Source organism: Silene latifolia, chromosome Y (assembly GCF_048544455.1).
Source record: "Silene latifolia isolate original U9 population chromosome Y, ASM4854445v1, whole genome shotgun sequence".
Taxonomy (NCBI): Eukaryota; Viridiplantae; Streptophyta; class Magnoliopsida; order Caryophyllales; family Caryophyllaceae; genus Silene; species Silene latifolia.
This window is the reverse complement of record NC_133538.1, coordinates 7,397,431-7,541,609: the sequence shown is the minus strand read 5'-3', so window position 1 is coordinate 7,541,609 and position 144,179 is coordinate 7,397,431. Positions and strand designations below refer to the sequence as shown.

The following is a 144,179-nucleotide window of genomic DNA, read 5'->3' as shown; positions in this document are numbered from 1 at the left end:
ACTCGGATTATATGACAACTATGTTTATGTATGATGGCTTACGACAAGTTTTATAAGGCACTGTGACCTGTAGGTACTCGACAGAGTACCCCGTACTCTATCGAGTAGCCGCAGGAAAGTGGGATAAAAATCATTCTGATCTGTGGGCTACTCGATCGAGTAGCCAAGACACTCGATCGAGTAGCATGGCACTCGATCGAGTACCGCTACATACTCGATCGAGTAGCACCTTTATACAGGAGGTTTTCGAAAATTAAAAATGTTCAATTGTTTTATAATTGCAAGTTTGATGTTTAATGTGGTTATTAGTGCGTAGTAACACTTTTGAACCGTTAATTTCATATGTTGGAAGTCAAGTTTCGGTTTTATATGCATGTTTGTAACAATTAGTGAAGTGGCGACGGTTTCTTGATTGTTTTAATATTACATATGCCATATTACCATTCATTCATTGAAGTTACATTTCTTCATACGTGGTGCGTACGATATTAACGTGCTTTATCGATGGCGACTAGTTATCCCGGTGAGTTGTGTATGATTTATAATTTAACGAGTTTATGCTTAGCGAATAATGTCCACAATAAATAATATGTTTCTAATTCATGTTATGAATCAAGTAATAAGTAATATGCGTTGTAATTTCAGTGGTGAACTTCGAGGACGAAGTTCCTTTTTAGAGGGGAAGAGTAATGTCGCAAAATAAAAAGGGTGATTTTGAAGTTACGTTGTTATTCGTTTACAAGGTTTGGTTGTTTAATTACTAATTTTTTTAGTACGTTGGTCACATTGCTTATATGAAGTCTAGATGGTTACTTTAGTTCGTTAAAATGAATGTGATAGTATGTTTTAAAGGACCGTCATAAAGAGCTAGTTGTGGTGCGATGTGTCGTAATAGAACGAATTAGTGAGTAATACGTGGTGTTAGTTGTGCAGCATGAAGTTGATACGAGATACGTTTCGGGTTGATAGTTGTATCATATGATGAATGATGGTCGTTTGTGTTGGCTTGTGTGGCAAGGTCGATGTTTGATATATAATAGTTTGTAAGAATTGATGCATACATATAGAGTGACAATTGACGGTGATAATGTTTGCATGATAGTTGTAAGAGTCGATAGGTATAGAGCGTAGACGGTGATGATGATGACATGGGGGGGGACGGTATTTCCAGGGAGCAATGATTTGAGTAGGAAGTTTGGTGATGTCGTGTTTTTCCGTGTCTTGTGCGTGAGATAGGTGAGTTGAACTTCGGGGACGAAGTTCTTTTAAGGGGGGAAGACTGTAATACCCGCCCTTTTTTAGACCCTTTGACCAGCGTTGACTGACCTTGGGAGCGGGAATAGTTTTAGAAGTGAGTGCCAAAACCATCTTGGATTGCGTGTTAAGAGTGGTACTCGATAGAGTAGAGGCTACTCGATCGAGTAGCTAGGTTACTCGATCGAGTAGGGGGCCACTCGATCGAGTATGTTGGGTACTCGATCGAGTACCGAGTTTTCAGCGAAGGTTTTATATTGCGTTTTGTTAAATCCGCATATCACTTCCGCCACTTTCCTCCTATCCTTCAGTCGCCTCTTTCCCTTCCCTTCACCACAAAACCTCCATGGAAGCCTTTGTGGAGATCCTTGTGCCTTAGGAGAGCGTCACTTGAGTCGGGTAGCGGTCTTTTGCTGAGTTTCTCCCTATAGGTATGTCATAATCATCACCCGTGTCCTTGTTCTTCACAGTTAGGGTTTGCTTGTTAGTAATAGATAATTGTATTGTGGTTATAGGCTTTGCTTGGTCGCTGTATATGTTATTTGTCGGCATGGATTATTTGCGGTTGCTTAAAGGAGGTTCGCCTACTCAGTTTCTGTAGATGGTCTAGTATGTCGGTCGTTGTGATTGTGTTGTGATTGCTTAGTATCGTAGTGGTATTGTGACGGTTGTGATGGTGATTGTGGTTGTTGTTTCTGGTTCTCGAGACGCGTTCTCGGCTGAGTGGGGTCACTTGCGGGAGTGGCTTCACGCCCTAGTTTCGCCCTCCGTGGAACCCGCCACGGGAGGGGATGTGCACATTAATAGACAGGGTTATCGCTCATTGTGAGGAGCGGGGATTTGGTGGGAACGGCTGCGGTCCCCCACTGGCAGGGCTCGTCCAGTGGACAGTCAGTGACAGAGTTGATTGGGTTATCGTGATTGTGTTTGAGATTGATAGCATTGTTTTGTATTGATAGTTGTAGTTGCCGTTGTCGTACCTTATCTCAGTACTGACCTTGTGTGGTTGTTTGTTTGTTATGTGTCTGCCGTGATCCCTTATGGTGAGCAGTCGGTCTTAGCAGGTGCTGATATTGTTGATAGCTGGAGTCTGGGCAGGGATGAGTCTTCACGAGATTCGATAGTCATAGCGAGTAGTCTTTGAGTTGTATCTTTCATATCGTTTGTTGGTTTAAATCACTTGTAATATAACTTAATTGTTCTCTTATCGACATTTGATAATTACTATCCTCGGGCAACCGAGATGGTAACGCCCTTATATGCTAAGGAAGGCCTAGTTAAGGCTCCTCAGAATATGGGGGTGTTACAGGTAGTGTAGAATGCATTGCGATAATGTTGTATGAATTATTTAGGATGAGACGGTCTTATGAGACGATTTTATGAGATGGAATCGAGTCGGGACTGAGTAGCTTGTGAAGAATGTGAAAAGGTAGGTTATCCTACTCAGTTTCAATATTTTGTATGCATATTTGGGTGTCTTTCCTCACTATTGCGTTTGTGAGTCGGTTGGTGTATCATGTTGGTATTTGAGGGATGGTGATTCATATATAACATATTGGGATTAACTTCATAAACTAGTCATATGCTTGTGTTGTTCTTCATTTATTACATGAGGTCATGGTTGCATATGTTGAAGGTCTTTGATGGTGGTACTTGGTTGTTGGGGAGACGTAGGATGGTTGGGGAACCGTCTTACGCTCGGGTCGCCCCTTGGAGCTTCCGAAATCGGGGCCAATTGTTGAATGCAAATAAAGTAAAGTAAAGTAAATACAAATGGCACGTGGGAGTTCGAGTAGAAGTCAAAAGAAATATTTTTGTTTAAGTAGGGTTCCATAGACATTGCCCGGGCCAGCCTGCTTTTTTTTTTAAGGGCTTGTGCCAGCTTTTGGCCCACAAAAGGCCATCACTCGGCCCAAAAAAAGCCTAAAGTATTTTTGGTTCAACTGGTTGGCCCTGATTTTGGCCCGGCTCCTTTTATCAATAAAATAAATATTTTTTTTTCCTTATTAAATTCGTTTAAGTAGGGTTCCAATTTGGGTTAAAACATTTCTAACCGAAAAAGCCTAAAGTAGGGTTTCAATTTGAATGCAAATAAAGTAAAGTAAATACAAATGGCACGTGGGAGACGGGACGAGCGTTGATGACATCAGAGTCGAGCATAGTTGGCTAGAATAGTATAGCGGTCATGAGCTGTATTCTTTTATCTATTCATTTATGGTTATGTAATCTACTAAATACTTTATTTATATTAATCGTTTCTTAATTGCAACTTCGATTTCACTGCCTCGAAAAACCGAGAAGGTAACATCTTCCAGTTACCTTGGCTGGGTAAGAAGGGGGTGTTACGATGTTGTTATGTTGGTGAGGTTGTGCCATGGTCTTGTTGTGGCAGTTGTTGCTGCCGGCTGTGGGAGCCACCGCGGCTGGTGGTGGTGGTCCATAGTGGCAACAGTGGTGGTTATGGTGGCTAGGGTTGGTGGTGTACACGGTGGTACAAGGTGTGGTTTTAACCGAGTGTTTAAGACGGGTTTGGGTAGCTTAAGACGAGTTTTATTTAATTAATTAATTACGTATTTAATTTCATTAGAGTAGTTAGTAATTACATTTTCTTAATTAGGTGCCGACTTTATAGAGGAGCACATTTGTATCCGGTTGCTTTATTGTTAGCGGGATTTGCTAAATTAATCCTACTCAGTTTTAATATATTTGAATATGTGAATCGTGTTTTAGTAGTTAATGCATTATAACATGTTTTCGTGAATTCATATGTTACCGGAAATGCATTATGACATGGTATTGGTTAAGATGACTTGATGAGTCGGTAATTGGTATATTGTGTTGTATCTTGCATTTATTATATTTGTCATGTGTATTGGAGGATATGACAGTTGTGATTGTTTGGTTGTTGTTGAGGAGGCGGACATGATCCGGGGGGAGGTTTTTCCATCCAAAATCAAATATAGCTGATTGTTTAGACTTGACCTGATAAATTGGCAACCTACTTACAATTTCTGAGATTTAGAGCCCATAACTGGTGACATTCATGACCGGTTTACATAGGAGTTGAGAGTAGTACTCCTTGCATAGCATTTTCATCATTTTTGCACTTTTATGACATTCGATTTCTTGTCAAATGCACACATTCGGGTTTGTGGTCGGTGTCACATGCAGGGAGGTGCTTGCAAATTTTCCCCTTTTCTTATATTTTTCACCCATTTAGCCCCACTTAAGCCAAAACTTGCCTTTTTTGACCCATTAGCTACATCCCAAACTGAGCCTGTCTAGTCAAGCTAGTTTAGTATGTCTTTTGTGGTATGATTTCCCGTCTGCAGTTTGGCCCGTATCATTTTGTTTGGAGTTGGTGTAAATAAAGGAAGGAGAAAAGAAAGAAAAAAAATTGAAAAAAAAAAGAAAGGAAAAATGTGAATGGAAAAAAAGAAAAAAAAAAGAAGAAAAATGAATGATTCACGTATGTCAGAAAATGAAAAAGAATTGAAAAAAATATTTGATTTGTATCAGTTGATTCATTTAGACGGTATTAAAAAGGGGAAGTTTGTGACCGTCTAACTCCTCCGTTCTTATTCCATATTTTTGAGGAGATAGTGTATGTGACTAGTGAGTTGTGTGCCGAATGAAGGGCACTTGTACTTTATTTTTCAGTCAGTTGAGATTCGGACAGTCTTATATGGTCCTGTTTAGGAACTAGCTTGGCGTTTTTACCTCCACATTACCATAACTTGTTTTGCCTTTTCTCACCTGAACCTCACTATTCCCATATCATTTGTAAGCCCTCGGCTGTGACGGACATTATTGGTTGGAGTGTGTGCATTAGTACTTGAATTGTCTTTCATTTTTGTTGCATGCATGCTATGTAGATCGCAGTTAGGTGAGTGACTGTTTCTCTTTATCTCTTTCACATTTATTATTCACCCTTTGATTCATGAGAGAGAGTGACCACGTGAGAGTCCGATTTTGTTGGTCTTGTAAGGTCGATAGGTCGGCTATATTTCTAAACAACTTATAACTCGTTTGCGTATTGACTGCATAGCTATAACTGTTAATTTTTGTTGCATTAAATTGGTTCAAGTAGACAAGTTAAGCTAGCTCTGAGTTTTCATTTACGTTCCATTAGTTGACTTTTAGTTTACTCGAGGACGAGTAAAGGTTCGGTTTGGGGAGATTTGATACGTGCATTTTGTATAGTCTTTTTAGCCTATTTTAGCACGTATTTCCAGGTACTTTTGTACTGTTTATATCGCATTATGCCCCGGATTGGCTACTTTGGTTCGTTTTGTCCATTTTGTAGAAATGAACGTGAAAGTAGTGGAATCGTACCATTTTCGTCCTACTTTGCATGCATTTTGAGGAGACAGGATTTCCAGAGTGAGATCTTGCATTGGGATGCGTGAAGGAATGGTCTACGAAGCAGTCGGTTACGAGTTGAAGCTGTTTTAGAGGAAGAACACTCGATCGAGCCCTTTTATTGGTCGATCGAGTGGTTTCTATGGCTGAGGGTGGTCGATCGAGTTGTTTGTTTACTCGATCGACAAGGCTGGAATTGAAGGTTACTCGTTCGAGTACTATATCTACTCGATCGAGTAGATTTCCTGGAGAAGTACTCGATCGAGTTTGTTTGCATCGCTCGATCGAGTGATTTTGTCTTTCATGGGCTTTAATTAATCCGTGAACTTGTTTTTAGTTATTGGACTTAGCATTTTTCTATAAAAACGCTCGTTAACTAGGTCATTAGGCATCTATTCTGGCTAAGAATCTTTTCATCTATCATTTTTACACTACACTTGACTGCGTTACTTTTCCTCTCTACTGTAACTTTTGCTTTCGGATTTTCTCGCTCGGATTTAGTTGTTCTTTACGCCGGATTCTTGCGATTGTAATCTCTACTTTCTTTTAATCTTAATTCTTCATTTTGTTTACTTTAATTACTTGTTTTGTTCCTTCTTAATTTCTGCCCTAATCCTTATTTATGCAATTTCATTGTTATTTCATTATGTTTAATGTTAGTTATTTCATTGTTATTAGTTTTGACAATATTAATAGCATGAGTAGCTAAATCATTTCATGTTGGGATGAGGGGATCTACGGTAGAAATGTGACGATGTAGTGAATAGGTTAGACGAATTATTTGTGAGATTCTGTTCCCATGGCAATATAACTGTATTTACCGACTTAGTTGAGGGCACGCTTCTAAGTCACCTTTTAATCTGGTTAAATTTAATCCTGGATCGGAAGATTGGACTAAATAGACCTGCTATGAACAGTAGACTACCCTGACGAGTACGAAAGTTAAGTTAGTGGAAATCTAGGATAGAAAGTGGACCGGAAGGACCTTCTCATATCCGTCTCACATGTAATTTATCTAGACTATTTGCAATTGAGTCACTAGACTACCGTAGTGAACCGAAATCCTGACATATCCCTTTTTTATTGATAGTTTATCTCTACTTTCTGCCTTTACTGCTCTTTCCATGCTTCTCTTTCTTTTACACCTTTAGTTTAGAAAATCAATTATCAACCTCCCATTTGTGACCAAATAGACGGACTCTTTATAGATATCTTGCCTTCCTGAGGAGATCGACCTGACTTCCCTAGCTATATAGTTAGTTTAGTTAGTTATTTTTGATAGGTATACGACTGGCCTGTCAACTATAAGGGTGATTATCCAGGTGAAAAGCCTCTACACATGCTCTAAAATCTGTCATTTTTCTCTCATGAATAATACAGCCCAATCTTTTAACTCTAATCAAAGAGACAAGACTAAGGGAAAGCCATTGAGATTCCAGGATTCAGTTTGAATGCTAACCATGTCTTCCTTACATAGGAAGCGAAATTAAAACCACCCCCTAGAGAAATAGAGTATTTCTGGTGTTGTAATGTGATCCCAATTCTTAGCAACCAGAGTATTTAACTTGACTATGAACGTTTTACGACCCATAACCATACCCACCATAGTACAACTCCAATAATCCACTTCCTCAGCTATGTCAGACTCCTCAATCACAAATTCATCAAGAGAGGCCTGAACATAACTAAGAGACATATCTTTCCTAGAGGATTTAAGAACCTGAGCATAGGGTTGACGAACAGGAACAACAGTAGGAGTTGGATTAACAGGACGAGTCGCAGTTGAACCCGTCAACTTCTCCGTCAATCCCAAATTAAGGTTAGCCAAAGACACTTTCTCTTTTGAGCTAGAGATGTGAGTCAAATTCCCAGATCCTTTTCCCATAGCGGACTCGCTATGAGAGATGAAGCCTGACCAGATTTCTGCAAATTAGGGGTTGGGTAATCACCCAAAATCGCAGAACCTGGTGATCTAATCGATGAGTCATCAACCTGGGGGAGCCTCCATAGTGGAGTCTGGTTGGCGTGTGGGACGAGCGACGACCTGTATTTTGGGCGGGCTACCCCTCGGCATGGCGGCGGAGAACGAGTGAAACCACTCTTTGTCGCAATTTCAGAGAAAAATTTAGAGAGAGAACCTGTTGGTTGAAATGCACTTACTTTTACCACTGTGACACGTGCATCTTGTTGTTATTTTTGTATCTCTTTTGATATATATCTTAGTTAAGACCTGTGTTAAAATAGTATGTGCCTCTAATAACTATTAAATGTACTTCCAGTTTATATTTAATGTACATTCAGTATAAAATCAATGCATGATGAGTTAATTAAGTGTACTTGATAAAAATTGAACAACATATTTTATGTACTTATGTTAATTATTCTTTGTATATATACTTTATATTTAATGTACCTCCAATATATATAATGTCTCTCCGATGAGTAAGTGAAATAAAGTTAATAAATAATTGTAGTAAATATGATATGTAACTATAATTATTAAAATGTACATTTATTATATATTCCATGTACCTTCTATATTATTAAAATGTACTTGAATAATTATTGAAACATGCCTTGTAACTAATTAAGATATACATGGTATGTAACTTTAATATTTATTATATGTACCTATAATATATATTTAATGTACCTCTTATATAAATAAAATGTACATAATAAAAAATCGATTCATAATTAATAACTAATTAAAATAAACAAGATATATACCTTTAATAAGTATTATATGGACCTATATTATAAATTTAATGTACCTCTCATATATATAAAATGTAAATGATTTATTCATCCGTGCAAGATAATTAATTAAAATAAATATGATATGTATCTATAATCGTTAGTAAATGTACCTATTATAGATATATTTAATGAACCTATGGTAGATATATTTAATGTACCTCCTAAACAAATTAAAGGTACTTGGTGATTTGTTGAAACGTGATTGATAAATAATTCAAATAAACATAAATACTCTGATATGTACCTATAGTTATTATAAAATGTACCTAGGGATGTCAATGGGGCGGGGTGGGTGCGGAGGAGGGGTATCCCGCACCCGCCCCGCGAGTCTATAATGCGTACCCACACCCGCCCCGCGGCCCGCGGCGGGTTGAACTTTTCAAACCCATCCCCGCCCCGCGGGGACCCGTTGACCCGCCAAATTACCTATCTCCTCATAAACAATTTTTAAAAATATAAATCTAAAATCTAAAATATACTAGTCGTACTACTTATACAAATAAGTTTTCGCAAAATATACATTCAATTAACTAGTACACAAGTTTTTCAAACCATGAAAGAGTTTTACAAACAATAAAACTGTAAGGTAATATCCGTATAATGCCCTTTAATTATAGGATTATAACGCAAAATTTACATGTGAATATTGTCATAAAACGATAAACATAAAGAAACGACAAAGATGTAGGAATAACCTTCGGTCCTAGTGCAATAAGGCAATGAGAGATTAAAGCAAATCTCCTCCTAAACGATGCACCCAAGATGTCCGAGTAATGCCCTTGTGCTAGAGACAATCCCCTAATTGACTTGCAATATCGAGGGGATTAGTTTTTGTGAATTTGTGTTGGATGAGAGATCCGGAATTTAGGAGGCACAATTCCCAAAAACCCTAATTATTTTTGCAAAATGAATTAGGTTGGAAGGGAGGAGAGAGCTCTCCTTTTGTTCCTCTAATTCGGTTTGGCCGAATGGACTTAGGGGGAAATGGGCTTCCATTTTCTCCTTAAGTTAAACTCATGGTCCGGTCCAAAACTCGCTAAGTGTATACGACGCGGTTTCATTATAAACTGTTATCGGTTATCGGATTTTAAGGCATCAACTAATAATACGGGTTAGTTGAATTCTTAATACGTGTCCGACACAACAATATTGTATAATTAATTTGTCCAATATACATTAATCAAATATAAATCGCTTATATTTAATTTTACGAATTAACTGGTTAATCCGCATTAGCCCATGATATTTAATCCGTATTAAATATTATATCTCAACATCACATTTTAACTAATTATTAGTTAAAAAACTCGACTAATCGGTTAGTCGATTTGGCATCTACATGATTGTATTTTCATACCGTCACATCACTCAAGACGTATCCTATAGGTGTGACTTTTAGGGACCAGTTGATCACCGCCATCAGTATGACAATAACGTCAAACTTATCTAGCAAGCCAACCGTTATTGATAAACGTGGATCAACTGGTTATGATACAAAGTATACCCTTTGATCCTTTTAGAGGTTTATAAGTCCTTGCACTAACTGTTAAGGACACTAACCCCAACAAGCTCCCACTTGTCCGTACAAGTGTATGTGCAATGACGTTATCCGCACTAACTGGAGGACACTACCTCCAACAAACTCCCACTTGTCCGAACAAGTGTATGTGCGATAACCGATTCTCATATTCATTTAAAATTTCTCCCACTCAATGTAAAACAATTTGCAGTTCTGGATCCGCAAAGGTCGTATTTTACAATCGATCTGTATCTAGAGTGGTTTCCCCGACTAGAGAGTAACTCAACTGATAAAACGAATCCGTATCCGAGCATGGCCATGCATTTCGATTCTGACTCCTCGAGTGGCCCTGAGAAATATCGAGTACCTGATAAAGGCTGAATATTTCCTTCAACTCGACTCCTTCCGATCTAAGCACAGCATGAAATGACCCAGAAAAAATCTACTTGGCCCCCTGTTACGGATGACCGTGAGAAAGAAACCAAAGTCACCCAAAATCTGCCTTAGTCTCAAGAGACAGTCGATAGTCAAAAGATTCGACTCTTAGGATCATTATGGAGGTCCTATCCACGACCGGGCACCGAATGTTGTAAAACATTTAGGACTCCATGTCGATGTCACAATTGTGTCCTACGAAATATCCGTATAAAACGCCTCTGTGATTGGTCGGTCAACTTTGTTGACTTATGGCTAGTTGAACCCACCATCAACCAACGTCACAAAATAATTGCCAGAGTTATCAGCTCATGTGGGCAATTAAGGACTAAAAAAATATAATGTTTTTGCAGTTCACTTTGTGGTGTTCAAAATTTGTCGTACAAATCCACATGAAAAACAAAATATATATATAAAATATCAAAACGATGATGTTGTATAGAGTACAAAAACGAATGAATCTAATCCATAAAAGAGTACTACAACTTAGGAACACGTTTAATTCCCATGGAATTAACGTGCCCTTCATGCTTATCTTATCGTAATGCTTTAGTGAGAGGATCTGCTATGTTGTCATCTGTAGCAATCTTTTCTATCACTACTGTCTTTTGCTCCACGTAATCCCGGATTAGATGAGCTTTCCGTTGTACATGTCTAGACTTGTTGCTAGACTTTGGCTCCTTAGCTTGGAAGATGGCACCACTATTGTCGCAATAGATGGTGATCGGGTCATTCGAACTAGGCACTACAGATAGCCCATGTAAGAATTGACGCATCCATATCGCTTCCTTTGTAGCTTCAGACGCGGCATAGTACTCGGACTCGTCGTAGAACTTGTAATGATTTGTTTGAACTCTTCCGGTGATCTGCAGCGCCATTAAGAGTAAAACGAATCCAGGATCGAGATTTCGAGTCATCACGATCCGTTTGGAAGCTAGCATCGCAGAATCGGTTGCGCATAGCTTTTGTTCGCCTCCATAAGTCAATGCCCAATCTTTAGTCCTCCGTAGGTACTTAAGAATGTTCTTGACAGCCAACCAATGTGATTCACCTGGATCTTTGTTGGAATCGACTTGTCATACTCAATGCATATGCCACGTCGGGACGTGTGCATATCATGGCATACATGATAGATCCTATTGCCGAGGCATAAGGTATCCGTGCCATGCGCTCTTTCTCTTCCGGTGTCTCTCGGTGCCGAGACTTGCTCAAATGCACCCCGGAGACATAGGAAGGAACCCCTTCTTGGAGTTAGTCATCTTTGAATCTCTCTAGGACTTTGTCTATGTAAGACTCTGATCGAGAGATAGCATCCGTCGTGATCTATCTCGATAGATATGGATGCCTAGAATTCTTTGTGCCTCTCCCAGATCTTTCATCTGGAAATGGTTTTTCAACCATACTTTCACCGAAGTTAAGAGAGGTATGTCATTCCCAATCAGGAGTATGTCGTCAACATACAATATTAGGAAGACAATCTTGCTCCCACTCGACTTGATATATAGACATGGTTCCTCGACAGATCGAGTAAATCCATTTTCTTTTATCACTTGGTCGAAGCGATGATTCCAACTCCTTGATGCTTGCTTAAGTCCATAAATGGAACGCTTAAGCTTGCACACTTTCTTAGGATGTCTTTGGATCGATAAAACCTTCGGGTTGTACCATGTACAACTCTTCCTCCAAAAAGCCGTTTAAGAAGGCGGTTTTCACGTCCATTTGCCAAATTTTATAGTCATGAAAAGCGGCAATCGCTAAGATAATCCGAATGGAACGCAGCATGACTACGGGTGCAAAAATCTCATCGTAGTGCAAACCTGGCACTTGGGTGAAACCTTTAGCAACTAGTCGTGCTTTGTAGATATCTTGTTGACCTTCCACGGAATGCTTTATCTTGTAAAGCCATTTGCATTGAAGGGGACGAACCTTAGCAGGTAAGTCAACAAGATCCCATACGTTGTTCTCATACATAGAGTCCATCTCGGATTTCATGGCCTCAAGCCATAGTTTCGAGTCAGAACTGGTCACGGCACCTTTATAGGTTGCGGGTTCACTACTCGTTAAGAGTAGAACGTCATCTATGTTATGTTCCTCGACCATACCAATGTATCTGTCCGGAGGAATAGAGACTCTTCCCGACCTCCTAGGTTCCTCAGGAATATTTACGCAGGTAGGGATTGAAGGAATAGGTTCCTCCAATGGTTGCTCGGTGTTTGGTTCTGGAATCTCCGACAGGTCGAAGGTTCTATCACTCTTTGCATTCTCGAGGAATTCCTTCTCTAAGAATGTCGCACTCGCCGCAACAAAAACACGTTGTTCGGTTGGCGAATAGAAGTAATGACCACGTGATCCTTTAGGATAACCTATAAAGTATGTCTTGACCGATCGCGGGCCGAGCTTATCTTCAGGTCTCCACTTGACATAAGCCTCGCAGCCCCAAACCCGTATAAAGGACAAGTTGGGGACCGTTCCTTTCCATAGTTCATATGGAGTTTTGTCAACAGACTTTAGACGGACTTCGGTTAAGTATTAGAGCGGTGACAAAAGAGCATAACCCCATAATGAATCGGTAAAACCGTGTGACTCATCATGGATCGAACCATATCAAGTAGTGTTCGATTTCTCCGTTCGGACACACCATTGGTGAGGTGTTCCGGTGGAGTTAACGTAGGGCGATCCCACAGTCTTTAAGGTGTTGATCAAACTCGTGAGAAAGATACTCGCCACCACGATCTGAACGTAGTGTTTTTATCTTTCTACCAAGTAGGTTCTGTACCCTATTTTGGTATTCTTTGAATTTCTCAAAGGATTCACTTTTGTGCTTCATTAAGTAGACATAGCCATATCTACTTAAATCATCCGTGAAAGTGATGAAATACCTGTAGCCTTCTCGTGCGGTGATTGACATAGGACCACATACATCCGTGTGTATGAGCCCTAATAGGTCAGCAGCGCGCATTCCAACACCTTTGAAGGAAATACGAGTCATCTTACCGATGAGACATGATTCACACGTGCCAAATGATTGAAAATCAAAGGCCGAGATAGCTCCATTTTTAATGAGTTGTTTTACGCGTTTCTCATTAATGTGTCCCATGCGGCAGTGCCATAGATATGTTTGATCTTTATCACCTACCTTTAACTTTTTATTCATTACGTGTAATATTTGGTCGTCGATCTAAAACATAAATTCCGTTCAAGGAGACTCGCCTTGCCATAAATCATATTGTGTAAAGAGAAAATGCAAGCATTATTTTCTATTACAAATGAAAAACCAAGTTTGTCAAGTGCAGAAACTGAAATAATGTTTTTCGAAAGACTAGGAACATAATAGCAATCATATAATGATAACTCAAATCCGCTAGGAAGCTGGATCACATATGTCCCCTTTGAGATGGCAGCCACTCTTGCTCCATTCCCAACACGCAGTCAACCTCACCCTTTACGAGAGGTTCGAGATTTCGGAGGCCCTGCACATGATTACACAGATGAGAACCACAACCAGTATCTAGTACCCAAGTTCCGTAACTTGCATGGTTAATCTCAATCATATGAATAAAAGTAGAAGAAGAAGACATACCAACCGGTTTAACGCGACCCGCTTTTATGTCCTCATGATAAACAGGACATGTCCGCCTCCAATGCCCGATCTTGTGGCGGTGATGGCATTCCATGTTTTCGGTTTTGCTCTTTGTCGCGCCCGATGAGTTGCTCGACTCACCAGGCCCACTCTTACCTGATCCCGACTTCTTAAACTTGGTTTACCTCGCTAGGTTTGCTCGAGCTTTGCCCTTACCTTTCCCTTTGTTTGACACAACGAGAACATCTTGTTTCATGCTCCCACCGAACTTCATGTCCTTCTCGTGCATTTGACGAGAAGGGAGTGCGATTCATGGGGAGTTTTCTTCAAATCATTCATATAGTAATTCGCTCTAAATTGCGAATAACCATCGTGGAGTGAATGAAGAATACGGTCGATAACAATATTCTCGCTGATGTTACAGTTAAAGGTCTCAGTTTTCGACATTCTCAATCATCTTTGAGAATGTGTGGGCTAACCGGTTGGCCCTTTTCGAGTCTCGCATCAAAGAAGCGAGTGGTATGCTCATAGGTCACGATTCTCGGTGCTTTCGAGAATTCCTTAGTGAGCGTGGTGAAAATCTTGTTTGCACCATGGGCTATGAAGCGTTTCGGCAAATTGGATTCCATTGCAAAAATGAGTACGTTTTTAATCGCACCCGCTTCCATGCAGAAATCATTAAACTTGGTGATTTCAAAGAATTCTCTCTAGCCGTGGGACTGGGTTTGCCGGGAGTGGCTCTAATAGATATTTGAGCTTCCGTCGCCAGGCGGCATTCCGTAATGCCGCCTCCCGTCCGCGAAGTTGGATCCATCATTCTTCAGTCGAGTAGACTGATTCATCTGATTCATGAAGATCCGAAGCCAGGACTCACGGTCCAATGTGGCACTTGGCATTGGGTTATCACTTGAACCAACCATTTGTTTTTAGCAGTTTAAAATCGTGATCTACACTGAAAAAGAAAGAAAAACAAAACGAAATAAGCAACTCATCGAGGTGATTTAAGTCTATTTTAAAATTCATTTTAAAACATGTAGACTCTCGCACTTGCATAATTGATCTCCCTCAAGAAAAATACAAGTGATCCCAAGACTCAATTTCTGTAAATTGATAAGCCAACTGTTTAGCTAATTCTTCCGGAAGAACTCTTGGTCGATAGATTTCCGTAAATCCTATCTATAGTCCACCATAGTCACAGGATCGTACGAGTGACCATAGTGTTGAGATAAAATAAGTCAATCGGTTCCAATTTACCCGACGTAGAAGGGGTCATAGTATGCCTACCGACGAAGAAGGGAGTCCTTGGAGTTTGACCTATAAAGACCGTTCTCAATTTTGGTTTATACGAGGAAGATCCCATCAACTTAATTATAATTCATTTTAAGTGAACGAAAAACTAGCGTCTGCGTGAATGAATCAATTTAGGTGATGGCTTAGCATGATCGTGTGACATACGAATGTCAATGAAAACTAACTCGTGACCTCTATATGTGTCAGTTTTCATGCAATAATTAGGTGGTTTGGTTTTAGGCGGAATATGATGCAAGCTATCGTTACAATAAAATAAATAAATGAATGCGATACGTAAATAAAAATTCCTAGTGTGGCCTATCCTAGTAAAAAAGAACAAAGTACAACTTTGGAATCCACCGTTGGACCCGAAAAGCTTGTCTTGATGTTCCATCTTCATCCAAGTAGCGGGAGTGAGCATCCGGTCTCCATCTTTAGTCTTCTCAAGAATTACAATTTAAAATTTACAAATATAAACCTATTTACATTCTAAATAAAAGCTGTAATTAAAAGAAATAAAATGGAGATACAAGATCTCAAAATACAACCAAGACCGTGTTCCATCATTACGGCAACACGTTCTACTAAGGCCACACTAAGTTACAACCGTTTGCAAAATAATTAAATACGTAATTAAAAGGCATTCAAAACATTCAAAATATATATAAGAACGATAAAACAAAATGCATCAACTAAAAATTTAATTTATTCGTGACATAATTCCGTAATTATGTTAAATTTTTTATCCAAACCACCAAAGATAATTAAAATTATGTGACAAAACCGCTTCATCAACTTAATTTTAATTCGATATAATCCGCTACAATAAATCATGTTAGTGTAACTTTATTTTACGTGGGTGAACCGTTTCACTAACAAGCGAGAGCATAAAAACGTTTTATGCATAAAAAGGGGCCGAAAAAGAAAAAAAACAGAAAAAATTTTTTTTTTTTTCTTTCGTACTTGTTGACGTGAACAGTACCAGGGGCCAAAAAAAAATTTTTTTTTTTTTTTTTTAAATGGCAGAATTGCCGAGAGCTTCTAAAAGCAAAAAAAAAAATTTTTACGCGGCTCAAAACGTGAGCAAAAAGGATCAAAACAAAACGGGTTGATTAAAACACAATTGCAATTTACTCTAATCCGGATTAAAATAAAAATACAATTGACATGTTCTTCACATTTTGTTGTAATTATCGATTAAAACAACAAATCGCTAAGAACAACACGAAAACAAGAGATCGAACGATCTAACAAAATTGTGTGGCACGCAAATCAATGCAAAAACTAAAAAAAACAGGCCGTGATTCATGAAGCACGGTTTTCCAGAATTTTCGAACCAGAAAATGTACCACACGAAATTTTAAGCAATGATTTTAACCGATCTTTAACATATAGCGATGAATATCGATTACATAGACAATATGCAAAGATCAAAATTAAAACAAGACAATCAACACCGTGTAAACTAGACACGGTTTCCAACAATCACAAAAAAAACGCAGCAATTTTTTTTTTTTTTTATAAATTGCCGAGACCAAAAAGGAGGCAGCCGTGGCCAATTTTGAACAAAATTCATCGTTTTCAAAATCGTTTAATGAAAAACACATATAAAAATTTACGTGGCCTCGCTCTGATACCACTTGTAAGGTAATATCCGTATAATGCCCTTTAATTATAGGATTATAACGCAAAATTTACATGTGAATATTGTCATAAAACGATAAACATAAAGAAACGACAAAGATGTAGGAATAACCTTCGGTCCTAGTGCAATAAGGCAATGAGAGATTAAAGCAAATCTCCTCCTAAACGATGCACCCAAGATGTCCGAGTAATGCCCTTGTGCTAGAGACAATCCCCTAATTGACTTGCAATATCGAGGGGATTAGTTTTTGTGAATTTGTGTTGGATGAGAGATCCGGAATTTAGGAGGCACAATTCCCAAAAACCCTAATTATTTTTGCAAAATGAATTAGGTTGGAAGGGAGGAGAGAGCTCTCCTTTTGTTCCTCTAATTCGGTTTGGCCGAATGGACTTAGGGGGAAATGGGCTTCCATTTTCTCCTTAAGTTAAACTCATGGTCCGGTCCAAAACTCGCTAAGTGTATACGACGCGGTTTCATTATAAACTGTTATCGGTTATCGGATTTTAAGGCATCAACTAATAATACGGGTTAGTTGAATTCTTAATACGTGTCCGACACAACAAAAGATTGTATAATTAATTTGTCCAATATACATTAATCAAATATAAATCGCTTATATTTAATTTTACGAATTAACTAGTTAATCCGCATTAGCCCATGATATTTAATCCGTATTAAATATTATATCTCAACATCACATTTTAACTAATTATTAGTTAAAAAACTCGACTAATCGGTTAGTCGATTTGGCATCTACATGATTTGTATTTTCATACCGTCACATCACTCAAGACGTATCCTATAGGTGTGACTTTTAGGGACCAGTTGATCACCGCCATCAGTATGACAATAACGTCAAACTTATCTAGCAAGCCAACCGTTATTGATAAACATGGATCAACTGGTTATGATACAAAGTATACCCTTTGATCCTTTTAGAGGTTTATAAGTCCTTGCACTAACTGTTAAGGACACTAACCCCAACAAAAACGCATGTCCAAAGTAAACAAAGCTGCTTGATCAAATTAACAGAGCTTCACTCATTGTTCCCTCAAATCATCTAAAGCTCCGTTAACATTCTTACCAAGTATCATTGGTTTGGGCTTTTTATCCTCTTGTTATAATTTTCTTTTATTAATATAGTATAATTACTACTACTTATTATAGGTGGGTTGGTGATTTGGAGATGAGTGAGGCGGGTATAAGCGGAGCGGGGCGGGCGGGGTGAGTGTGGGGCGGGGTGGGTATGGGGCGGGTTTCATGTGATACCCATCCCCGCCCCATGACCCGCGACGAATGATACTTTTGAAACCCATCCCCGCCCCATGACCCGTCAAATCATTACCCGCACCCGCCCCAAGTGGGGCGGGTGCGGGGCGAGACCCGCCAAAACCCGCCCCACTGACATCCCTAAATGTACCTATATCATATGGTCAATGTACGCCCTATATATATATATATATATATATATATATATCTAAGATGCAAATAACGAATTAATGACATGTATTTCAAAAGTAATTGAAATATACATGACATGTCATACAGAAAAAAATATTATGTACCTCCAATGGTAATAAAATGTACCTTTGACATAAATATATTGTACGTATATACATTTTTCGTTAACTTATAATAACTATGTAAATTATAAGTTCAAATAATAATTATCATAAGTATATAAAATATTTTGATCAGTTTTTATCATGTACATTTAACTAATTGAGCATCACATTGATTTTATACTATTAAATGTACTTCTAGCTTATATTAAATATACCTTCAGTATAAAATCAATGTAAATGCTGAGTTAGTTAGGTGTACATGACAAAAATTGAACAACATATTTTATGTACTTGTGGTAATTATTCTTTTTATCTATACTTTATATTTAATGTATCTCCAATATAAATAATGTGTTCCCGATGAGTAAGTGAAACAAAGTTAATAAATAATTGTAGTAAACATGATATGTACCTATAATTATTACAAAATGTACCTTTTTTTATTATAGATGTACCTATATCATATGGTCAATGAAACCCCCACCCCCTTCCCCCCCTCCACACACACACACACACACACACACATGATGAATCTAACGAATTAATGATATGTATTTAATAAATAATTGAAATATACATGACATGTCAAATAGAAATATATTATTTACCTCCAATGAAAATAAAATGTACATTCGGCATAAATATATTGTACGTACATTTTTTATTAAAATAATATGACATATAACAAATGTAAATTTTATAATAATTATGTAAATAATACGTACAAATTATCATAAGTACATAAAATATTTTGTTCAATCTTTATCAAATATATTTAACTAACTAAGCATTACATTGATTTTATACTGAATGTACATTGTTTATAAGTTAGAAGTATATTTAATAATTATTATAGGTACATACTGTTTTAATTCAGGTCTTAACATACATACATATATCAAAAGAGATACAAAAATAACAACAAGACGCTTGTGGCACAGTGGTAATAGCAAGTGCATCTCAACTAAGAGGTCATAGGTTTAAGCCTTACTAACAATCTTTTTTGTGGGTTCAAGCCTCACCTAAATCTTATTATTATTATTATTATTATTATTATTATTATTATTATTATTATTATTATTATTATTATTATTATTACTACTACTACTACGGATTTTCTATCCTATGCCCACAAGGCATAGGATAATAGTTATCAAGGCATAAGATAACAACCACTTTTAACTATCTTAAGAATTCGTACCAAAAAAAAAAAAAAAAAAAAAAAAAAAAAAAAAAAACTATCTTAAGAATCTTTTCCTAGTAAAACTAATTACCATTAATTAACCACTTTTTTTTCTCTCTCCTCCCTAATTTCTCTCAACTTCACATTTTTTTACTGCACTTTCTTCCAATATCTGTTCTTTTTAAGGGGGGAAGACTGTAATACTACGGTTTTCATAGGCTGGTACTCGACCGAGTATGGCCTACTCGATCGAGTAGAGTGTGTCGTGTAGCTTGTTTGGCTACTGCCCAGGAACACTCGGCCGAGTATGTGGAATACTCTACCGAGTAGAGGGTACTCGGCCGAGTATACTCTATACTCGACCGATTATCCGGTCTGTCGAGTGTTTTTCCGTGGTTTGATTTGGAGATGGTTAGAATTATATAATACGCGTAATCAGTTTCTAATTACATTTTTACAAAACCTAAACACTCAACGACGCTCTAATCCTCTCCAAATCTCTCCCTATTGTGTGGATCGTTCGTGAGTCTAGTTCATCTTTCCTTGTGTCGGTAAGCCTCTAATTTCGTAAGTTTCATTAATTTGTCTTTTAGGGTTTTGCCCTAATTTGTGATTTAGGGGAAAGGGATTTTGGCATGTGGTAATTGAAATTATGTGATTATTGTATGTAGGTGACGGTGTCATGAGGAATTGCTTTTGATTGCTTATGTGTGCTTGGATTGCGAAAAGGTAGGGTTTCCCTACTCAGTTTCTGTTGATTGAATTAAGATGTGATTGTTTTGTGTTTACTGTATCTGCTGATTATCGGAGTGTTGGTGTTGTGGTGGTGATTGTGAAGTTGTGGTGTTGTGATGATTGTGGTGGAGTCACTTGCGGGAGTGGCTTCACGCCTTAGTTCGCCCTACGTGGAAACCGTCACTGGAGGGGATGTGCACATTAAGGGACGGGGTTATCGCTCGTTGATGAGCGAGACTTAGGTAGGGATTGGCTGCGGTCCCCCACTGGCAGCGAGGATTATTACCTGTTGCGATGAGTAATCTGGCAGGGCTACACACTTCGGTGTGTAGTCGGTTACTGTGTGAGATCGGGAGATTGGGGTTGGAGGATGATCAGTTGGTTACTTTGTGCACTTGTCTTATTTTGATTATGTAGAACTGAACCCGTTGTTGTTTTATAAAACCTGCGGTGATCCATTCGGGGATGGTGAGCAGATTGTGATAGGTAATGCAGATGTTTAGCTATGGGATAGTCATGGGGAGTCATCACTTGAGTCTAGCTTCCGCCATCAAGAGACTTAGTTTGCATTCTTTATAATTATTAGACATTTCACAGTTATACTTTGGTTTGGTCTTGGAAACGTGTAATCACTAACTCTTTATACTTTAATAAGGTTGTTTGGAATTGGTAACTTTGATATACTAACCTCGGAAAACGGAGATGGTAACAGCCTTTCATGCTAGGGTAGTCCTTGGTAAGGTACCTTGGTATGAGGGGGTGTTACAATGTCACCCAATTTAATTCAGTTCATAATCATGAATTGTTGTCACCTGTGCAAGTGCGATTTCTTCCTTCTTACCGTATCATATCTATGGAAGATGAGCAACAACTTTTGTTATACAAAGATGCGGGTCTTTCAGTCAAGCAAAAAATGCGAGTGATGGAGCTTCAAAAAAATGTGAAACATGGGGATCTTCCTTTTCTTAAAAAAGATGTCCATAATTTTTTTTAGTAGGATTCAAAGAGAAAATTTGGACAACGATGCAATGGATCTTCTTGAGCATTTTAAGATAGCAAAGAGTCAAAATCCTAGTTTTCAATTCGATTTCACGGTTGATTCTCAAAGTAGGCTTCAAAACATATTTTGGTCGCCTGCCCATTGTTTTGATATGTACCAAGAGTTTGGAGATTGCACCGGATTTAACACTACTTATAGAGTGAACGCATTTGACATGCCTTTTGGCATTTTTATTGGAATCGATAATCATGGGAGAACTATACTTTTCGGTTGTGCTCTTCTTCGAAATGAAAGTGTAGTTACCTTCCGCTAGTCGATGAAGATACGTAAAAAAATATATAATCTTTTTTCCTCCTCAAATTTATGTTGTTTGTCATTAGCATATTTTGTTTAATTGCTAGACTTTTGTTTCATTAATGAAGAGGCATCCAAAGACAATCATAACCGATCAAGATCAATGGATGACAGAAGCTATCTTGATAGAAATGCCATATACAAAACATGCCTTTTGTATATGGCATATTACATCAAAATTTTCTGGTTAGTTTACTGCACTTCTTAGAAACCAATATTCAAGTTGGTGTGCCAAATTTTATAGACTTTATAGGTTAGATTCTATTGATGATTTTGAACGATAATGGCCCCTTGTAGTGTCAAAATTTAATTTGCAGGAGAATAAGCATGTATGTGGCTTATACGAGATCAGACAAATTTGGGTCCCCACATATCTTCGTGAGAATTTTTTTGGTGGTATGACAACGACCGAAAAATGTGAGAGCATTAATAGTTTTGTGAAGCGTTTTACATCATCACGCTCCTGTTTAACCCGACTTATCAAACAGGTTACTCTTAAAATCTTAATCTATTAATTTTACCGAATGTACTATTATGTAACTCGGTACATATATCATTATTGGTTAGTGTATTCAATGCTCATTTTAATTTATGTACTCAGAGTGCACTAATAGTGTTATATCATTATTTGCTTAGTGTGTATGTTGCTTTCACTTATTTACATTGTGAATCCATTACAAATCCTCATACTTGTACTTTGCATTTTGTTAGAGCATACTCCCTCCGTCGCGGTCAATTGTTGTCCTTTGGTTTTGACATAAAGACCAAGGAAAGAGGAAGGGGCCAATTACCAAATGACAAGTTGAACAAATTAAGAGTGAATGATCAAATTGTTCATCAAGTTCATTCTTAAAATAGAAAGGACAACAACTCACTAAGACACCTCAATATGGAAAAGGACAACAAATAACCGGGACAAAGGGAGTAACTCATATTGCATTTACGTGCACACATGTCCGTGGATTTATTTATACTATTTATATTGTGAATTTGTAGGTTGATCTAGCGATCGAAGATATTGAGCAATGTCATGTACATCATACTATGTTAGATACATATAGGGGATCTTCATTGTGTACATTATCTCCTCTAGAGGAGCAGGTATACAAATTGTTGACGACATTTGCTTTCAAAAAGATCCAAGACGAGTTTGCAAGAGCTACTTAATAATTTTGTTTTTACTATGCAACACTACAAGGAATTAAGTTCGCAAAAATACAATGTGACATGAATCGAAGACAATATCACTTGCACTTGCAAACTCTTTGAATTTAGGGGTATCATATGTCGGCATATCTTATCTGTCTTCCTACACAAAGATTGTTTTGAAATTCCAATGAGCTATTTACCTTTACGTTGGCATCGTGACGAATTTCATGTCTAAGTTGTTCTTTCAACGACTAATCAAAGTGAGGTAAATTGTGAAGATATGGCATGCGATATTGGCAATTACACTATTATTGCTAATTCTCCTATTTCAAGAACAAAAGGTCGTCCTAAATTTAGACGACAAATTGGTGGGAAGGAAGCTGCATTGAAGCAAACAAGAAGCTGTTCTTATTGCAAACAAATCCGGCCATAATATCACAACTTGTCCGGATAAGGAAAATACTCTTGTTAACACTATGTCGACCACTAGTAATGTTCGGAAAAGGAGAAAGGATGCCCAAGATATTGAGGAGTTAAATCCCATTTTTAATGTAAAATATTAGAACATCTTTCTTTTGTGGTACTTTAGACGATTAACATTGCCATCTAAGTTGAATAATTTATTTGAGAATAATTTTGATATTTAAGTATCATTATTTTAGAATCTTAATTTCCTATTTAAGAAAGTAGTATATTAAAAGGGGAAGGTGTATAATAAAATGTGGGAAAGTGAATGGTGCAGTAAAAAAAAATCTAAATGTGAAGTTGAGAGAAATTATGGAGGAGAGAGAAAAAAAGTGGTTAATTAATGATAATTGGTTTTACTAGGAAAAGATTCTTAAGATAGTTAAAAGTGGTTATTATCCTATGCCTTGTGGGCATAGGATAGAAAATCCGTTATTATTATTATTATTATTATTATTATTATTATTATTATTATTATTATTATTATTATATATTGTTATTATTGTTATTACTATTATTACTATTATTACTATTTTTTTTTATTTTTTTTTATTATTATTATAAATGCGCGCAGCTTTCATTATAATAAAAATAAAAGGTTTACATAAAATTGGTGGGGAGCCGAGAGACAATCTGGGCTCCCACACCCTTAGCAATAGTAAAGCTAATACGAGTAAAAATGTAAGCGGCTACCCGAGCCCAAAATATATAAAGTGTGTTAAATTGTCATCTAGTGAGGTTCGAACCCATGACCTCTTGGCTTGTGTACCCTCACTATTACCACTATGACACATTCAACTTGTTATTATTATTATTATTAATAATGTTGAGTTCCGGTGAGAACGAAGCTTACGTGAGATTGGATCTCAGGCGTTCAATAATCTAATCTGACGACTCTAATTAGACACACATAATTAATCTTTAATTCATCTGAGACACCGATCTAAAAAATAAATGGTGCGAATTAGAAGGTGACATCGCATTACACGTTCATATTGACGACTCCAAAAAAAAAAAAAAAAAAAAAAAAGAGAGAGAGAGAAAGTAGGTAGTAGAGGAAATTGTAAATTTTCGAAGAGAAATCGATTCTTTTCATCATTAACTAGTTTTATGACCCGTGAAATTCACGGGTTACAATGTCTCGTAGTTTAATTTTATGCTCTACTGGAGGACGTGTACGTCTATTGGTCCCACTATAAAGGTCTTGTTAGCATACCTTAATCAAAGTAAATTTTGAATATACAATTCACCCTACACGTCCTAATTTTGAAAAGGTGGATAGTTTTGGATCGTAGAATCCTTTCATTTTACCTTAAACATCCCAGTTGTGGAGCAAGTTACAACTAATTGTAAATATTCACGTATATTAAGATATGTTGTAGGACTTACAATTTCACAACTTAAGAGAAATTGTGACTGGAAAACGAAAGGAGTAGCATACTAAACACTAAAGTAGTAAAAAATGATGAGATCCAGTAGTAAGAGTACATTTAAAATCTCCCCCATCAGAACTTGAAATAAGCATGATATATACGGAGTATTTAAAAAACTAAGAGTCCTTGTTCAACGTAGGGGGCATGAACATGAAAGTCACCCGACTCACCATGCATCCACACATACAATAACACAAGGCTCCTAAAATGTACTGGCTTTTATGAGATGAAAATTAAGTTTCAATGTGAGTTTTGCCTTCGAAATCCAGTAGTTGTTTCGTCTAGAACAAAAACGTAATTTGGCTAAACACGGACTCAAAATCTTGCTCCAAGATACCGAAATCTATAACACTGGGCACTATTGGCAACAGGCAAGTACTCCGTAATAACAACTGATTGGTTATACTGCCAATTGACTATGAAGCCCGAAAGTCCTAAACCTAAAAAATCGTATATTCTCAAGTCCAAATTGTGTAGAGTTAGACGCCAACTTAATGCTCAGAGCCTTAGCTTGGTCTTGATCTATAGCTACTAAAGGAACAATAACACTGTAACAAAGAAAGAATAACACGGAACAACGCCAAGATATTTCAACCTAGAGTACATGCTCATACCATCTGTATTGGCCATCACTTTCTGCAAAATGATGGAGAAAAGAGAAAAGTGATGGTGGGTATGACATGCAACGGTGCATGAGAGGAAAACAAAAAGTGATTGCCATCACTATATTGAAGGAAGAAGTGGTGGACAAGTGTGGAGCCTTTTTCAAAAGTAATATTATTTTAACAAAATTTTCACAAGTCCCAAGTTAATTGTTTGCATTTGTTTCCTGATGATGCACATCCAACGGCTATAATTATTTCCCAATGGCTAATTGTTTGCCAACGGGTAATTAACAACAGCTTTTTTTTTTTTCATTGTTCATTTTGCTATAAATAAGTGTTAAATTTTCTTATAATTTTCCATCTTATTCTTCTTACTTATCTTTTACTCCCTCCTATTCACCATTTTCCTTAAACGGATTATTCAGGTTTTCTTCTCCTTTCCTTTTTTGGAAACTTTTACTCTTATTTTATTCATTCCTCTCTCATATCACCAAACCTCACTCAACTCACAATTCCTTATTTAATTTTTATTTAGTCATTCCTCTCTCCTATCACCAAACCCCACCCAACTCACAATTCCTTATTTAATTCCGAATTATCCATCCCTCTCTCCTATCACCAAACCCCACACAACTCACAATTCATATTTTATTCCCCTCCAAAAATCTTGTGCCCACAACAAAGGGGAACAAAATGGAGAATAGGAGGGAGTACTATATTTTAATTTACATATCCATTTTATGGATCCAAATAATCCAAGACCACCTTATTATGAAAATTCCGATCCTAGAATATTAGAATTGTGGAATGAATTTCAACAAACTCATAGTAATATTATACAAGAAAATTCATTTCCCTCACAAAATCTGTATCTCCGACAAAATACGTCACCCACACAAATTCCATATCCCCCTCAAAATCAATATCCCTCTCGACAATATAATACTAATCCATTTCAACAAACTCATTCTAATCCTCCATCACCACCGCCATTATATCGACCAAATATTAATATTTTACCTTTGAGTCATAATTTCTCATCACATGAAAATAATTACCTCCCATTTTCTTCTCAAACACCTCCAAATTACCGAAATACTCCTCAAAATAATGTTGAAATTGAAGAACTAGAAGATAATAACAACAATGAGGAGGCATCGAGTCATATTGTACATTTTACTCGGGAAGAGGATGAAGCTTTGATTTCGTCATTTATGAGTGTCTCTCAAGATAGTATTGTTGGCACTAACCAAAAGAAAGATGCACTTTGGGCGAAAGTCTCATCTTTGTATAAAGAAGCTCGTCTTACCAATCCACTTAAACTTAGACAGAAGACTGGCAATTCTATTGGTGGCAGAATGCGGCGTATATGCAAAGCCGTCATGGCATTGGGTGATTGTTTTGCATAAGCTAATCGAATCAAGAGAAGTGGGATGTCAGAAGATGACGTCATTCAAATGGCTCATAAGTTACATAAAGAAAATTCAACTATGAACATGCTTGGCGCTTGTTAAGACATTATAGAAAATGGGAAGATCACATTGCTCCATATGCCGAAATTAATCCTGGGAAAAGAGCTCAACAAGAAGATCCAACCACTCCTACAAATGTTGGTACACCCGAAAGCGGTAGTAGTGGTAAGAGAACTAGGCTTAATGATGGAGGGTTCTCTCCAACTTGCTCTATAGTAGAAGGAAGTGCATCTAATACTCGTCCAATTGGTAGAGATGCAGCTAAAAAAGATAAGGGAGCGTTGAAAACTGTTATCGAAGAGGTGAGTCATTTCAGTAACGCCGTGAAGAATTTGAATTTTAATATGACTAGTGATAAAGATAATGAGGTGAGGAGGCTGACCATAGATGAAGAGAAAGTAAGGGTCAAAGAAAAGAAGGTTAATTGGTCAATACTTAGCAAACTAATGGATTGTCCGTCTTTAACTCCGGAAATGGAAGAGATGAAGGGTAAACTCATAAGAGAACTATTATAATAATTCGTACTATTTTAGAAAATATTATGCTCTTTTATTAGAAAGTAATGTATTTCGTGCTATTTTAATTTATATTATGCACTTTTATTAGAAAGTAATGTATTTCGTACTAGTTTAGTTTATATTATTCTCTTTTATTAGAAAGTAATGTATTTCTATTATGTAAAATATTGTCTTGTAATGTAATATATTAAATTTTATGTACTTGTATTATATTACAAAATCTTATCTTATCTCTTATCCACATAAAATCTAACATTATCCATATAAATCCGAAGAAAATCTTACACTATCAACATAAAACATTATCTTATCCTCATCAATTTCCTTTATATAAAGCACTCACCCTCACTATCTTTAAATCACTCAAATAACTCTAAAATATTCTCATATTTAACCAAAAAATGTATCCCTCAAGTTCTTATCATCTTTCTCCCCCAGGCTCACCACCATCATCCTCTTCCTCATCATCTACCTCGTTAGAAGAGAATGCTAGGCAGAAGAGGCGGAGGCAGAAAAGAGTTGCAACATACGAAGCAGTCATGTATATGGTAAATTATATCGCAAATAATGTTATACTACTTATATTGGTAAACTATATGTCAAATAATAAAGAAAGAACATATATTGAGAGAAATCGAGAAGAGGGCCATGTCCGTCTCTTTAACGATTATTTCTCGGAAAACCCAGTTTACCCTCCACAAATGTTTAGACGTAGGTTTCGAATGTGCAAATATTTATTCTTGCGTATTGTAGAGGGTGTAGGAGCTTATGATAGGCATTTTCAACACAAACCTGATGCTACAGGTAGGTTAGGTCTGTCACCATTAATTAAATACACAGCAGCACTTCGTCTCTTAGCATATGGAGAGGCTGCTGATAGAGTGGACGAGTACTTAAGGCTTGGAGAATCAACAACAAGGAAGGTTCTTGTTAGATTTCTTGAAGCTGTGATTCACCAATTTGGGGATGAGTATCTAAGACGTCCAACTGTTCATGATCTTCAAAGGCTTACAGGTTGGAGCGTATAGAGGATTCCCGGGCATGTTAGGAAGTATCGACTGCATGCATTGGAAGTGGAAAAATTGTCCTAAGGCTTGGAGAGGTCAGTTTCAAGGACGAAGTGGAGAAGCGACTGTGATATTGGAAGCAGTTGCATCGCAAGATCTATGGATATGGCATTCATTTTTTGGTGTACCTGGATCGTGCAATGATATAAATGTGTTACACCGGTCACCTGTTTTTGATGACGTATTAAATGGGCGAGCTCCTCGGGTTAATTATATAGTTAATGGTCAACAGTTTGACACGGGTTATTATTTGACCGACGATATATATCCTCAATGGTCAACTTTTATACCATCAGTCTCTCTTCCACAAACACCCAAGGATAAGTTGTTTGCTGAAAGACAAGAGGCAGCAAGGAAGGATGTGGAGCGTGCTTTTGGAGTACTTCAAGCGCGATTCGCAGTTATTCGAAAACCAGCTTTAACATGGAAAGAGTCCATGTTAAATAAGGTAATAACGACATGTATTATACTACATAACATGATAGTGGAAGATGAACGTGATACATATGCAAATTATCCTGATTATTCAGAGTATGAGAATCTTCATTCACAAGTTCAAGAAGCTGAGTACGGAGCAGGATATCATATTAAAATTGATAGATATATAGTAAATCGTGACAATTTGCGTTCTAGAAACACGCACAAGTCCTTAAAAAAATTAATTGAGCATATTTGGCAACGGTTTGGCGCTGGAAATTGAAGTATTTAAATCAGCAACTTGTACTCATAGTTTCTTATTATGTTATGTATTATTGTCTTAGAATTTGTAATGTTTCCAATTTTTTAATGAAAAATATTTTCTCTATTTTTAAAAGTACAATTATTAACTAAATACGATTATTAATTAACTTACACAATTATAAAAATAAAGTTAATGTTAGGTTTTTGTTAAATAAAGAATTTGTGGGGTAGGATAAAGTAAGAAAGAGAAAAAATTGATGGTTAATTGATGTGGGGAAAAATGAGTAAAATTTGGTGATGGTAGAAAAGGTGAGGTGGATATGTGATTAGGATAGAGAAATGATGAAAAAGAGTAAAGTGATGGAAAATATGTGATGATGGATGCGGATGGTCTAACATGGAAGAATAAAAGGTGAGTAGTGGAAGTGGCCTCTGTGTCCCCAGTCACCACCAATCCAAAGATATGAAGCAGACATGGACTAATGGCCTTCCTATGAGTATTATACACTCCAATCATTTGATTATATGTGAGAAATGAACATTTGAAGACAAACATCACTACACATAAAGTCATAGACATGTCGGAACATAGTTACGGATTACCTATGCACTATGGTATGATTATCAATCAACACTACCAAATAATCAACAAAGTTAGTGATGTATCACTTTTATATATACTTTTATAGCTCCCTTTATACCATTTTACATACCGTTTCGTGCCTATTATATCATTTATATGCCTTATTTCAATGAATTGTCGATACTGCCGCTATTTTGTATTTTGATGCAGAAATGACTCGTTATGAGTATAATCAAGCTAAGATTAGCATGGTGGAGACGGCATAGTAGAATACACGAAGCATGGCACGAGAAACGAGGAAGCACGAAGGCTAGAAGTGAAAGAAGAGAAGAAATAGTCTGTGAAGCAAGATCCTCGATCGAGTCACCTCTGGCTCGATCGAGCAACTGTCCTCGATCGAGTCACCTATGGCTTGATCGAGGAACCTCTCTGGCAGACTTATTTCCGGACTTTCCTAAAACGATTATCTTTGGTTATAAATTAGAAACTCGTACTTTTATGTTAGACTACGTTTTATTTTACCTTGATACTGCTGGATATTTTCTTAGAACCCTAATTTTTCCTTGTAACGGTACTAATATTTCCTCATTAATTTATCGTTCATTGTTTTATGTTAATTGATTGTTATCTCATGCTTTTAATTATGTTTTCATTCTTAATCATTGTTGTTGTTGTTATCATTATGAGTAGCTAATCTCCTCATCTAGGATGAAGGGGATCTAGGTTAATTAAAAAGGGAAAATTGATTAATTGCTATTGATATCGCATAAGTTGTTGTTTGATTATTGTTCTTCTTCTAGTTAATTAACTTAAGGCCTGAGTTATTAATTAGTGTAGCGAATTAATCCTATCGTAAGGTAGGGTTAGAATTAATATAGGCTGTGATAATCAAATAGATTGAATCTAATTATAGCGACCGCATATTAGAATCGATCTAAAGGGCATAATTGAGTCGACCGATCTTATGACCTTAAACAACTTGATAGATTTAGCAGTTGATTAATAATCCCCAAATAATTGACCTAGTGAACTGGAAATCCTAGACCTTTAATATTATTGTTTAAACCTCTTTTTAATTACTTGCAATTAGTTGATTAGATCAAAACAAAACAAACCTCCCAGAAATTGGTTACCTTTAGACAACTTAAATAATTACAGACTTAGCTTTTACCGCCTCCCTGTGGATTCGATACTTGTCTTACTGCTAGCTATTCTTGTTAGTCCTGAGATATATTTACTTTGGTTTGGTGATACGACTTTAGCCACATCAAATTTGGCGCCGTTGCCGAGGAGGCAACAATTGTTTAGTCTGTTTGTGTTTATTTTATCTTTTTGTCTCAGAGAACCCAGTTCCTTGAGACCGTTCTCACACTTCTCTTGTTAGTTCCGTGTATGCCCAGGTCTAATAGGTCCGAGATTATCCCTTTTGATCCTGAACCAGAGAAGACTTTTCGCTACAGACGGAAATTTAATCAAGAAGTGGGTCAAGTAGAAGACTTGAGTATACTTGACGTCGAGACGGCGAGCTCAACAGAGACAGTCGATCGGTCCTACGAAGAGGAAAAGGACGACATTCCTATTCCTGAAATTCCAGTCACTACTGATATTCCCGAAACTACCATCATGCCTACTTTAGCCAGTCACTCCGAGCCGACCTTAGCTTCTATCCCACAAGGATTTAAGCTGCCCACTACTACCAATGGAACTTTTGAGATTCGGCCATCTTATATCAATTTGGTGGAACGAAATATGTTTGAAGGGATAGCTGCTGAGGATCCTGCAACGCATATGGAGAAATTTGTCACCTACTGCTGTTCTATTCCATTAACAGCTGGAGTGATACAAGATCAGGTTAAGCAGGTGCTCTTTCCTTTCTCTCTGAAAGATGGAGCTGCTGAGTGGTTGAGAGATATGGATATGGATAATGAGGGAGTTACATACTGGAATTCTCTGGCTCTTGCTTTCTACAAGAGGTACTTCCCACCTCAAAAGACTAATGCTTTGAGAAATCAAATTACCAGTTTCAAGCAAGGAGCTACTGAAGACTTGAATGAAGCCTGGACTCGCTTCAAGCGCTTAGTCCGATCAGTTCCCCATCATGGTTTCCCAAAGTGGTTTCTTTGCAACCAGTTTTATAACGGGTTGTATGACGATCATCGTGCCCTTTTGGATTCTTCTGCTAATGGGAGGTTTCAGGATAACACCAATGATGGTGACGCGTGGAAGTTAATTGATCAGATTGCTACCCATACCGCCGGGTATGGAAATCTAGGGAAGCAAGCGAGGTATTGGTGTTGATAGTGCCCTCGGCGCACAGTGGAGACTATTTTCGCCCGGATATTTGAGATAAAGACTACCCAATCATTGGGTAGCAAGGAGAGAGTTCATGCCATGAGTCAGCAAGTAGAGAAGACTTGTGCTAGATGTGGTTTAGACGGTCATGGTGCAGCTGATTGCATGAGTACATTGGAGCAGGTTAATGCTTTCCAGGCTTACAGACAGGGTGCACAAGGTACACCCTTCTCCAATTTTTACAATGAAAGAATGAAGGAACACCCATTCCTTCAATGGTCCAGTCAGAATGTACAAAACCCGTAGCAGCCACAGAAGAATGTTTATGTCCCTCCCAATAATCGCGGTAATCAACCGCCAGGGGGATATCAGAGGCAAAATCAAGGAGGCCAGCAGTTTAACAATCAATATCAACAGCCTCCTCAGCAAACTCCTCAACAAATTCCTCAACAAGCTCCAAACAATGAGATGACAGAGTTGCGCAATCTTTTGCAACAAACTTTGTCGATGCAGCAGAAGTAGACGGCTCAAATTTCTGAGCTGATTGCCCATAACAAGATGCTAGATAATCAAGTGGCTCAGATGGCACTTCAAAACCCATCAAAACAGGTCGTAGGTCTTCCTCCTCAAGGTAAACAAGCTCACGAGCAAGCTAATGTTATTCAGCTGAGGAGCAGTACATCTTATGTGAATCCCGACCTACAAAGCCTTGAGAATAACGTGCCCATTATTGTTGATGAGGTCCCTTATATGCATCCCAAAGGATTGGGTAATTTAGAGCTTAGTAATGATGAAAAAGAACCTGAAGAAGTTGAAACACGAGCTGACGATAAAAGTAAAAAAGACGAAGGAGCTGAACCTGCAGAGGTTCCTCTATCGAGTCACCCCTCGACTCGATCAAGGCACCACTTCGACAACTGACGGTGTTTCAAATGTTGTTTCTAAGGTCAAGCAAGCCGAGCCCATAACTATTGCACTACCTTTTCCTCATCGACAACAAAAATCCAAGCTGGATAAGCAGTTCGGTAAGTTTATGGAGATCGTGAAGAATCTACAGGTAAGTGTCCCTTTTAATGAATTAATTACTCAAGTCTTAAACTTATGCGAAATTCATGAAGGAGATTTTGACAAGGAAGAGATCCTTTGACGCGGTGGAAACTATTGCTTACACTCAGAAGTGCAGTGCCATGTTGCCAATCAACTCACCACCTAAATTAAAGGATCCGGGAAGTTTTTCTATCCCTTGTCATATCGGTCCTCTTTCTATTAGTAAAGCTCTTTGTGATTTAGGAGCTAGCGTCAGCGTTATGCCGTATTCTATTTGTAAGAAATTAAATATGGGTTCGTTGACAGTTACTAATATGACACTGCAGATGGCCGATAGAACTGTTAAACACCCATTGGGGGTGTTAGAGGATGTTCCCGTTCGTATTAGGAAGTTTTTCATCCCCGTTGATTTTGTTGTCATGGACATGGCTGAAGACAACCAAATCCCTATCATCTTGGGCAGACCGTTCTTACATACTGCGGGGGCGGTTATAGATGTTAGGCAAGGGAGATTGACCTTAGCTGTGGGGGATGACACGATTATATTTAACTTGGAAAAAGCATTAAAACATCCCATGATAGAAGAGACTTGTCATAGTATAGATGTTGTTGATTTTACTATTGATGAGTGTCTTCCTATGTGCTTGGACAGGGATCCTCTGGAGATTGCCCTGGTTTCGATCCCCCGATCGACGGGTTCATGGAGTCCAGTTCATCGGATTGAGAGGCTTCTAACTGGAGAGGAATGCCCACATCAAAGGGTATATAGTTTGGGTACTACACCTAAGGTAACTGAGGTAAAGAAACCTGAATTAAAACCTCTTCCCTCTCATCTTAAGTATGAGTTTCTTGATGACTGTGAAATGAACCCAGTGATCGTCAATGCTAGCCTAACTGAAGGTCAACTATCTCCTTTATTGACTGTTTTGAGAACTCATAAAAAGGCAATTGGGTATAGCATTGATGACTTGAAAGGTATTAGTCCTAATTTTTGCATGCACCGAATTCATTTGGAAGAAGGCCACAAGCCTAGTGCACAGGGTCAGAGACAACTAAACCCTTCGATGCAGGAGGTGGTAAGAAAAGAGGTACATAAATTACTTGGTGCCGGTATAATTTTCTCTATATCTGATTCTAAATGGGCCAGTCCTGTCCAAGTTGTACCTAAGAAAGGAGGTACTACAATAGTAAAAAATGATAAGAATGAATTGATTGCTACTAGACTTGTTACAGGGTGGAGGATGTGCATTGACTATAGGAAGTTGAACACGGCCACTAAGAAAGACCATTTCCCACTTCCTTACATTGACCAAATGTTAGAGAGATTAGCGTGTCATAGTTATTTCTATTATCTAGATGGCTACTCCGGTTTCTTTCAGATACCCATACATCCTGACGATCAGGAAAAGACCACTTTCACATGTCCATATGGTGTATTTGCATATAGGAGGATGCCCTTTGGTTTATGTAACGCTCCTGCTACCTTTCAGCATTGTATGATGGCCATATTTTCTGATTACATAGAGTCTATCATGGAGGTCTTTATGGATGATTTCAGTGTATATGGTACTGATTTTGATATTTGCTTGAGAAACTTGACTAAAGTTTTGCAGCGCTGTGAGGAGAGCAACCTTGTTCTCAACTGGGAGAAGTGCCACTTCATGGTTACTGAAGGGATGGTACTCGGTCACTTGGTGTCAGGTAAGGGTATTCACGTGGACAAAGCTAAGGTTGAGGTAATTAAGCAACTCCCGTACCCGGTTAATGTTAAAAGTGTGCATAGTTTCCTTGGTCATGCAGGGTTTTATCGCCGCTTTATTAAGGATTTTTCTAAAATTGCTCAACCTCTAACCCGGCTACTCCATAAAGATACACCTTTTGTGTTTACTGACGAATGTGTTAAGTCCTTTGACAGGATTAAACAAGCTCTTATCTCAGCTCCCATTATCCGATCTCCGGATTGGAGCCTTCCTTTTGAGATTATGTGCGATGCTAGTGACTATGCAGTTGGAGCTGTTTTGAGGCAGCAAAAGGACAAGGTGTTATATGCCATCTACTATGCAAGCAAGACTCTTGATGATGCACAAATCAACTATGCTACTACGGAGAAGGAGCTTCTTGCAGTTGTCTATTCTTTAGACAAATTTAGAGCTTATCTTGTTGGTTCTAAAGTTATTGTTCATACTGACAATGTAGCTTTGAAATATCTTTTAACCAAACAAGAGGCTAAACCTAGACTTATTAGATGGATTTTATTGTTACAGGAATTTGATTTAGAAATCCGTGATAAGTCTGGTGCTGAAAATATTGTTGCAGATCATTTATCTAGGCTGAGATTTGCAGGAAGAGAGATCTTGCCCATTGATGACTCTTTTCCAAATGACCAATGTTATTTGTGTAGCTGCAAATACTCCATGGTTTGCAGATTATGCCAATTATTTGGTGGGAGGTATGCTTCCTCCTGATCTATCCTATCAGCAGAAGAAGAGGTTTTTGCATTACGTGAAGCGATATTTCTGGGACGACCCATATCTGTTCCGGGAGTGCGCAGACGGTATCTACAGACGATGTATTCCAGAGGGGGAGGTACGTGCCATCCTTTCTCATTGTCACTCTTCTTCTTATGGAGGTCATCATGGTCCTTCTAGGACATTTGCTAAGGTAATGCAATCAGGTTTTTATTGGCCTACTATCTTGAAGGATGCTACTACTGTTGTCCGTTCTTGTGATGCATGTCAAAGGACGGGCAATATCTTGCAAAGGCATGAGATGCCTCAAACTGGAATCTTCGAAGTGGAGATTTTTTATGTTTGGGGCATTAATTATCAAGGGCCATTCCCTACTTCTCATGGGAATCAGTATATTTTAGTAGCATTAGATTATGTTTCTAAATAGGTGGAGGCAATTGCCACCCCCACTTGTGATGCTAAATCTGTTGTTAAGCTGTTTCAGAAGATTATCTTTCCACGGTTTGGAGTGCCTCGCGCAGTGATCAGTGATGGAGGCAATCATTTCAATGAGCGTCATCTTAATTCTCTTATGAAGAAATATGGCGTTACACATCGCAGAGGATTGGCATATCATCCTCAAACAAGTGGACAAGTAGAGATTTCCAACAGAGAGCTGAAACAAATCTTGGAAAAGGTAGTGAGCAAGAACAGAAAGGATTGGAGTCGGAAGCTCGATGACACTTTGTGGGCTTACCGCACTGCATTCAAGACCCCGATTGGAGCATCACCGTACCGTCTAGTCTATGGCAAGTCTTGCCATTTACCTGTGGAGCTCGAGTACAAGGCTATGTGGGTCATAAAGGAGCTGAATATGGATCCCTCTTTGGCGGGTGAGAAGCGGCGATGCGGTTGAATGAGCTTGATGAGTTTCGACTGCATGCCTATGATAGTGCTCGAGTGTATAAGGAGCGAACGAAGAAGTGGCATGACAAGCATATTTTGCCAAGGGAATTTCATGTTGGTGAGAAAGTTCTCTTATTTAACTCTCGTTTGCATTTGTTTTCAGGTAAGCTGAAGAGTAGATGGTCTGGACCGTTCACTATAGCTGATGTGAACAAGTTTGGGTCAGTTACACTGCAAACTGACAAAGGGGAAATCTTCAAAGTGAATGGGCAACGACTGAAGATCTACCATGAAGGAGCGTATGTCGGGGTAATAGAGGCTTCGGACCTCTTTGCCATTGATTCTTCTCACTGATGAAGAATTACGGTCGTGCGGGACCGCAAAAACCAGCGCTACCGAGAGGCAGCTCGGATTTTGTAACTTATTAGTTTGTAATTAGGATTTCAATTTAAGTTTTTGCTTTTACTTTTATGTTTTTCCTTGAACTTTGAGAGATGAGGAGAGGGTACTTGATATGCTTTTAAGTATTATTTGCAGGAATTTGACGGAATTTGAAGTTATGAGTGACAAATGACGAAAGAATACGCCAACATCAACTTCCTCGATCGAGCCAGATGCGACTCGATCGAGGAACTTATCAGCTCGATCGAGCCAGGCGCGACTCGATCGAGGCACCAGTGCAGATTTTAAAAAAGTTTAAAACGAAAGTTGGCTAGTCAGGATTTTGGTTCCTCGATCGAGCCAGGCGCGACTCGATCGAGGATCCAAAATAAACCCGGTTCCGCGTTTTCTTTACACCGGTTTTATGCTTCAATTGCTCTTACTTCTTTCAAATCTCTTCTTCTATTTTCGACACTTTACTGCATTATTACTCTTCTATTGCTCTTTCTCTCTTCATTCATCATCATTCATCATCAAATCTCTCTTAAAACTTGTGTTTAATTTCTTATTACGTGTTTGCATCAATCTCTTGTGCTTAATTTCGCAATTTCATTGCCATATTTGCCAAGGTAAGTCCCGAATTGTCTTATTTTGTCTCGGAAAAATCTGAAATTTCTTGCTTAAAACTTGAGTTTATTGTATTAAATCTTCTATTGCTAGTATACAATTGCTATTTCCTTGCTTTCTAGCCCCTTGTTTGTTGAAATTCATGCCTAATTTGCTAATTTGGGAATTAGGGTTCTTCAAAATCCGGGTCGAAATTATGCATTAAATTGGTTAGAAATTGTGTTCTTATACTTGGAATCTTCATTATTTGATACATACTCATGTTCTCCTAACTTTTTGGATGCTTTAATTGTGATTTTGAGTCTTAAAAATTGATTTTTTTGACCCATTTATGCCAAAAACCGGGATTGTTTATGCTATGGGGTAAACATGATTGTCTAATTGTCTATCTTGCAGACAATGTCAACTTCTAGGCAAGGAAATAAGAGGACTCGAGAAAGGAGAGCCCCGGTCCAGCAACCCAAGGTGATTCCCGAAGAAGTGGTGTCTTCTGAGGACGACTTGTCTCCCTTGGATGATTACCCGTTCATTGAATTCCGTGACAAGGCACAAAAGGACAGGTTCGAGTATTTGTTAACTAAATCCATGAGTGCTACTCGATGCGTTGATAGGAAAATTCTACGAACTTTAAAGATTGATGAGATTATGTTTGGCATGTTCAATGAGATAGGGTTACAGGGTCTTTTCACACTCCATGAACTATCTTACCCTGCTTTAACCCTCGAGTTTCTAAGCTCATTTACTTATTTTCCCAGTGACCACCTTATCAAGTTTCGATTGCTTAACATTGAACGGTCCTTAACCTTTGACCGTCTGTCAGAAATTCTGGGAATAGATAAGCCTACAGACGGAGATTTATACAGTGTTAGTGGGTTGTCCGCTATTCGATATTTTCCATTGTTTACCGGTTATGCGGATGCGGATGTCAGTGCTATGTCTTTGTTGGACGTCCAACATGTTTGTCTTCGTTTATTCTTGAGGTATTTGAGCTATTTGTTGTATGGTCGGCACGACAAGAGCAAGGCCTCCACTATTGAGGTCTTGATCCTTGCTAGTTATCTGAATCCTTATAGGGAGGAGACATTCCAGTTCTCTCCCCCTGCTCTTGTGTGCTCGGCTTTTGATAGGATGATTGGGAGATATGGGAACCTTGATTGTGGTGCTCTTGTCACCAAGATCGCTAGGGCTGTTTGTGATTTTGAGGGTGATGACCCCTACGAGCCCATGGATGACCATGAGCCACTTGTTGATGATGACCATCTCCGTTATGACATTTCTTATATTGATATCAAGAATGGGAAGGACCATTACTGGAAGGTCCAGGGCAAGTCTTACATGCTTCTACCTTGTGCCCGTTTACCTGCTGTAGACCCCCTTGAGGAGAGTACGGCTGTGGAGAGACCCCCGCCCGTTACTTATCTGATTCCTCAGGACCTTCTGGTCACTTCTCCTGGGTCTAGTACTACTACCACTACCGGTGGGCGCCGGAGACTTCTTCGGCCCACCACCCTTCTGCCTGGCTCATTCCAGCCTGCTCCTCCTCCACCTCCTACAGCCTATCCTACTATGGGCTACCATTTTGATCCGGTTGCACGAGAGGTGAGGATGCATGAGGGCATCAACACTGCTTTGACAGAGAGACGGATGTGGGAACAGATGGAGGCCATGTCTCTTTCTTCGGGGGGACAGTATCGAGGTGTCACCTTGCTATTACACCACTCCTGGTGACGACAGCCGTGTGTTCCACCTCTATGGAGTGACTCCTACATAGTTCGGACAGTTTAGTACTGCCTATGGTGCCTTGGGCCGTCCCTTTTACACTCCAGTCCACCCCACTCAGCCTACTTCTGTTTTTCCTGAGGACGCCGGTGTTCCTTGCTCCTAGAGAGGACCGTTTGGTCAGTTTAGTGCTTCTACTTCCGCTGCTGCTGTTCCAGGAGGCGGCCGTGGTAGAGGTCGTGTTAGGAGAGCCACCCGTGGTCGAGGCCGTAGTTCAGTTCCTGATCCTGAGCTGATGTCCCTGTATGCCGAGATTGATGATTTTGATGATGATGGAGCCCAGTAGTGACAGCTGGTCACTACATCCCTCTCTTTCCAACTGGTTTGGGGGAGGCTACTGCATTACAGCTGGTATTATCTTTCTTGTTTTTGTCTTATTGCATTTCTTATTTTTTTCCCTCTTCCCTTTGTTAGTAGTGTCCCATAGGTTGCTGGATTTCTGTGCGAATGCTATGCTGTAGGCGTCACAATGAGGACACTGTGACATTTAGGTTTGGGGCAGTGTGTTTATTTCTGTTGTGTGCTTTTATTTATTGTTGTGTGAAAAAATATAAAAAATTCAAAAAAAATTGAAAAATTATAAAATACAAAAACATGTTTTTATTTATTTTGAGTCGAGTCTTGGTGAATTGTGTAGCGATGATGATAATTTGCTTTGTCTTTGCATTTGAGTCCCATTTAGTTGTCCATGTACATTGTTTTGACCTGTTAGCTATGATGAACAAAGCTCTTTACTCAAGTCTTGTCCGTCACAATATGCCTTATGCCGAGTAGACTTGACTTTATTTTGTTGGTAAACCACTTAAATTTCTGAGGTCTTTAGAGATTCCTAGGCCGGAAACATTAATAAACCGGTCTCATTGTAATTTAGGCTGATGAGTGTGGTCTCCTTGTGGAATATGTAATATTAAACTGCATAAGTGTGACATTAGTTTCTTAGCTTTTGCGCGTTCATATGATTAAGTACATGAGGAAAGGCGGTTCTTTTTGTTCAAATATGTCATACATTACCCAGTTTTTGTTAGCCCGTTTGAACCATGTAGCCATTTTATATCCTATTTCTTAGCTACATTCCAGAATTTTCCTACCTTTTTCGGGACAGTCGCAGTTGCTTGAGTCCTTATTGTTATAGCTACTTTGGTTGGGTTGGGACTTTTATTGTCATGTGGGTAGTAGCTATCTTTTTGTAGCAATTGTGTGACCTCTTATGTTGAAAAAGAGAAGTATTATGAAGCAAAGAAAAAAAAGAAAAAAAAAAGTCTCGAAAAAAAAGAAAAAGAGTTTAGAAAAAGAAAAAAAAAAAGAAAAAAAAAAGAAAAGAAAGGAAAAGAAAAGAAGGAAAAATGCTTGCTTCATTGAGTTTTGTTAGGAGGTCGTGTATGGTATTTACTGAGGTCTAATGCACTTTTGGAGAGCATTTTCTTTCTCTCATATGTTATCAAAGTTTAGATAATTTCTCCAGTTGGATGATTGTTTTATTTCTTATTAGATTTGGCTATTGGTCTAGCGCTGCGACTACCGTCTGAGCCTCACATACCCATACGTGCTTTTGCACAAGCCACTTCTATACCCATGCCACTTTACCACCATACTGTCCTTGATACATGTACTTGGTCTGTTTTCTGAATGCGTACTAGTTGGAGAATCTCTTATCACATTAGATTGCATGCATATTTCATAAGTTGAGTGAGAGTCTTATTTCTTTCTATCTTACATATATCTCACCCATTATGAGTGCATGAGTGAAACCGCGAGAATCCAACAAAATTGTCTTGCAAGGTTGAAAAGCATTTGGCTGAGTCTCGGTATCATGTCACATCTTGAGTAAGAGCTGCGTTAGTCTATTACCCGTGTCTTTAAATTTGTTTTATTGGCACAACTTTGGTCATTACTTTGTTATAGATATGGACGGCTGGGATTTGTATGTGCCTAGACATTTGCTCTGAGTTATTCATTCACCATTTGTTTGTTGTTCTTTGTTTGGCCTGACTGCTTTGCTTGAGGACAAGCAAAGGTTTGGTTTGGGGGAGTTTGATGTATCACTTTTATATATACTTTTATAGCTCCCTTTATACCATTTTATATACCGTTTCGTGCCTATTATATCATTTATATGCCTTATTTTAATGAATTGTCGATACTGCCGCTATTTTGTATTTTGATGCAGAAATGACTCGTTATGAGTATAATCAAGCTAAGATTAGCATGGCGGAGACGGCATAGTAGAATACACGAAGCATGGCACGAGAAACGAGGAAGCACGAAGGCTAGAAGTGAAAGATGAGGAGAAATAGTATGTGAAGCAAGATCCTCGATCGAGTCACCTCTGGCTCGATCGAGCAACTGTCCTCGATCGAGTCACCTCTGGCTCGATCGAGGAACCTCTCTGGCTCGATCGAGGAACCTCTCTGGCAGACTTATTTCCGGACTTTCCTAAAACGATTATCTTTGGTTATAAAATAGAAACTCGTACTTTTATGTTAGACTACGTTTTATTTTACCTTGATACTGCTGGATATTTTCTTAGAACCCTAATTTTTCCTTGTAACGGTACTAATCTTTCCTCGTTAATTAATCGTTCATCATTTTATGTTAATTAATTGTTATCTCATGCTTTTAATTATGTTTTCATTCTTAATCATTGTTGTTGTTGTTATCATTATGAGTAGCTAATCTCCTCATCTAGGATGAAGGGGTCTAGGTTAATTAAAAAGGGAAAATTGATTAATTGCTATTGATATCGCATAAGTTGTTGTTTGATTATTGTTCTTCTTCTAGTTAATTAACTTAAGGCCTGAGTTATTAATTAGTGTAGCGAATTGATCCTATCGCCGACCGGGTTAGAATTAATATAGGCTGCGAGAATCAAATCGATTGTATCTAATTATAGCGACCGCATGTTAGAATCGATCTAAAGGGCATAATTGAGTCGACCGATCTTATGACCTTAAACAGCTTGATACATTTAGCAGTTGATTAATAATCCCCAAATAATTGACCTAGTGAACCGGAAATCCTAGACCTTTAATATTATTGTTTAAACCTCTTTTTAATTACTTGCAATTAGTTGATTAGATCAAAACAAAACAAACCCCCCAGAAATTGGTTACCTTTAGACAACTTAAATAATTACAGACTTAGCTTTTACCGCCTCCCTGTGGATTCGATACCTGTCTTACTGCTAGCTATTCTTGTTAGTTCTGAGATAGATTTACTTTGGTTTGGTGATACGACTTTAGCCACATCAATTAGAAAAACTCCCAAAAATCAAGACACTGAACAGTTCAAAATACTATAAGAAGTACTTTGTACACAATTAATACTCCCTGCGTCTCAATCATTTAACAATATAAAAGGTAAATAAATGAATGAGACGAAGCAGGTAATTGATCTAAGGAATACATGAAAATTAGTTATAGAATAATGTAATAACTAAGCATGAAAATCATGAACGACAACTTGACCTTAATTTGTTCTTCGCTGCCAATAAAAGCCTTTTCTGTTCACAGCCAATAGAGAGATTCGTTAATTAAAGTTCCGATGGACTTGAATACATCTATAACATTTACGAAAAAGGATATTACTCTATTAGTTATACTGAAAATTCCGGTTAATTTCTTTTGTCCCAGGAAAGTGATGTTGCAAACTTGAATATTGAAACCCAAAAATCAATTACAACTGCAATAAAACCAAAACTCAAAAATGAACTACATGAAAAAATGAGTAGAATAGTATATATGGAATACCTTATCAATTTCACAATATCAACGATTATTGTAACTGATACGTGCATTTTATATAGTCTTTTTAGCCTATTTATGCACGTATTTCTATGCTTTTATCGTGGTTTTATGCTACGAAATGCCCCGAATATGCTACTTTGGTGTATTTTGTCTTAATTGCAGGAATGGACCATAAAGTAGTGAAATCAAGCCTTTTACCGTCCGTTTTGCATGCATTTGGAGGAAGAGTGGATTTGGAGCGGGAATTATAGCTGTCTTGGGATGCGTGAAGCTATTTCGGGAGCTAAAAGGACAAGTCAAAGTCAAGCTAACGTGAATTATGAAATTGAAGAAGTCAAGATCCACTCGATCGAGTGCTTTTCTAGTCGATCGAGTGGTTTTAGGATGAATAAATAGTCGATCGAGTAGTTTTTCTGGTCGATCGAGTAGTTTTTCTGATCGATCGACCAGTTCAATAATAGCCTTTAGTCGATCGAGTAACTAATTCAGTCGATCGAGCAGGTTTTAGGTGAGTTTATTCGATCGAGTGGTTTTATTCCACTCGATCGAGTGGATTCGCTATGGGCTGGGCTTTTTAGCTTTAATTCCGTTAATTAGGTTTAGCAAATCCTATTTTCTTATAAATAGGAAGATTAGGACGACATTTAAACTCTCTCTTTTTCTCCCCTTGACACTTTTATTACGTTACTTTGCCAGCTCTTTGTTACTTTTGTTCTTCATTTAGGATCTTTTAATTTAGTAATTCTTTCTTCCCTTCTCTCTTTAATTTAATGTTTATTGTTCTTATTTCTTTTATTCTAGTTTTCCTTATTTCCATGTCTAGCTAAATCCCCTTAGTATGTTAGGATTAGGGAAGCCGTGGTAGCAACATGTTATAATTGACTTAAATAGACTAGTCTGGCGATAAGAATTGTATTAGGCAATTTAATTGTTATCAGGTTGAATATATGCATGCAGGAGACCAATTTATCTAGTTAACCCCGACCTGGATCGAAAGATTGGAAGGGAAGGTTTGCTTAATTACAATAGGTAATACCTAATTAGGGCGAAAGCTAAGTTAGGAGACCCTATGGCGGTTTAAGGACCGAAAGGTGACGACCATAGCTCTTCTTATCAATAGTCTAATCGCCTCAGTAGACCCGATAGTGCATCTGCCACGGTAGACCGACTCCTAGCATATCCCTCTCTCTATTGTTAATTTCCTCTATTTTTACCTCTTTTTCCTCAATCTCTTAATAGTTCTAGCCAATACAATCAAAACCCCATTTCGTGACACCCTAATGACCGAATTAAACAGATAGATAGCAACTTAGCCTCCTGTGGAGATCGACCCTACTTACCGACACGTTAGTAGTAACTTAGGTATTTATTTTTGGTACAAAACGATCGTATCAAATTTTGGCGCCGTTGCCGGGGAGGCGACGCTTTTTATCTATTTTATTTTGTTTGTTTTTCACCTCAAGGGAAGACTAAGTACCTTGAGGCCGTCCTTATCTTTTTCTTTAGTGCTGTTTTGATAGGTCCTACAGGTCTATTTGACAGATTTTAGAAAGAGATTATCGAAGGGAAGGCTTGAGTACCTTCGACTCTTTTGCCAAGATGACGTCCGTCTCTCGACTTATTGCCCAGTTTGAGCTTCAAACTGAAAGATCTACTAATTGGGAGAGGAAAGAATCTTGGGGTTGTGGTAATCATTACGACGCTGCTCCTCCACCGAGGCCTAGACCACAACCGTTGCTGCAACAAGGCTACCCACCACCTTGTTATTCTTTCTCACCGCAACCAATTCCCCCACTTGCTAGGAATGATGAGGTCAAGAAGTTAAGTCACGATATTGGCACTTGCACTACGGTGTCATAATTCAGTGCGGAAATTGATAGCCGTATGAAGAAGCTAGAGGCTCGGTGTGATCAATTAATTACCGAGCAAGAGCAATGTGAGACGGTGTATGCTATCAACACCGACACCATTCCGTCTCATGAAGAACTCCTGTCACCCAATGTTGAGAATGATTCCTATGACTCGGATGACGAATTCCTATCGTACTTCAAGAGTTTATGCGAAGATTTCAGCCCTGTATAGGAGGAATCACTCGATCGAGTGACTAACATTGGTCGATCGAGTGATTTTCCATGAGAAAGTGCTCGTTCGATTAGTAAATCTGCTCGATCGAGTGGAATTCAGGAGGAAAGTGGTCGATCGAGCAACAATTCTGCTCGATCGACTGGAGACGAGGGGGAAACAGTTCGATCGAGCAACAATTCCGCTCGATCGACTGAAGACGAAGGGGAAACAGTTCGATCGACTAATAGGCATGCTCGATCAATCCCAGAAGCTGCGGAAACTGTTAAATCGTCACCAACGCCTATTCCAAGTGATGATACAAAGGAACATACGGTCAACTCCTATTCTGTTCAAGTTCCTTATCCACAACGATTGCCGCCACACCGTAGATTTTGGACCGCATACGAGCTTTCAATATCATTTGCTCATTACGATGAGATGATCACTCAGGTACCTACTTATGCTAATTTTATTTCTCAAATTGATTGGTCTGAGAGGGATGCTAGTGAGACGATAATGAATGTAGCTATGACTGAAGAGTGTAGCACACTTCTTCGGAATGGGACCCCCCCTAATATGTCCGACCCAAGTCGTTTTCCTACTCCGTGTTCTATAGGGACCCATTCGTTTGATAATGCTTTATGTGACCTCGATTCTAGTGTCAACATTTTATCTTTATCGCTGGCGTTGAAATTGAAATTGACTAAGTTTACGCGCGCTAGAACAACTGTTCAGCTAGCTGACCATTCTTATGTACGGGTCAAAGGAGCTTTACATGACGTACCTGTTAGGATCGGGAATTTCTATATTCCCGCAGATTTCATTGTCTTAAACATACCCGAAGACCGCAATGTTCCCATTATTTTGGGACGACCATTTTTGTGCACTGCTGGCGCAATTGTTGATGTCGGGGTTGGGACACTTACCTTTCAGGTCGGAGGAGAGGACTTGGTTTTTACTAAGTCCGATGACCCTAGGGAATCCATACCTATCATACCTTGCATTGATATTCCCCTTGTAGACTCCATTGATATTCCGTCTGATATTCCTAGTGTGTCACTTATTCTTTCTTTGTTATGACACCTCGCCCCTTCCGGGAGCAAATTGGAGGAACATTTGTTTGTTTCTCTTTCTACAGTCGTCGCGACAAGTTCAAAGACCAGGGAGGTGAGATGGGTGCTCCGAGTCCGGAATCCGGGCGCCGGATAGACGACCCAGGAGGAGGTGTTGATAAGGCTACACCGTCTAGGAAGAAGCCGCGTGATGAGACAATAGTTTGGGACCCGGACGCCATGAGAAGCTGTTGTTCTTACATTGCCAAGCTGTGGAGGCCGGATGTCCGCTTGACGATTCTTTGAAGCTAAAAGCGTCGGTCGAGGCCTAGTAGTGGGCCAATGATTTGTGGTGTTGGATGAGAAAAATAAGGTCGAGTAGGACTCCGATGAAGCTAGCGCTACCGGGAGGCAACCGGAGAATTTTATTTTGCATTTTATTTAATTTCAGTTGTAATAAATGGTTTTTATACCATAGACTTTCTCAGTATGCTTGTTTAGTTAGTTTGCGGGCTGTTTTTCATTGCGTTTTGCAGGTACACGCTGAGAACCACTCGATCGAGTAGTTTTTCTACTCGATCGAGCACTGTTGCTGATAAATCCACTCGATCGAGTAGTCTTTCTACTCGATCGAGCAACTGCAAAAAGAGAACTACTTGATCGACTGTTTTTCCTCTCGATCGAGCAGTTGTGAATGCCCTTTTCACTCGATCGACTCTCTGTTCATCCGCTATCGAGTGTTTTTGACTTGGATTAGCTTCCGAGACGGTTTCCGCAGGGCCTTTTAGCAACCTCCCATATTCATGGTCGGTTTGGGGAGGTCCCTTTATTCGCGCATTTTGTGAGTTTTTCCGTATTCACTCTCTTTCTCTTTTAGTTTGCGTTTCCTTTCCATGTTTTGGTACAATGAGGGCATTGTACGGTTTGGTTTGGGGAGGTTATGCATCCATATCTGTGTCTGCATATTGTTTTTTATTGCATTTCTGTTATCACGTCTAATTTATGTATGCATTGTCTTTTATTTTTAAAAAAATTATAAAATCCCAAAAAAATTGAAAATTTGTTAAAATTCAAAAAATACTCACGTTTATTTTTGCATATAGGTTGAGTCGGAACGGTAGATTTCAATGATGAAATTGCACTGCATTTGTCTTTTTGCTTAAGCCTTGCATTAAACTTTTATCTTTTTAGCTTTGTCTTATTGCATATCTACGAGTTAACGTTTAATTCAGCTGAACGAATAGACTTGACCTGAAATTTTGGCAACCTACTTATAATTTCTAAGATTTAGAGCCGTATAAACTGGTGTCATTTATGACCAGTTTCATGTAGGATGGTGAGTAGTTACTCCTTGCATATCATGTATCATCAATTTGCACATATATGAAATTCAATTGTTTTTTGCCGTCATACATTCGGGTTAGTGGTTGGTGTCACATGCAGGGAGGTGCTTAGAATTGCCCTTTCTTTCATTTTTACCCATTTAACTCCACATTAGCCAAATTTGCCTGTTGACCCTTAGCTACATTCCAAATTCAGCCTGCCTTGTCAAGCTAGTTTAGATTGTTCTGCGGTATATTGTCTATTGTATCAAGTTTGGCTTGAATCTATTGATTCGGAGTTGGTAACTTATGAAGAAAAGGAGGATGATGAAAAAGACGTGAAAAAGAAAAAAAATGTTGAAAAAAAAAGGAATTCGAAAAAGAAGAAAAGAAGAAACCGAAAAAATAGAAAAAGAAATAGAAAAAGAAAAAAAAGATGTTGTTTGTTAGTCGGTTTCACTCCTATGCTTTATCTATACCCTTTTGAGGAGTTAGTTCAGTTTGGTTTGGTGAGATTTTATGCCAAATGAAGGGCATTGTATTTAATTCATAATTGAGTTGGAAATGGATATGTCTCATATGGTTTTGTTTAGGTACTAGCTTGATCACCTATACCTCCACATTCCCATAACATGTTTTGCCCTTTTCTTACCCATTGCCTCACTTTACCATATTTTTGTAAGCCCTCGGCTGTGACAGGACCTTGTTTGGTTGGAATGTATGTACGGTAGCTAGAATTGTCTATCATATTAGTTGCATGCATGTTTATGTGGGTCGTAGTCTAGGTGAGCGACTATTTTTCTTCCTCTCTCTTACATATATATGCTTACCCTTTGCTTCATGAGAGAAGAGTGACCCGTGAGAGTCCATTATTAAAGGTCTTGTAAGGTCGACGGTTCAGCTTTATTATAAACATCCTATAACTCGTTTGCATTTGACTGTTTAGCTATAAGTGTTAGTTTGCCTGCATTAAACTGGCCTAAGTGGGCATTTGTGGCTAGCTCTGAGTTATCTTTCCCGTTCCTTTAGTTGCATTTTAGTTTACTCGAGAACGAGTAAAGGTTTGGTTTGGGGAGATTTGATACGTGCATTTTATATAGTCTTTTTAGGCTATTTATGCACGTATTTCTATGCTTTTATCGTGGTTTTATGCTACGAAATGCCCCGAATATGCTACTTTGGTGTATTTTGTCTTAATTGCAGAAATGGACCATAAAGTAGTGAAATCAAGCCTTTTACCGTCCGTTTTGCATGCATTTGGAGGAAGAGTGGATTTGGAGCGGGAATTATAGCTGTCTTGGGATGCGTGAAGCTATTTCGGGAGCTAAAAGGACAAGTCAAAGTCAAGCTAACGTGAATTATGAATTTGAAGTCAAGATCCACTCGATCGAGTGCTTTTCTAGTCGATCGAGTGGTTTTAGGATGAATAAATAGTCGATCGAGTAGTTTTTCTGGTCGATCGACCAGTTCAATAATAGCCTTTAGTCGATCGAGTAACTAATTCAGTCGATCGAGCAGGTTTTAGGTGAGTTTACTCGATCGAGTGGTTTTATTCCACTCAATCGAGTGGATTCGCTATGGGCTGGGCTTTTTAGCTTTAATTCCATTAATTAAGTTTAGCAAATCCTATTTTCTTATAAATAGGAAGATTAGGACGACATTTAAACTCTCTCTTTTTCTCCCCTTGACACTTTTATTACGTTACTTTGGCTACTGTTACTTTTGTTCTTCATTTCCGGATCTTTTAATTTAGTAATTCTTTCTTCCCTTCTCTCTTTAATTTAATGTTTATTGTTCTTATTTCTTTTATTCTAGTTTTCCTTATTTCCATGTCTAGCTAAATCCCCTTAGTATGTTAGGATTAGGGAAGCCGTGGTAGCAACATGTTATAATTGACTTGAATAGACTAGTCTGGCGATAAGAATTGTATTAGGCAATTTAATTGTTATCAGGTTGAATGTATGCATGCAGGAGACCAATTTATCTAGTTAACCCCGACCTGGATCGAAAGATTGGAAGGGAAGGCTTGCTTAATTACAATAGGTAATACCTAATTAGGGCGAAAGCTAAGTTAGGAGACCCTAGGGCGGTTTAAGGACTGAAAGGTGACGACCATAGCTCTTCTTATCAATAGTCTAATCGCCTCGCAGACCCGATAGTGCAGCTGCCACGGGTGAGACCGACTCCTAGCATATCCCTCTCTCTATTGTTAATTTCCTCTATTTTTACCTCTTTTTCCTCAATCTCTTAATAGTTCTAGCCAATACAATCAAAACCCCATTTTCGTGACACCCTAATGCACCGAATTAAACAGATAGATAGCAACTTAGCCTCCCTGTGGAGATCGACCCTACTTACCGCTGACTTCTGTTAGTAGTAACTTAGGTATTTATTTTTGGTACAAAACGACCGTATCAGTAACTTTGATTGAAAACAAATAAATGAATAGAATATTGCTCAAAATTGAGAAAACCAAATACTGATATCACAAGCAATCGATAGAAACATTAGTTTGTGGTGGATGTTATGAAGATGTGAAAGAGGAAATGAATACTTACATTAACAGTTGTTTATGTAATGATTTATGTATGTATTATATTTTTAATACGGAGTATTATGAAAATTAATTACCGAGTAGTGATTTTTGACGTTTCAGTTACTTTGCCTTTGAAACTCCATAGTTATCAATGTCATCATCGGTTATTTGAGATATGGTAATTGGTGAAGAGGTGAGATGAAGGGAGATTGACAGTCAACTCAAATGATGATGTGAGATTATGAGGGAGGTTTTATCATCATTAAATTAAACTAGTTCTATTACCCGTGAAATTCACGGGATTAGCTATTTTATTCTCACTTTGTTGGTGTTATATAAGTCCAGATTTGTAATCGCATGGGTCCTAAAGACAGAAAAGTCTCGTAAAAAAAATATTTTTATTAATCAATACGTATATTATGATAATATATTGTCAAAGTATATATTTTTGTAATCTATATGGACACAATTAACTAAACTTTTTCCAAAGATTATTAGTATTTGCCACGAGTATTGCTACGTTTATTAATATTTTGTCACGATTATTGTTATTATTGTTGTTGTTGTCTTTGCTTTTTTTTTTTTTTTTTTTTTTTTTTATTAATAGATATGAGTTTTGATGGGAAATTATGTTGATTAGCATGTTTAAATCATTTATGACATAGTTTGTTTAAATCACTTGATTAATCAACTTTTGATGTTTGCTTCACATGTCGCGGTTTTCTAGGCTAGATTAGATTCTAGAATTGGTCCTCAATTCTGCATAATATGTTTATGGCATGTTTGTTTGATTAATTATGATGTAGTTCTTCATGTTTGATTTGCTTTAGATTTGCATCGTAGAGTGAATTTATTATTAATCATTTTTTATTAATTATAATATATCTATTAATATGAGAGAAATCTAAAAAGTTTATTAATATTTACATTCTATTGTACAACTTAAATTTTATTTTATTTTCTTTAATTACATGCATATGACACATGAAAATTCAAGTTGACTTTTGATAGAAGACATGGCTTAGTGAAATGCTTAGTTTTATCTTTTTTATAATATTGTACGGATTTACCATGTTACGTTGGTTATTTAATTTTTTTCTCTGTTGAATCATTTATTTATTATTCCAAGTGATATCGTTTTTGCTCGACACTAAATATGATACTTTCTTAATTTACAATTTTATTAAACTAATGATTATTATAGAAATAATAGGTAGTATTAACCATTGTTGTAAGTTTAGAGATAATTAATTATATTTAATAATTAAAATATTTTTCACTCATGTTCTTTTAACCGTTTAATCAAATGAAAATAAAATAAAATGAGATAACTATGATAGATAAAATCACATAGATATTCATGAAACATTCTCACTTTAAATGATTAAATAAAAAACATGCTATCTTTTTAACCGACGCCGTTAAAAATATAAGAGAATACTGAGTACTATACTTACACTAAACTTGCCTTGCTTAGTTGATACATCTATAATTTATTATTGTACATAATACAATCCCAACAAATTGACTACGCATTATCAATTTTGAATACATTAAAATTTTCACGAAAACATGATTCTATCAATAGAAACTACAAAACTAAGATTATAATTTGAAATAGTTGTATTTGATAATCGACGGTCTCAAATGTCATCATCAACATTCGACAATGCTAAGAACGGACCGATACATTACAATGCTTGTTATATTCTTCTATTCTTCCTCTAATCTCTTCAACATAAAGCTTTGAAAAAACAAACAAATGAAAATGGAGTAAAGAATAAAAAGGAAAAAACTTCTCGATTTTTTTTTTTTTTTTGCTATGAGTATGTTAGAGTTCTTATTAACTGGTCTCCTTTTCTACATAGAATTTGTTAAATTTTCATAATTATAAAATATGAAAAGTTTTGCATTAAAGAGGGATAAATATTATTATTATGGAGTGGAGGATGAAAAATTTGTTGAATTTTCATAATTATAGAATATGAAAAAATTTGCACTAAAAAGGGATAAATAATGTGATTATGGAGTGGAGTAACAATATGAAGATGAATGTTTATGTAAGATTGATGATCACTACTTTACCTTTTCATGTTCTATTTTAATATTTTTTTAGAAAATTTTTAACCTACCATGTAATTATATTCCGCCGCGTGTCGTTTATCTAGCCTTTTATGTTATTGTATAGATGACTCTTCGTTTGACCAAAACTTTAACTCCACCTATTATTATTATACTTCGACAATACGTTTAATGTTTGGAAAATGAAATAATTATTGGTAAATAGTTAGACAGTTGGAGAGTTAGGGGCTTGAGACATAAATAGTAAAATTGATTATGACGTCTTAATTAATCCCTTATTTACTAAAAGAATATGTGAAACTCTAAATTTTCCCGCCTAATATATTTCCTAAAATAAGGTTTATATTTTTTTTAGCATATTCTATAAGTATGGTGGGCTATAATACACATAATCTTATGTCATTTAGCATTTCACATTTCACATTCTACACAAATTTATCTCCAATATTTTTATGATATAAAAAGAAATTTTTTTACTAAAGAATCATACGATAAAAATTCATTGATTTTTTTATGATAATTAGTTCGTCTAAAAATATATTATCAATAAATTTTATAAAATAACACTATTAATCTCTCGGTAAAAGAAAAACTTTCATTGAAATACTCATTTCATGATTAATACGATTTTGATTTTGATTTTTCAAATCAAAATATAACGATGATAAAGAAATTTTTTTTGCTAATTTGAAATTCATAAATAATACACTAAAAAGTAAAACTCTCTATATATATACCGTACATACATTGCACGAGATCTACACTAGTTATTAATTGTAGGATTAAACAAAGTGCTAAAAACAACTTCATGGATATTCTAAGAGCGCCACGTGTCACAATATGATGCTCAAACTAGGCTTTTTATGTTATTATATAGATTAAATATAATATAACAGGTGGCATGAATTTAGGATATGACACGTGGCGTTTCAAAAGAGGTTCAAGAAGCCTTTTTATGTTATTATATAGTCTTCATTAAATATGCAATTGTGCTCTTCGAATATCAACGTTTTACTCAATATTAAGGTATGTTTGATCAAATTTATTTAATTCGGTTTTGAATGCTGTTAAAATTGATGTTATGATTATGTTGTTCATGATTGAATTTGATTTTAGTGAACTTCGATGTGTTAGTTGTTCGTAATTGAATTTGATTTTAGTGAAATTCCATTTGTGGACAACGATATTTAAACGAAAACCTAAGCCGCTCACTATTAACGATCTCGTGAATATCACGGACAACAAAACTAGTTGCTAATAATAAGTTTGTCTAGTGGGGTTAGTTGACTTGATTTTTAAACTAATACAATTAAAATAAATAAACAAGAATGTAAAGATATAAACAAGAATGTAAAGAAGAATGGACTAGGATTGCCGGTTCACCATAGATTACTACAGTCAAACGTAAGGTCATAGATTAGTCTCAATTACCGGTCTAAAGGGCAGCGATAAAGTCCGCTCTCGGATCGTTAATCGCCCTAAAATACTTCTAACGAGCAGTTGCTACTTATTAGGGTGCTTTAATGTTAACAACAAGTTTAATCCACCAGGCTTCAATCTTAGGTCGGGATTTACCAATTCAAATAATCAATCGTGGCCTTTAATTAATTAATCGTAAATTAAATATTGCAATTAACAATAATGACAAATAATATAAACCGATCTAATCACCTAATTAGTGACCCTTGATTAGTCCATGGATTCCTTAAATCCTAGCAAAGAAATTACCTACTCATAATTTGATTAATGACAATATATAACAATAATAACGATGTATGAACTCATGATTGAAAAGTAGTATATATAATTAAGCATGAAATCAATAATCAAGAAAGGAAGAAGGAATGAAAGCAATAGTAAAAAGATGAAGAGCAAAATTAAATAGATTAAATTCTTTTGAATTAAAGAGAATGCAAAGAGATGATTACAAACTTGAGATGAAAAAGTTTATACATAGTACTCCAATTTAGCACTGAAAATATGATAACCTAAATATTTTTCACAAAGTTGCTTAAATACCTAGCTCAAAACTATTGATAACTAAGATGAGCTTAATTGCTTAAACAAGTCCGTCTGAAAAGGCATTATGGTCGATCGACGTAGAAAACCCGTCGATCGACTAACTAATAACAAACCCAAATTTACCCATACCTCCCGTGTCGAAGTCACTGTTCGATCGACTGATTTGAATGTTCAATCGACGGAATTTTGATACTTCCAATGTCAAACCACCTATGCCGATGGCTTTGTCGATTGAATAACAAAGTGATCGATCGACTTAAATTCTTGGTCGATCGAATCAATCAATTAAGCTCCCGAGGAAACTTTCCTACTTTTGCTATAAACTCCAAATGAATAATTTTCGAGCTTCATTTGTATCGAGACTACGAACGAAAGCTTATTTCACCTCTTGATAACCAAACAGGATGAGAAAAAGGATTACGCATCTGAGGTAATACCTCACCATGTAGTTTTTGAGCATATACACATTTTTTTTGAGCATATTACCATTTATAAATATAGTTTTTGAGCAATATTATATTTTTTTAGTGTAATGTTTTAGTAAATGTGCTCAAAAACTTTATACTAAATCAGAACTCAAAAACTTTAAAATAAAACTCAGAAAATAAACAATACGAGGTACTACCTCAGATGTATGGTCTATGAATTGCCAAACAGGATAGACAAAGAATGAAAATAGAACATTTTAGTTAATTCGTCGTTTTAGAAAATGCGGAAAATAATAGATACGAGGCGTAGTACACTAGTACTAACCATTTTGCGAGAAACTAATTAACAAAACGCCCCGTTTTATCAACCATTCAACACAAAAGGGCAAGTCACCTACAACAAAATCAGTGTAACACAAACCACCACCCCCTAAAACAAAGCCGACAAGTGAACAACTCCACCGCATCAACCACCGCTGCGACACTCATTTCCGGCGATAAGATGAACACCGACATTACTGCATCGGTAAAACCAGAGTACCCAGTTGTAGATCGCAACCCTCCTTTCACTAAAGTCGTCGGTAACTTCAGTACTCTCGATTACCTCCGTTTCGCCACCATTACCGGCGTTTCCGTTACAGTCGGTTACTTATCCGGTAATTTCCCTTTTCTCTTGTAATGAGTTTTAGTAAATGCAGATTTTATTCTAGTTTTGATTTGATTTGGGGATTAGTTTTCAAACCCTAGGTCGATTGTATTAGTCTGGGATTCTAGGTTGATTTACGGTGGAACGTGAATTGATTCTGAGATGATTGGCTGGGGAAAATGGGGTTTTGAAATTCGATTGGTTATATAATTCTGAAATGGCAGTCTGATAAAACCTAGATTGACGGTAGGGAAGAGCTGTGAGTTTTCCTACGGGGCGGTTCGATGATGAGATGGGATTTACGATGAAGGTTTTGGGGATGTTTCTGAGCTTTCGGAAAAGCTTGTACGAGACTGCATCAGTTACCCATTTGGGTTAATTAGAGATACAAAATGTTAGCTCTAATGTTTGTACGGGGTTTGTCTTACAATGAGATGGTACTGTTAAGCTTTTCGATTAAAAGTGAGATGGGGAGTGGTCTAAAACACGGCCGCATAAATCATAGCTACCCATTTGTACAATGTGTGTTGATTTTTTTCATTTATTTATGATACACCAGCAGTGAAGGTTCAATCGCAGACTAATTTGGTGTTTCTTGAATCTTCTTATGGGGGTTTTGTTATGCTGTTTGTGATGATAGGAATTAAGCCAGGTATTAAGGGACCATCAATGGTTACAGGAGGATTGATTGGATTGATGGGTGGCTTCATGTATGCTTACCAGAATTCTGCCGGAAGACTTATGGGATTCTTTCCTAATGAGGATGAGGTAGCTCGTTACAAGAAGCGTCTTAATCTTTGAATGAGTGATGAACAACAAGAATGCTGGTCATCAATCAAGGAGCTTTGAGGGAGTTTTTCTGATTTCTTTTTGTTTTGCTTTGCATGGCAAGTATTCCCATGAACCATTTCGGGTTTAGGTGTATCAACCTTCAATGAAATAAGGTGTGAATGTCAAAACCCTTGTTCGCTGAATCATTTTTTCTGGTTGGATATCTCTATGAATTCCATGTGATATGGTGTTTTTATCGCAATGCGTGCTTATGATGATGAAATAAAATATTTGTCGTTTCTTAGTGTGTGGCATATCTGGGTGACAAATCGGCACTTTTCTTTTCAGCACTCATTTTTTTTTGACAGATGTATGTAACGAAATAAGACTTTATCTGCATGCTTTGAGAGCACATGTTTGCTTTTGTTTATGTTCACTGTGAAAATGTGGTCTACACTTGGTATGTGCTACTCTTATTTCTTAAACTATTTGATTCTTGGTGCTCTCTGGGTCTCAACGTATAATCCTTTATGTACCAAGAGAATAAGGATTCTCAATTATTTTCTCTCCAAAATGCATCGACCTAAATAAGGAGACAAGTGAAGCTTTCTTTCATTAAACAACAATCCTTTCACTAAAATATAATTTTATAATTACTCGTAATTTTTTTCTTTAAACTCAAAATTATGATCTTTAGTTAAAATAATATAAAATTGGTATACCGAAGTGGCTTGGGTGTAGTGGTGCGCGGGAGTGCCTCAAAGCGTTGAAATTTTGAGCGAACGGAAAGCCATTTCCCCGTTTCAAAATATATATATATATATATATATATATATATATAGAGATGAGTTCTTATAAGTCCACAAATTTGGTTGAGTCCTTGAGTCCTCATCTTAGCCACTCATTTTTTAGATGTAACTTCAGTACTTTATGAGTGTAACTTTAGTCTAATAATGTAACTTTAATGATTTACGAGTGTAACTTTAATCATTTAAAGCTATTTTTTATATAAAAAAATGAATTTAACTATTTTTTATATAAAAATTTGAATTTATGTTATACGATATTATTTTTATGAAATTTTAACGATTTATTTAATTTCAGCACTTTACGAGTGTAACTCTACTGCCTTACAAGTGTAACTCTACTGCCTTACAAGTGTAACTTTAGTATTTTAAGAGTGTAATTAAGTCTTTTAAGAGTCATTTTTTATGTAAAAATTTAGATTTATGTAATTTTTTTATAGGTTGAATTTATATCATGCAAATTTTTTTATAGGTTGAATTAAGATAATTTTAACACTAGTTTATGTAACTGTAGTCATTTACGAGTGTAACTTTAGTCTGATACGGTTGTAACTTTAGTCCAGCGATAGTGTAACTTTAGTCTGACGATAGTGTAACTTTAGTCTGACGATAGTGTAACTTTAGTCCGTCCGATGAGAGTGTAACTTTAGCCGACGAGAGCGTAACTTCAGTTCGATAAGGGTGTAACTTCAGTTCTTACGAACCATCAACACCACCACAACACGCACCTCACCACCTTTTTATTATAGATTGAAAAAAACAACCGTCACCACCAGTCCACCACCCTCGCCGCCGCCAAAAAAAATAAAAAACGACACGAAAAAAAAAAAAAAAAAAAAACCATGACCACCACCATTAGACAACCAAAAAAAAAAATGAGAATTGAAAAAAAAAAAAACGATTGGAGGGAGTAGATCTAGCGGCATCACCACAAGAACACCAACAACAACCGCCAAAAAAGAAAAAAAAATAGATGTGCAAAAGAGGATGAGAGGAGAAAGAAAGAAGGGGAAGAAACCACCATAAACCAACAACAACCGTATAAAGAGAAAAAAAAAAAAAAAAAAACGCAGACCATAAACCAACAACAACCGTATAAAGAAAAAAAAAAAAAAAAACGCAGATTTGGGCGTGTGGCGCAAGGGCGGCGAGTGGGCAGCAATGGAGGGGACGGTGGCGAGCGGGCAGCAGTGGAGGGGACGTCGGGTGTGGCGGCGGCGAGGTGAGAGGGAGGTGTTGTGTGGTGGGTGTTGGAGTTGTAGAGAGATGAGATGAAGTGTGAATATGAGAGGAAGAGAGAGAAGTGAGAAGTGAGAAATGAGGCAGTGGAATGAATGTGAGATTAGGGTTTTGTATTTATATCTCAGATCTTTTTTTTTGCTCTAATCTCAGCCATTCATTATTTAGATCCAAAGGTTAAGATGAGGACTCAAGGACTCACCTAAATAAGGTGGACTTATAGGATCCCATTTCTATATATATATATATATATATATATATATATAGAATTAGGTTCAAATGAGTCCACCTTCCTTAGGTGAGTCCATGAGTCCTAATCTTAGCCTTTAGATTATAACCAAATCAATGGCTAAGATTAATTCTGAAAATAAAAGTCCATATAAAACCCCAACAAACCTTAATTTCATTCATTCCCTCACTTCTCCTTCACTCACACTTCTCTCTCTAAACCTCTAAATCTCTCATCTTCTTCCTCCACCTCCCATCCCGCCGCCACCTCCAACCCTCTTCCCAACGCCGCCACCGCCACCGCCCCTCTTCTCCCGCGTGTGTTCTGCCTCCCTCGTCCACAACCCGAGGTCGCCTTCCACCTCCCATCTTCTGCCTCCCTCGGCACTGGCCGCCGCTGCCACGCGCCTCTGTGTTTTTTTTTTTTTTTTTTTTTTTGGGTTTTCAGATCTGAAAACATTGTTGTTGGTGGTTGGAGATGGATGGTTAATGGTGTTCTCTGCCACGCCGCCTCTCTCCCTTCCCTTTTTTTTTTCAGATTTGATTGGTGGTTAGATTGTAGGTCATGTGGTGGTGTTGGTGGCGGTTGTGGCTGCCGCCACTCTTCTTTCTCCTTTTTTTTTTTTTTTTTTTTTTTTTTTTTTTTTTTCAGATTTACGGTTGGTGTATGTGTTGGTTGCGTTTTTGGCTAACGCCTCTCTACCTTCCCTGTCCGTTTTTTTTTTTTTTTTTTTTTTTTTTTTTTCAAATCTATGATGGTTATAGTTGTTGGTTGTGGGTCTTTTGTGGGATGGTGATGATGTCGTGTTTTTTTCAGATTGTTTTTTTTTTTTTTCAAATAGGTGGTGCGTGGTGGCGGCGGCGGTTGTATGGGGACGTCATGGTGGTTGGTGAAGGTAGTGGTGGTTGTGGGTGGTTATTAATATAAAATTTCAGTGGCATGAGTTAAAGTTACAATGCATATGGACTAAAGTTACAGCTATGTGGACTAAAGTTACGCCCTAATATGGACTAATTATACAAAAAAATAAAGTTTCAGAAATAATGACTAAAGTTATCATCGTAAAACATTAAAGTTACATTTATAAAATTACAATAAATCAGTAAAAATAAATAAATTCAAAGTTTAATATTAAAAATTAGCTAAAAAAAATAATGTTTCAATTTTTGGCATTAAAGTTTTATTCGTAAAATATTAAAGTTATATTTAAAAATCTGTAAAAATAAATAAATTCAAAGTTGAATATTAAAAATTAGCTAAAAAAATTAAAGTTTCAATTTTTGGCATTAAAGTTTCATTCGTAAAATATTAAAGTTATATTTAAAAATCTGTAAAAATAAATAAATTCAAAGTTGAATATTAAAAATTAGCTAAAAAAATTAAAGTTTCAATTTTTGGCATTAAAGTTTCATTCGTAAAATATTAAAGTTATATTTAAAAATCTGTAAAAATAAATAAATTCAAAGTTGAATATTAAAAATTAGCTAAAAAAATTAAAGTTTCAATTTTTAGTATTAAAGTTTCATTCGTAAAACATTAAAGTTATATTTATAAATCTGTAAAAATAAATAAATTCAAAGTTTAATAAAAATTAGCTAAAAAAATTAAAGTTTCAATTTTTAGTATTAAAGTTTCATTCGTAAAACATTAAAGTTTTATTTATAAATCTGTAAAATTAAATAAATTCAAATTTTAATATTAGAAATTGGCAAAAAAATTAAAGTTTTAATTTTTAGCATTAAAATTTCATTCATAAAAGTTAAACTTATAATTGTAAAGAATTAAAGTTAAACTAATAAATTAAAGTTTCAGTTATAAAACATTAAAGTTTTCATCTTAAAATTATAAAATCTCAACCATCAATTTTAGAGATCAATGGCTAGGATTAGGACTTAGTGGACTCACCATTTTAGATGGACTCATTAGAACTTGCCTCTATATATATATATATATATATATATATATATATATATATATATATATATAAAATTGGTATAAAATTATAAACTATAAATTGCTAAATTTTATAGTAACGAGAATGATTTGGAATACTAGTAGGTTCGTGACAAAAAAAGTTCATTAAAATAATTGGAGAAGCTGAAATCCTTAGTTTTATAGTGAAAAAAAAAAATATTTTCATTAAAATACACAATTAGTAACTTTACTCAATTCTCTTGAATCCATTTTTGAAATAATGGTCAAAAATAAAATATTTGTCGTTTTGGGTCGGTTTTGAAAATATTTGTCAAAATGGTGTCCACGTAGGCTCGGGATTTCTAGACCTAAAACACGCCACTACCAATGGCGTGTTTATAATGAGTGCGGAAAGAAACTTCATTAAAAAATGAACTAAAACAAACACGCCATTGGAAATGGCGGGTTTCGGAGGGGAAACACGCCACCCCTAATGGCGTGTCTTCTTTAAATTTTTTTTTTTTTTTTTTTTTTTTTTTTTTTTTTTGAAGTTCAGTCAGTTGAGGAAAAAAATTATTGTAAAGACACGCCACTACTAATGGCGTGTTTCCTTCACAAAACACGCCATTAGTAGTGGCGTGTTTCAGGTCTAGAAATCCCGAGCCTACGTGGACACCATTTTGATAAATATTTTCAAAACCGACCCAAAACGACAAATATTTTATTTTTGACCATTATTTCAAAAATGGACTCAATTCTCTTTGATTAGTTTTTCATTTCAATTATTTTGTTTCATATCAAAATATAATGGAAGTAAAATATTAAGAATTAATGAGGTGTCAATTTAAAATCTATGAGCAATACCCTAAAAATAAAAACTCTTATGTATACCGCGCATGCATTGCGCGGGATCCATACTGGTTCTACACTAAGTCTCTTATGAGTTTAAGAGATAGTGTGGGATGGCAAGGTGATCAAACTCAAAACTAGGGAAAACAACAGGATATTGGTGATAAGGTGGAGTAACTAAATTATACAACCAATGGTTGTATTACAACTGTTGTATAGTTTTTGAGCTTTATAATACATTATTTGAGCTTATATGTATATTTTACGAGCTTTATTGAAAAGAATTTGAGCGCCTTTATATAAATGTTAAACTCAAATATATTAATGAAGCTAAAAAAAAATACATATAAACTCAATCAGATTTTAATTTTGACACCTAAAAAAATTAAAATATAACTCAAATTTTAAAAGATCGAAAAGAATGCACATAAGCTCAGTTAGTTATACGATGCTCTGGTACAACTGGTTGTATAATCTTATTTACCGATAAGGTGGCAATAGAAAATGAATCGAAGGGTGATGGGGAACAATTACTCGTACATGAGGGCAATGCAAACTCTAGACTATAGAGGTTGTATATGTAGTTGATTGTTTACCATTCCTCCAAAATTTCTTCGTTTCATTTTCACTAGTAATTACTCCCTCCGTTCATTTCATTTCCATACGTTTAGCTAAAATACTCCTCACATATATTGACTAAACGCATGGAAATGAAATGAACGGATGGAATACTAGTTTTTGTCTCTTTTCTCTTATTTTGTGTGTATTATGTTTGAAAGCCTACAGTCTAGATGAATATTTTCGTAGTTTGAAAGATTTCATCCTTTACGATAAGGGTGCTTAGCTTCAAACCATGTTCTTTTGGATGATACGGACATAATGGCGTATTTCACCATCAAGATGATTCCAGTTCAGCCTTTTAGTGTTTGCTATTAAGTATACAACATACTCCTATTTCCTGGTTTATTTGATTTGTATGCCTCATAGTGGTAGTGGTACTTTCTGAGGTGACAATTGTGATCTTGTTTACCACATTTGACACTTGTTGGGTAGTGAAGAACGAAGATGGGAACGACTCTCGATGCTTGTGAATACATGTACACTTTCATTTGAGTTTGTGGAACAACTCTCTAGTTTCGAGGTCGTACTTCAGCATCTAACTTTCTACCCTGAAGACGCCTTAGCTGTGAATTTTCCCTACATTTTACACTCACAAGAGCGTGATGCCCGAGAGTTCCCGAAACAGCTTGTTAAGGCCTGTGAAGAGTTGGTCTCCGGGGTAGTCACCCTTGTTGAGCAAGAGTTGAACAGAAACACAGCGCCTTTTCCCTACATTATGTCGGCCTTATTTGAGTTGATAAACATTGACATGCTCAGAGATAACAAGGATTGGACCAATGTTGAGCAGCATTGTCTAGGTAGGGATGTTGTGAACATTATAGCGTGTGAGGGTGTGGGAATGGAGGTTGCGGTTCTTAATGGCAGGGTGTAGGTCATCCCCATTACCGATTATCAAGACTATCTGAATGAAGTATAAATAAGGGTATAAACTTGAGAAATGCACTTTAACTTGTTTGGATGAACCGTGCCCTTGTTTCATCTTATTCTGCTGTTAAAGTGCATAAACTTGAGAAATTGCATATACTCAGTTGAGTTGGTACAGTTGTGTTGGCAATAAGAACCAACTCAACTGTTTTAGTTCTACAATGTCTCCTGCAGTGAATATATTGATCAGCTGATAGTATTTTAGACTAATCTTATTCTGCTGTTTAGTAAGTTGAGCTTGTGAAGAAGTCATGCTTTTGAGGACCAGCAATGCTAATTTTGCTGTCTTGCTCGGATTTACATGTATCCGGCACATAACAGCTTTTGAAGGAATCCCAGGGCATACTATTTCATCCAACTGACCTTGTTTAGTCTATAAGAAAAACTGAATTTAGAACACAAATAAACTTTTCCATTGAGCTGTCATGAAAATGCATTGAACTACAACTGCTTCACAATATAATCAGTAAAGTTTGTTTAGTGACAGCTTTAGTGCATCATGAATCATTGGAAAATTAAAAAAAATATATAAATCCTGTCCCGATTAATAGTTATCTATTCCGTTTTTATGTGATGGATTTCAAACAAAGATAACTATTGATTGGGACAGAGGGAGTACAGATACAATATAGATACAATATATGTACTGAGAAACAATGTTCCTACTTTAGTTCAATATCATTACAAAGCAAGGAAGTATGGCATTAGGATTGCTGCCGGTAAGACGCTGAGAATTGAGATAACACCCTTTTTTCACGATTGAATCATATTCATCATCACTTCTCCTGTCATTAAAATTTCTAATCCTTCCTGCAATAATCCCGCAGATAATCACTGCCCTTTTCGACTTCTTTGGCTTAGACTCTCCCTTAATGCTCTCTCGTAATGCCTCGCTGTTTATACTTAGTTGCATTCCTGGCTTTTCTGTATTCTTTCTGTCAAAACTAAACCCAATTATTCGGCACAAGTTGCAGTCAGAGTATTCACAAGGTGCTGAGATAGGTTTTAATTCTCTCCTAAAACAAGTGATGGTAGTCACATAGAAACTGAGGAGTTCATTCCCATATACTAGGCTTCTGGTGTGTTTATGCTCTCTTGCCTTGGCTTTCATCTTTACTTTCTTTCTATACGCCTTGAATGTGTCCACTACTTCAGGTGAGTTTTTCACTCTGAAGACGTTTCTGATTGTTGCAATTTTTCTTGTCGGACTGGTTAGAGCATCTCTTAAGATCTTTTCAATAACCTTCCTTGATAAATCGCCTTCTCCCACTTCTACATATGCAATTTTGCCAACAATTATTCAAATGTTTGTTCTTATGGCAAAAAATGACAGCAGCGAGGCTTGTTTAAAATGGTTTCAAATGTGGAATCACTCGAAAACTTGTGTATTCGAAGAAGAGAACAAAGCATTTCTCAATGCACTCAAAAGTGTGCACGGAACCGAACGGTTCCTTTTACAACTACGCAAAATTTTAACATGTCCTCAATTCTTTTAGCACAACTATAGCCTTTACAGGGACCCAATACTTGTAGCAACGCCGACAGTACTCTAGTGCTCCAAAGAATCTCGCAAATTGTAGGGTATGCGGAGTTGGATGTACGTAGGCATACCCCTGTGTTAGTAACACAGAGACTGCCATCCGACAACTTACAATAAAAAAGTCTGTTAAACAATATATAAGGAAGTACTATAAGCAGGCACCTGTAAAGATGCTTGGTGGTGCAAGGGGACTCTTACTGCTTGTTATACTTCCCGTGGAAACTTGACTCATAATGTTGAGTTGCTTCGGGTGGCAGACGATGCCGTTGACACTGTTCCTGCAGTCCATGTTCTCCTTCATTGACACCCAAATTCCCTGCTTTTTTCTCTGTTGCCTCACTTGTTATCTGAAAAGGGGAAATGTTTTAAATAAGGGGTTTTAGTGAGAAACTTGTCTCCTCATAGGTTCATGTAAATGAAGAAACTAGAAGCAAAAAGAATCTGAGGGAGTTTTTCCGATTTGTTTTGTTTTGTTTTGCTTTGCAAGGCAAGTAGTCTTATGAACCATTTCGGATTTACCTGTATCAACCTTTGATGAAATAATGTGTGAATGTCAAAAGTCAAAACCCTTGTTCACTAAATCATTTTTCAGGTTGGATATCTACATGGATTCCTGGTGGCATCGTATAAATTATGGTTTCTAGCTTTAATATATGCTGTTTCTTACTCTGGCAAATCGGCAGTTTTCTTTTCACCACATTTTTTTTTTCAGTTAGGCGTGCTCTGAAATTCTGAATTGAGACTTTGTCTGCATGCTTTGATATTACATGCTTGCTTTTGTTTACGTTCTTTGTCAAAATGTTGTTTGCACTTGGAATTTCTATATTTAGCGGAGTTGATTGTTGGTGTTCTCAAGGTCTGTAATTCTACACAAAATCTGCTATCAGTTTAAGAGAAAACTTGGCATAGCGGTAGTCTGTAGTTGCTAACAAGGTGATCGAGCTCAAAATAAGGGAAAACAAGAGGAATGTAAGATATCTAAATAAGGAAAATGGTGAGAAGGGATGGTAATAAACAATGAATAGACTTGAGGACGCCTACCACCGAATGATCTTCAACCCACCAACACCAACACCGCGTCCGAGGGTGGGTCCTCCAAACACCCAAAACTACCCTCACCAGGAAGGATTGCTCCCGCGACCATTCTGGCACGCACCCCACCATAATCAACTCCACAATAATCAACCCCACAATAGTCAACCTCACAAAAACTTCCCTAAAAAAAATTACCCTCACAAAAACTATCAACCAAGGAATACTCCTCCAAGGTACCCTCGAGATCCCGAAATCAATGGTATCCGGAGAGACGACGTGGAAGATGTCTATATAATTCCGGGAAAGGGCAAACAAGCAAAAGAGATCGGTCTTCTTACCCGGTCCGGACGCCCCTATCAAAACACGAACAATTCAACAGTCGTTCCAAACAACTGCAAAAAGCGAAGGCAGAGATTTCAATTTGGCAACTGATTGCTACATCCTTCGAACATCGGCAAGCTTTACTACAAGCCTTGGAAAAATTGACAGTTCCCTCCACCTCTCCTGAAGAGTGGTCCCAGTCATCTTCTCCGACGAAGATATCCCTCCATTCGGAGCCAACCATAACTTGGCCCAGTACATCACTGTACAATGCCTCAAAAAGAATGTGCCTATGGTTCTAGTGGATGACGGATCAGTTAATGTCATTCCCCTCAAAACGGCTCATAAACTAAGTATCAAAGAAACTGATTTGGTCCCAACCAGTCAAGGAGTACGCGCCTATGACGACACTCGTCGTCAGGTTGCGGGGCTTATCACCCTAACCATTGCAACTGGGCCCTTGGAAAGACAAGCCAGCTTTCAAGTGGTCGACATTGCCGCCTCTTTCAACCCTTCATCAGAAAATCAGGGCCCCTTTCAACGGGAAGACGATCACAATTCCCGCCTCCCCGATCAAGGCTATCTTGAAGAAGGGAATAGCTTCCTAGGTCATCGAGGAGGACGACAACGAAATGTGGGGATTCCAAGCTGTGAATGCCCTAACCGATGAGTCAGCACCTCTTGATTGTGACCCGTTCTCCAACCTCACAGTCAACCGTATTCTGATGCGTCAGGGTTATTTCCCGGGTCTACCCCCAATCCGCTGAAGAGCACCTTGCCTCCCTTGAAACAGGCTAAGGTCTCCAACATCCCCTTCGGGCTAGGCTATGATCCTACCGATGAGGACATTCAGGAGATGAACCTCCTAATACGAAAGCGCAAAAAGCACAAAGTCATCCTCCGTCCCTATCATTTAACTCTCAACGGATACTTCGTCCTAGTTATTATCATTTTCTCGCCTCTTTTCTCTTATTTTATGTGTATTACATTCAAAAGATGAGTGTGGCGGAGTGTTGGGCCGTGAAACATTGTCACATTCAAAAGATGAGTGTTGGGCCGTGAAACATTGTCACATTCAAAAGATGAGTGCGGCGGAGATGCGTATATTGAGGTGGATGTGCGGACATACAAGGAAAGATCGATCAAGGAATGAGGTGATTAGGGAAAAGGTAAAAGTGGCGCCAATAGAGGACAAGATGATGGAAAATCGACTAAGATGGTTTGGCCATGTGAGAAGGAGACCTATGGACGCACCAGTTAGGAGGCTGGAGATTTGGAGAACAAAAAAGATCCCTAGAGGTAGAGGGAGACCGAGACAGACATGGTTGAGAGTGATAGAGCACGATATGAGATTTTTGGGGCTTGAGGAGAGTATGGTGACGGTACATGTGGATTTTTAGTATTTGATGTTTTTTGACGTATTTAGTGTTTTTATTTAATTTTTTTTAAAAAACTTATTTGTTCTTCTCTCCTTTATTACACTTTTTTTACCAACCACTTTCTTATAATATTTTACTTGGTTTACTTTTAAGGCATTCTGGATCCTTAATTCTATTTCGGTTTTCAAAATCGTTTTAATCTTTTCTCTCGATTTAAATTTCAAGTTTTTATAAAAGAAATCCGGAATTCGATTTTAAAACCTCTAAGTTTACCTTTACTTTGTATTACATTTTCGCTCTCCCTTTTGTTTTTCATTTTTCCCTTTTCTATTCACATTTTGAGGTGTGCGTTCACCCAAGGACGGTCTAAAGGATGATTCATGTCAGCCGTCTCCAAATCATTTTGGGATTAAGGCTCTGATGTTGATGTTGATGTTGATGTTGATGTTGATGTTGATGTTGATGTTGATGTTGATGTTGATGTTGATGTTGTTGTTGTTGTTGTTGTTGTTGTTGTTGTATGTGTATTACGTTTGAAAGAACCTTTAGTCTAGATGAAACTAGTTTGTTTTGGATAATATGGTGTATTTCACCATTAGCATGATTCCAGTTCAGCCTTTTAATGTTGCTATATGCTTTGGTAGTGGTAGTGGTACTTTCTTAGGTGAAGTGTGAAGAATGTAAATGGGAATGCTTGTGAAAACATGTACACTTTCATTTGATCTTTGTGGAGCAACTCGCTGTAGTTTCTAGGTCATGCTTCAACAATGTCTTTCTACCCTGAATAAGTAGCTGTGAATTTTCCCTGCATTATCTCGGCTTATTTGAGTTGATAAACATGGGCATGGTGAGATATAACAAGGATTGTACCAATGTTGGGCAGCATTGTCTAGGTCGGATATTGTGAATATTAGCGTGTGAGGGTGTGGTAATGAAGGTTACGGTTCTTAATGGCAGGGGGTAGGTCATTACCGATTATAAAGACTTTGTCAACATTGGCAGGATTGGACCAATGTTGAGAAGAAGTCATGCTTAGATGCTCCTGAGGACCAGCAATGCTAATTTTACTGTCCTGCTCGGATTTACATTTATCCGGCACACAACAGCTTTTGAAGGAATCCCAGAGCATACTATTCCATTGATCCTGTTATGAAAATGCATTGACTACAACTGCTTCACAATATAATCAGTAAAGATTGTATAGTGACAGCTTTATTGCATCATGAATCATTGGAAAATGTAAATATAAATATAAACCCTGTGTCCCGATTAATAGTTATCTTTTCCGTTTTTATTTGACGGATTTGAAACAACGATAACTATTGATTGGGACAGAGGGAGCACTCCGTACAATATATGTACTGAGAAACAATGTTTCAACTTCAGTTCAGTAACACTACAAAGCAAGGAAGTACGGCATTAGGATTGCTGACAATAAGATGCTGAGAATTGAGATAAAACCCTTTCTTCACAATTGAATCATATTCGTCATCACTTCTCCTGTCATTAACACTTCTAATCCTTCCTGCAATAATCCTGCAGATAATCACAGCCCTCTTCGACTTCTTTCCCCTAGACTGTCCCTTAATGCTCTCTTAACGCCTCACTGTTTATACTTAGTTGCATTCCTGGCTTTTCCATGTTATTTTTGTCAAAACTAAACCCAAATAACTGGCACAAGTTGCAGTCAGAGAATTCGCAAGGCGCCGAGATAGGTCTTGATTCTCTGCTAAAACAAGTGACGGTAGTCACATAGAAACCGAGGAGTTCATTCCCGTCCACCATGCTTCTTGTGTGTTTCTGATCTCTTTCCTTAGCTTTCGTCTTTACTGCCCTTCTATACGCCTCGAATGTATCCACTACTTGAGGTGAATTTTTCACTCTGAAGACCTTTCTGATCTTTCATGATTTTCGCTGTCGGATTGGTTAGAGCATTTCCCAAGATCTTTTCAACAATCTTCCTTGATAGATCTCCTTCTCCCACTTCTGCATTTGCAAACAATTATTCAATTGTTAATCTCTTTGGGAAACAATGACAAACAGCGATTCTTGTATAAAATGGTTTCACTCATAAAACCACTCGAAAACTTGTGTATTCCACAATTATCATCAATTGTCAGAGGACGAAGTTAACATCTAAAGTTTTTTGCACATATGGCAATAATGGCTTCCTTGAACTATGACTTGGCTGACACTTTAGACGACATATCTGTCTGTCAAGGGTGCAAAATCCTATCCCCGGAACAGAAATGTTTCATTTACAACAATGCAAATTTAACATTTTCTAAGTTCTTTTAGCACAATTACAGATCAACAGCAGTAGCAATGCCGACATTACCCTAGTGTCTGTCCCAAAAGATTGCAAATTGTACGTAGGGTAAGGGGAGCTCGATGTACGTAGGCATACCCCTGTATAAGCAACACAAAGAGACTATCAGCCGATAACTTGCAATAAAAACAAAAAAAGGCGCAAACAGTTTTAACCAATGCACCTGTAAAGATGCTTGGTGGAGTAAGCATTCTTTTACTGCTTGTTATACTTCCCATGGAAGCTTGATGCATAACGTTGTGTTGCTTCGGGTGGCAGCCACCGCCGTTTACGCTGTTCCTGCAGTCCATGTTCTCCTTCATTGACACCCACATTCCCTGCATTTTTCTCTGTTGCTGCTGCTGAAGTCACTTGCAGTATGAAGAGGGGGAAATGTCCTAAATAAGGGGTTTTAGTGAGAAACTTGTATCCACGTGGGTTCATGTAAATGAAGAAACTAGAAGCAAAAGAAATTGACAGGGTAATTTAAAGATTGTGTAGTTTTCTTATAAATGTGCATTAATTTTGTCAATTTGAAGACAAACTTCATTTTGGTTCTTTCTTTTCTCAAATGGGGTACAAAATTTGCAATGTATCTCATTTGTCTTCCATGTAAACATTTTCTTTTTATCTTCTTCTCCCCATGAATTTCCTCCACCATTGAAAACTTTGAGCATTTGTTCGTTTTGAGTAATAATTTCTGTTTTCACTACGACATTATTATAAACTGCATTCGACTATATAATGTGTTTCGGTTGGTCTTTATTTGTTAGTTGACATAATTCATTTAAAACGTAAAACTTGATTATTATTGTTTTTTCGAACAATATGTTAAAATAAGTTTGTGTAATTATGTCGAAACATACCCCTGAAATATGTAAAGGTAAGGGTAACCTATTATAAAATGCACAAATTCCTGAACAAATGTAATCTGAGGAACCCTTAAGGCCTTAATGCTACTGGCCTAATGGCTGATTCACGCATCAACCTTTCTCCCAGGACGTCTTCCGACGCCTTCATTTTACCATCAATCTCACCCCCAGAAAATAACAACTTCAAAATGGAATTAATTTCCGGTTGATGATCAGCAGGAAATGGTGCTGCCGCTTCCAAGGCATTTGCTCGTTGATACATTTATATTTATTGTTTGATCAATCAATTAAAACTTGTTGCATAAAAGCTTAAGTTTTGATTCGGTGTGGACTTCTGGTTGATCTAAATGAAAAATTATCGCGTCAGGTAGGGGTCGAACCTACGACCTTCTGCTTCGGAAACATACGCTCAATCCACTGAGCTACAGACGCTTTAAAAATAACCTTATCCAGATAAACTTATAACAGCATTTTGAAAATCATTGCTACATAAATCCATGGGATGATTTATTTTTTTTTTGAAGGGAAGACCCAGAGGTCTACTGCATTAAAAGAGTAAAAAATAACAGCATTGTTTGCACTCGGTGGCAGCTCCTCTGACCACACCGATCTACCAACTAATCTAGGAAATAAATGAGCTAAAGCATGTGCTACGCTATTGTTATCGCGACTAGTAAACGACCAAACAACAGAAGTAAAAGAGTTACACAAATTTAAAATATCCGACAAAACCAAAGCTAGCATATTTTTTTCCAATGGACTTCTTCCTGAGCGCTTCCACGACCAACAAGCAGTCACTCTCCATGACGATCTCTTCGTGCCCCCTTCTTACAGCTTCCTTCACCCCTTCCAACACAGCTATCGCTTCCGCAATCTGAGGCTCCCAGTACTGGTCCTGAACCTGCGCAAAACCCCACAACACTCTCCCTGTACTGTCTCGACACACCGCTCCCCAGCTCACTCCATCCATGGGATGATTTTAACTAAACTTCTACAAACACTGAATGAGCCAAACTTGAAATAAGTATGATTCTAAGTAAACGATTTGACCTTCTATTTGATTGATACCACGATTGGTTTATCTATATATTGAGTTTAAATGTTTAATTGATTGACGAAGAATATTAATTGCGCTTAGCGATGATAAGAATGAAATTGACATGTTAACAAATATTCATAGTACTCGATCTGTATTAAATATTTTTCTACTCAAAGTTATATACGCGGTATTGTTTTTTCGTTGTATACTAAAAAATTAATTAATTAAGACTCAAAATTTCGTGAATGAAATGATAAGGTTATTTTCAATCGTTGGCCTATCAAAATAAATCTTAAATTACTAGTAACTGGTAGCTAGTGGCAAGAGTCGAATCCACAGGGATGCGGTAATTATTCTATTTGCTAATATTTAAGTCCGTCTTAAAAGTAAGAATTTCTTGAAAGTTGTTTGTTTGATTTCTATCAACTAATTGTAATAAAAGTAAATAAGATGAATTCAATAATATTAAAACGTCTAGGGATTAGGTTCACTAAGTAGTTATCCGGGTGTGATTTAATTCATTGATAGAGCAATTTATGTTGTTTAAGGTCATATGATCGGTCGATTCTAATATGTCCTTTAGATCTAAACATAACATGTGATCGCTATCATTAAGTCAGTCTATTCAGTTATCGTAGCCTATACTAGTCTTAACCCAGTCGTTGAAAATCCTAGTTTGCAATACTAATTAATCAATCATGCGGAAACTAATTAACTAGATTCAAGATAATAACTGAACAACAAGAAGCTATTTTAACTATCAATTCATTAACATAATCCCCTTCTAACAACCTAAATCCCCATTCACCCTAGATTAAAAGATTAGCTACTCATGATAGACGGAATAGCAACAACAATAATAATATAAGGCATAATTAAAAGCATGTAATAAGAACAATTAATTAAGCAATAGAATAAACTTGATTGAATAACAATTGAAGAATGATTAAGTACCGTAGCAAATTAAGGTAGAACGAGTTGTAGATCCGAAAGTAATAGCAATAAAACTAAACTAAGGGTTTTAGGAGAGTTCTAGGGTAAATAAGACGTAAACATAACATAGGGTACGAATGAATTGTGTATTTATAATAAAGTGTACCCGACTTAAGGAAATTGCGCCAAAAATTGCCAGCTCAATATGTACTCGGTCGAGCCTAGGTGCACTCAATCGAGTACACACCCACTCGATCGAGTTCTTGCCTACTTGATCGAGTATTTTTCTATTTCATCTCTTTTCTTCGTGTTGTCTTCTTCACTTCTCTTCCTTTATTCCTCTAAATTCCTGTGTCATGCTCCGTGTATTCCTTCATGCCCACTCCGCGGTGCTACATTTCATTCTTTTGCTTCACAAATGCATCATTCCTGCATTAAACACCAAAAAGCGGAAGTAACAACATTCTAGCATAAAAGGCATATAATTAATATAATTTAGCACGAAATCCATATCGAAAGTAACTAAAGGGGGCATATAAATCTTTACACCTTACTAAAAAGTGAATAACCCTGGTAACTGTTCAAATGAACAGTCTAAAACGAATCGTTTTGGGTAGTTTCACTTTTGAGTTTGCTACACCAGTATTCCCCACATTCCTCTTTCCTTCCATTTTCTCTTTCCCCTATATTCGCTACTTTCTCCCTCAAATTCCTCTCTATCACTCTTTTTATCTTGTACCACACAACAACAAAAAAAAAACTCTTTTTATCTTTATTACTTTTCAGACACACCATACCTTCACCTTTTACTTTCCCCATCTTAGCTTCTCACTCAATTATCATCTTCTTTTTGCTGTCCGGACCGTTTAGCTCTATTGCTTATCTGAATTCAGCGTATGTTTTATCAAAGTAGGAATGAATTATGAAGCTGCAATCTCAACTTAATGTTCCTCTTAATTTAAGGTAGTGTTATTGTGAAAGCCTGATTTCTCGTTTTTTTTTTGTATATATCTTGCATTTTACTTTTGCGTAACTAGCGAATTGTTCTGATCGATAATCTATTATTAGTTAACACTAATTTTACCCTTTCCCCAAATTTCGTGTCTTTAACTTTGTATACAGGTTTATGTATTTGGCGAATTAATTTATTGAATCATCCCTTTTGTTGTGATCTGTTCTGATTTTGAAGTGATGTAGTCTTGGTTTCTCTGATTACATTTCATGATAAAAGCGGTACTTTGGGAGTTTGATGGTTAATGGATGCTTAAGCAGTCACCACAATATCAGGTGTGCGGACAGTAGACTAGAAATTTGTTGGTATTTTTTTTATCGATTTGATGCTTGTAGTGGTAAGGTTTGTGGGCTTGTTTGGCTATGCCTCGATTATCATTGTTTATTTGATCAGAAGAGGAATTGGAAGGCTTTTTATGTTAGTTGGATGATCGTGTTTTGGCATGTAGGAAAACTGAGTCTGAACGTATGGACTATAGAGCTCGACAATAGGTTGAGCAAATAGGCAGTCTACCAAAGTTTTTTACTTGCGATTCTACTTGAAAGCAATCCTGAGGTATGCTAATGTCTACCCAAGCTTAAGCTGTTCCGAATGGTCTATTTTAGTGTGGGCAGATGAATTGGTATTTGAGATTACTATGGCCATCTAAATAATCCTGATACTTTTATTATAAACTTATAATATAAGTAGGCACAGTTGTGTCAGTCTCTGTTCAGACGGTCATATCTGTCTTAAGCGAGACAGGTATTTTAAGGTTCCATTTTAAGGGAACTAAGTTGTGGGTTGTTTGAACTTGAAAACCAATTGCTTATAGATTTGGGTGTGGAAATAACTAACATTTGTGGATGAAGTTTGCAATTGGTGCAGGATGACTTAGGATATGTGCAGGGATGTCAATAGAGACTGACACGAACCTAAAAACGTTTCAGTACGCCCTACAAGAGTGCAAATCTTTAATGACATTTATCTAGTGGCAAAAGAAAAAATGCCACCCTAGATATACTTAAGGTGGCATTTAACATGACAAATGTTATAAATGCCGTCATGTCTTACTTTTGGCTCCGCGCTCATATGTGCATGTTTGCCGCTCTTTTTTCACTTAATTCATTTCACACATTTCATTACCTCTTCCAAAAATCCAAAAAACCAAAAAAAAAAAACAAAGAGTCAAAGACCCTTCTTAAAAAAATAAAGTAAACACTCAATTCCTCCTAAATAAACCAAAACAGCAAACCCTAACTTCAGTCTTCATAATTCGATCGGTGCTTTCAATCCATTTCGTGCAGGTTTGCTCTAGTCTTCTTCCTCTTTTTTAATCATAGTCATCTACTTTCCTAATTGATTTGAACATTTTTATGATGTAATGTCAATTTGATTAATTTCATTTGTTACACTTCTTAATTTTTTGTCAATGACGGAGTAACTTCTTGCAATCTATCAATTCCCATAGTTTAGTTCAAAAGAGTGATCTAGGATTTGTTATTTCCTCTAATGTTCAACAGGCTGATATAGGAAGAGAAGGGGTTGCCGCTTATTCTCGTAACGGGACAAATGCCCAATTAATTTAATCAAAGTCAAGCTAAAACCTCTAAAGCCAGGTAAAGCAATTCCTTTGTAGTATAGCTGGAGGAAAGCAATTCGAATCAAATCAGTACTGTAGCAGTCCGCTTTCAAGCTGTTGGTTAGCTATTATACAATTTTAATAAGATATGCCTCTTAAAGAAGTTTCATATTCTAATGCTACACCAGAAATTACCATTTTTCGTTTTTTTGTTGTGATTTAATTTGTTTGTTTGTTTGGTACTTATATGTAGTCTGCTAGTGCTCTCAGTGTTGATGGTATGCATTTTTTGAGTTGGTCTTTCTTAAGACGGTCTTAAGTTAAAACTTCTCATAGTCCCCTCTTCATTTTAACATTATTCACATCGATTGTGAGTATGTCTTAGACATTTGTTTTCTTATTTTATGGTTTTTTTGTTTATCGAGTCTTTCTGAAATTATAAGGCTTGGTAGGTTGGGGTTAAATCCCCAAAGAAAGCTGCTTAAGAGTGAATTTACGTGATTTGTGTATGTAAGCTAATTTTGGGGTATCTAATTTTGGGGTCGATTTCTAATCGATTCTTGCCTTTTGTAGTTCTCTGAAGTTTTATGAATCGAACTTTAATGATATATGAACTTCAATTCTCTTCCAAATTTGTAATTTTGCTGGCAAATTAAGGACATAGGCTTTTGTTTATAAGGTATCAATGGAAGAAGATCGTGTCTGCTCTTTATAAGCCATCCCCATATACATTGGTTTTATTTATCTGGTTCACATTATACTCCTTGCTCGATTTTGTATGCACTGAAACTCCATATTCAGAACTTTGTAAATGGAATGTTTGTTAAATAAACGAGTCAATGAAAGTAGTACTTGCACTTCAGTCAAAAGGAGATATAAAGTACTTTCAGTTCTTTCCCCACTTTGTTTATGAGTAAACTTACAAGTTCATAACTTAGAATGAAACTTTGACTCGTGTTATGTTAAATAAACGAGTATGTGAAATTGTTTTTTGATAATTACCTTGAGATGCAATAGCTTACATAGTACTTTCAGTTCTTTCTCTACTTTATGAGTAAACTTACTGGTTGGATCGTGTACTGTATAATTGGTGAAATACAGTACAGTACTACAGTTTGGTTTATGATATTACCCCATGTATAATTCATGTCACCAAATAAATTAGGGCTTTTGATGAACTGTTCTATATGTTTTCTTGACTTGTTGGTCTGTTGCTCGCTTGGAAGGGTAGTGGTGATCGATTTTGAATGATGACCAAATGGGGCATGAAGTCTTGGTTATTATATAGTGTCCAAATTGTTGGTTATATAAATGTGTGTTGACAAATGATTATGCTTGTTTTCTTCTTTTGTTTCCATACACGTGTACATGACATCTAATATAAATGTTTTTCATCTGTTTCGAATGTACAATGGTTTTCCTTTTTTGATGGAATTGGACAGTTTTGACATTTCCCGACTCTCTTCATGCTGCCGAAAATGAAGCGTCCCAGGCTAATGTCAGCTATAATAGTGAAGGGTTTTTGTAGACACGATTCTCGAAGGTGAAAATATTCAAGGTAAGAGGACCCTTTCTTCATTACCAATTTAGTTGTTATTCTGTTTCAATGTTAGTAGTTCTGAGTGTGTACTGATAATTATTTAGTTTGGGTGTGTGAACCTTACTAGCAAGTAGCCAAGTACCATAAGGAAGCAGCTGGATCCAAATATTTTGCGTTCTTGATTGAAGAACGGGTTTGTGATTTCTTCCTATGGTCATAGTTTATTAGCTTAAAGCTATATGTTTATAATATCGGTTATTTGTCAAATGAATTTCTTTTTTACCAGACTGTTTATGGAGTACCACCATCCCGAGCTCATGTGTTTTTGGAGACTCATAAGGACCGGAAGACTGAACCTGCTCCAATTGATGAAAAATCAAAGCAAGCGGTGGTAAGAACCATGTTCAACTTGTAACGTAACTAAGAGTATCTTTGTTTACATAAGTATTATGATCTGATTTGTGTGAAATCCCAGTACCAAGAACCCCATTTTTCATGAATTCTGATGTGAAAGTGGACAGATAGTATAGAGATGGCTTTGAAACTTAAGTGCATAAAAGCGTATTTCAAATGAATTCAGGAAGTAGAGGAAGTCGTCGTTTAGCTGGTACTTAAGTGTACCCGCGCAGCTGGGAAAGTCTTACAACAGCTACCTCCCACACTGAATTGTATACTTAATTGGGTTGATATTTATTCTCATGCAAGTTTTATAAGTAATGCATGAAATAACATTTGGTTGGTTTCCTTTGTCCAGGTGGATTATAGCAGAAAGATGTATGGCATTTCGGTTTTGAAAAAGCTTTGTTCTAGTCAAATTTAGAAGCAATGGCTTGCTGCGTATGGTGCGAGATCCATGCCGTTAAATCGAAGCTTTTGTGAATGCTCCAATAGCTATAAACTGTAGCATTTTTTTATTTTTGGATGATACTAATTTAGGTTTATGTTATTTTTTGGATGAATTGAGTGAAGCTGATATCTTTTGTAATGACAAATTTTATACTCAATATTATATATGCTCCATTGGATGAATTGAGTATTATTTTATATGTTTTATCTTTTTTTAGTTATGATTTTATTTTATACAAAAAATACCAAAGCTTAAAAAAAATTTTACGCTTATCAATGTAATAAAGGGAGAAAAAGGGTGTGGTTCTCGAAATTCGTAGAAAGAGCTTAGGTGGCGTTTATGTACCCATTTACCAACATATAAGTAAATGCCACAAAAGACTTTTAGCGACATTGGATCTAGTGGCATTTAACCAAATGCCGCTATTGCTTTTCGTGACATTTACATATGCCGCCTAAGTCAAAATTAAACGCCGTTAAAGGCTTGCATTGTTGTAGTGACGTAGGAAAAATTTCAGTCCACGCCTAATGAGTGAAAATCCTGTTCTGAAGCAGTATTTGAAAACCCAAAACTGTCATTAAGATGAACTTGATCTGATAATATACACATTTCTTAACATTGTATGTTTCACTGGATAAAATGTATGTTTAAAGGTCAAACATGTCAATTTTGGATCGAGTTTGGGTTTGGATTATAAAAAAGAACGGGTATTATGGATCTGGCTGTGAATTTCAGGATTTGAATTGGTTTGGAACTTGGATTGGTGATCCCATTAGAACTCTCCTAGATTTTGCATTCATTCAGAATCCAAACCGAAACCAAATAATTGACATCCTGAGATTTGAGAGGTACAAATGTAAATGTTCTTATGTGCATTGTAATTTTGCAGGTGTATTGTGCAATGTGCGGGAAACAAGTACTTGATACCAAAATTTACAAGCAAAGCAACGTATGAGATGCAAATCAGGTTCGACGTGGATCAATCTGTTCGTATACAGTACTCCTAATTAGTTAGTGTGAGCGTGACTGACAAAACTATGTGTAGTAACCAAATCTGTGAGATTATTTACAATGTGATTTGGTGCATATACTCAGGTTCTCTTGTAACATCTACTGTTTTTTTTAAAATCCCCTGCAACTCGTTTGCCAGAAGTTCTGTGCATTAAATTGGTTTAATTAAAAGAGTATTCCGAAAGAAAAATACTTGAATTTATAGAGGCATAAGAAGGACGAATGACGAGCTAAAGTAAGGAAATTGGTATTACTTCCTCTGTCTCGCTTGAATTAGCCTTAAAAAACGTAAACGAATGATTGAAAAAAAAGAATAAAGACTAAGTTACAAATATGATTAAAATATTAGTATCATATACAAATGTTTCTTAATTCATCTTTTTACCGAGATAAAACAAATCACCTAATTTGTTATGTTGTGAGACTTGTGCGACCGTTTAATAATGGCACATGACTTGGGAGTATTGTTTTTATTTTATTTTTTAACGAAATCACAAAAAAAAAAATTATAATATACATTATAAAGAAATTTAAAACCACTAAGTAGAGCTTGGAATGAATTATAAAATATTATGGAGCTGCAATCTTAACTTAATGTTACTCTGGCTTTAAGGTAGTGTTATTGTGAAAGCCTGATTTCTCGTCTTTTATTTTGTATATATCTTGCATTTTACGTTTGTGTGATTGAGATTTGTTTGGGGTATAGTTAGTCGGTTATCTTGAATGGATGCTGGGTGTCTTGGCCCTCTGTTCATGAGTTAGCTAGGCTGATGAGTTAAGTGATTTTTTTGGAATATAAGGATACAGGTCCACAAATGTTTTTTTATTGATGCTTCAAAGTTCCATTGCACTTTATTGAAGCGGCCATTCTAATAGTTCTTAGATGGTTTAGCCTTCCGACTAGCAAGCTCGTTTACAGGTGCCACGGTTTAACAGCCGTTTTTATGATAAGAGGAAGATTAATCTATTTTGGAGAAAGTTATTAGGCAGTTTAGTCCCCTTGCCTACTATTGCTTCGTAGAAATTTTGGAGTTCTCAGTATATGGTCTTATTATGAATTGGCATTGGTATTTTATTGTTCCGAAATTTAATTGTTTCCGAGGAAATGCTTGACAGTGAAGGCTATGTAGAAGCCTTAGGATGGTTTTAAGAACGGTAAGCCTATAACAAATCAAAGGAGGGGCTGAAAATATACATTAGTCGGCTGGCAAGGGCGGTGGTTGTCTATGAAGGAAACTCTATATATTTACGCACACTTTTTTTTTTACAGGTGCCACGGTTTAACAGCCTTATGTTATGCAGAGGTTGCCTAATTTCAGTAAAGTTCAGTAGAGGTTGTGTGTAAGTCGGTGCCTAGCTGACTATAAGAAAGCAAAAACGGAATATTTCATTCGCAACCCGGGGTCGCACAAATGTACGCTCCTGAAAGCTCAGGTTAGTGGGTTATGCTATGCTTGCGTAATACATGCAATTACGAGAGATTGAAATTACCAAATAAAGCTGAAAACTATGTGCCTCATTGCTTGGACAGACAATCTCTGATCTCCAAATCATGGAAAAGCCACGACAGAATAACCCCAATTATCGCACCTCCACAAATCAATTCGAGCCATACAAGCAATGGGATAAGCAGAAAAGGGAGCTAAGCTACGTTGTGCGAGACATATACAATTTCTAGAAAACAGAGTGCTGACATTAATTTTTTTTAAACGTCAAATAGTTAGGGGCGGTGAAGAAAGTAACAAAGCAGCTCCTACGAGTGTTACTTCGCGCCAGGTTCAAAGTCCGCCACAAACTCCTGCCAAACGGCCGTACAAGTCGAGGCGCGGAGAAGGAAGTAACAAAGAAGCTGCTACGAGTGTTACTTCGTGCCAGGTTGAAAGTCCGCCACAAACTCCTGCCAAAAGACCGTACAAGTCTAGGCGTCAAGTGGTGATTGGAGATAATACACCAGTACAACAGTCCCACCCTCCTACCAAGCGACCACGCACTAGGAAACAACGTATATCTACTATTACGCTTGCTATTATGTTTATGAATTGATCTATAGCATGGTAGCATTGAAACTGAACCTCTTACATGTATTGCAGGGATACCAGATGTAATACTCCGTATTTATGAGTCTTGGGGTACTCTATCGAGTAGGCCTTACTCTGTCGAGTAAGGGAGTTTTGCGAAATAAAATAGTTTCTGACCTGTTGGGTACTCGATCGAGTAACTAGGGTACTCGATCGAGTAAGGGGGCACTCGATCGAGTACCTTAGCTACTCGATCGAGTAGCCGGTTTACGGGGGCTGTTTTGTCGGGTTTTGTTAATAATGCGATTAAAGTATAAAACACTTCCGTCATTGTTTCCAAATCACTTTTCCAAAACCTAAATTTCTGTTTAAGAGAGAAAGCAAACAAGTTCATCTTCTTAATCGCATTCTTAGCAATTCCTGAGTTGACGGTCGGTTCTTGTCGTTGTTTATACCGTTGAGTTCCTTGCGTCGAGGGTAAGATCTATGTACCCTTTTTATTGTCTTTCCTTTGATTTGGTTAAACCTTAATTTTGGGATTGGGGGTTTTTATGATTTGTTATGGTTAGATTGTGATTATGTGATTATGTGATAGGAGAAAGATTTGTAAAGGAGAGGTTTTGAGACAGCTGCTAGATCGTCTGATGATTGTGTTGCTTTCCAGGTAGGATTTCCTACTCAGTATTAGTCCCATAATGGGATATTGGTAATGTGATGTATTTGGTTGTTTGATATAATGATTGTACTGTGTTTGTGGTTGTGATTGCTGTTGATGGTTCTCGAGATGCGTTCTCGGCTGAGTGGGGTCACTTGCGGGAGTGACTTCACGCCCTAGTTTCGCCCTTCGTGGAACCCGCCACGGAAGGGGATGTGCACATTAATGGACAGGGTTATCGCTCACTATGTGGAGCGGGGATTTGGTGGGTACGGCTGCGGTCCCCCACTGGCAGGGCTGGTCCAGTGGATGGACGATCGGTGATTGAGATGATTGGAGTTGGTTGGTTGTGTATGTGTGACAGTTAAGTCATTCTGTTTATCTTATTGTGACATGTATATTAATTGTGTGATTAGTATCGACCCCGTTTAAATGTTTTAAAACGCGTGGTGATCCATTCGGGGTGGTGAGCGGTTTTAAGCGGTATATCTTGGATACGCGTGGGATCTAGCTGGGGATGGAGTCATCACATATCAGAGTCTTTAGTCTTCCGTTGTGTTTGTTAGGACAGTTCCTTTCAGTTGGTTTGTAGTTGGAGAACAGTTGTATTTTGCTTACAGTTGGTTTTGTTATGTAATCGCTAAAACTTATTTAATAAAGTATGTTTCTTCATCGTCTTATGATTATCATGCCTCGGGTAACCGAGATGGTAGCATCCTTATACCTGAGTGGTCCTGGTAAGGCACTTGGAGTATGGGGGTGTTACAAATGGTATCAGAGCGACGATCCTAAAACCTGTAACCAATGAATCTAATGAATCTAGGGAGTCAATTAAAATGAACCCGGGGTAAAGGTTGTAGGAGCTAATGCAAAGACTTGGGAGACGTCCTAAAGTCGCGAACTCGCCCTACGATTTTGAACCGGTCACCATGGGATATGAGTCGGGATCGCTATGTGTTTATTTTGTGAATTGTGTAACAATATGGTGATGTGTGGCATGTATAAGGGTGATTTTGTATGCTGTTGGTTGAAAGCATGTTGGATGATACTTGGTTTACCATGTTGATTGGAATAGTTGGAAAAGTATGTGAGAATGACGAATGATGTGGTGGAAAAAGGAAATAGTTTATATGTGATGAATAATGATGTGTAGGATGAATGATTTATAATGAGGAAATCCTAATAACATGTGGATAGGGGGTGTGATAAGATTTGTTTTCATAGTTTTGTTTGCGTAAAGCTATATATTAAGTTCGTATAATTGTCTACTATCGTATCATATGCGCTTGTTAGCTGAAGTATGTGATTGAACTAGATGAATTGATTGGAAAAGATGAAGTGGCAATTTCGTAAGGATATGAATTTCTTGATTATGGAAGTGTTTATGTGATGAAGTGGATTTGTAATGTTGTTGTATTAGCAACATGGAAATAGGATTTGTAGTGTAAGGGTGTGGTTTGTATCATGAAAAGTTATGAAAATTAAAAACATGCGGGTAATACATGATTGAAAGTTGAATGTTATATGAGCATGATAGATGGTAATGCTTGGCTTTTGGTAAGTAGTAACATGAAGAGTAGAGGTTCAATGATATGTGTTTTGTATAACAAATTGGATGAAAAGCATGATGGTTGTTTATAACGTGGCACTTGATAACACGAAGTAGATTATTATGTTGATTGTATGAGGAGTCGCGCAGATTTGAATGCATAGTTGTAATCATAATGTTGAAATAATAATGAATGCATAGTACGTTGGGGGTATGTGAGATAACATGCGGGTAGTATTCACGAGTCTACATGATTCGATCGAGTGGGTATTTGTCGTTATTTTGACCAGAATCGTGTTTTTTGGCACTCGATCGAGTACCTCGGGCACTCGATCGAGTATGGGGTCACTCGATCGAGTAGCCTGGCTACTCGGTCGAGTAAGTCAGAGATCAGAAGGTCTGTTTGGGTTCTGGAGTCGGGGCACTCGATCGAGCATGTTGGGCACTCGATCGAGTAGCCTCAACTCGATCGAGTAGGTTCGGTACTCGATTGAGTGGGGTCGTGCAGGTCATATGCGTGTTTCGGGTCATATGTTTATTTTTTGACATTCGTTGCATATTACGTTTAATCCAAAGGTGTTGTATTACTTCTTTATGCATTGTTTTACGTATGTGTTGGTCTGGCGTAAGTTACCCAATCTTATGATGTAAAGAGTGGCACTTATGATGAATATGAGTTCGGTGGGGAGGACATGAGTTATATGTGATTATGATAGATGGTGGAAAAAGAAAAGGAAGATTGGTATAGTTTATTGAGGCATAGAGCACGTTTTGCGAGACGGGATGACTGATATGATTGTGTGTTGAGTAATGTAAAAGTAAGAGAATATGGGTAAGGGATGATGTGAGTATAATGAACGTGAGAATAAAAAGATTGAAAAGTAAGGATGCGGATAGTGGCAGCTTGAGATGTGTAAAGAATTATGGAGGGAGATGGTTAGAAATAGAGTTGAGTAAGGATATATGTAGTGAAAGTGCGTTTTAAAGGAGTTGAGAAGAGTAGTATATAGTGAACTTTGTGGAGACATGTCGCGAGGTGGATTTGGGAGATTTGGTTTATTAAGAGATGAAACTACTGTGTGATTTCTTTGGGCAGTTAATGGTACAAAAGGAATTCTGATTTCTAGAGAGGTACAAAGGAGATGCAATTGTTAGAACAGTGAACGTTGATTTTATGGATAAACTAGAGGCAAGGGTGATTAATGGCATAATAAGATAATATTTATGGTAAGAAAGAGTGAGATGATATCGATATGAAATAATGGGATTTGAGTTTTGGAGCAATGAAAAGATAATCGGAGCACTAAAGAGTTAGATAGAAGTAATAAGGAGCTGAGCTATTAATGGTATTTTTGAGTATAACGAGAAAAGAAGGATAAAAGTAAGTTGAGAAAAAGTTCAAGGAGTTATGTGACATAAAGTAAGGAATCGTCGAGATGTATGATACTATCAAGGGTAAGTAAGTTAATAGTTATACGAAGTTTGGACAACATGATTAATCATGAGTTTCGAGGAATTAAAGGAGTATGAAGTTGGTGGAGTATTTGCACGATACGAGATTTTTGGTGGAGAGTTAGATGATGATACAATTAAGGATAGTATTGGGAAGAATGTTGAGGTAATTTTGTTAATGGATTGGATGTTCGTTATTTGGGATGTCAACCAAAGATAGGAAACAAATCGTGATGTTTAGAGATGAGTGTAAGAGGTTTGATGCCCGGACAGCGGTAGTGTTATGGTTTGTGACTAGTGGTTAAGGGTAATGGTATATTAGAAAGGTAACAATTCTAAAGAGGTTGATTTTGCAGAGATCAGATTGATAAGTACAGTTATGAAAGAGCATAAGATGTGGTTATATGAGGCAGTTGTTAGTAGTTGAGTATTAATGGTGTGGCTACATTTGGCAGAGGGTGATGGATATGCGAAAGGGAGAATATGTTATGAGGTGTATACGAGTTAAGCTCGGGCGACAGGTAACCTATGTTGAGTGGTAACTTACGTGATCAGGATTGACTAGTTGGTTGTGATTACGGGTCTATGATATGTGTAAATGTTTGTGTGAGGTTCTGACCTCACAAGAAGTGGTATGGTGTGATAATTATAAAGTTGTTTTATGAATGTTCTGTAATATATAGGTTGGACACGGTAATTTAATTGAATAATATCCAAAAAGGTAATAACTTGATTAATTTGACATGGCTAGTTATAATTTTATGTGTATTAATAACACATGTGTATTCCGTGAAATGGTAGAGATGATGTTCATGAGATGCTTATCTGTTTATCCATATAATATGTTGCGTGGTGATTTAATAAAGTGGATTTGAGTAAGTTTTCTTGTCTGAGAAGTTATGCTCAGTCAGTATTTATGGGAATCGTATGCAGTTGTGATGTCTATCGGTGTGGTTGTGGTGCCTCGGGTGGTGATCCGGGCACGGTACATAATGTTGTGATGCGGGTATTTTCGCACTACGGTGTGGCTGTTGGTGGCGGTGTTGTGATGCCGTCACCGGTTGTGGTGGAGTAGGCGGGATGATTATGATTCGAGTTTCGAAAGTGCATACCAGTTATTCATAATTTGTTGTTTTGTTTGATGTTGCTCCCTGCGAGTTTCAGTTTCTGCAGATAGACAGTTGTCTTGTTTATTGATGTTTTCTTTACCAGGTTAAGTTGGGAATGAGGGTATAGTATGATATGAAATAGAGTCGTATACGTTTTCGTTGTTGTCATGGTATAGTGATGTTCGATTGATGGGACACGGTTGTGAGAGGTTGTTACAGTAATTTTGATCTTGTTCTAGATAAGGCTTAGTAGACATGGTAATGGCAAGTGATTCGTAAAACATGTGTGGTAATGACCTGAAAGATGCAGGTGGTTCATAATCCTTTGTTGAGGCAGTGAGTGTAGGGTGTTGGGGGAAATAGTGTCATGTCAAGTTGTGTATGAGTTTTGCGGTAATGAAAGAAAGAACTTGAGGATCTAGTGTGCGTGTACGTAACGAGTGCGGATCGTGAGTTATGCTTCTGGGAGATAGGTGCTTTATATAGAGAGGTATGTCATGTTGCGGTAATGTGGAAAAGTTGAAGTTTTGGGTTAAGATAAAGATTTTGAGGTATAGGTTAGATGGTGTGACGAATGAGTTGAGGTATGAGGAATGTTTAAGTAAGAGAGCCTTGGATATATGCATGGCGAGTGTTTAGATTATAAGTGGTTATCTTTGACATGCGGTGGTGATGAGGATAATGACACGATATAGCTAGGATTTAGTATTAGTGAGTTACGAGGACGTAACATTTGTCTTAAGAGGAGTAGGATGCGATAAAAGAGAGTTTCATGGTGGTGCATGTTGTAATATAATTGGAAGTAGAGTGTTAGCGTAGCGTAAAGGAGGGATTTGTTTTGTGGATGATACTTATAAAAGGCCATGGCCGTGCTTGTAGTAGTGTGATGCTTCGAAGTGTGAGAATATTTTATATAGTGTTGACAGTTGGAGGATGGTGTTATGAGTCTGAGTAAACTTCGAGGACGAAGTTCCTTTTAAGGGTGGTAGAATGTAACATTCCGTTGGATGTTATGAGTATTTTGGTAGTGTATGGAGTTAGTGTTGAGAGAGATCTAATCGAGTGGATACGATATCGTGAGCCATGTTGTGGAGGTAGGAATAGTTAGTGGAGTTGGTGTTACGAGTTCATGTTTGGATTGGAGTTTTGTTTTGAGTTCTTAGTCACGTTGTTGTGTCTTGATCGAGTTAGTATGTTTGTTTTCATGTATGGGTTGAACTTCGGGGACGAAATTCTTTTTAAGGAGGGAAGACTGTAATACTTCGTATTTATGAGTCTTGGGGTACTCTATCGAGTAGGCCTTACTCTGTCGAGTAAGGGAGTTTTGCGAAATAAAATATTTTTCGACTGTTGGGTACTCGATCGAGTAACTAGGGTACTCGATCGAGTAAGGGGGCACTCGATCGAGTACCTTAGCTACTCGATCGAGTAGCCGGTTTACGGGGGCTGTTTTGTCGGGTTTTGTTAATAATGCGATTAAAGTATAAAACACTTCCGTCATTGTTTCCAAATCACTTTTCCAAAACCTAAATTTCTGTTTAAGAGAGAAAGCAAACAAGTTCATCTTCTTAATCGCATTCTTAGCAATTCCGGAGTTCGACGGTCGAGTTCTTGTCGTTGTTTATACCGTTGAGTTCCTTGCGTCGAGGGTAAGATCTATGTACCCTTTTTATTGTCTTTCCTTTGATTTGGTTAAACCCTAATTTTGGGATTGGGGGTTTTTATGATTTGTTATGGTTAGATTGTGATTATGTGATTATGTGATAGGAGAAGGATTTGTAAAGGAGAGGTTTTGAGACAATTTGCTAGATCGTCGATGATTGTGTTGCTTTCGGGTAGGATTTCTACTCGGTATTAGTCCCATAATGGGATATTGGTAATGTGATGTATTTGGTTGTTTGATATAATGATTGTCTTGTGTTTGTGGTTGTGATTCTTTGTTGATGGTTCTCGAGATGCGTTCTCGGTGAGTGGGGTCACTTGCGGGAGTGACTTCACGCCCTAGTTTCGCCCTTCGTGGAACCCGCCACGGAAGGGGATGTGCACATTAATGGACAGGTTATCGCTCACTATGTGGAGCGGGGATTTGGTGGGTACGCTGCGGTCCCCCCCCATGGCGGGGTAGTCCAGTGGACGATCGAGTGATTGAGATGATTGGAGTTGGTTGGTTGTGTATGTGTGACAGTTAAGCTGTCTGTTTATCTTATTGTGACATGTATATTAATTGTGTGATTAGTACTGACCCCGTTTAAATGTTTTAAAAACTGTGGTGATCCATTCGGGGGTGGTGAGCAGTTGCTTGGCAGGTATATCTTGGATACGCGTGGGATCTAGCTGGGGATGGAGTCATCACATATCAGAGTCTTTAGTCTTCCGTTGTGTTTGTTAGGACAGTTCCTTTCAGTTGGTTTGTAGTTGGAGAACAGTTGTATTTTGCTTACAGTTGGTTTTGTTATGTAATCGCTAAAACTTATTTAATAAAGTATGTTTCTTCATCGTCTTATGATTATCATGCCTCGGGTAACCGAGATGGTAGCATCCTTATACCTGAGTGGTCCTGGTAAGGCACTTGGAGTTTGGGGGTGTTACACCAGATGCATTGGGCGGTAAACCTGTGCCAACAGAAGCACGCCAATTGAAGCAGCCCACTTTATGTCGGAAATGCGGTGCCAAGAAATTTGAGTATGAAACTAAAGGACTGTGTTGCTGTGATGGTGAAGTTCAACTTGCATCTAATGAATATCCAGATGAACTTGTGCAGCTTTTTACTGCAAGAAATGCACAGGCCGTGCATTTCCAGACATATTCACGCCTATACAATAACCTTTTTGCGTTCACATCTCTGGGTGGGAGTTTTGATGCAAAGAAGCAGAAAGAGATATATGTTTTTAAAGCTCATGGTCAAGTATACCATAACCTTCCCGATCTTATACCTATGAACAACATACCTAAGTATTTGCAGTTGTACTTCTACGATGCACAACATGAGAAGAACAATCGTTTAGGGTTGTTCCCGCACCTACAAGAGGAGATAATTACTTTGCTTATGAGCCTCATGGATGATAATCCGTATGGTAGATTCTTTAGATCTCTCCGAGAAATTGAGGTCACACAAGATACAAGGATAATGCTAAACACTCATACTAGCCTTGACCAACGTGTGTATAATGCTCCAACGTCGGATGAGGTGGCCGCAGTGTGGCTTGACAGTACAATGTTGCAAGAAAAAGAGGGCCCACACATCGTTGCCTACGGGAGAGCTGAAACAACACACCAAATTAAGCATTTTTACGGATGCTATGACCCGCTGCAGTATCCACTGCTACTGCCGAAGGGGGAAAGCGGGTGGCACCAGGGTTTGAAGAAGGTTTCCACCCCAACTATGGATGCTTCAACCAGTTCTTTGTTCCCTTTATCAGCAACTGTAAATGAAGAACCTGAAAGTTTAGTAGAAGCTGAAGTTACCAGTAAGTCTATTAAATTCCCAATATTGTCGTCTTGCGTACCATTTAAGTTCTAACGTTCAGATTTCTATTACCAGATGCTGCTAGGAGACACACCAAAGCTGACAAACGTATATCATGTAGAGAATATTATGCATATAAGTTACAAATTCGACCTGGTAACTTGCTTCTTCGAGGAGGAAGGTTGTTCCAGCAATTCATTGTGGATATGTACGTCAAAATTGAAAACACGCGCCTTGACTTTATACGATTAAACCAAGATACTATTCGTGCTGATCTGTACCAAGGGATCTTGGACACCCTAGAGCTTGGGGAAAATAGCACATCAAATGTCGGGAGAAGGATGATACTGCCACCATCTTTTCTTGGAGGGCCACGTGACATGAGACGTTGTTACTTAAACGCAATGGCTCTCGTTCAAAAATATGGCAAACCTGACATATTCCTGACAATGACATGCAATCCTAACTGGATTGAAATCAAAACAGAACTGGCGCCTGGGGAGCAGGCACATAATAGACCAGACTTGGTTGCGCGGATATTCCATGCTAAATTGACAGCGTTAAGAAAAGAAATAATGGAGAGAAAGGTATTTGGGGAAGTTGCTGCCGTCATAAATGTTGTGGAATTTCAGAAGCGTGGCCTCCCTCACGCACATTTTTTAATTATACTCAGAGGAGATGACAAGATAAGAAACCCGGAGAGTTTTGACAGATACGTCTCTGCAGAGATACCTTCACGAGAAAACCCACATTTGAGAGGTGTTGTTTTACGCCATATGATGCACGGACCATGTGGAAAGGAATTTCCTAAGTGCCAATGCATGCAGTTAAAGAAGGGTAAAAGAGTGTGCAAGTCTGAGTATCCAAAGAAGTTTAGCGACTTCACCACAAATGGCTCGGATTGTTACCCACTGTATAGAAGGCGGGACACTGGAAAGACTGTCTTGGTTAGGAAAGTTAAGATGGAAAATAGATCCGTAATACCATACAATCCCTACCTTCTCGCAATGTTTGACTGCCATCTTAATGTTGAGGTGTGTTCCACTATAAAGATTGTCAAATACCTGTATAAGTACGTATACAAGGGTCACGATCGTATTTCATTCAATGTGGCAGCTGGGGAAACCACTCAGTATGTAGATGAGATTGAAAGGTATCAATCTGGTAGGTGGGTTTCTCCTCCAGAAGCGGCTTGGAGGATTTTTGGTTTCAATTTGTTCGATATTTACCCACCTGTTCACCCGTTGCCGGTATATACACCTAATGGACAAACGGTCAGCTTTGAACCACACGAAACCTTGCAAGGAATTGTTGAGGATGAACATAGAATAAAAACTATGTTAACTGAATTTTTCAAGGCAAACTCTAAACAAAAAGGAGGTCCAAAATACCTTTATAGCGAATTCCCAGAGCACTTTGTCTGGAATGGGAAGCGTAAGGAATGGAAGGCGAGGGACCGTGGGGTTGCGATTGGTAGAGTTGCACATGCAGCTCCTGGAGAAGGGGAAAGGTATTATCTCAGGTTGTTATTGGCGCATGTAAGGGGTCCTACGTCCTTTGAAGACCTGTTGACATTTGAGGGCATTATATATACATCATTTCAAGAGGCTGCTCTTAAAAGGGGCATACTGGAGCAGGATAATGTAGCTGATCACTGTATGGACGAGGCCGTGCAGGTAGAAATGCCGCATGCTTTGCGCCGGTTGTTTGCAACGATACTCATTTTTAGCTGCCCAAATAATCCTAAAGATTTTTGGGAAAGGTACTACGAAGCTCTTTCAGAGGATTTCAGAAAACAAATTGGGAATGACGAACATAGAGTCTTACAGTTGACTGCTGGACAGATTGAACAATTCTTAGAGGGGATGGGCAGAACTTTTGCAGATTTTAACCTACAACATCTACAGATTGCAGAAGAGCCGGGGCTGCATAGTACTAGGGATATAGAGGATGCTCTTAATGCTCCTGTTCCTCATGAACAGCTCGCTTCTAGAAAGAAACTAAATGCGGGCCAAAAAAATGCATATAAAACAATAATGTATCATGTGAAAAATAGCATACCTGGGGCTTTTTTCATCGATGGACCAGGTGGAACAGGCAAGACTTTCCTATATGGTGCTCTCTATGCAAAAGTTCGAGCGATGGGCAAAATATGTTTGCCTACTGCTACGTCAGGAATCGCAGCGTCGAATTTGCCAACGGGCAGGACTACACATTCAAGGTTCAAGTTACCGCTCGACACTGATGAATCTCTTGCATGTGCTGTTCCTAAGCAAGGTAGTCTTGCTTGTTTGTTGAGAGAAGCATCTCTTATAATTTGGGACGAGGCTTCTATGGCAAAGAAAGAGAACATTGAGGCCGTTAACTTGCTACTACAAGATGTATGCAGCAACTCAAACCTCTTCGGCGGTAAAATTGTTGTATTTGGCGGAGATTTCCGTCAAGTTCTCCCTGTCCTACCACGCCGTACACAACAGGAGGCGGTTGAGACTAGCATTGTCAGTTCAAAAATCTGGCCTAGCCTTACAAAGTTTAGTCTTACTGAGAACATAAGGGCAAGGGCGGATCCTGAGTTCTCTGATTTCCTGCTCAGACTTGGAGATGGGCTGTTACAGTCAGTGGAATCTTCCAATGTGAATTTACCTCCTCAACTAATATTACACCCTAATGGAACTACATGCCCAGTAGAGCTTCTGGTTGATTCAGTATTCCCTGAAGTGAAGCATACTTCATTTAGTCCAGACATTTTCACTGATAGGGCCATTTTAACACCGAGGAACAATGATGTGGATTTAATAAACAAATTGCTTATAGAGAAATTCCCGGGCCAAGAATACATATACAAGAGTTTTGATAGGGTCATTGACGACAGCTGTAACGTATACCCGTCTGAGTTCTTGAATACACTCTGTCCTCCTGGAATGACCCCACATGAACTGGTAATCAAAGAAAACTCTCCAGTAATTTTACTGAGAAGTCTCGATCCTGCAGCGGGGCTATGTAATGGAACGCGGTTAATTTGCAAGAAATTTTTCCCAAACATGGTTGAATGTGAGATATCGACCGGGTATTACACAGGGGAACGTGTATTCCTTCCAAGAATAACATTGAAACCATCAAAAGGGTCGAAATATCCTATTAATTTTGAGAGAAGGCAGTTTCCTATAAAGTTAAGCTTTGCTATGACGATAAACAAAGCTCAGGGGCAGACGTTGGAAAGAGTTGGTGTTTATTTACCTAAACCGTGTTTCTCGCATGGACAATTATATGTGGCTCTTTCACGTGCTAGGTCGGCACAACAGCTCAAAGTATTACAGGACATACACATAGGTGACGACGCTGACACATCGTCTGTGAAGAATATCGTCTCTTTTGAAATGTTGAGAAGGGCGGGGATCAGGTCGTGGTGAAAGGTTAGAAATACATTTTGCCTTTTGTAAATCTGTCCAATTAGGGCCGATGACCTATATTCGCAACCTTTTTAAAGTATACTTGAAAACAAGGTTGCTAGCGCTTAAGTATGTATACAACATACACAAATTAAAATGAGGAAAGATAATGGACGTAAATTGAGGTACATTGTTTGGACTAGGCAGTCAATTGTGTAGGAACAAAATACGAGCGAATAGAACTGACTCTCCACTTTCTATTGTTTCAGGTGTGTGGGAGCTATGGCGAAGTATAGAACCATTACTGCAGCCGTCAAGTTTTGTGTAGCGCGTGGTGTCCAACACTATGAACAACGGACCATCCTTCTTTAATAAACGTGAAGATAATCCCACGTGCTCTATGTGAAATAAATGTGTGTATTTTGTCATGATTAACTAAGTTAACAACGATTATCATGTGCTCTATGCATGTTTTATTGTGAACATTGAACGGACAATGTGACGTAATTCAGAAGTCTTTTCAGGTGAAAAAAAAAGGTATTTTTGTGCTTCCTTGGAGTTTTTATTATGTAAATTAGTAGCAACTAGGGTGGATGAAATGGGATGTTTAGCTTGGTAGTCTACGCAGTAATGCCTTTGGTCACTTGCTCTATAGGATAATTGAAGTTGTAGAGCTGGTAAGAAGTAGCAGGTGTATAGCTAAATCCTGGCATGTTTACCGTTTTTTAGAAAGGCATCGCTGTTCGTTGGGTATTTTTAAAAACAGTAGCAAAAATGGCAATGGCCTCTAAACTATGAAAAATATATCTGGATTTGGATTTTTTGCAGTCTACATATGGCTCACTATTTAATAGATGCATTTCAGTAGATAATTAAGAGTGAGAATGTTCATTGCATTAACTTGCGGGATAACTTCAAACAGCACCAAGGCAAAGACATACACAAGCCGATGAAAATATCTTGGGGTACCGCGCGCCCATCTCCTAAGGGACAAGAAATGTAGTTTAGTCTACTCTCTCGTACTCCGTGCACAAATGTTTAGCATTTGTCTGTCACATAATAGTAAAAAAAACTATGATCGCGGCTATGGCTATTAGTTAGTACTTGCTTGTTGCTACCTCGACTAATAGTCTAATACATAAACTACCTAAACTACTGGCCAACACTTTTAATGCCAGATTTTGTATTCTAACATATTGAGAATTGGTAAACAAAGGATGAAAGAAAAGTTTTATTCGGACTCAAATAAACTACTCATTTACGACCATTTCCGAGTGTAATTATACAATCTAATCTTATATAAAACACGCATCAGACGAGTGAATTCATAATGTGATGAACTGAGAATATTAGAACAGGGGCAAACCAAAGAAATCCGTCTTCCAATTACACTAGATCGTTCTACATATTGGGGTTCCGCGCGCAACGCGCGCGGAGCAACAACTAGTGTATATAAATGTGACAATCATGAAACTTGGAATTTTTATGAATGTTTAAAATAGATAAATACGAATTAGTTTTTCTAACATGCACCCATGTCAATTACGAAGTATAAATTAAGAATGCTTCAAGGTTTGATTAAGGTTGAGGATTTACTTTAACTATTTTTTTTGTGAGGTTAAACTCGAGACAAAGACTTTTTTAAGGAGTACATCGTCGAGCATTGTGGACGTTAAACTTATCTTTGAGTTGTAGCATGCACGAATCAATTTAAAAGAGTCGTATAACATGCTTTCATCATCATACATCTTTTAGATGCAATAATATATATTGATCATTTAAGTATAATACATATACTTCTTCCGTCACCATTATCTATCTATTTTTAATTAAATTATTTCTCTCACACAATAAAAAATGGCAAACAATAATTGGAACAAACAGAGTATTTGATCTTGTTATTTTCTATAGATTTATTTATTCTCTTTATATATATATTGGGACTCAAAATGTTCTAATAATAATAAAAACATAAATGTGTAATCCTGAGACCAAGTTTTGAAACATGTTACGGAACACCGACCGTTTCACTATGAACCACGCCAACACGAGCTATCGCCATTTGCCGTCCTAGATTGTGTCCGTAATACCACTAACGCACCCGATCTAAGTTTCACCTTTAATTATGTGTCGAGTTGAAATTTGTAGTCCTTAGACCAGGTTCGACCAAGTTTTAAAACCTGTCACGGAATACCAAGTGTTTCACTATAAACCATGCCAACACGAGCCATCACCATTCACCGTCCTAGATTGTGACCGTAATGTCATGAACGAATGCGACTTAAGTTTCACCCTTAATTATGTGTCGAGTTGAAATTGATTCCTTCGACCAAGTTCAACCAAGTTTTGGAACAGATCACGGAAGACCAACTGTTTCACACTATAAACCATGCCAACACGACCTATCACTGTTCACCTCCCTAGATTGTGCCTGTTATATCACAAACGAACGAACGCGACCTAAGTTTCACCCTTAATTATGTGTCGAGTTGAAAATTGTAGTCCTTAGACTAGGTTAAGCCATGTTTTGAAACATGTCCCAAAACACCAACTTACTTCACTACAAACCATGTAAACATGAGTTATCACCATTCACCGTCCCTTATTATTTCCGTAGTATCACAAACGCATGGACCTAACCATCACCCTTAATTGTGTGTCGGGTTGAAAATTGATTTCTTCTAATTTTAAACTAAATAAATAATGTGAAGAATATAATAAGTTTGAAAAAGAAGAGGTGGAATAACCAAAGAAATAGTAGAAAAAGAAAGGAGAGAAAGACAGAGGGGGAAACAGCCTTGTAGAGGATGACCTCATCCTCTCTCCTTATCAATCTTCTTCTTAGATCTTAGTTTTCGCATCTGGGTTTCTTCATATCGGTTTGTTTTTCCTTTCTATTCTTCTCTTTTCCATCTTCTTCTTCCTTTTCATCAATCAATTCTATGTTTTTTTGATTGATTTTTGTTTTGTTTTGTTTTTGATTGAATCCAGGAATCCTAGATTGGTTTATGCTTTATCCGATGTCCCTGGATTGAATTGCCTATAACCCACGTAGTGATTGATCGGAATTGTATGTTAATTCTGTTCATTTTGTATAAAACTTGAGATTTTGCTGTTGAATTGTGTTGTTTATCAGGTGGGCAGTTGTTATTTGATGATTTTGATCTAGAAAATTTGTTAAAATCTCATCTTTTTGATGTTTGTTTTACTGGAATTTGATGTTAATGAAAACTTGTGATTACTGAATTTGTAGCTTGTTAGTGTTGTAGATGGGATTGGGTGAAACTTATGAAGTGATTTTAATTTGAAATGCAGAATTAAAATAGCAAAAAAAAAAAAAAAAGAAAAAAAAAATGCAATCAGATCTTGGTAAGCTTTTTATTGGTGGGATCTCATGGGACACGGATGAAGATAGGCTCAAGGAGTATTTTGGTCAGTATGGTGAAATTGTGGAGGCTGTGATCATGAGGGATCGTATCACGGGTCGTGCTCGTGGCTTTGGTTTCATTGTGTTTGCTGATCCTGTTGTTGCTGAGCGAGTTGTTATGGAGAAGCATATGATCGATGGCCGAAGTGTGAGTACTTTGTGTTTTGATTTTTGAAATTTACTTACATTTTTTAGTGTAATTAAGGTCTGACATTAGTAGTGGCCTCTCACTTGCCTTAGCTCCTTTGAGAATTGCCAATGTTACATTTTGTATCTTTTGCTCATTGATCATCCGAATTCTATTTCTAATGGAGCTAAAGACTCGCTATCGTTGGTCATGGATTATGATCAAATAGAGTAAATTGTTTACTAAATTGGATTTGATGTCATTCTCGATGCAATTTTCAGCATTTGTCTTTTAACAAAGTGGTAAGGTTGCGTACATGAGACCTCTCCTTACCCCGTTATTTCCAGGAGCCCTTGAGGCATTGGGATGAAGTTGTTGTTTGGTGCTCCTTGTTCTTCTTCGATTCTGTTGTGGACTGAAACTCATTTGCCACATTTTTTCGTTCACATACATATTCTGATCATGCATTGATCGCTTAAACACTTTATTTAGGTTCAATTCTGCTATCCAAAAATATAATGTTTTTGACTGGTCTTTTTGGCTGTGTTGTGCTTAGGTTGAAGCAAAGAAAGCTGTCCCAAGGGATGATCAGCAGATATTAAGTCGCACCAGCAATAGCGTCCAAGGATCTCCTGGGCTTGGACGAACCAAAAAAATATTTGTGGGAGGATTGGCGTCAACAGTCACAGAGAATGACTTCAAAAACTACTTTGATAACTTTGGCAACATTACCGATGTTGTGGTGATGTATGATCACAACACCCAAAGGCCCAGAGGATTTGGCTTTATTACTTATGATTCGGAGGATGCTGTCGATAGGGTATTGCACAAAACTTTCCATGAACTCAATGGAAAAATGGTTGAAGTCAAGAGGGCTGTCCCAAAAGAGTTATCACCAGGTCCTAGTCGCAGCCCCCTCCTAGGATATAATTATGGCATGAGTAGGGGTAGTAACTTTATCAACAGTTATGCTCAAGGCTACAATCTTAGCACTATAGGAGGATATGGTAGACTGAATCCTCTTGTTACCGGTCGAAGTGGACCTCCCCCATTTGGAAATCCTGGGTTTGGAATGGGTATGGAGCCAATGATTAATGCTGGTTATAGTGCAAATTCAAATCTTAGTAACAGTCAGAACTATGCCCGGGTTTTGGGACCTTATTATGACGGCAACTCGAACAGGTATATCAGCCCGATTGGTTATAATGGGGGTAGTGGAAGAGGCGATTCTTTGGGAAGCTCGACAACCCGTAATCTTTGGCGAAACGGGTCATTTAGTAATTCCACAAACCCCACCAGCCCTTCTGGTTTGTTTGGTTCTAGTGCTGGAAACATTGGAGTTCCATTTGGAAATAGTGAATCAAACTGGGCTTCAACACCTATTCCTCAACAAACTGGAAGTAGAGGGTCTGGGTTTAATAGTAGGAATCTTGGGCACGGCTTTGGCGATGTCACTTATGGCTTGAGAAGTGGGAATTATGGAAGATCTCATGTGACAGAGCCAACTCTACCACCTTCTTTTTCTATATCAACAGGTGGTTTTGATACGTCTTATGCAGACCTGTATCATAGTGGGCCATCATATGAAGACAGTACGTGGCGTTCTGGTTCTCCTGAATTAGATATCTCTGCATCATTTGGTTTTGGTATGGGTAATACTACTGCAAATGTTGCATCTAATTCCACTGAAGGTTTTATTGGAAGCTATAATGTGAGGAATACACAATCTAATAGAGGTATTTCCTTTGATGTCCTTATTCATCTAACATTTTCATTATATATTTGATTTGTATTTCATTCATCCAGCTCTCTCCGTCAATATTCAAGACACTTACTGTTTCTCGTTGCCAATCTAAAAATTTCTATTCGCCAATTGATAGTTATGTGCTTAATTTACGAAAGAGTTGAATGTAACTAAAATTCCCATGTAAAACTTTGCTGCATATTTATTGTCTGTTGTAATTACAAAGTTTGACTCCATTTAACACTATAATTAGAATATACTCCCTCCATTTATCCATATAGCCCTATTGCCATTTCGTGGTGATTGGTTTGAGTTGGTTATGCACTACGTCAGCATCCAAAGATTCTAGGATTAAAGCTGACTGCTTTTTTTTCTTAAGTGAAGCCTTCTTGCTTGGATAATGTTATGTTAATTTTTTGTTTGTTTAAAATCAACACATACCATTTGGAAACCAATTAAGATAACTGTACATTATTTGTTTTGTTCTACGAAGTTCTCATATTAGTCCATTTTGCTTCTACAAATTGTATCCAACCTTTACGAAACCTATACCGCCTAGTTTCAATGGCTTCATGACAGTTCTTTCTGATTTTTTTTTTGAGGTTTTACATGAATTCTAAAGTACTTAGCTACGATGATTGCTTTAAAGACAACTTATTGTGAATTGTGATCCTGTTTTTCCTCTGTCCTGGATTAAAAAGATGAAAATGATAGTTGGTCCGAATTTTTCCCTAGTGTTCGCATGACAACAGGACATACCAGCCGACACTTTACATTTGTTCAAGCTGCCTGTGTTACATATTGTCAGCTAATATGTTTCCGTGACTGTAATTTACAGGAATTGCCACATAGGACCCGTGATTTGAACAACAAATGCTAATTGTTAGAATCTAAAAGTTCAGCAAAATTTGTGATACCACGAATTCCTACCACTTGCAAGTATCTCTCTGTTCATAAGGAAGACTCAGTGAGGGCTGTTCAAGATGATCTTGTGACAAGGATCGAGGTTCGAATTTCTTTTTTCCTTTTGTTTTTAAAATTCCGGTTTCCAAGTTAGTTGTTTGGCTTTAGGTTGAGCTTTAATATCAGATCACGGGATGTACTCAAGAAGTTCGTTCAAGATAGTTTATCGATGCACCTTTAGTGAAGAGGCGAGCAATAGTATATCACATATGGACCGTTGTTTTTTTCTTCCCTTTTTATCCCCTTTAACATGTTGTAAGGACTAGCTAGCCGGATTGTGCCATTACGTGTATTTTCTTATATATTTGAGGATTTCTTTCGTCCTCAGATTGTATGCAGTGAGGTTTTTGTTTTGAATTATCGGTTTGAAACAATAGCATCTTGGATTCCCGTTGAATAAGCTTAGATAATATTACTGAATTATAATATATTTTTTGTGTCCGAATATGTATGTGAACGAAACACTTCAATATTTGTACGTCATTAATATGGAATAAATGTTTGGATCGATTTCTTATTTTGTGTAGCCACTAGGTAGTATGTGCCTTCCTTTGCATTTGATATTCTGGACACCTTTATATACAACTTGGTTGCTTTCTTTAGAGCACCAGTTGCACCACATGCAACTCTAGGAGGATACGTAGTGAAACTCCCCCGGCTCCCACCCCCAGCCCTGATGTTTTAATTCTTTCGTCATAGAGGAACTTGCTTACCTAGCTCCTACTTTCAACTAAAAAAACTTTGCCAGTTTAAGTGAAATACGGAGTACAAAATCATGTGAGATGCTACCATATAGGTATTGCAAATTTCTACATTGAAATAAACGACCATTATAGGGCTTACCCTTTTTTCCCCTTCTCCTGTCTCGATGTACCACGAATATGTATGTGAGGAATCACATGTTGTTTTGGTCTAAATATTCCTAGAAGCATTTTTAGTGACTACCATAAGTAACTTATGGTACAAGTTACTAATAGCTTAGAGTAAAATCGTTTTATAAGAGAGTTTGATGTTTTAGGAGGCTTTGAGATCTTCATATCTACCATTTTGATACGTCTCTTTAAAACCCGTTCCAGTTCCTAGATCTCTCTGATCGTATTAGAATTTTCAATATTTGGTTTCGAAGAGGACTCCAACATCCACATTCTCAAGCACGAGATATTGAACCTTGTCGGTCGTTTTATGACACGGGTCAAAGTTCCAAAAGTTATTTTTCTATAGGAAAATTTGAGAGGATTTTCCTAAAACTTAGTATGCATCATGTGCTTAAAAAGGATAGGAAGGTGATCCTAAAAATGCAGGGATGTGCTCCACCAACCTAAATTAAGGGGAGAAAGGGGTAGTAAAGTGACAGAAAGAGGAGTAAAAGAGACCATAGGATTCCTGAAAATGAAGGGTATGGGGGCCATGAAATCATCATGGTTGTTTGTGCTTTAAAAGGGTCAGCCTTTGAAACCTAAATATATTTCGTCTGTGTGGTCTGTCTGTATGTGTGTGTCACCCCTTATCTCCCACCACCATATCCACATACAGGATTTCCTCATTACTGGATCACGTTTCTGTGGTCCTTTCTTGTGGAAAAAAAACCGTTCACTTCATCTTTTTTTTTTTTGGTAATCTTATTACTCCGTATTATATGCGTGATCTTAGGGTAACACGGTTTTGTCCTATAAAACTATATGAATAGTCACGTTAGTAATAAAATCACTCTCAGTCGTCAGCTGTCACTCACTAGTCATTGTTCATTCGTTCTTTGTTGGTATTTGCTAGCTCACATGTTGTTGACGTTTGCTTTGGTAGAGCTCACACACAAATCGTCACACTCAACTTGTTAAAACCCAATGCCAGAATTTTTCACGATAGCTCTTTTTAAATGTACACTTCTCATCTAGTTTTCCCTCTTCTTAGGCCTGAAACGCCTCTAGCACATTGTGATGACAGTGATTGTCTGAAAGAATTTTATGGTACGATAAAATGAAAAAGCAATCGCCCGCCCCTTGAATTTTTGCTTGCATTGTATAGGATCCCCATGCTTGAAAAGAGGAAAATATTGTCATTAGACTTTATTATTTTCGTTGTCGGACATCCTAAAATTTCAAGTCATTTTAAAAGGGACGACTGAACCTTACTCGAAAAAAAAAACTTTTACGAAAAGTAAAAGCTTTAATTAGAAGCGAGTTTGGCTTTTCATAAAAAAAAAAAAAAAAGCGAGTTAGTGGTGGGGGAAATTAATGCTCCAAACATGGTGTTTAAGATCATAGATTTAATTTAAGAGAAAATTGTAACTTACCACCTCCTATTTACCGTATTTTACAAACTACCACCTTGTATTTCGTTTATTACAACATACCACCTACATTACACCCTATATATCCCATCTACCACCGTATTTCAATACCGCACATCATTTACTCAAGTCTCGACTCGTTAAATTAACAAATTATAGATTGACAAAAATACCCTTACTTTAATTCACTCAAAACACATACTAACACTAAAACTAAAAGATAAAGATCATTCATCATCTCAACACTGCACACCCCAATAATTCATCATCATCAACAAATTTCAGTCACCCAAAAAAAAAAAAAATGATCCTCCCCGAACTGATTCGTTTCTTACCACCGCCACCTAACCACCGCCTCACTACCACCCTCTGCGTTGTCAACCCCTTCACAAATATCGACCTCACAAACTCATCTTCTTCATCTGTCACCTATCCTCCTAATTAGCCCTAAACCCATCCTGCACTAGACCCGCCATCTTCACTCTTCACCATTCCAATCACACCTCCAACAACATACTCAAACCCACCACACCAATCCCTTTCCCACTATCAACCGCCTCCAACATGAGCTCTCTTTTCAGTCGATACTCCACCACCACATCAAAAACAAATTGATTCCTTTTAAATACCATCCCAAATCTATGAAAGCGTCTCTATCACCCACGAAAATCCTAGATCTAGGGTTTTCGTGTGTGGGGGAGAAGATTTTGTGAATTCGGGGTGATCGTGGCGAGAAGTTGGAGGTCGGCTTGTGGTGATAAATTGGATGGTGAGGGGTATAATTTGGAAAATTTTTAGTAATTCAAAGTAAACTACATACGAATTTCTCGTTGAGATTGTGTAAGATAGATGAGATGAATGATTGTTGGTTTTCTTTACATATGAAGCCATGAAGGTCTGCCTAATTTTAATTGTTGGATGTTGATTCATTAAACATAATCTTACTTTGATTTACTTCTGGGTTCAAGAAGTTTGATTTTGTTTGTATTCTAATTAGATAGTAGTGACTGTTTTGAAGGAATTACGCCAAGGGTGTTTTGGTCACTCCATAATTTATTCACTTAATGAGTCGGGAATTAAGTTAAATTATGATCGGAAATGAAATGCGGTGGGAGTTCGGATATATATAGTGTAATGTAGGTGGTAATTTGTAATAAACGAAATACAAGGTGTTAGTTTGTAAAATACGGTAAATAGGAGGTGGTAAGTTACAATTTTCTCTTAATTTAACTAAAGAATTGATAGTTAACAATAAGGTAGGGTAGGGTCCTTTCAAAAGGTAGTTGAGAGAGGGGACGTATGAACTAGGTAGCACCAAAACGGACACGGACACGGACACTGACACGACACGGAAACGGACACGCGACACGACATCTCATGAAATTTAGGACACGGGACACGACATTTAAATTTAATAAAATATATATTTTATAGTTATTTATGTGCGATTTTATTTTTGAAAATGTATTTGAATATTAAATTTAAATAAGTGAAGGTAAAACTTGACGTTAATTATAACTCATTTTCATTTCTAAAACCAAAAACCAACTTATAATCAATCTATTTCGGCATCTCATTACTAGTCTAAAGAACATCATTTACCGCTAATTCAACTTATTTCTCCACCAAATTCAACCATATAACAATTCACGCCATTTACCTTAAATTCATCTTGATTATGTTTGAAGGTGTGTCCAAATACCATGGACACGGCTCAAAATACCATGGATACGTGCCCAAATAAAAGATGAAAGTTAGACACGGCTTTACAAGTGTCCGACACGTTTTGACGTGTGTCCGACGAGTGTCGTGTCCGACACGGGTGTTCGACACGGGACCCCGATTAAGAGGCATATATGACCGTTAATCTGTTAGTGTTTTTGGCGCCTTAATTGAAATTCAAAGGAGGTACTACAGTATATCTTATCCAACTGAATGTCCACTGGTGGGCCCAATATAATACTCCATGCAACAAGCAATTCAATTGCCGGCCCACTTTTTTTAGCGCCTTTTTTACCTACTTGTGTCTAGTTGCTTTCCCATATTCCTAAACAACTCCCTTAGAAAGGAAAGGAAATTAACCATCTTTTATCCTTCTATTTTTTTTAGTAAGTTTTGTGTGAGATGGTTTTACTCTGATCTAATTGTAAGATGCAGGGTGGTCTCGGAGTTTTTGGGGAGTCTTGTGCGAAATTTAAAGATGGGGCTGTGAACCCCCGCTATAACGCGGAAAATATAACTTATAAATTGGAGCGGAAACTAGGAAATTTTTGAAACTTTTAAAGTTTAAAGCGCGGGTTCATTAAAATCTAAAACCCAAATAAAGAATGCGGAAATAAAGTTAAATTTATACAAACGTGATAGTCAAAGATGAAGGAAAATATATCCCTCGAATGACAATACAACACTAGGTGAGTCTAAGCAATCCTAATAAAACGACTACTAGTCCAAGGTGCTCGCTAGCTCATACGTCTAAACCCCACAAATGCATCTTCACAAACCTGTCATTCATGTAAACATGAAAGCCACAGTAAGTGGGGAGTAATTCAAGGTTCTCCCAGCCACAAAATGTCAAGACGAACATAACAAAGCACATAAACAGATAATCAGATTAAGATAAGATATGAATAAATGGAATTATAGCTAAACATATGATCTTACATATTTAAGAATACAAGTATAAGAAAAGGAATGAGATAGGCTAGTATGTAAGACATAAACAATGCTAAATAATAGAGAAGGAATGTACATGGAGTAATATGAAGACCACTTAACCATGAGTACGTAATTCAAGTAGATATGACCAATGTGACCATCCAGAATGCAAACATTTACTACTCTTAGACCACAATTTCCCCGAGTAGGACTACGATAATGATACGGTCCTAGTCTAAATCTGCAGATTCTCGGGTGTACATCCCGATTCGACGTGCCCCAGCACAGCACGCACCCAAGACTCGACTACTAATGGAGACCGAGTACCCCAATCGCCAGAACAGCACGAAAGTGGCGGAAAGTCTAAGATAAGACTCACTTACAAAGACAAAGACAAGTGGCCAAAACCACACTTGCGTAACAAAGACAAGTGGGCCAAACCCGTACTTGCCAGAACAGCACAAGTAGGGCGTAAATGTAAATCAAGCATATATGATAGTATTATGGCATTTCTACAAGAATACGACTCTTTACCAACCATTGTGTAAATTTAGCCATTTGTACTTGTATAACATAAATGGGCATTTCATTTCATTTCTACACGATACTTGAGCAAAGTATACTAAATGCAATGTACACCTTCTCATAGTATATAGGTAAACATTCCAAAGAAATTTTATAAAACACTTGATCAAAATATAATAAATTTAATTGGACCTTCTATTAACATTTTGATAACATTTCTTTTCATTCTCATAAAGTACTTGTATATAAATGTAATAAACGAGCATGGATTATTTACGTCATGATAGATATGAGGCGGAAATGTAAACAATTCAATCACAAATATTTATGAGCATACAATAATTAAATTGAACTCCTTTTATAAGGAAAACATGTCATTTCATAAATAAATGAGATAATTAATAAATGTACTTCACAATTATAAATCATGGGAAAAGAATATAAAAATGAACGATATTTAACGAATTACGTTATATAAAACACGAGACGGAAATTTAAATATTTCAAATGAACTAAACTAGGCGCCTAAAGAAATCCATAACTACGACTCAAGGACCGTTTGGGCAGCCCTATTTTCCGCCTCAACAACCACCTATGGCAAAGGCTGCACTCACCTAAGCCACTGCCTAGGCCAGGCAACCACTGCCCAGTCCCAAACAGCCACCATTACGACCCAAAATCAGCCGTGACCAACCAGTCCATAGGACGGGTTTATAACTTCAAACACAACTCAGCCCATTGAAAAAAAAAACATGTAAACAGCTGGTGAAAGATCAAACGTATACAAAGGGATAGCTGTTTAAGCCAAATTCAATAATACAAAGCGATATCTTGTCGAGCGATAGTAGTAATTCAGTGATTTCTAATATTAAATGCGACATAAGTGGTGGAAGTTTATTTCAACATGGATTAATTTGTTCACTATTCTCAAACCTGGAAGAGTTGGGAGACGGACGTCGACACTTGATTGTGAGTCCTCAAATGGTATCACACTATTCCACCATATTATACATCTGTTTAAAAAAATGTTGTGATGATATGATGATGACACTTAATTAATTGTTAATACTTATCAGATCCATCAAAACAGAGCCCAACTCAGTCCCTTTCACGGCTCCAAAGCCGAGTTCAAACAGTCCAAGTTCCCAACCAGAAAATCGTGTTATACCAGTCCATTTCTGTCCAAGAACAAAGTCGAAACAACCCAGACTTTGACCCTCACACACCCGTTCCAAACACCAATCCTTATGACCCACACTCAGTCCTAAAAAGCATAGTAAACCGTCCCAAAAACGGTCCTAAAACAGTCCCTCATCACCTCACGAAACAGCCTGCTCAACACATTATAACGGTCGCAAAAATACACAGAAAACCGTCCCACATCAGTCACTCCTACGCCTCAAAATCAGTCCCGAAAAGCACCATGACAAACGTCCTCAAAACAGCGAGAAACCATTCCAAAACAGACTCAAAACAGTGCCAAAAATACACAAACATCGTTCCCAACTAGTCTAAATGAAGAGCGCATAAAAACAGCCTAGTTCAAACATTATTTTGAGACGGAAATTATCATACGAATGATAAAAGCATAAAGGGTCAAACTTTATCAACAAAAGCATATAAATCGACATATAAGAGGGAATTTCGACATTTTTGTCGAGTAACCTATCACCGTTACCTTTTTGCCCTTCAATGGACACGATTCCGCCGCAAAACTGCTCTGGGTTGTCCAACCTTGCATCTACACACGCAAAACGAGGATATTTAGTGAAACCCGAACCCTAAGGAGGGACGGCTGTGGGCATGGGCCACGTCTCGGTCTGTGGATTTGGGGCCACCTACCAATCCGTAGTCACGGGCCACCTGCACGCCAAGCCAATCTGTGGACATGCAGCGGTCTTTTGAAAGCCACGCTCGACGGCGTAAAGATGCTTTCGACCGGATCGTTTTAGATCGGTCGGTTTCGTCTCGGTAAGAGTCTCGAAACGATTAGAGATATTCGGAGTCGCCACCAAGCATTTGTGGGATGCCTGGAACCCGTTCGAATTCCACTTTATACCTCGGTCAAATCGAAGCACAAAGCAGCGTTTGACATAGGTACTAAAGATAAGGAAATCGTCCCTCTTTAGCATCCTATCTCTAGAATGACTCTCGTACGTCCTGGATAAGGTCGTCCACTATCCAAAGTTTCTGAGTAAGAGGTGAAGGTACGTATTGGGATGCCCTTTAATCAGACACCCAATCCCGCTCGCGTGTAGCGGCCTCTACTGATCGATCTTGGTTGGTTGAATGCAAAAGTTGATAAAACGGTTTAAATAAATGAATGCACATCCAATGATTTAAACCTAACATGTGAGAGCTTTCTAAGTCGGTTGATTTAATCCAAGTATCAAGTATAAGATGTCGAGTTGGATTAATGGTTGATTTGCATGCAAGACGGAAATTAAACATCCATTTACCGTATTAGGTTTAGGGTGCATAACATGATCCATTTGTCTTAGTAAGGCATTTTGCAAATATGGTTTTGAATAATCGAATAGTCATCTGATCCGTCCTATATCCGGGTTAGCCGGAGTCGGGATCGTCCTAGACTAATGTTGGAAGGGAACCACTGCACTGCAGGACGGCTATAAGAGGCGCGAGCCGGCGGTGTAAGGGGCCTCCTCCTGGTTTTGAAAATGGGAAATGGGGAGCCGCTTGAGGCGCGGGTTAGTTAGCCAACGGTTGTATGCCGTGTTCTGACTATTTAGAAAACGTTATAAAACGTGTTGAAAATGGGTATTTGAACCCGGTTTGATTTTGAAAGGGTCGTTTAGACCGCATTTGTTGATTTCAAGAACTAGACTCGAATAATCATCATTATTTGATAATATTCGGTGTCGGGTTCGATTTGACAAACTTGACATGAATAGTTTTGAAAAATGATTATGGACTAATTATTTTAAGTCCATTTTGAATGTAATTAGTCGATACTCGTCATCGTACCCGGGTTAAAATCCGGCATGGTATGTAGAACCAAGGATGATTTTGTGTTGGTGACTAATATGTTTGTTTGAAAATGTGAGGAAAGGAAATAAAAGGCTTTAAAATACCTTCTAAATGTCATTAAACAAATATTATCACCGAAACACGGATTTAACCGCCATGGTATGAGGAACCAAGGGTGAAAAATGTTTTATGGTTAAAACATGTGAAATGAAACAAAAAGGTTTCGAAAATACTTGAAATGGTAAAAACCGATTACAAATATGAAAAATGGATTAAGGGAAATGACGAGAACAAACACGGTTGATTTACAATGTCCGAATACCCCATTTAGGCGCGAGCCAGTTGGCGACCTAAGGAGCTTCTGCCTCAGACCAAAAATCAGTTTTGGCTCGTTTATTCCATGTTTTGGTTCATGTTATGCATGTTTTAGCATGTTAGAGTCATGAAACAAATGAAAACATAATAAAAGAGGATTTTTACACCCTCATACTTACATGTTTGGTTATGGCGAGTGACCGACGTAAGTGTAACAACTCGTTTGATCCGAAAAAACACGGTTTAAAACCGTTTTGGTAAGTAAAAAGAGTGTTTTAAAAGTTTAGTGATGGTGTAGTGGTCGAAATGGTCGGTCATGTGGTTTAATGCACGATGACGGTACCAAACAATGTGTAAGGCTCGTGTTTACGATCGGTAGGTCGTAAATACGCGTCGGGTTGTGACTTAAGAAGTCGAGTCGAGAATTTTAAGGGAGAAAAGAGGGGGCGGACACTCGCGTAAGTCTCAAATGGGTGGCATTTGAGGGGTATTTATAGGAGAATGAGTGGTTGTGTGAGTTTTGAACGACGTGGCCACGTGGGCTGCTCAAAGAGGCGCGAGCCACGTCGCGGGTCTTCGAGCTGTGTTGTCGCTTTCACAACAAACGCAATCATGATTTGTTCTATCCTAGGATTTGTAGTCATATGTTTGGTATTTGACCAAACGTAAATCCGGGAAATCTTAGCATAGAAGGTTTGAAATGTGTGTTTTTTGTGTTTGACTCGGTTTGACTCGTTGTTGGAGTCGGGATTTGAATTTTCGAGTCGGTTTTTGGTCCGGTGTCGGTTTTGACTCTAGTTACTGTCATTGTGACCCCGTCGCCGTGCATTAAACACTTCAGGTATTTTTGAAATGTTTTGAGATGTTTTATTTTCGAAATCGTTTTAAGTTTTCCGACGTAAAGTTGTACACAAACTGTCGATCAAACGCTGCGATTCCAAAACATGTTGTAGTCCGATAATCATCGGGTGTTTGTTGGAGTCTCAGCAGATATTGGGTATCTACAGAGCCCCCACTTTGACTGAGGCTTGGACAGGGCGAAAGTCAAAGTAGAGCTCCCAGGTCAATTGAAGATTACAACCTAGAGACCCAAGCGACGTCGAGGCGGCTCGAAAGGATTCGGGCCAAGGACCTGCCGTCGGGAAGGGCGACGCCAAGGCGAATCGAGGGTATGAGTCAAGGGCATGTCGTCGGAAACAGTTTAGTGTCTGTCGACTGTCCGTGCGGGTCGTTTAAAGTCCGTTAGACTACGTACAAAGGCTCGCCAGCCATAAGAAGGAGTCGTACCTGAGGCATCTTCGGATATGTCCTTGTGTGTTTGCGGACAAAGGCTCGCCAGCCATTGGCAAGGAAATGTACCCGAGGCATCTTCGGGATTTGTCCTTGATGTGTTTGCGGACAAAGGCTCGCCAGCCGTGATAAGGAAATGTACCCGAGGCATCTTCGAGATCTGTCCTTGAAAGTGTGCGGACAAAGGCTCGCCAGCCAATGGTAATGAAATGTACCCAAGGCATCTTCGGGATCTGTCCTTGAAAGGTTGCGGACGCCAGCCGATGATAAGGAAATGTACCTGATGCATCTTCGGGATGTGTCATTGATTGTGTTGCGGACAAAGGCTCGCCAGCTGTTGGTAAGGAAATGTACCCGAGGCATCTTCGTGATGTATCTTTGAAAGTTTGCGGAGAAAGGCTCGCCAGCCGTTGGTAAGGAAATGTACCCGAGGCATCTTCGGGATCTGTCCTTGAAAGGTTGCGGACAAAGGCTCGCCAGCCAATGGTAACGGTCGGTTAATGGACCATGGGAATAGCCGCGTCGAATGGGCTTGTTTTGAAAGTAGCGAACTCGTGATGCCGCTGTGGAAATAGTGAGTATGGATCTTCACTATCACTGTTTTTTGGAATGAGCGGGTTCCGCGAGGAAGCCCCCTGCTGGTATTTGAAGGAATAGTGAATTTGGAATCTTCACCATTCGTTTGCTTGAATTTGCAGTGGCGGTTTTGATCGCCGTTTGTTCTAATTTTGAAGGAAAATAGTAAATTTGAGTTTGCTATAGCGTTTGAAGTGACGGTTTATGTGCCGCCGTTGACATTTGACAGAAATAGTGAATTTGGAATCTTCACTATTGATCGAAGTGACGGTTTATGTGCCGCCGTTGACATGTGATGGAAATAGTGAATTTGGAATCTTCACTATTGATCGAAGTGACGGTTTATGTGCCGCCGTTGACATGTGATGGAAATAGTGAATTTGGAATCTTCACTATTGATTGAAGTGACGGTTTATGTGCCGCCGTTGCTTGCAATTTGGAGAAATAACGGTTTTTGAATTTTCGCTATTGATGCGTGTCTTTTATGTGATGCTTTACATCCCATTTTACACGCATTTCAGAGCTTATTCATGTAGTTTATGCTACATTTCTCCCTATTTCCGTCTACTTCCGTATTTTTGTACATTGTTGCAGAAATGTGAAGAATCCAGCGGAAATCCAGCTAAATCCGTCCCCGAGTATCCTGCATTGCATATGACGTGAAGTATTCACCCGAGGAACGAGCTTGGTGCGCAATTCAAGGCCTAAAAGACAAGTCCACGAGTTTATAGAAGTCAATAGCAGCTCAATCAGTCGATCGACCACTGCCATCAGTCGATCGACCAACCATCGGGTTCCAGAAGCTATTGTTTACTGAAGACCAGTCGATCGACCACCATGATCAGTCGATCGACCAAACTGCTATTCCAGACGAGAATTAAAAGACTGAGGAAGCATAAGCCCACTATGTTTTAGGTTTTGGAAATAAGAGTTACGTATGTTTGCTATATAACGTAACATAAACATTCAGTTTAGAGATGGGGATTGGGACTCAAGTTTTCATTCAATAATATTTAGTCTTGGAATTAGGGTTTGGATTATTGTTAAGCATTGGATCTTTGGTTCTTATTCCTAATCTTTCCTCTGCAAATTCGGTTTTCATCTGCCCTAATTTCAGTTTATTGTTTTATTTCATCAATAGTATAGAATTGATAGTAGATTCCCGAACCCATCTTATTATTGCATGTCAATTATTTGTTTTACCGCTTTAATCATGAATTCAATACTTTATTGCCCTAGTATTATTGTTTTTACCCTTAGTATGAGTAGCTAGATTATTTGTGCTAGGATGTAGGCGAGTTACAAAGATAGGCGGCAATAGATTGAACACGGCCTGATTCGCGTGTCGTCGATCGACCGACATTCTTGGTCGATCGATCGACCTCGTGAGGTTACCCTTCGTTTTAATTGATTTTAATGTTGTATTTAACGAATCGAATGCATGCGACCAGTTAGATGCTTAATTTATGATTGACCCATTAGATCGAAAGATAGGGAAAGTTATTTGACCACCAATTAAGATGACTAAACGTCTTTGAGATCGAAAGATAGGTATAGTTTAGACCGTTAGTCACTCTTCAGACGAGAGTCGTATTAGTGATATTAGGGACCTATAGCGAGATCGAAAGATGCTATTTGTTAAGAGTGGACCGTGAGGACCTCTTGTTTCCCGCCTCACTTGTGTTCGATTTAGAATCGTTTAGTATCCGCCGCCGGGTTTGTAATGAACCGACCATCCTAGTACCCCTGCCTTTATCTGTTTAATCCGTCTTTTTTAAGTTTATTGTCTTTATTCACTCTTAGTTGTAGACCAATTCAAATCAAACCCCCCCACTTTATCGTTACCTTAGACTAGAATTAGACAACTAGAATTTACATCTGCCTCTCTGTGGTTCGACCCGACTGCCGCTAGCTATAGTTGTAGTTGGAAATTATAAATCTTATTTTTGACACCTCACGACGGGTATCAAATTTTGGCGCCGTTGCCGGGGAGGCAATAGTTCTAATTTTAGTTGTTTTATTTTTAGTCTTTCTTAGTTTAAGGGACTTTTGTTCCTTAAACTTTTCTTATATTCTTTTTGTAGTTTCTTCTTATGCGCAGGTCACAGGGTGGTGAACTAGTACCATTTGATCCTGAGATAGAGAAATCTTTGCGCGAGTTGAGACGAACACAAAGGGTATTACCGACAGAGGAAGAGCTGAGTACTCTGTCAAGCTATTACGAGAACGACCTGTTCGAAGAAGACCTACATTCTTCGCCCGTTTCCACTTCTTCAGCCGAGACAGTCACTTCTCCAGAAATTCCAGTCATGGCCGAGGAAGCGAGTATAGCTAGTCATTCTGAGCCGACAGCTGAAAATTTATATAAGGGGTTCTACTTACCAGGAGATGCCAGGAAGTTCGAAGCAAAGCCTTCATACATCAATATGGTTGAGAGAAACCAGTTCGGGGGAGCTGCAAATGAAGATGCAGCTAAGCATATGGAGACCTTTATTGACTACTGCTGTTCCATACCCCCACCCGCCGGCGTGACCCAAGACCAGATCAAGGAGACCATGTTTATCTTCTCCCTTCGTGATGCTGCAAGGGAGTGGTATAGAGATCTGGACCGAGCCGTTCATGGGATTACTGACTGGAATTCCTTGGCATTGGCATTCTACAAGAAGTACTTTTCTGCTTCTAAGACGATTGCTATTAGAGCCCAAATCACAAGTTTCAAACAAGGGCCGGATGAGAACTTCCACGAGGCATGGGTCCGATTTAAGAAACTGGTGCGAACCATACCGCACCATGGTTTCGAAAAATGGAGCTTGTGCAATCATTTCTATAATGGGCTGTATGACGATCAGAGGGCTATTTTGGATGTCTGCGACCAATGGCCGATTTCTTTGAAAATTTGGGAGCAACCAAGGGTTGGAAGATCATTGACGATCTAGCTACCCACAAGGCTGAGTATGGGAATTCCAGAGGGAACCAGAGGAGAGCTGCTGAATCTTCCTCCGTTGCTGCACTTGAAGCTCTCACCGCGAGATTTGACAAGTATGAACTGGGAGGAGCTTCAAAGGGGGGTATTTATCAAGTAAATCTTTGTGTCGACGGTCCTTTCGCCTCGTGAAAGGTGTGGAGCCGAGGGACACGTTTCAAGAATTGCCCTAGTCCTTTTGAGTCTTGTGCTGCCTTTCAACACTATAGGCAGACGAACACCTACTACGAGCCCAATGTTCATCCCAACCTGAGGTGGAGTAGCCAGAATGTCCAAAATCCCACTCCACCTCCGCAGCAGCAACCCTATGTGCCCCCTCATCAAAAGCAACAACAATATCAGAAACCTCCTTATGTGCCGCAGCAGCAACAACAATCTCACAGTTCTGATTTTGCTGAGTTTAAAAACTTGTTGCTGAAAGAGTCCCAAGCACGAGAGGCCGGGATGAAGCTACTAGAGAGTCAAATTGCTCAATTAGCTAGTAAGAGTACCTCTCGAGCTCCGGGACACTTGCCGACTCAAACCGACCAAAAGGAGACCTTAAACGCCATCACATTAAGGAGTGGGTCCACCCTGGAGGGGCCTGCCATGGTCGAGGATGCTGTTGAAATGAATGAGGCAAATCCGAGTCAAAAGAAAGCTGAAACGAATAATTCAAAGAAAAAGGCGTCTACCAGGTATATCGCCGATCGATCGGTGATACACCTTGGCCGATCGATCGATACACGGGTTACAGGAGCTTCTGGAACTGTGCACCCCGGTCGATCAACTGAGGAGAGTGGTCGATCGACCAAGATTACTGCTGATAGCGAGATTGTTCGTCCTCCGATACCCGATAACTTGAGGGATTATTTGTTTCGGGGCACGACGACTCCGAAAGTGTTAGGGCGGACACCAGTGCTGATGGGTCCGTCCCAATTCCGAAGTTCGATCCGATGACGGTTAATGGCTCACATTTGAGACGGTCTGAGGAGGATTCGAGCTTCAACAAGGAGAAAGCGGTGGACTTCCGGCCCTAAGTCCACGGATGCCGGTATGCACAACCTAGAGGAGAGGGCTAAGGTACTTCTTACAGCCCCATATCCGGAGAGACTAGTGCCGACAAATGAACAAGTATCTTTTAGTAAGTTTGAAAAAGTTATTCGTAGCTTGAATGTGCAAGTACCCTTCCTTGAGTTGGTCAATCAGGTGCCTGCCTACACTAAATTCATGAAACAACTCCTGTCAAAGAAAAAGTCGCTTGAACATGTTCACACTGTCGCTTTAACTAAAGAGTCATGCTCTTACTTGTCTCACAGTGCACCCCATAAGCTAGAGGACCCGGGTAGCTTTTCTGTTCCTTGCAATATAGGTACCTTCTCTAATGAGAAGACATTATGTGACCTAGGAGCTAGTATAAGCGTCATGCCTTTGAGTCTAGCTAGGAAGCTTAAATTGACTAGGTTCGCAGTGACAGACATGACAGTTCAGATGGCTGACCGATCTGCGGTCCAGCCAATAGGGGTCTTAGAGGACATCCCTGTCCAAATAGGGAAGTTCTTTTTCCCCGTTGACTTTGTCGTACTTGACATGCCTGAGGATGCTCATATACCCATTGTTTTGGGTAAGCCATTTACGCACACCTTCTTTGGTGCGATCATAGATGTCGGTCTAGGAACCTTGACTTTCAAAGTGGGAAAGCATTCCATTGTTTTTGCCCAACCTGCTAAGAAAAAGGACCCCATGTGGCATGTGACTTGTAATACGGTTTCTGAAAAGAAATCGTACTTTGTGCTTCCTGAATTGCCTGTCTCTATTACTACGTCTGTGTTAACCCCTCCGCCCCAGATTGGGAGCAAATTGGAGGAATATTTGTCTATTTTTGATAATGCAGGGGCTGGTTTGGGGAAGGAATAGCTGCAGGTCACTCTAGCTGCGAAGAAGCCTATCATTCAAAGAGGAGGCCTTGGTTGCCTGAGCTATGGAATTGATGAGATAGTTGATGACGAGCCGGTCAAAGCTAGAGAGTCTGATCTGGATTCTGATAAGCCCGAAGAGATCCTTGACTGGGGAGATGATGAGCGTGTTGATCCGTTGAGCCATACGGACGTGGAAGCTAAGAAGGGTGCAACTGCTCAGATAAGCACCATTGAGGCTACCTCTAGTAGCCAGAAGCCGACGAAGTGGGCCATACCGTGGTCATTCTTGATCAACTATTAGTTGATCGAGCTCTTCATAAACTTCATTTTATTTACTTTTGTTAGACACCTTTTATTGCTTTTGTGTGCGCGGAAACTTCGCATTTTATTTTGCTGCTTAGGATTTTATACGTTTAAGACTATATTTTAGGGTTTGCGCAATTTTGGGCGCGTATTATTGTGCATTTGCAGGTTTTTAGACCTCATTTGCTCAAGTTATTGAGCAAATACGAAGAAATAAGGAGTACAGCAGTATTTTCAGTCGATCGACTGGCCACCTTGGTCGATCGACTGAGTTGCACTTTCCAGGAGCTACTGTTCCTGACACATTGGTCGATCGACTGCTGTCCTTAGTCGATCGACCAAGGACACTGCTGTACCTATTCACGACCTTTCCCCTGCTGTGTTTGGTCGATATGTGGACTTAAGGGAGTTTTCTACTCCACTTTATTTTCCGTCCAATTACTTATTTCTTCTAATTTTCTCATTCGTGCACAATTTTACCGCTTTAAATTGTCTTCTCCATTTTATGCGTGGGTTTTGTTTGTCTTTTCAGGTACCTTTTAGTAGCACTGCTGGCTACTGAAACCTCCTAGCTCACGCTGGTTTGGGGAGGTTTCCTTTTTGCTGCGCTTAAAGTCTTGTGAGTTCCCGATTTCCACTTCATGTCTTATTTACTTCATTTTCTCGCAAATTCCTGTTTCTCTTCTTTCATTATTTGATTTTGCACAATGGGGACATTGTGCGATTTGGTTTGGGGAAGGGTTTTGCGTCACATATCATTTGCTTGCATTCACGTTTACATTTTGTTTTGCATTGTTTATTTCATTTCTCTCATATATACAGAAAACATCAAAAAAATTGAAAAATTTCAAAAATTTCCATAAAATGCACGTTTATTTTAGCATATAGGTCGAGTCGGAACGGTAGTATTTCCATGATGACATTGCATTTGTATTTGTTTATGCCTAAGCCTTGCTTGATTAACATGTTATTAGTAGAATCGTAATTGCATATCTACGAGTTTTCGTTAATTATTTATTTGAACTTGAGACTTGACTTTGAAAATTGGCAAACTACTTATATATTCTGAGATTTAGAGCCTATAACTGGTGTCATTCATGACCAGTTTATCTAGGATGTGAGTAGTACTCCTTATGAGGCATGTCACATAAATGTGCATAAATATGAACTTGATCTGCTTAATACCTGTACGCATTCGGTCTGTGGTTGGTTGACACATGTGGTAGAGGTTTCCTTTTCTCGTTTTACCCATAAACTCCACACTGCCAAAAATATCCTTTTTTGTCCTATTTACTACATCCTACATTTAGCCTGTCCTTCGTCAAGCTAGTAGACTGTGTTCTTGGGGTTGTTACTCATTTTTGGTGGCATATGCTCTGTTTGAGATAATTTTGGGAAGATGAAAAGAAAGAAAGAAAGAAAGAAAGAAATAGAAAAGAAAAAAAAAGATGAACAAATGTTTCGAAGAGAAAAAAGAGTTCTGTACTGTTTAAGCAGTCGATCGACTGCCCCTATAGGTCGATCGACTGAGGTTCGAGAAAGAGAAAGAAATCAATTCGCATAATTCAATCTTTATCTTTTGGCGATTTTTGCTCCCATGTTTTATTCTTATTTTATGGGGAGTTAGTTGATTACTTTTATCTCTGGAAATTGTGAGATTTGTGCTTGCTATAGCACCGTTTCATTTGAATATGAGCAAGAAGTTGGATGTTGCCATTTGGTTCCGTTTTGGTACTAGCTTGATCACCTGTACCTCCACTTTACCATAAATGTTTTGCCTCTTCTTACCCATACCTCACATATCCACATATATACCTCGGCATGTGTCATGGTCTCTTGTTGGTTGGAATGCGTATGTACGGTTGTAGAGATTATTTTCATATTAGACTGCAGGCATGTTCTTATAGGTCGTAGTTAGGTGAGCGTCATTACATTTACTTCTTTCTATCTTACATATATTCACATGTACTTATTGAGTGATTTGAGCGACCCGTGACAGTCCAATTTGATAAGTTTTCGATTTGACGGTTCAAAGATGTTTTTAACGACTCCATAACTCGTTTGCATGATTCATTTGCTAGTTGATTGTTGGTTATGCATTAAATTGGTTTAGGCTTCACATGTTGCAATTCGCTCTGAGATTGAACTCGTTCCATTAGGTCATTAGATAGAGTCTAGTTCTTGCTTGAGGACAAGCAAGGGTTTGGTTTGGGGAAGTTTGATGCGTGTCTTTTATGTGATGCTTTACATCCCATTTTACACGCATTTCAGAGCTCATTCATGTAGTTTATGCTACATTTCTCCCTATTTCCGTCTACTTCCGTATTTTTGTACATTGTTGCAGAAATGTGAAGAATCCAGCGGAAATCGAGCTAAATCCGTCCCCGAGTATCCTGCATTGCATATGACATGAAGTATTCACCCGAGGAACGAGCTTGGTGCGCAATTCAAGGCCCAAAAGACAAGTCCACGAGTTTATAGAAGTCAATAGCAGCTCAATCAGTCGATCGACCACTGCCATCAGTCGATCGACCAACCATCGGGTTCCAGAAGCTACTGTTTACTGAAGACCAGTCGATCGACCACCATGATCAGTCGATCGACCAAACTGCTATTCCAGACGAGATTTAAAAGACTGAGGAAGCATAAGCCCACTATGTTTTAGGTTTTGGAAATAAGAGTTACGTATGTTTGCTATATAACGTAACATAAACATTCAGTTTAGAGATGGGGATTGGGACTCAAGTTTTCATTCAATAATATTTAGTCTTGGAATTAGGGTTTGGATTATTGTTAAGCATTGGATCTTTGGTTCTTATTCCTAATCTTTCCTCTGCAAATTCGGTATTCATCTGCCCTAATTTCAGTTTATTGTTTTATTTCATCAATAGTATAGAATTGATAGTAGATTCCCGAACCCATCTTATTATTGCATGTCAATTATTTGTTTTACCGCTTTAATCATGAATTCAATACTTTATTGCCCTAGTATTATTGTTTTTACCTTTAGTATGAGTAGCTAGATTATTTGTGCTAGGATGTAGGCGAGTTATAGCATATGCGGCAATAGATTGGACACGGCCTGATTCGCGTGTCAGTCGATCAACTGACATTCTTGGTCGATCGACTGACCTCGTGAGGTTACCCTTCGTTTTAATTGATTTTAATGTTGTATTTAACAAATCGAATGCATGCGACCAGTTAGATGCTTAATTTATGACTGACCCATTAGATCGAAAGATAGGGAAATTTATTAGACCACCAATTAAGATGACTAAACTGTGCTGAGATCGAAAGATAGGTATAGTTTAGACCGTTAGTCACTCTTCAGGACGAGAGTCAGTATTAGTGATATTAGGGACCTATAGCGAGATCGAAAGATGCTATTTGTTAAGAGTGGACCGTGAGGACCTCTTGTTTCCCGCCTCACTTGTGTTCGATTTAGACCTGTTTAGTATCTCGCCACCGTTTCGTAATGAACCGACCATCCTAGTACCCCTGCCTTTATCTGTTTAATCCGTCTTTTTTAAGTTTATTGTCTTTATTCACTCTTAGTTGTAGACCAATTCAAATCAAACCCCCCCCCCCCCCCCACTTTATCGATACCTTAGACTACAATTAGACAACTAGAATTTACATCTGCCTCTCTGTGGTTCGACCCGACTGCCGCTAGCTATAGTTGTAGTTGGAAATTATAAATCTTATTTTTGACACCTCACGACGGGTATCAGCTATTATCTTTGAAATTGACGGTTTTAATTGCCGTCGTTCGGATTTTGAGGAAATAGCGATTTTGAATTTTCGCCATTATTTTTGAAGTTGGCGGTTTTCATTGCCGTTTGCTTGAAATTTTTTGAAAATAGCGAATTTGAATTTTCACTATTTGGTTATGTTTGTTTTTGAGGAAATTACGACATTCAATATCGTCAACGAAAACCTGAATTTGTTGTGTGGAAATTGGGCCAAAGCCCAAATTTCGCTGAAAAGGTAAGGGAGAGGCCTGGTTTAGGCGCGAGCCATCTGGCGATGGAAGCCGGCTTCCCTATTTTTGTTAAAAAGATGCGAGGTTGAGCTGCGGATGATTATTCATCTTCGACCTCAAAAATCCCGCAAAATCGCCATTGAAGGACCTTCTAGCTTGCTTTCACTTGTGCCATTGTCAACAAATGTCATCTCAAGGTAAGTATTTCCTCTTGAATCCATTTAAAACAGTTGATCCTTAGCTTGATTAAATTAGGGCGAATTTTGCCCTAAAAATCGAATTGGGCGTTTTTGATTGAGCCAATTTCGAGTGAAATTGATGTTTGCAGTAGGTTAGAAACCTGTTTAGGAGCATAGGGGTGCTTTTAGTTTGCATTTTGGTCCCCGTTTCAGCTCCCTGTGCTCGAAAAACGTGAATGAGGCGAGAAACCGTCTCATTTCACAATACTAAGTTTATTTACTTGGGTAATGGGTCCCACTAGGTTGCATTGTAGTTGGGAAAACCCGTGTTTGCCATCTAAGGACCTTCGTTGGATGTTTATGGACAAAATTTGATTTTTGCCTTTTGCGACGGTCTTACGTCTGACACAATAAGCGCCTGTTTGGGATTGAATTGAGTCAGTTTGCCTTGAAATGGACCTTATTGGTATTTTAGGTCACCTTGAGGCGTGATAAAATCACGTTTGCTTTTTTGCGGTCGTTTTTGAATTTTTGACCGGTTTGGGCTCAAATTAGCGTATGAATTGCCTTTTTGAGCCGTAGAAAAATCCCCATTGTGTCGGGAATGTATTTTGGGTTGTTGGCGGACCTTGTATGGGTCTTGAAATGCCGTTTTTGTGGTTCTGACTCGTCTTTTGCTTGAAAAGAGGGGCGAGTCGTTTTTGTGTTTTTTTTGAATGGTTTGGGGCGGGATTGCCCCTTGTTTTTGTATTGCAGGTTGCGTTTTTTTGTTTTTGAATTTATCCATTTCATGCCGTCCTAATGCCGAAATTTCGGCTGACGTTTTTTTTTGTTGTTTTTTGATCGCAGGGTATCGTCTGGGACCTATGGGGTCCGTCGTTGAGGCTTTGGAGGAGGAAGTCGATCCGGAGGGGTCAGAGCGGCGAGGAGGCCGACGTATTCGAGGCGGTGGTGGAGGATGCTTCCGTAGAGGAGGATAGGCGGCTGATATGGCCGGTTTGTCCTTTTCGTTGTGGCTCATAGACAGGGTGGCTGATGAGTGGGGTTCAGTATCGGAATGGTGCATCACATCATGGTTCTTGGCCTCCTCATCATCCGAAGTCTGCAAGACACTGTCTTCTTTTTTGTCATGGAGCAGGAGCGGAGGGTTATCGTTATGGTAACCTACTCTGCTTTCGCTGTTGCTCCTCTGTTTTCCCTGTTGCTCTCTTTCTTTTCCGTTTGAGAGGATAGAGAGTGCTTAGTTCGGTAGGTGGCGGATAGCCCCCAGTTTGTTGTCTTAGGCCGATGTAATACGTATGATAGACGTTTGTTTTAGGCCAGTGTCTGTATGATAGACGTTTGTTTTAGGCCAGTGTCTGTATGATAGACGTTTGTTTTAGTCCAGTGTCTGTATGATAGACGTTTTTTTTAGGCCAGTGTCTGTATGATAGACGTTTGTCGATGTATTTTGCGTAAGGCGGTTTGTATATATGTGTTTTTGGATTGTGATTTATTTTGTGATTTTCGGCTTTTTTGTGTTGTGTTTCGGAGGAGCGCTGTCGGCCGTTGATTCCCCTTTTGCTTTACACTAGTTCCTGCATCGTTAGCTGTAGAAAACAAGCAATAGATAGCACATACGCATAAACGCAAACACGTAAAAGCATTTGATTGAAAACCAAAATTAACCAAGATGACTTGAAGTTAAAATTGAGTTTTAAAAATTTCGTGACAAATCGTCACGTTCGGAATTCAAAAGGAATTGATTTGAGAATTTGAGAAATTAACTCGTGTCGTGAATTAAATTGCATCGAAATTATTGAAATTTGACTCAAAAAATATAAAACTCAAACCGTCAGGAAAGAATTTTAGAAAAGGATTTTTGCGAGTATATTTGGCTTTTGATGTCAAGACTCGAATTTGTGAGTGCTTGAATTTTGAGGAAAATTGATGTCGTGTTATCAATTTTCGATTTTGATTTTTGCCGGAAAATTGCGAAAAAGCGAAAAATTTTCGGCATTTCGACTGACATGGAAACGATCCATCGCGGATCGGGCGACTAGCCCTTCCCCCCTTTTAAAAAAAGAAAGAAAAATCCGTATGTTTAAAGCTGCGTCATGGAAACCGTGTCGGATATCGTAAAACGCGAAAACAAGGGAATGTGAGTGTGAGGAAACACAAAATTTCCTGAATCATCCCGAGAGGTGCGAGGTTCCCGGCGGGAGGTTTGAGGTGTCAGGAGAAAACACATGTTGAAAGAGACAAGTCAACAGCGGGAATCCTGGAGGAGCCTCAAAGAGGCGCGAGCAGCCCGGCGATGGAAGCTGGCTCTCCCCTTTTTCTGAAACATGCGCTGATCATTTCGTATAAATAGGGACGTTTGCGCTTCATTGTTTCATCATCCGAAACACAAAAACATCTCTAAAAAACCTCTTCTTCTTCCACAAAAATATTTCATGGATGCTTTTGAGAACGCATTGCGACAATGGTGCCGGGATTTGTCGCCTCCCGAAAAGCATCAACTCGTTTGCATGGGTGTTGGTCAATTGTTGGTGCTTCGTCAAGTCAAGGTGCAACCTTCGTTTCTTGAAGCATGTTCTCGGTTTTGGGATTCGAAACATCATGTTTTCGTTTTCCCGAAAGGCGAGCTTTGTCCTCTTGCCGAAGAAGTTGGAGCCATTGGTGGGTGGCCGGGTTGTGTTCCGGTGCTTCCTCCGACTCGGTTGTGCTACAAGGAGAAATTCCGTTCCATGTTGGGCTTGTCAACAAGCCAAGTCAACTTTCTTCTTGCTCCACATGGTGTGGATATGTTGGCTCTTATCAACATCTTTTCAAACCGATTAGATGCTAATGTCTCGGAGGTGGCTAGGAGAAGGGCTCTTGCATTTTGCCTTGTCCATGTGCACCTCTTCGTTGATGTCTTGAAGAAGGAGGGGCCAAGATGCCATGGTAGCATGACCCTCATCCATGTGATTGAGCAAATGGAGCATGGTAGAGATCCATCATGGTTGGTGCTTGGAGAGATTATCCAAGCTTTGGACAAGGAAGGCTCTTGTGGAGAAGCTCCCTCTTTCGGATCGCCAAGGATCCTCAAAGTGTGGCTATTGGAGAGGCTAAGGTATGTAGAGCCTCCGGTTGATTCTTCTTCTTATTCCTTCCGTCACCTTACCATGAGAAAGAAGTTGTACCCGGATAGTTTTGCTTCCACCGAGGCCTATTGGGCCGCAATATTGGCGGAGGAGGGTGGTCCTCATAGCCGTTGGGTGGTGCCGTGGTGGCACTTGAGGTCCTTCACGGGGTTTCCCGCTTCGGGTGCTAGTCCTCGTTCTTTGATGGTGGTGGGTTTGAAGGTTGTTTCCTTCATTTATCCCGAAAGGCTCATGAGGCAAATGGGGCGTCAACAAAAGGTGCCCGCTCAAGATACCCTGGTCCAAGAGAATGTTTTCCGGAACTCCGAGCTTGTGGAATTCTTTGAAAAGTGGTGGGCCACTCGGCCGCTTTGGGAGGTGCCAAACCCCGCTGCCACGACATGGGTGACTCCCGCTTATGTCAAGTGGTCACGAGCTCCGTCCTTGGAAGAGAGATCCAAATTCCGTAAGGACGAGGTTGTCGACTTGAAGTATCGAGAGGTTGGCAAGGCCAACCGTGCCTTCTTCGAGGAGTATGTTGATGGAGCTACTCCCGATATGATGAGACCACCGAAGAGGAGGAGTTCCGGCCCCAAGAATATGGTGGGCCGTGCATTGGCTCGTTTTGGGTCGAATATGGGGTCTTGTGCTAGACCGGAGGCCATTGCCGTCTTAGATCCGTTGAGGATCCGTTCCGAGGAAGAAGTCCATGCTAGGCGGGCCAACAAGAAGAACAAGGGGAAGATGTACCCCGAGGGAAAAGGCAAGGGTAGAATGGAAGAGTGAAGACCTCCATTACCCGTCTTATTATTATGTTGTATTATTGTTGTGAGTTTTTATTATGTTGTACTAGCTAGTTGTTGTGTGTTTTGTGCTAGTTTTACTATGTGAGGTGTGTTAGTTGACACCTTTGCTTTTGACAAGTTGTAGACTTGTCGAGCTTTATTTGTTGTTGAAATTGTAATCCTTCCCATTACTAATTAAATAAGAGGATTGCTCGTGTCGAAAATTGTGAACGCTTGTTTCTTCCATCCATTTGGTAAAGGCAATTCGATTTGAATCGTCCTAAACATTTGCACTTGTGAAAGTGGTATTTTGTGGAAAGGGAGAAAGGCTCATTTTTGTATTTTGTGGGGAAAGGGAATGGTTTTCCCTTTTCTTTTTTTGGGATGGGTATTTTTGTGTGGGAATGATTGTATTTGATTGTGGGAATGGTTGTATCCTTCTTGTGTAAGAAAGGACTGCCTACGTATCCACCTGAAGAGGTGAAATCAAACCATGATCGTAGGTCGAAATATTTTGTGAATTTGAATAGGGTTTTGTGGTTGTATCCCTCATGCATAAGAGGAACTGCCTACGTATTCACCTGAAGAGGTGAAATCAAACCATGCTCGTAGTTCAGGGGGTTTGTTGTTTTAGTGCAAATGGACGTTGCCTTTGACGGATCAAAGGACATTCAAAACGGGCAAGGTGCCGCAGCTTAGACTCGATAAAACATGCAATTTCAAATTTGAACATATTGAGGAACTTGACTTGAAAAGGGTTGAGGTTGATGCTAGTTGTAAAACTAGGCTAAGTTGCTGGTTGCTATGGTTCAAGGGTAGTATTTATTGAGTTGGTCTAGGTTGGTCAGGTTTGTAAAGTCCTCCCCGTCTAGGTCACTCAGTCTCACTGCACCCCCCGAAAGTATTTTCTTGACCAGGTATGGCCCGGCCCAGTTGGGTTTGAATTTTCCCCTCGGATCGACGGGTAATGGTGCTCGAACTGACTTGAGGACCAAGTCGCCCTCCTGGATGTTTCTGGGTTTGACCTTCTTGTTGAATGCCCATTGTATACGTCGTTGGTATAGTTGGACGTTGTGCATGGCGTTGAGTCACCGTTCGTCTAGAAGGGTGAGTTGTTCGTACCTTCGACGGGTCCATTCCGCCTCAGGGACTTGACTCTCTAATAGGATGCGTAAAGATGGGACCTCTAACTCTACCGGTTGAACCGCCTCCATACCGTATGCTAGGTAGAAGGGTGTGGCGCCTGTCGGTGTTCGAATGGAGGTTCGGTATCCCCAGAGTGCGAATGGGAGTTTGCTCGGCCAATCGCGGTAGTTGTCTTACATTTTCTTGATAATGGTAACAAGAGTTTTGTTCGCTGCCTCCACCGCTCCGTTAGTTTGGGGACGGTAGGGGGATGATCGATGTCGTTTGATCTTGTACTTGTCCAGCAAAGCTTAAGTTTCCGCCCGGATGTGAGAGCCTTGATCGCTGATGATTTCATGGGTACCCCATATCGGTAGATGATGTTGTTTTGAATGAACTTGGCCACTTGTTTGGCGGTCAAGACCGCATATGACTGTGCTTCTACCCATTTGGTGAAGTAGTCGATGGCGACGAGGACGAAGCAATGCCCCTTGGTGCCTACCGGGTTGACTTTCCTGATGATGTCGATGCCCTAGGTTGAGAAAGGCCAGGGTGACGTCATGGTGTATAAAAGGGGTGGTGGTATGTGTTATATGTTGGCGAAGATTTGGCAATTATGGCAATGTTTGACGTAGTTACGACAATCGGCTTCCATGGTGGTCTAGTAGTAACCTAGCCGCATGATTTTCCGTGTAAGCATCATTGCACTCATGTGAGGGCCACATTCTCCGTCGTGAACCTCTCCCATGACCTTCTTGGCTTTGTGATGGTCATTGCAAAGGAGGAGAATTCCTTGGGGTGTTCTTTTGTAGAGTTGATTTTGGTTTATCACGAATTGTGATACAAGTAAACGGATGGCTCTTTGTCCTCTTTGATCAGAGTTGGGAGGGAATTCGTTTTTGGTTTTGTAATTGAGGATGGCTTGGTACCAAGGTTCATCATGGTTTTCCTCGTCGTCGATAATGGAACAGATGTGAGCTGGCTCGCTCCGTCTTTCGAGACATAGGGGCATTGATGTCATGTCGTCGGGTATATTGACGAGCGCGACAAGTTTTGCTAGGGCATCAGCAAATTGATTTTCCTCTCGCGGCAAGTAGAAGTAGTCGACTTGATCGAAGAACTCGGCCTCTTGATTGATCTTTGCTCGGTAGGGAGCTAAGCTGTCAGATCGGATTTTCCATGATCCGGATACCTGATTGATGATGAGTGAGGAATCGCCGTGGACCCTCAGTCTCTTGATGCCAAGTGTGATGGCTGCTTGTAGGCCGATGAGACATGCTTCATATTCAGCGGCATTGTTGGTGACGGCAAAGTCCAGCTTGACCGAGATCGGAACATGTTCTCCCTCTGGTGATATTAGAAGGATTCCTACCCCGAAGCCTCTCATATTAGATGCACCATCAAAGTATAGGTCCCATGCGTCGGAGTCGGCACAAAGGATGTCCTCGTTAGGAAGTGACCATGTGTCGGTCGTTGGATCCTCGTTGACGGGATTTTCTGCTAGGAAATCGGCGACTGCTCTTCCCTTGATAACTTTGAGGGGTACAAACTTGAGGTCAAATTCGGACAACATGAGTGTCCATCTAGACAGCCTTCCGTTTAGTACGGGTTTTTCGAAGATGTATTTAACCGGGTTCATCTTGGAGTAGATATGGACCGTGTAGCTGAGCATGTAATGCCGCAGCTTCTTTGTTGACCATACTAGGGCAAGGCACGTCTTTTCCAGTTGGGTATACCTCGTCTCGTACTCAATGAACTTTTTGCTGATGTAGTAGATGGCTCGCTCCTCGTTGCCAACTGTTTATGCTAACATTGCTCCCATGGCTGTGTCGGTAACAGTCAGGTATAGGGATAGAGGAATCCCCGGTTGAGGAGGCATGAGGACATGAGGTTTGGATAGGATTTCCTTTATCCTGTCGAATGCCTTTTGACAGTCGTCGTCCCAATCGGTGTGATCGGAGTCACGAAGCTTCTTGAATATCGGTTCACAAATCATAGTAAGCTTGGCAATGAACCGGCTGATGTATTGAACCTGACCGAGAAATCCCCGAATCTCCTTCTCGTTCCTAGGCCGAGGCATTTGTTGAAGGGCTTTGATTTTGGTTGGATCAATCTCAATGCCTCTTTTGCTGACGACATGTCCCAAGAGTTTTCCGGAGGTGACCCCGAATGCACACTTCTGAGGATTTAGTCTCATGTTATATTTCCGCAGACGAGCGAGGAATTTCCGGAGGGCATTGATGTGGCCGTCCCGTTCTTTCGATTTGACAATCATCTCATCGACATAAACCTCTACCTCCTTGTGCATCATATCATGTAGGAGAGTGGTAGCGGTTCTTTGATAGGTTGCTCCAGCGTTGATTAGACCGAAAGGCATGACCGTGTAGCAATATGTACCCCACTGTGTGGTGAACGCAGTTTTGTGCATGTCTTCCTCAGCCATTTTAATCTGGTTGTACCCGGCATACCCGTCTATGAATGATAGGAGAGCATGTTCGGCAGTGTTGTCCACCAGAATGTCAATATGTGGCAAAGGGAAGTCGTCCTTTGGACTTGCCTTGTTCAGATCTCTGAAGTCGACGTAAACCCGAATTCCTCCGTCTTTATTTGGTACCGGCACAATGTTGGCCGCCTAATCCGAGTATTCAGACACATTGATGAACCCAACTTTGAACTGTTTGTCCACCTCTTCCTTGATTTTTAGGGCCCACTCAGGACGCATCCGACGTAGCTTCTGTTTCACGGGTTTAGCCCCGGGTTTAATGGGTATCCGGTGCTCTGCGATTTCTCTGTCAATCCCACGCATGTCTCTGTAAGACCAGGCGAATACGTGATATGATGCACAAGGAGGTGGGTAGTCACTCAAGTCAAATTCCTCATAAGTTCTTGAGGTGTGTTGTCGGTTCCTACATTAATAGGCTCGGTTTCCTCAATGATGGGGGTTCTGGTTTCCCGTTTGTTAAGTTCTTTGGCTAAGTGAGGTGGGTAGTCACTCAAGTCAAATTCCTCATAATCATTCAGAATTGCATTGCAGTTAAATTGAGACGAGTCAAAAGCAAACTTAGCGTTCATTAAGTTAACACGAGCGAAAAGCTCGGAAAGGACAGACATCTCGTGGTCAGTCAGAGGTGACACGATAGAGGAAGTGGCCCCTGGAACAGGCTCTAGGTTGTAACCTTTCATGGGAGTGGGAGTGACCCTAGTAGACTCAACCTCTGAATCAGCCACGACTTTGTGATAAAACAGCGGGAAGGGGACCTTGACTGGGACATCAGGAGTGTTAGGAGCTATGACAGACTCTGACTCTGACTCAGACTCAGACTCAGACCCTTCTTCACCTCCCTCATTAAACATAGGGCCTTCTGCAGTCGTTATCTTGAGAGTGCGGCCTTGGCGATCGGTCCACTTGACGGTTTTCCTCCAGCCCTGGGTAGCTTTCTCCGGGTCAGTATCGGAGATCAAGGCGGTTGGATAAAATTGGTTGTATTTCAGGGCGATGTTGATAATGTCCTCATAGTCGAGGTGTCTGACGTTATCTTCCCCAAATAGGAGTGTGACAGCTTGTCCGTCAAGGCACGGTGACGGTTTGGACTCGGTTGATGCAGCTTCGATGTTGTCGGGGATAAAGTAGCAGTCCTGGAAGACTTCCACTCCCGGGTATCTAGCCCTTGCCACAGAGTCATAGACCGGCTCCGGAAAGCCGTGGTAGATTTCAGACTCTCCGTCGGGGACAAAGTATCCGTTGAGAGTCAGGTGGTATGGACGGAGGATGACTCCGTGCTTCTTGCGTTTTCGGATTAGGAGGTTCATCTCCTGGATGTCTTCATTGGTAGGTTCGTATCCCAGCCCAAAGGGAATGTTGGAGACCTTAGCCTGTTTCAAGGGAGGCAATGGGTCCTTCAGTGGATTGAGCGGCAAACCCGGAAAATAACCCTGACGCATCATGATACGGTTGATCGTGAGGTTGGTGAACGCGTCACACTCAGAGGTTGCAGGTTCATCAGTTATGGCGTTTACGGCTTGGAAACCCCACATTTCATTATCTTCCTCCTCAATGGCTTGGGAGGCTACCGCTCTTCTCATAACTGCTTTGATTGGGGAAGCGGGGATCGTGATCGTTTTCCCGTTGAAGGGGACCCTGATCTTTTGGTGGAGCGTTGATGTGACCGCCTTGACGGCGGGAATCCAGGGACGTCCCAGGAGCATGTTGAAGGACGCGTCGATGTCGACCACTTGAAAACGGGTTTGTCTTTCTAGTGGCCCGGTTGCGACGGCCAAAGTGACTAACCCAGCGACCTTGCGACGAGTGCCATCGTAGGCGCGTACTCCTTGATTCGTTGGGATTAAATCAGATTCCTTGATACCCAGCTTGTGGGCAGTTTTGAGAGGAATGACATTCACGGCGGAACCGTCATCCACGAGGACCATTGGTATATTCTTTTGGAGGCATTGTACGGTGATGTACAGGGCCAGGTTATGATCGGCTCTGAACAGGGGAATATCCTCGTCGGAGAAGACGACCGGGTTGCTCAGATCAGGGGCATCTCTCGTCATGTGTGCCACTATTTCTTCTGGGGAAGAGGTGGAGGGCATGGTTAACTTTCCCAAGGCCTGCAGCAAGGCCTGCAGATGCTCAAAACACATTGCGATTAGTTGCCAAATTGAGATTTCGGCTTTTGCTTTCTGGAGCTGTTTCAGGATTGAGTTCTCGGGGGCCTTTGGCTGAGTGTCCACCTCTGGGACGATCTGGTCATTCGTTGTTGGAACGAACGTTGAGTTGCTCGGATTCTGATAGGTACGTCCGGACCGGGTGAGATGTCCGATTTCCTTCGTCCGCTTTTCCTTCCCCGAAATGACATAGACATCCTCAACATCATCCCGCCATATCCCGTTAATTTCAGGGTCTCGAGGATACCTTGGAGGGGAATTCCTCGGTGGGTAGTTCTTGTGGGGAACATTTTTGTGAGGGCGATTATTATGGGGTTAGTTATTTTGAGGGTAGTTATTTTGAGGATAGTTATTTTGAAGGTGATTTTCGTGAGGTCTGTGCCAGAATGGTCGCGGGAGCACTCCATCCTGGGGCGGGTAGTTTTGAATGCTTGGGGAATTCTCCCTCGGACGCGGTGTTGGGGGGATTGAAGATGAGTCGACGATAGGCGTCGTCGAGTCGGGTGATTCTCTCGTAGAGGCTGGCTATGGCCTCTTTCACTTGCTGAAACATAGTGAGCATGGTGGCAGCACTGAACACGAACACTCCGTCTGAAGGGTCCTTTTCCAGAACATTCACCTCGTCGTCAATCGGCAAGATGAGATGAGAGCGGTCTTGGGTCGGCTCATCGTCAGAGATGGCGTGAATTCCCAGGGGATTCGTTTTGTTGTTCGGTTTAGTTGGTGGGGGTATAGGCAAATCTCCCTTCTCAATCATGTCTTGAATGAGGTGCTTGAGTTTGAAGCACTTTTCGGTATCATGCCCTTTCCCTTGATGATACTGACAGTAGGCGTTGGGGTTCCAAAATCGGGATTTCTTGGCCTCAGTCGGGTTCGGGGTGGGCCCGATCGGTTGTAACTTCCCTTGGTCCATGAGCCTTTTCAAGGCATTTGCATAAGTCGACCCTATGTTGGTGAACACTCTCTGGGGGCGTTCAGTTTTCTTGGCAGATGGTTCGACGAGGTTGACCTCATCAATCTTGTTTGTCTGACCGTAAGGGCGAGATCCGGTTGAGGTGGATTCTTGGTAACCCCTGCCAGTGGTCTTTGCTAAGACACCCTTTCGGAGGTCGTCCTCAATACGTGTCTCCAGAATCTGCAGATCTTGAAAAGTTTTGATATTCTGATACCTCAGTAGGTTGGCATAAACCGGGCGGAGGTTGTTGAGAAATTCTTCCACCAGAGTTGATTCACTCGGCTTACTGACCAACTGAGTGCTCACCCTCCTCCAACGGGTTAGGAACTCAGTGAACCCTTCCTTGTCGTTTTGGGTTAGCACTTCGAGAGTACGGGTGTTGGCCTGGATCTCGACATTGTCGGCATATGGTTTGGCAAACTCAACTGCGATCTCATCCCAAGTAGTAAGGTTTTTCGGATCCAAGGAGTAGTACCATTGGCGAGGAATCAGCTCCAGGGAGGATGGGAAAATCCGAGTAAAGAGCTCCTGTTTGACCCCTTTAATGGCCATGTAGTCTTTGAAAGCACGGATGTGGTTGAGTGAGTCCTCCACTCCCTTGAACTTGGGCACATCAGTCAGGGTGAAGTTGTCAGGTAACTGGTCCCCAACAGGTTCGAACCTCCGGTTGTTCTCAAGATGGATATTGTTACCCCGGGCTAGGAGCTGTTCTTTCAAGAGTTTCAGCCTCTTCTCAGTTTCAGTCAGAAGTGGGGTATTATGTGCCCCAATTTTCTTGTTCTCCAGGGCATCGATACGGGTCTCGACGCGATCCAGAGTGACCTTAAGAGCGGTAAGCAGGCTGGCTAGCTGATCAGTTGTGACATCTCTGTTGTTATCATTGTTGTTGTGGTTGAATGACGAAGTTGAAGACGGGGCCATGGCTTTGAGGCAGAAAAACGGCTCACATTACAACTCAATCCGACACGGTTCCAAGACTGAACGCAGAAAACACAGAGGACGAGACAAAGCCCGACTCGACAAGACAGGGTGACCGTGTGTGGTCCCTCGGCGTTGACTTGATTTATGACGTGACGGTGTTTGACGGAACCTTTGACACGAGTCCAATATGACGGCGTGACGCCATTGGACGGGTCTCGTGGTGAGACGACTCATAAGTAACGACCCATAAGTACGTTTGCTTTGACTCAATAGACACGAGGCGGAATTGGAATGGTGGACTGAAGTTTTCGAAAATAGGAATTTTCAAAATATTCGTTTGTCGCTTAGATTGACGGCTTCCGAAGATAAAGATCTCCGCAAGTCGATAAGTTGAAAAGGGTTGTCTTAAGTTTATTTGCAAAAGACGGTTTAAGTTTAAGTCGGCTCGGAAAACAGTGTGTTGCTTCCCAAGACGGTTTTGAAATTCAAAATTGTATGTTTTGAAAATCGAGTTTGAAATGTTTGAAAAGGTCTCGGGGACGGTGTATGGTCCTCGGGATCTGAAAGTGTCTCGAGAAAAGGATGTGTGCTTTTCTCGGGTTTTGAAAGAAAACCATTGTCGGCGCGAAACGGGTTAAAATCCGTGTCTAGACGCGACGATTATAACGGCGTAAAAAGGTGATTTGAAATGGTTATACAAAAACGGGTTTGAAAATCGTCATTACGACGGCCTAGAAAGGCGTGTTGAAATGGTTATACAAAACCGAGTTTGAAGATCGTCATTACGACGGCCTAGAAAGGCGTGTTGAAATGGTTATACAAAACCGAGTTCGAAAATCGTCATTACGACGGCCTAGAAAGGTGTGTTGAAATGGTTATACAAAACCGGGTTTGAAAATCGTCATTATGACGACCTAGAAAGGCGTGTTGAAATGGTTATACAAAACCGAGTTTGAAAATCGTCATTACGACGGCCTAGAAAGGCGTGCATCGGTCGGCAAAAGACCGAGGTTTGAAATGGCCATTATAACGGCGCAAAAAGATGTTTTTGAAAGTTTGAAAATGACACGGAAGGACTTATGATCAAATAGCACATAAGCACTCACAGTTCATTATATTATGCATAATGCTGACACGGGTTTTGGCTTAAAAGGGTGGGTTACACACCAAGCAATCAAACCCCGATTTGCGAGAGGGATACCAATCCAAACAAAATGTGTAAGGAGGGTGCCCTAGCCTCGTGCTCGAAAGTGATGAAAGCTCTTTGACGAAACAAAAATGTGTAACGTCAATGGTATGCTTGACTCAATCGGGATTCGAAACGCGGGATGAGAAAACTCACGACGACGAAACGAGCCAACTGGTCGAAAAGGGTTAGGTTGTGGGCCCGGACAAGGAAACCCGACCGTGACCGTAATATCAATTAATGCATTCCAACTAAGACCTCGTTCGAGTCTCACCATATAGGGATCACAAAGACGTAAGTGTCCTAGTTTTCCCCAGCGGAGTCGCCAATCTGTGGGCATGGGCCACGTCTCGGTCTGTGGATTTGGGGCCACCTACCAATCCGTAGTCACGGGCCACCTGCATGCCAAGCCAATCTGTGGACATGCAGCGGTCTTTTGAAAGCCACGCTCGGCGGCGTAAAGATGCTTTCGACCGGATCGTTTTAGATCGGTCGGTTTCGTCTCGGTAAGGGTCTCAAAACGATTAGAGATGTTCGGAGTCGCCACCAAGCATTTGTGGGATGCCTGGAACCCGTTCGAATTCCACTTTATACCTCGGTCAAATCGAAGCACAAAACAGCGTTTGACATAGGTACTAAAGATAAGGAAATCGTCCCTCTTTAGCATCCTATCTCTAGAATGACTCTCGTACGTCCTGGATAAGGTCGTACACTATCCAAAGTTTCTGAGTAAGAGGTGAAGGTACGTATTGGGATGCCCTTTAATCAGACACCCAATCCCGCCCGCGTGTAGCGGCTTCTACTGATCGATCTTGGTTGGTTGAATGCAAAAGTTGATAAAACGGTTTAAATGCATGAATGCGCATCCAATGATTTAAACCTAACATATGAGAGCTTTCTAAGTCGGTTGATTTAATCCAAGTATCAAGTATAAGATGTCGAGTTGGATTAATGGTTGATTTGCATGCAAGACGAAAATTAATCATCCATTTACCGTATTAGGTTTAGGGTGCATAACATGATCCATTTGTCTTAGTAAGGGATTTTGCAAATATGGTTTTGAATAATCGAATAGTCATCTGATCCGTCCTATATCCGGGTTAGCCAGAGTCGGGATCGTCCTAGACTAATGCTGGAAGGGAACAGGCCCTGTACCAGACGGCTAAAAGAGGCGCGAGCCAGCCGGCGGTGTAAGGGGCCTCCCTCTGGTTTTGAAAATGGGAATTGGGGAGCCTGCTTGAGGCGCGGGTTAGCCAACGTTTGTATGCCGTGTTCTGACTATTTAGAAAACGTTATAAAACGAGTTGAAAATGGGTATTTGAACCCGGTTTGATTTTGAAAGGTTCGTTTAGACCGCATTTGTAGATTTGAAGAACTAGACTCGAATAATCATCATTATTTGATAATATTCGGTGTCGGGTTCGATTTGACAAACTTGACATGAATAGTTTTGAAAAATGATTATGGACTAATTGTTTTAAGTCCATTTTGAATGTAATTAATCGATACTCGTCATCGTACCCGGGTTAAAATTCGGCATGGTATGTAGAACCAAGGATGATTTTGTGTTGGTGACTAATATGTTTGTTTGAAAATGTGAGGAAAGGAAATAAAAGGCTTTAAAATACCTTCTAAATGTCATTAACCAAATATTATCACCGAAACATGGATTTAACCGCCATGGTATGAGGAACCAAGGGTGAAAAATGTTTTATGGTTAAAACATGTGAAATGAAACAAAAAGGTTTCGAAAATACTTGAAATGGTAAAAACCGATTACAAATATGAAAAATGAATTAAGGGAAATGACGAGAACAAACACGGTTGATTTTTGGTCTGAATACCCCATTTAGGCACGAGCCAGTTGGCGACCTAAGGGGCTTCTACCTCAGACCAAGAATCAGTTTTGGCTCATTTATTCTATGTTTTGGTTCATGTTATGCATGTTTTAGCATGTTAGAGTCATGAAACAAATGAAAACATAATAAAAGAGGATTTTTACACCCTCATACTTACATGTTTGGTTATGGCGAGTGACCGACGTAAGTGTAACAACTCGTTTGATCGTGGTAAGTAAAAAGAGTGTTTTAAAAGTTTAGTGATGGTGTAGTGGTCGAAATGGTCGGTCAAGTGGTTTAATGCACGATGACGGTACCAAACAATGTGTAAGGCTCGTGTTTACGATCTGTAGGTCGTAAATACGCGTCGGGTTGTGACTTAAGAAGTCGAGTCGAGAATTTTAAAGGAGAAAAGAGGGGGCGGACACTCGCGTAAGTCTCCAATGGGTGGCATTTGAGGGGTATTTATAGGAGAATGAGTGGTTGTGTGAGTTTTGAGTGACGTGGCCATCTGGGCTGCTCAAAGAGGCGCGAGCCACGTCGCGGGTCTTCGAGCTGTGTTGTCGCTTTCACAACAAACGCAATCATGATTTGTTCTATCCTAGGATTTGTAGTCATATGTTTGGTATTTGACCAAACATAAATCCAGGAAATCTTAGCATAGAAGGTTTGAAATGTTTTTTTTTTGTGTTTGACTCGGTTTGACTCTTTGTTGGAGTCGGGATTTGAATTTTCGAGTCGGTTTTTGGTCCGGTGTCGGTTTTGACTCTAGTTAGTGTCATTGTGACCCCGTCGTCGTGCATTAAACACTCCAGGTATTTTTGAAATGTTTTGAGATGTTTTATTTTCGAAATCGATTTAAGTTTTCCGACGTAAAGTTGTACACAAACTGTCGATCAAACGCTGCGATTCCAAAACATGTTGTAGTCCGATAATCATCAGGTGTTTGTTGGAGTCTCAGCAGATACTGGGTATCTACATCGGCAGTCACGAAATTGGAGGAAAGTCGGGACCTTTCTTACCTCGGAAGATGGAGAATAAAATGAGGAAGCTAATGGTGTAAAGATTAGCGAAAATGGTTGAGAAACGAGGTCGAGATCTGAGGTTGAAGACGGGATGAAAATGGAGCTTTATGTTCTGTTTGTTTATGTTGTTTGCTGATAATTCGAAAAAGGAAAGGGGAGAAAGGGAATACGGGTTGAAACTGGGATTGGTCCCTTGGTCCAAGTGTGAGGGTGAGTGAGTGTAATAAAATAATAGAAGTAGGTATATGTGTGTTGTTGATACGGGATTGGTCGAGAAAAGATTAGTCTCACAAGTGGAAATGTGACGATCTATAGCTAGACAGACTTTCATCTTAAACCTATTATAATTTAAGACGAAAGTTTACTATTATTATTCTCACTATTATTATTGTCCGACTGAATATATATATATTTTTATATAAACAAGCTTATAAAAATGTAACTTTTACAAAAATTATGTTTAAAACGAAATTAATTAAATTAAATAATTTAAAATATAAATAAAACAATAGAACGGTTAGATATTATAAATGCTAAAAATGGGAAACTCGCGGGTGTTACAATCACCCCACCTTTTAATAAGTTTCGTCCTCGAAACTGAAAATAGGAAGGAAGGTTATATAAAAATAAAGCTGGACTTTTTTTTGAAATCGGCAGCCAAAACATTAAAAGGTTACTCTTTGTGAGAATAAAAATCCTTCAAAAGTTTCAAGTAGAATTTTCCGACATAACCTGATTCTCATCAAAGGAATATAAGTGCTCTCGTTGCGCATTTAAGAACATCACATTCCACATCAAAGACAAGGTCATATACCAAATCATTTGTATGAATCAAAAACCAAAATACTTCCAAAAACATTTATAGAGAGCTTTCAAAAGTATAAGTCTTCTTCATGGAATGAAATTGCTCTTGTCGTGCACACAAGAACAATAACTTTCCAAGTCAAAGACAAATTTAAAACAAAATCATTTGCCGATAAGCGCAGGGCAAGTTATTAGACGCCTTTTGAAACGTCCATTTTATATGCATTTTAACCCCTTATTTTACCTCTATTTTACATGTCATTTGCACTAATGTTAGTGTTTGTGAGCTAATTCCGTGTTCTAGTTGTGTTTGCTTGTTTTCCATTGTGTTTTGTAGGGAATTAAGCTATTAGTAGCTTTTTCCCGTCAAAGTAGCAAGTACAAGAGTTCACGAGGAAAATGAGAGCAAGTCTGGATCATGCAAAGGAGTTTCGAGAAGCATAGGGGCATTTTGGGAAGAAATTGGAAAACCAGAGCAAGAGGAAACCAATCTTAGTTGGTGGATATGTAAAGAAATGAAATCCAAATGAAAGCCCATGATAAGAGTTTGCATTGGATGCCAAAGGATGCTTAAGATACCTTAGACGGACGCAATAAGACATAAGCATCGGATTCCGCATCAACATTAAGCGCAAAGTTAAGACGGAATTAAGAGAAATTTGAGAAAACCCACGACCCCGATTGGGGTTAGCCTCCTCTTGAATGTTTACGTTACTCCCTTCACTCCTATATAAAGGGTGTTGATCCGGGACCTTGGACACCATCTTCACACATATTTTTCCATCTAAATTCTCTCTAAATCCTAGTAGTTAGTTTAGGTTAGCTTAATTTAGTTTAGTTTGTTTACATTTCCTTTTAGCAATTACATTACAATTACATTTCAAGTTTAATTCCAAGTTACATTTTAAGTTTGTTCTAGTTTCATTGTTCTTCTATTTCCATTTCCATTTCCATTCAAGGTAATTCTTATTCTATTTTCATTATGTTATTTATCATTTCATGTAGTATTAGTTTAGTTTATACTTTCAACATGTTTGAGTAGTTATATTTGTCTAAGGAATAAGGGAAACCATGCATGATTAAGTAATATGTAAATGTGAAAATAAGGATAAGTTAATATTGTATAATTGTTTCTATCACATGTTTGCGCCACAACGTTTAATCTTTGGTTATTGGCCGTAATCGTAGATTAAGTTTGTTAATTCATTCTATAAGTCGAGAGGCACGGAACCGAATTAGACTAAGCATGTGTAGTAGGACGACCTAGTCATGGACGAGAGTTTCTCTAGGACCCGGTCTATGGTTGACACTAATATCGTAAGGTGGGTGTCTTTAAGCCTAAACATTTATCGTAAAATCAACTTCCTAACTTAACATGAGCATTTACATAATTAGCATGTGTGACCCTACCTCCCTAGACATTCTCTTTATTATTGTTTTATCATCACATCAAACCAAACTAATCTATCAAACGTTAATCTACCAAGGTAAAATTCAATCCATAACAACTAATTAACAACTCCCGTCTCTCTGTGGTTCGACCCCTACGTACTACATTCATTTGTTTTGCTAGGGTATAAATATTAACTTTGCATAGGTGTGCGATAGCCTATCTAATTTTGGCGCCGTTGCCGGGGAGACGGTTTTGTTTGCTAATTAGTTGTTGAATTTTATCTTTTTATTTTGTCTCGAGGAACACTTGTTCCTTGAGATTTATCTCACCATTTTCTTGTAGTTTTAGTGCCTATTTTGTAGGTAATAAAGCTTGGCCTTACATAATGAGTTACGAATTCATCCCACAACTCCAAGATGAGCCTTTTCCTGACTATCTTGACCGATTCTACTACTTTTGCGATAGTCTCATCTGCTTTGGACATGTCCTTGATAGGGATTACTTGGGTCATTTCGTGCTTGGCGGCATGGATTCTGAGACCCGTGGATTGGCTCTAAAATTGAGTAATGGAAGTCTCTACTACATGATTGGGCCGGAACTTTGGAATTTCTTAGATTTCATGGCTTCCGAATGTCGGGAATTAGCACGCCAATTCCATTATTGGTGTATCGAAGAAGAGCTTAAAGTGTTACAGGCTCGTTTGGGACAAAATTCTCAAGAGAAACCGAGACGACGTGAGCCTATCTTCTCACATTTTGCTTTTTTACCTCCCCATTGTGAGTCTTTTGCTACTAACTATTTTGAGCTATTGGATGATGATGATGGTCTGATTTTATCTTTTAAAATCCCACCTAGTGTCATTCAAATAGAAAATGTAGAGACTCATGTTGATGACATTAACCCCATAGTAGATGAGTCACCTTCTATAAATGAATTTGTCGAGATTCCTTTTAATACTAATGAGGTTTCTCCCGAGTCTTTTGACCCCATTGACAATTTTTTTGTAGAAGATATTGTTGATCCATTTGAGGAAGATAGAGGTCTAAGCACTTTTAACTTAGAAATTAAGTGGGATAAACCTCCCATTTTTGATGATCCTGTCCTCTTTCATTCTACTTACCACCCATTTGAGACCATTTATGTTTATAATTTGTGTTCTAACTATTTATTTTGTGGTCTTAAGAATGATACTCCATTTCTTGCTGACGAGTGGAGTGATATGGTGGTATTATTTGAAGTCTCTCATGCGTCAATTGATAAGATATCCTATTTCTTACCTTTGATCATTCATGCTAATATCTTATCAATTGCGTATATATGCTTCCATGTTTCTCATGCGCAGGTATATGATAGACTTCTAAGGGCTTTGACGAGCTTTTTAAGCAACAAAAGTCCTATGTTCCGAAGCCCCTTCTCAAGCTAGCTTGGGGGAAGCTTCTAAAAATTAGTATGCATTTATTTTTCTTTATTTTCCGCATGTGTCATTTCCATTTCCTCTTGTTGGCTTTACTTGTCTTTCTTTGTGGTTTTTGCGGTTAACCCCGTTTTCACATTGACGACAATGTGATGTTCTAGCTTGGAGGAGGGATTTAGTGTGTCTAGTTATTCTATTGCTTTCAAATAAATTGAAAAAATCGACAATTTTTAGTTAGGGTAGATTTAGGGAGAATTTTTGAAAATTTGTGTAATTTTTGCTCTAATTCTTTGCTTGTCCTACTTATGCCCTCTTGTTTGTCCCATTTTGGCTTGATAGCTCTTGATTCGCTACTTTTGATGGGATATAGCATGCATGGGGATGTCTTGACATAGTAGGTGGAAGATAGGAATTAAACCAAGTAGGCTTGATCTTGACTTTTGGCAAGCTACAAAATTAGTAAGGTAGAACTTTCTTAAAGGCCATTTCATCTTTATTTGGTCTCACTTAGGTGAGTGGTAGGTCTCCTTATGATGTGTGTTTCATCAAGACGCACAAGTATGGTCTTCTTTTCATCTCTTTTAAGCATTACTTTCATTTTGCTATGCATTTTTGAAGCCAAATTCACATTGATAAATTTGCCCATTTTCTAGCCCCCTTCACATGTTCTTGTTTCCCTAGCTACAATATAAATTGTCTACCCTTGTTAAGCTAGTAGCTATGTTTTGGTGTTGGGATGCTCAAATTGGGATGTTCTCTAAAGATTATGTCCTTGTGAATTGGTTGCCGGATTGTTGTTTTTCCGGAATTGTGAAAGTAGAATTGGAGCAAGAAAAAAGAAAAGAAAAAAAGAGTCCGAAAAGAATGAAAAAAAAAATGAAAAAAATGAAAAAAATGAGAAAAAAATTGTTGAAAGGAGTTGTTGACAATAAGTGGTAGAAGAAGTTGAAAGTTAAGATTTCTCATATGGTTAATTATATATTTTGGAGAAATTCTTAAGATTTGTAATGTAAGAAGTCATTTGTCTTCTAACTGGGTTATTTTGGGTTGGAATGAGCATTTTCACATGGTTTTGTTGCTAGCTTAACATTAACTCCACATATCCATAATTATTTGTCCCCCTTATGTCCCATGTCACAAAAAGCCTTCTTCTTACCCTTTGGCTTCATTATTTGCTTGCATTTGATGGCTTTGCTTATGATTTGATTGTTTACCATATTAGATTGCGGGCACATTCTCATGAGTCGAGGATAGCTTGAGTGATTATTCACAAAAAAATGTCCTTTACACAAAATTGAGTTATGAGTGGATCGTGAGAGTCCGAAAGTCAAAAGATCATGCAAGAGCCGAAAAGTTTACTTGAAGTCTTCTACGCTACGCCGCCATGTAAAGCTCATCCATGATTTTGCTTATCCTTATGCCCATGTTGTTTCGGGATTTGAATCAATTGCTTGTTAGCTACTTGGGATTTGCAATGTTGGGATGATCTTGCTTGAGGACAAGCAAGGGTTTAGCTTGGGGGAGTTTGATAGGTCAATTTTATATACATTTTAACCCCTTATTTTACCTCTATTTTACATGTCATTTGCACTAATGTTAGTGTTTGTGAGCTAATTCCGTGTTCTAGTTGTGTTTGCTTGTTTTCCATTGTGTTTTGTAGGGAATTAAGCTTTTAGTAGCTTTTTCCCGTCAAAGTAGCAAGTACAAGAGTTCACGAGGCAAATGAGAGCAAGTATTGATCATGCAAAGGAGTTTCGAGAAGCATAGGGGCATTTTGGGAAGAAATTGGAAAACCCGAGCAAGAGGAAACCAATCTTAGTTGGTGGATATGTAAAGAAATGAAATCCAAATGAAAGCCCATGATAAGAGTTTGCATTGGATGCCAAAGGATGCTTAAGATACCTTAGACGGACGCATTAAGACATAAGCATCGGATTCCGCATCAACATTAAGCGCAAAGTTAAGACGGAATTAAGAGAAATTTGAGAAAACCCACGACCCCGATCGGGGTTAGCCTCCTCTTGAATGTTTACGTTACTCCCTTCACTCCTATATAAAGGGTGTTGATCCGGGACCTTGAACACCATCTTTACACATATTTTTCCATCTAAATTCTCTCTAAATCTTAGTAGTTAGTTTAGGTTAGCTTAGTTTAGTTTAGTTTGTTTACATTTCTTTTTAGCAATTACATTACAATTACATTTCAAGTTTAATTCCAAGTTACATTTCAAGTTTGTTCTAGTTTCATTGTTCTTCTATTTCCATTTCCATTTCCATTCAAGGTAATTCTTATTCTATTTTCATTATGTTATTTATCATTTCATGTAGTATTAGTTTAGTTTATACTTTCAACATGTTTGAGTAGTTATATTTGTCTAAGGAATAAGGGAAACCATGCATGATTAAGTAATATGTAAATGTGAAAATAAGGATAAGTTAATATTGTATAATTGTTTCTATCACATGTTTGCGCCACAACGTTTAATCTTTGGTTATTGGCCGTAATCGTAGATTAAGTTTGTTAATTCATTCTATAAGTCGAGAGGCACGGAACCGAATTAGACTAAGCATGTGTAGTAGGACGACCTAGTCATGGACGAGAGTTTCTCTAGGACCCGGTCTATGGTTGACACTAATATCGTAAGGTGGGTGTCTTTAAGCCTAAACATTTATCGTAAAATCAACTTCCTAACTTAACATGAGCATTTACATAATTAGCATGTGTGACCCGACCTCCCTAGACATTCTCTTTATTATTGTTTTATCATCACATCAAACCAAACTAATTAATCAAATGTTAATCTACCAAGGTAAAATTCAATCCATAACAACTAATTAACAACTCCCGTGTCTCTGTGGTTCGACCCTTACGTACTAGATTCATTTGTTTTGTTAGGGTATAAATATTATCTTTGCATAGGTGTGCGATAGCCTATCACCTTTAATAACGAGCCTTAACATCCCATCAACGTTATAATCAATTGAAAATGATAATACACTCAAATTTTCTTTTGCAAAAGCCAAAATAAAAATAAAAGTTTCATTTTTAAACTCAAAAAGGAGTCAAGTTCTTGAAAATATAACTTCAAACTTTGACAAAGAAATCATAAGTAGATCAATGTTAGTTAGAAATTGAGCAAAATTAAAGCAAACTCGAGTTTAGCAATCAAAGATCATGATAAAGAAATCTATACTCGAAGAACAAAAGGGGAACTAAATTAAATTTTCATTTTAAAACTTTTAAAAGAGGTAGAGTTTGTAAAAGTAATATAAATTCTTAACAACGAACCAAAAATGGTAGTTTGAATTGTTTAGAAATTGCACAAAAAGAAAAGTAACTTTGACAATACGATTACAAAGCATATTAAAAGAATTCTAATTTAACCAACCAAAGAACTATGATGAACTTCCTAGGGGTAAGAGTTGAAGTCAAGTTTACGAGGATGTAAAAGATAGAGCTTCACAAGTTACGACTACCAAACTTAAAGGAGGAGCACGATGAAGCGAGAAAGAGAGGTATGAACGGTAACGCTTATGATCAAGGAGAAGGGGAAATTAGGCAACAAGGAAACGCCAGATACTCAAACCTCAAATAACAACACCATCCTAAGCGGTTCCGAAAGCTTCCTAACAACAAAACTCATAACCACATCACTCCCAAGGATTTCCTCAAATCACTTACGTTACTTCATGTTAAGCTAATCCCTGAAACAAGGCACTACACTACAAGTGTAATCTCATCACTCTAAATCTCAAACATCCACAAATAATTTCCACAAGATCAAGGTCAAAGTTTCCAATAAAGATATACTCATATCCAACTAGTGTCAACCACGGGTTCCTCAGAAAAGTAAAACCCTCAATCAAAAATCCCAATACCAAGCTCTAAATTCCCAGAAAAGGTTCATCAAATATTCCACAAGGTTCTCATTTCAAAACAAGGTAGTAACACGTCACCTAAAACTCCTTTCATGAAAGTTCACTCTACTACACACTTTTGAGAAAGATGCATAACCACCCAAGTTTGAAAAATCAATAAGATCTAGAGTCCTTCTATCCTTTTACTTATTACAGATTCCCAAAAGCAGAACTACACTCAACTACATCATCATCCCATCATCTCAAGTACTCAATGCCACCTCAAATTTTACAAAACTATAGGGTTAACAAATACTTTTCAATACTAAGTCTCTCTTAACTGAAGAACTCTCAAGAGCCAACAAATAATCCCACCATTATCATTTCTCATATGGTAACATATATATTATCAAACCCTCATATCCAAAGCGATTACGAAAGCTAATCAGAAACTCGACTAACTTAGTCAATCCTACATCATCAAGTCCACCATTCAATTTCATCCATTTTAAGTCAAGTAATAAGCACTAGTATCCCAAGACACGTCTCACTACACTTCCCAAGCCTTTCAAATTCCAAACATAAACAACAAAACCAAGTTCTATAACCCTAGTAACATATGCAACTCACCCTTAACACACGGAGTCCACCCATCAATCATACTCACTTTATCAAGGAACTAGATATAAGACATTAAGTATGTCTCATCACACTACCTAAGTCTTAACATCACAACCTCTCAAAACCCGGGTTAAGGTCAACCACAAACAATCTTCTCAAAAGTCAAATTTTCCAACCAAGGTCAACATTCCACAAGAGAAAAAGTACCATCAAAAAGGCGTTAAGGGAGGATAAGCAAGGAACAAAGGACAAGTTAAGGGTATACGAGTAGTTTTCAAAGCAAAACAGAAGAGAGTTTAGAAGAAGGACAAGCACCAAGAGTAAAGAATAAGGCAAGGTACACAAAGAATGAGAAACATCTTCGAGGAAGTAGAAGCATTCTTCAAAGGTTGAACAAATCTTCAATCCTCGGCAATATGCACCAAATCTTGATCTTCACGTTGGTAGGTTTACGGTTATTGATCCACGGGCACAACAATTATTAAATGACAATCGACAAACATGTTAGAACCTAACAAAGAGCAAACACACTACTGACTACCACCTTAGGTCCTTAAGTCTACCCATCTCTCATTCATTATTCAAGTTCAAGTTTAAATTAAAATCGGGGTACACGTGTGTGCGTCGGGAGCAACATAGGCTCTGATACCAACTGTGAACCCCCGCTATAACACGGAAAATATAACTTATAAATTGGAGCGGAAATTAGGAAATTTTTGAAACTTTTAAAGTTTAAAGCGCGGGTTCATTAAAATCTAAAACCCAAATAAAGAATTGGGAAATAAAGTTAAGTTTATGAAAACGTGATAGTCAAAGATGAGGGAAAATATATCCCTCGAATGACAATACAACACCAGGTGAGTCTAAGCAATCCTAATAAAACGACTACTAGTCCAAGGTGGTCGTTAGATCACACGTCTAAACCCCACAAATTCATCTTCACAAACCTGTCATTCATGTAAACATGAAAGCCACAGTCAGTGGGGAGTAACTCAAGGTTCTCCCAGCCACAAAATGTCAAGACGAACATAACAAAGCACATAAACAGATATGCAGATTAAGATAAGATATGAATAAATGGAATTATAGCTAAACATATGATCTTACATATTTAAGAATACAAGTATAAGAAAAGGAATGAGATAGGCTAGTAGGTAAGACATAAACAATGCTAAATAATAGAGAAGGAATGTACATGGAGTAATATGAAGACCACTAAACCATGACTACGTAATTCAAGGAGATATGACCAATGTGACCATCCAGAATGCAAACATTTACTACTCTTAGACCACAATTTTCCCGGGTAGGACTACGATAATGATACGGTCCTAGTCTAAATCTGCAGATTCTCGGGTGTACATCCCGATTCGACGTGCGCCAGCACAGCACGCACCCAAGACTCGACTACTAATGGAGACCGAGTACCCCAATCGTCAGAACAACACGAAAGTGGCGGAAAGTCTAAGATAAGACTCACTTGCCAGCACAGCACAAGTGGCCAAAACCACACTTGCCAGAATAGCACAAGTGGGCCAAACCCATACTTGCCAGAACAGCACAGGTAGGGCGTAAATGTAAATCAAGCATATATGATAGTATTATGGCATTTCTACAAGAATACGACTCTTTACCAACCATTATGTAAATTAAGCCATTTGTACTTGTATAACATAAATGGGCATTTCATTTCATTTCTACATGATACTTGAGCAAAGTATAGTAAATGCAATGTACACCTTCTCATAGTATATAAATAAACATTCCAAAGAAATTTTATAAAACACTTGATCAAAATATAATAAATTCAATTGGACCTTCTATTAACATTTTGATAATATTTCTTTTCATTCTCATAAAGTACTTGTATATAAATGTAATAAACGAGCATGGATTATTTACGTCATGATAGATATGAGGCGGAAATGTAAACAATTCAATCACAAATATTTATGAGCATACAATAATTAAATTGAACTCCTTTTATAAGGAAAACATGTCATTTCATAAATAAATGAGATAATTAATAAATGTACTTCACAATTATAAATCATGGGAAAAGAATATAAAATGAACGATATTTAACGAATTACGTTATATAAAACACGAGACGAAAATTTAAATATTTCAAATGAACTAAACTAGGCGCCTAAAGAAATCCATAACTACGACTCAAGGACTGTTTGGGCAGCCCTATTTTCCGCCTCAACAACCACCTATGGCAAAGGCTTCACTCACCTAAGCCACTGCCTAGGCCAGGCAGCCAGTGCCCAGTCCCAAACAGCCACCATTACGACCCAAAATCAGTCGTGACCAACCAGTCCATAGGACGGGTTTATAACTTCAAACACAACTCAACCCATTGAAAAGAAAACATGAAAACAGCTGGGGAAAGATCAAACGTATACAAAGGGATAACTGTTTAAGCCAAATTCAATAATACAAAGCGATATCTTGTCGAGCGATAGTAGTAATTCAATGATTTCTAATATTAAATGCGACATTAGTGGTGGAAGTTTATTTCAACATGGAGTAATTTGTTCACTATTCTCAAACCTGGAAGAGTTGGGAGATGGACGTCGACACTTGATTGTGAGTCCTCAAATGGTATCACACTATTCCACCATATTATACATCTGTTTAATAAAAATGTTGTGATGATATGATGATGACATTTAATTAATTGTTAATACTTATCAGACCCATCAAAACAGAGCCCAACTCAGTCCCTTTCACGGCTCCAAAGCCGAGTTCAAACAGTCCAAGTTCCCAACCAGAAAATCGTGTTATACCAGTCCATTTCTGTCTAAGAACAAAGT

At 38.7% G+C, this 144,179-nt stretch overlaps 5 protein-coding genes, 2 long non-coding RNA genes and 1 other non-coding gene across 11 annotated transcripts; 6 read left to right on the top strand and 2 right to left on the bottom strand.

Moving 5' to 3' along the window:
* Positions 1-26,548: 26,548 nt before the first annotated feature.
* On the top strand, positions 26,549-27,321 carry LOC141627540 (uncharacterized). Its single transcript, XM_074440782.1, has 2 exons — positions 26,549-26,726; positions 26,870-27,321. Exons 1-2 carry the CDS (start codon positions 26,549-26,551, stop codon positions 27,319-27,321), a joined length of 630 nt encoding a protein of 209 aa, XP_074296883.1.
* Positions 27,322-54,742: 27,421 nt separating this feature from the next.
* Positions 54,743-56,113, top strand: LOC141634205 (NADH-ubiquinone oxidoreductase 20.9 kDa subunit-like). The gene is made up of 2 exons (XM_074446457.1): positions 54,743-55,039; positions 55,670-56,113. The coding sequence occupies exons 1-2, from the start codon at positions 54,886-54,888 to the stop codon at positions 55,828-55,830; spliced, it is 315 nt and encodes a 104-aa protein (XP_074302558.1). The 5' UTR covers positions 54,743-54,885; the 3' UTR covers positions 55,831-56,113.
* A 5,805-nt stretch (positions 56,114-61,918) lies between these two features.
* LOC141627539 (scarecrow-like protein 5) lies at positions 61,919-62,329 on the top strand. The gene has a single exon (XM_074440781.1). It carries the CDS (start codon positions 61,919-61,921, stop codon positions 62,327-62,329), a length of 411 nt encoding a protein of 136 aa, XP_074296882.1.
* A 7,867-nt stretch (positions 62,330-70,196) lies between these two features.
* On the bottom strand, positions 70,197-70,269 carry TRNAR-CCG (transfer RNA arginine (anticodon CCG)). The gene has a single exon. It is a non-coding gene; the product is annotated as a tRNA-Arg (tRNA).
* Positions 70,270-70,342: 73 nt separating this feature from the next.
* On the bottom strand, positions 70,343-71,912 carry LOC141627972 (uncharacterized). Its single transcript, XR_012537083.1, has 2 exons — positions 71,831-71,912; positions 70,343-70,837 (listed from the first exon to the last, which is right to left on the bottom strand). It is a non-coding gene; the product is annotated as an uncharacterized LOC141627972 (long non-coding RNA).
* A 1,526-nt stretch (positions 71,913-73,438) lies between these two features.
* Positions 73,439-76,935, top strand: LOC141627208 (uncharacterized). Its single transcript, XR_012536769.1, has 3 exons — positions 73,439-76,115; positions 76,209-76,313; positions 76,677-76,935. It is a non-coding gene; the product is annotated as an uncharacterized LOC141627208 (long non-coding RNA).
* A 10,312-nt stretch (positions 76,936-87,247) lies between these two features.
* LOC141627538 (uncharacterized) lies at positions 87,248-91,439 on the top strand. Its single transcript, XM_074440780.1, has 3 exons — positions 87,248-87,277; positions 87,325-88,030; positions 88,105-91,439. The coding sequence occupies exons 1-3, from the start codon at positions 87,248-87,250 to the stop codon at positions 91,437-91,439; spliced, it is 4,071 nt and encodes a 1,356-aa protein (XP_074296881.1).
* Positions 91,440-94,055: 2,616 nt separating this feature from the next.
* LOC141629312 (heterogeneous nuclear ribonucleoprotein 1-like) lies at positions 94,056-98,109 on the top strand. Of its 4 annotated transcripts, XR_012537264.1 has the most exons (6): positions 94,102-94,297; positions 94,410-94,488; positions 94,734-94,993; positions 95,529-96,708; positions 97,555-97,722; positions 97,806-98,109. XR_012537264.1 is itself a non-coding variant. In XM_074442333.1 (5 exons), the coding sequence occupies exons 3-5, from the start codon at positions 94,772-94,774 to the stop codon at positions 97,566-97,568; spliced, it is 1,416 nt and encodes a 471-aa protein (XP_074298434.1). In that variant the 5' UTR covers positions 94,092-94,297; positions 94,410-94,488; positions 94,734-94,771; the 3' UTR covers positions 97,569-98,109. The 4 variants fall into 4 exon arrangements, 2 of the variants coding, with proteins under 2 accessions (XP_074298435.1, XP_074298434.1); XM_074442333.1 differs by having other exon boundaries at positions 94,092-94,297; positions 97,555-98,109; XR_012537265.1 differs by lacking the exon at positions 94,410-94,488 and having other exon boundaries at positions 94,171-94,297.
* Positions 98,110-144,179: the final 46,070 nt, after the last annotated feature.

Bases quoted from the DNA above. Each gene is read 5' to 3' on its own strand.
- LOC141627540 (XM_074440782.1), top strand. From the start codon at position 26,549: ATGAGTGTCTCTCAAGATAGTATTGTTGGCACTAACCAAAAGAAAGAT. The intron at 26,727-26,869 runs GTGATTGTTTTG...GAAAATGGGAAG, and splicing joins CAAAGCCGTCATGGCATTGG to ATCACATTGCTCCATATGCC.
- LOC141627538 (XM_074440780.1), top strand. From the start codon at position 87,248: ATGAAACTAAAGGACTGTGTTGCTGTGATG. The intron at 87,278-87,324 runs GTGAAGTTCAAC...GAACTTGTGCAG, and splicing joins AGGACTGTGTTGCTGTGATG to CTTTTTACTGCAAGAAATGC. The intron at 88,031-88,104 runs GTAAGTCTATTA...TTCTATTACCAG, and splicing joins AGTAGAAGCTGAAGTTACCA to ATGCTGCTAGGAGACACACC.
- LOC141627539 (XM_074440781.1), top strand. From the start codon at position 61,919: ATGCTTGTGAATACATGTACACTTTCATTTGAGTTTGTGGAACAACTC.
- LOC141634205 (XM_074446457.1), top strand. From the start codon at position 54,886: ATGAACACCGACATTACTGCATCGGTAAAACCAGAGTACCCAGTTGTA. The intron at 55,040-55,669 runs GTAATTTCCCTT...TTGTGATGATAG, and splicing joins TACAGTCGGTTACTTATCCG to GAATTAAGCCAGGTATTAAG.
- LOC141629312 (XM_074442334.1), top strand. From the start codon at position 94,772: ATGCAATCAGATCTTGGTAAGCTTTTTATTGGTGGGATCTCATGGGAC. The intron at 94,994-95,528 runs GTGAGTACTTTG...TGTTGTGCTTAG, and splicing joins ATATGATCGATGGCCGAAGT to GTTGAAGCAAAGAAAGCTGT.